The 143,774-nt window shown below is 43.7% G+C and overlaps 5 protein-coding genes, 1 long non-coding RNA gene and 2 pseudogenes across 12 annotated transcripts; 6 read left to right on the forward strand and 2 right to left on the reverse strand.

The window, feature by feature from the left end:
- The first annotated feature begins 481 nt into the window (after positions 1-481).
- On the forward strand, positions 482-7,974 carry LOC135550569 (RING finger protein 214-like). 3 transcript variants are annotated; one of them, XM_064981502.1, is made up of 15 exons: positions 482-735; positions 852-1,026; positions 1,121-1,180; positions 1,428-1,568; positions 3,192-3,325; positions 3,415-3,483; positions 3,600-3,696; positions 3,857-3,945; positions 4,049-4,139; positions 4,260-4,355; positions 4,455-4,726; positions 6,184-6,301; positions 6,633-6,782; positions 6,908-7,009; positions 7,231-7,974. In XM_064981502.1, exons 1-15 carry the CDS (start codon positions 689-691, stop codon positions 7,291-7,293), a joined length of 1,704 nt encoding a protein of 567 aa, XP_064837574.1. In that variant the 5' UTR covers positions 482-688; the 3' UTR covers positions 7,294-7,974. The 3 variants fall into 3 exon arrangements, with proteins under 3 accessions (XP_064837574.1, XP_064837575.1, XP_064837576.1); XM_064981503.1 differs by having other exon boundaries at positions 6,950-7,009; XM_064981504.1 differs by lacking the exon at positions 6,908-7,009.
- Positions 7,975-8,044: 70 nt separating this feature from the next.
- On the reverse strand, positions 8,045-9,533 carry LOC135549184 (apolipoprotein A-I-like; annotated as a pseudogene).
- Positions 9,534-12,451: 2,918 nt separating this feature from the next.
- LOC135550570 (platelet-activating factor acetylhydrolase IB subunit alpha2-like) lies at positions 12,452-24,318 on the reverse strand. 2 transcript variants are annotated; one of them, XM_064981505.1, is made up of 6 exons: positions 23,921-24,317; positions 23,296-23,377; positions 19,478-19,567; positions 16,863-16,979; positions 16,612-16,734; positions 12,452-14,268 (listed from the first exon to the last, which is right to left on the reverse strand). In XM_064981505.1, the coding sequence occupies exons 2-6, from the start codon at positions 23,374-23,376 to the stop codon at positions 13,990-13,992; spliced, it is 690 nt and encodes a 229-aa protein (XP_064837577.1). In that variant the 5' UTR covers position 23,377; positions 23,921-24,317; the 3' UTR covers positions 12,452-13,989. The 2 variants fall into 2 exon arrangements, with proteins under 2 accessions (XP_064837577.1, XP_064837578.1); XM_064981506.1 differs by lacking the exon at positions 19,478-19,567 and having other exon boundaries at positions 23,921-24,318.
- Positions 24,319-25,369: 1,051 nt separating this feature from the next.
- LOC135550572 (myelin protein zero-like protein 2) lies at positions 25,370-36,606 on the forward strand. The gene is made up of 4 exons (XM_064981507.1): positions 25,370-25,622; positions 30,786-30,955; positions 32,051-32,261; positions 34,011-36,606. The coding sequence occupies exons 1-4, from the start codon at positions 25,568-25,570 to the stop codon at positions 34,667-34,669; spliced, it is 1,095 nt and encodes a 364-aa protein (XP_064837579.1). The 5' UTR covers positions 25,370-25,567; the 3' UTR covers positions 34,670-36,606.
- Positions 36,607-41,449: 4,843 nt separating this feature from the next.
- Positions 41,450-71,785, forward strand: LOC135550574 (sodium channel subunit beta-4-like). 4 transcript variants are annotated; one of them, XR_010457122.1, is made up of 7 exons: positions 42,365-42,909; positions 49,313-49,476; positions 56,394-56,616; positions 56,824-56,953; positions 57,132-57,240; positions 62,748-62,861; positions 70,858-71,785. XR_010457122.1 is itself a non-coding variant. In XM_064981511.1 (6 exons), exons 2-6 carry the CDS (start codon positions 42,831-42,833, stop codon positions 57,226-57,228), a joined length of 693 nt encoding a protein of 230 aa, XP_064837583.1. In that variant the 5' UTR covers positions 41,450-41,935; positions 42,580-42,830; the 3' UTR covers positions 57,229-60,542. The 4 variants fall into 4 exon arrangements, 3 of the variants coding, with proteins under 3 accessions (XP_064837583.1, XP_064837584.1, XP_064837581.1); XM_064981511.1 differs by lacking the exons at positions 62,748-62,861; positions 70,858-71,785 and adding an exon at positions 41,450-41,935 and having other exon boundaries at positions 42,580-42,909; positions 57,132-60,542; XM_064981512.1 differs by lacking the exons at positions 62,748-62,861; positions 70,858-71,785 and adding an exon at positions 41,450-41,935 and having other exon boundaries at positions 42,592-42,909; positions 57,132-60,542.
- A 236-nt stretch (positions 71,786-72,021) lies between these two features.
- Positions 72,022-89,820, forward strand: tmprss13b (transmembrane serine protease 13b). Its single transcript, XM_064981508.1, has 13 exons — positions 72,022-72,218; positions 77,964-78,132; positions 78,351-78,461; positions 78,733-78,858; positions 83,134-83,260; positions 83,409-83,504; positions 87,232-87,275; positions 87,443-87,602; positions 87,872-88,050; positions 88,137-88,235; positions 88,931-89,073; positions 89,227-89,382; positions 89,605-89,820. Exons 1-13 carry the CDS (start codon positions 72,204-72,206, stop codon positions 89,617-89,619), a joined length of 1,440 nt encoding a protein of 479 aa, XP_064837580.1. The 5' UTR covers positions 72,022-72,203; the 3' UTR covers positions 89,620-89,820.
- Positions 89,821-111,515: 21,695 nt separating this feature from the next.
- LOC135549185 (uncharacterized) lies at positions 111,516-112,004 on the forward strand. Its single transcript, XR_010456954.1, has 3 exons — positions 111,516-111,634; positions 111,820-111,850; positions 111,990-112,004. It is a non-coding gene; the product is annotated as an uncharacterized LOC135549185 (long non-coding RNA).
- A 5,828-nt stretch (positions 112,005-117,832) lies between these two features.
- LOC135550575 (cell adhesion molecule DSCAML1-like) overlaps positions 117,833-143,774 on the forward strand; it is a 151,855-nt pseudogene continuing 125,913 nt past the window's right edge.

Raw genomic sequence — 143,774 nt, forward strand, 5'->3', positions numbered from 1 at the left:
TATCTCCTCATGCACATGCTTCACTCAGGATTAATTTAACAATTAGTTCAATCAACTCTTGAGTTATCACCTGTTCTGAAAATGAAAACTCTTGAGCTTAACAGCTCAGAGTTCGTCAACCCAAAGTTCAGGTTTAAAACTCAGTTTGTTAAACCTGCTTTCTGAAACAGGGCCCAGGATATGGATTCCATCAGTGGTCTACCAACAACAAATAAATACAGTAAATGCATCCCATGACATTTTCACATGTAGGCCTAACACTTTTTACTATGAAACTTCTGTAGTGGTCATGTAGGAATTACAATTTACATAATTTGAAGCTACATTATTTGTCTACCAATCATACCATGTTTGCATACCTTCACAACAAACTCACCTCTCTCTGGACAACATGAATCACAAGAATGTCAAAATTATGAATAAACTAATTTGGACGGCGCTTGCGCAAGCGTAGCAATGATCTGCGTGTGTTTACCCGGAAGTGCACGTCATCAAACGTGCAATGTTTATAATTTTCCAACGTGGGATGAGGAAACAGACAATTCAAAATATGCATTGGCCGTTTTTAATGACTACTAAGATGTACGTTGTCATTTAAGTTTCAGTTTCCTAACAAGCTTACCGCTGTTTCATTTTCATTTGTAGTCGAAGAAACTAACTAACTAACTAGCGAGCTAGCTAGCAAACGATGGACGACATCGACTGGGGATTGGCGCTGGAGGAGGACATGGCGCGGTAAGTGCGGTGACTGTTATCGTATGGGTAGTTGCTTATGAGGAGTGGGTGAAGACATGCTGGTATATCAAGAGCAGAGTACCTCACGAAATATTTACCCTAGCTCTGTCTCCCAGCGAAACCTCCGCCACGGGAAACCCTGAGCAGCAATACAACCCCATGTCCAACCAGTCCAACCCCTGGTCCGAGCCTGGCTACACCTCGGAATCTGTAGGGGAGCTGGACAAGCTGGCCTCGGGAGATGGACAGCATGTCACTCACAAGAAGAAGCAGGAGGGGCAAGGCGTTCAGGTAGTATACGTTGGTATAGGACAGCAGTAATTTATGAAAGTGAATCGTGAGCATATGTGACGGCAAGTAATCCTAAGTGTTTGGTATCTTGCAGACAGACGCCTGGACAGCAGACAAAGATGTTAACACCGATCTGGATTGGGAGTCACTGATGGTAATGTATTCACTCTGGGTGCATACCTGGGGCAATTATTATGGTAACACACACAACTTCTGTGTGTCACAGATGTTGACAACCTTTTTCATTTTTACTTTCTCTCCTTACATTTCTCCTCTCTCTTTCTCCTCTTTCCACCCTCCCTCACTCTCCTTTCCCTATCTTTCCTCCCTTCCTATTTTTCTCAACCCTCTCTCTCCCTCACGCTCTTTCTCCTTTCTTCCCTCTCTCTCTCTCTCTGCAGCGGTCAGTGGATGAGTACAGCACCCACCTGGCCATGCAGTATGAGGAGCTGATGAAGCACCAGGAGGAGGATGAGGCTGATCATGGCAGCCAAGTAGACAGTCTGGTGCAGAAGAAGGATGAGGGGGTCCACCAGCAGCAGGTCTGTTCACACGTCTCTGTACTGTAGGCTACATACGGTGCATTTGGAAAGTATTCCGACCCCTTGACTTTTTCCACATTTTGTGTTACAGCCTTCTTCTAAAATGTATTAAATAAATACAAACGATCGATTTACACACAGTACCCCATAATGACAAAGCGATAACAGGTTTTCAGAAATGTTTGCAAATGTATATATTTTTTTTTAAACAGATACCTTATTTACATAAATATTCAGACCATTTGCTATGACACTCAATTTAGCACAGGTGCATTCTGTTTCCATTGATCATCATTGAGATGTTTCTACAACTTGATTGGAGTCCACCAGTGGTAAATTAAATTGATTGGACATGATTTGGAAAGGCATACACTTGTCTATATAAAGTCCCACAGTTGACAGTGCATATCAGAGCAAAAATCAAGCCATGAGGTCGAAGGAATTATCTGTTGAGCTCCGAGACAGGATTGTGTCAAAGAACAGATCTGGGGAAAGGTACCAAAAAAGGTCTGCAGCATTGAAGGTCCCCAAGAACACAGTGGCCTCCATCATTCTTAAATGGAAGAAGTTTGGAACCACCAAGACTCTTCCTAGTGCCGGCCATCCAGCAAAAATGAGAAATCGTGACCCGATGGTCACTCTACAGAGCTTCAGAGTTTCTCTGTGGCGATGGGAGAACCTCCCAGAAGGGCAACATCTCTGCAGCTCTCCACCAATCGGGCTTTATGGTAGAGTGGCTTTACGAAAGCCACTCTTCAGTAAAAGGTACATGACAGCCCGCTTGGAGTTTGCCAAAAGGCACCTAAAGAATCTCAGATCATAAGATACAAGATGCTCTGGTCTGATGAAACAAAGATTGAACTTTTTGCCCTGAATGCCAAGTGTCACGTCTGGAGGAAACCTGGCACCATCCCTAAGGTGAAGCATGGTGGTGGCAGCGTCATGCTGTGGGGATGTTTTTCAGGGACTGGGAGGCTAGTTAGGATTGAGGAAAAGATGAACGGAGCAAAGTACATGGAGATCCTTGATGTAAAGTGCTCAGGACCTCAGACTGGGGTGAAGGTTCACCCTCCAACAAGACAACACAGGAGTGGCTTCGGGACAAGTCTCAATGTCCTTGAGTGTCCCAGCCAGAGCCCGGACATGAACCCGATTGAACAGCTCTGGAGAGACCTGAAAATAGCTGTGCAAAGATGCTCCCCATCCAACCTGACAGTGCTTGAGAGGATCTGCAGAGAAGAATGGGAGAAACTCCCTAAATACAGGTATGCCAAGCTTGTAGCGTCATACCCAAGAAGACTAGAGGCTGTAATCGCTGCCAATGGTTCTTCAACAAAGTACTGAGTAAAGGGTCTGAATACTTATGGAAATGTGATATTTCAGTTGTTTTTTCATATAAATGTACAAACATTTAAACTGTTTTTGCTTTGTCATTATGGGGTATTGTGTGTAGATTGATTAGGGGATAAAACAATTGAATCCATTTTAGAATAAGGCTGTAATGTAAGAAAATGTGGAAAAAGTAAAGCAGTCTGAACACTTTCCGAAAGCACTGTATAAGCCTAATTGTTTCATTACGTCTTTGGGCTTATAACCTGTGAGTGACAACATTAATATTTTTAGGCGCTGCTGGACAAAATTGAGTCCCTGCATGTGAAGCTTCAGCTGAACTGCCGCAAGACCACCCGCAAGAACTTTGCGGTCAAGAAGCAGGAGCTCAGCATGGAGAAAAGCAAAATGGAGGAGGAGAGGAACAGGTAAAGGAGAGAAAGTGAGAAGGTGGAAAAAGACAGAACTGTGACATTCTGTCCTGTCAGCCATGTTCCTCTGTTTGTCCCTTTACCAGACTGTCTCAGGAGCTGGAGGAGACCACCAGGAAGCTGGCTTTGCTGATAGAGGAGCAGAACCAGGAGAAGTAAGACACTAAGCCACAGCCCTACCCCTACACTTATAACATAACTATAGACACCACATACTAGTCCACATTATTTCGCTATACAATACACCTACACCTACTGTGATCATCTCCAGGCTGATGTGGGAGCGGGAGCTAGCAGACCTGAACACTGAGATGGAGCATCTACAGGAGGAGTCAGAGGAGACCACACAGAGAGCTCTACAGGAGGAGGTCAGCCTGTACATGTTTATTAACTCAATAAGTCAACCATCACAACCCTATGACCATGAACGTTCACTCTCATTCACCTATCCACACTTGTCTCCATGGAGTTGGATTTAAAGACAACCAGGGATTAACGCTGATTTGTATTCTGATTTATGTTCAACAGATTGCGGCTCTGGAAATGCAGAGAGATGTGACCATGTCTGAGGTGGACGACTGGCTGAAAGAGGCTGACCAATACATAAACACACTTGGGTACTGTACTGAGCATGACCTTATGACCAAAGCTGGATATCGTCTGTATATTGTAACTTCTCCCATAAAGGCTGTTGATTGGTTGTGTTCCCTCTGTCTGCAGGTTAGACTCCTCCCAACAGCAGCACATGCACCACAGGCTGGAGTGGGAGAATAATGTGGCTGTGGTTCACAGCAGTTTGGCGGGACTACAGGTGAGGGACAAGAGAGCGGCTAGACTGCGTTAAGAACTCCACTAGGGGGGTTGAACTGCCCCTAGACAACTAGGGGACTTTATTGACTGTCCCCTCTCATCCTTTCTTTCTCTCTCCCAGAATCAGTTCAAAGATTACTTTCACTTGCTGCAACAGGGCCAACCAATGGAAAGCCTCCCTGGAATCACATTACCACCCTTACCCCAGGTTCCCATGGTGTGTGTGCAATTGATTCTGACGAAGACAGTCAATGCCAGGTGGACTTGTTGGTGAGTCTGATGATATGCACCCCGCCCCCCTTTTCAACATTTCCAGATGGGCCCTCCTAAAGCCGTGGGGATGACCTTCACATCCCAGCAGCACCACCGTGCTGCTTTCACAGCCCCAGCCAGAGTAACCCCCCCACCTGCCCCCTCCTCCACTCCCCCTGCCTCTGCTCTAGCCCAACACCCAGCCGCCCCACCTGTCTCCCAGTCCACCACTACCATGGCCTCCGCCCAGTCCCTGCCCTCCAATAACCCCCCCGCTGCTGGCAAACTGGACAATCTGCTGAAGAGACTGGGAGACAGATTTCCACAGTGCAACAGGTGAGATCAAAGTCTGTCACTTACTCTGAATGTACTGCTCAGTAAAAGATCTTGCAGACTATAATCAATACGGAGTGGCTGCGGTTCTAGTTTTTCCGGAACCTGACTTGCCGCGGCTATAACCTGACTTGCCGCGGCTATAACCTGACTTGCCGCGGCTATAACCTGACTTGCCGCGGCTATAACCTGACTTGCCGCGGCTATAACCTGACTTGCCGCGGCTATAACCTGACTTGCCGTGGCTATTGATACAGAGATTACGTAGCTGCTTCTGCTCGATTTCCGGTTATTTTTTCAGGTGGTGTGTTAGGCTACATGCAGCTATCATGTTGTATGCAGAATACATGAGCGACATGTTCCTACAAACTTTTTTTGTCTGTTGTATATTTAGGCAAGCATATCAAACAAAAGCAAGACATACAGGCAGTAAAAAATAGTGATTATTTTCTCATTGTCATTGCAAACGTGGGCTAGTTCTTTTTTCAGCAACTCTCGCTACGATAAGGCTGCATAACTATGAAGATATTCATCAGAGATCGTAGGCAGTCTAAAGCGGTAGTTAAGAATAATAGTGTTTTGGGCGACGCTAAGCGAACCCATAGTCAGACTGGTTTCCGGTCCGGATACACATGTTCGGGTTGCCGGGAACATCTGGCGGCCCAGAGGTGGAACCGATGGGTACGTGCTTCTACACCTGCATTTCTTGCTGTTTGGGGTTTAAGGCTGGGTTTCTGTACAGCACTTTGAGATATCAGCTGATGTAAGAAGGGCTTTATAAATACATTTGATTTGATGCATGATCGTTGAGAAGCGAAGTAGCAGTTAGTAGGGACTGTGGTTAAAACGCAGATCATCAACTCAAATGGGGAGTTACATTGTTTTTTCATGAACTCTGGCTAGTGGCTACGAAATGGCAGCAACTATAAAAATGTTCCTACATTATCACACAACGCTGATTGTTTTTGCTCCATTGTAATGTGTAGGGACTAGGGCTGACCTCAACTATTTGACTGGTCGATTGTTTGATCGATAGGCTGTTTGTCGACCAAGATTTTTTATATATATATATAGCACACGAGACACCGGTCTTATTCGCGCCCATCTCTGTGAACTAATCCATTGCCGAGGCAGAGACCGCGGGGATGGCACAGTCAAAGAAGGGGAGTGTGGCTGCACAATGGACTTCTCTCTCCAGAATGCACTCTCTCTCACCAATTTGTGCACATTCATTGTTTCATAACTTTATTGTATAAATTGTTTGCATTTGATTGTTAGTGTATATCAATTCCCCATTACATATATCACCAGTAGGACATTCACCACTAATTCCTATAGCACGTGCACAGAACGTGATCCGGATCCTTACCTTTGACAACGTTTTCCGGGAGTAGGCGAAAACTCTGTATTGGCAGCCACGGTCTCATTCTTTCAGTTTACCTCCCTCTCTCTCCCTCCAGAACCCAGCTTATGTCAGTTCTGCAGCAGATTAAGAATTCTCGGGGCACCATGGCTGGCATGTCTATTGATGACGTCACAAAGCAGGTGGCACAGAGACTGGCACAAAATGAGAAACCGGTAGGACAGTCATTAACACTGAGACGCACACACGTTCGTGCACACACCAACACAGTCTAAACCAGGGTTCCCCAACAGGCCTCCACACAATACTGTTTTTTTTGGGGGGGTGCATTTTGCTTATGTGATCATATACAAATGTAAGCAAGGTTTGAAATTAATGTTTTAATTCAAATATAATATCTGTTTGGGCTTCTTGCAGTCAATCTGCAGTCACAAATGATTTACAATTATGGTCCGGCCCCCCTACCCACCCGCACAAGAAAAAATTGGCCCGTGGCTGAATCCAGTTGATGATCCCCGGTCTAAACCTAACCCTTATCCTCCAAAGGCACCAGGGCCTATCAGGCCTCCCTCTGCAGACAGGGGCGTTCCTGGCTACCCAGACCCAACCCAGCGCCCTCCAGGACCCATCCAGAGACCCACACATCCCCCTCAGAGACCTGTAGTGGCCCAGGTCTTCCAGACCAGGCCCCCACAGGTACAAACCACTACCAACCTGCAGAGGGCACTAACAATCATAGTTAGAGCATTTTAGACTTGGGTGACGAGATGTACATGACTCTTGTGTGTTTGCCTATTGATGTACTGCTTGTCTCTCGCCAGCCTGTGGCTGTCAGTAATCGTAAGCTGTGCTTGATGTGCCAGAAACACTTGGAAGCAGACAGCCAGCACCCCATGAGCTGTGCACACACTGTACATAAGGATGTAAGTCCTACACTAAAAAAAGCACTTATATTACTGCAAACTACAGTGTTGATGAGGAGGTGAGGCCTACCCTAAGACTTCCTCATATTGTACACAATACTAGGCGCAATAAGATGATGCTTCCTTTTTTACATTGCTATAACCCTGAATCTACATTCTTAAACTACTGAGGCACTTTTAGCTGATGGAAAGCTGATGATTTGCCTCTGTCTGTGTTTCAGTGCATCAGTGTATGGCTGCAGTCGAGCAAGTACAATGCCTGTCCCTTCTGTCCAGCAAAGTGAGAGGAGTAGCCGATAAGACCGAACGGAGAACACAAGACATGAAGGGCAAGAGGAACACTGATAACGTTCTGGTCAGCTTCACAGAACTGAAGTGGGAGATGGTGGAATATGATTTTCACCTACACAGAGCAGTCATGGTGACTTATTACTATTCACCTATGTGACACAATAAACACAAGTCATTCATATTATTCATCCCTATATCTAGACTTTATGTGAATCATTTAGTACATCTTGTTAAAGCAACTGCAGTGATAATCTGGCACCGACCAGAACTTTATTTTCTCTTTTTTTTAACATTCCTGATTTAACCCATAGGGATATCATGTTTGTTATGTATGCCCTTTTGAACAAGCAGTGTGTTTCTTGATACCCTCTGACATAATTATATCAACTGTTACATGCATGTCATTTCTAACTACCAAGCATTTTCTATGTTTATAATGTTTCTAACTTCCACGATTCTGTGTAAAATGTTTTTTTCTATGTCTAAAAATACACTAAAGTGTTATGTTAATAAGTGCCTTACTAAAAGTCACATATGAATTATGACTCATTGAACTTAACTTGTTTGAATGAGCAGGAAATACTTCAGTGGAAGGGAAATAGCAATAACTATTTGGACTTGTTTAATTAACACGTGATGTAAGAGAATGATAAAATAAAACCATTACACCAGTATTTTGGAGACCTTTTGTATTTCATTGACAAGATGTCTGGAGTAGAGATCCAAGGATCATATTTGATCAGGTACAACACGTTTCTTTCACCAAGCATGACACAGGCCATGTTCATGTGGATAGAATCCCACTGTGATTTATGCCTTCATGGCCGTGGAGACGGTATCATAGAAGGTCATGAACCTGCTCTTCAGGTCCTCGAAGTAGGGCTCCAGCTCGCTCTGAAGGTCAGCGGTGTCTGGGGACACCTCCCTCACCGACAGACTTCACAAGCTGATCCCTGTACTCCTCAGTGTAGGGGGTGGCCAGATTCCTCCAGACGATTGGTCAACTTGACGCGGACTATCTCAACCATGGGGAACAGCTTTGACTTGGTCACCTCAACGTTGACCTCAACCTTGGCGCGCATCTAATTGACCAGCTCCTCAGGGTTCTTGAAGACGTACTCCTGGAAGATGGGCTCTAGCTTCTCGCTGTACACCTCAACATACTTTTGGAGGACCTGCTGCAGCTCCTCACTCTTGGGCTTCAGCTTGGTGCAGAGATTCTCAACATCAGCCATCACCTTTTCACACACCTGATTGGAAGTGGAAGCGGTCTGGGTATACTCGTGCAGCTTGTCGAAGCTCTCGGCCAGCTTCATCCTGGGGGGAGAGGGGGTGGACAGAGGTGGAGGGTAAAATGAGGGAGAGACCAGTGCAATACATTGCTATGATGGAAAGAAGGATGAGGGGTTGTTGGAAAGGGAATATTAAGGCAGAATAATCTGGTGAAAGTTAACAAGTGGGAGCTATGTGTTTCTTTTACTTGTACTCAGTGTATTCAGTCCATCCAGGTGGTCCAGGGTCTTCCGGATGGTTTCCTTCACCTGAGTGAGGTACTCTGGTGGCTGCCTTGATGTGCTCCATCTGGGAGGGGGCATCATTCTGCAAGGCCTGGGAGTCTGGTGGGCGAACAACCACATGACAGACCCAGGCTTTAGCTATAGTGCTCAGGCCTCCACACAAGACTGTGTTATGATTTATAACATTAGAGCTCATATTGACCTACTGCCAACAAGAGCGACGAACTTCATGGTGACGGCCTGAGAATGAGATAGAGAAGGGGAGGGGCAGATAAAACATGTGAGAAGCAACAACTTAACATTCAATGTTTCACACAACCAAAAACAATTTAACTCTACCAAACATTCAAACTCAAACTTCAGAGTACAAAAAGCAAGTTGCTTTTTATGCATTTGATCCATATTTCAAATTCTAACACATTTCTTTCCAAGAACCGAAGTTCAAAAATAATATCTGATGTCTTTCAGCAACTTTCATCTGGTCCTTCAATTCCTCATATTGGTCCTTCAATTCCTCACATTTTATTCCTTTTCTCCTATGTTGTCTGTCTCCCATGCTTCCCATAAGTCCCATACCTCCCTATGAGTGTCCCAACGAGGCTCGTTTTCTCTTACCTGGGGGGTATGGTCCCTGATCAGATGTGTGTGTGCTGTCTTGGACATGGACCTCAGCCCCTCAGTCCAACTGTAGGAGCATGTCCAAGGGTCAGAAACTAAGAGGGAAGAGGAGGGGGAGATGTTTTTTTACAAAGTACACTTTTATGAGCAAACAGACAAACACCTACATGTACATGCGTGGGTTACTGGGTTGACCTAATGTTACCACCATACGGTGCAGGAACTGAGGTTACTATCAGTCATCTGAATGTCAAAGTCTTTTTCTGGAAAGACTTCGACAATGTGTTTCTGGCACATGCAATCTAAGTACATCAATTGTAAACATTAATAATGACATACTTTACATATATAGCTGGATATATTCAATATCCCTACATGCCCCAATGTTGAACATCACACCAGTCATCATAAAGAATTTTTGTTAGATCCATATACAATATGTTTAGTAAGTACATGTAAATGGTTATGTAATCTGACTGGATAGGAAACTTGTCATATCATTTGATATTTGCATCATCCTATTGACAATGAGACCAGAAGTAGCCACTTGTGGCTATCTGTCCACTGTGGCCTTTGAATCTTTCTGGCTACTATGTGTGACCCATAAAGCCATCATAGGGCCATTAGATCATTGCCTCTAAAACCCTAAGGAGTAAAATAAATGCCTGAGCTGCGTTTCTTCTTTCTGTTCCTGACGAGAGAAAACGTTTTGGGTGAGATTCTCTTCTGCACTTTTCAACCAATCCAGTAAATGTGGAGGAGGAGATGGACTGTCGCCTTGTTAACAGTGAGGGATACGTTAACGCCCAAAAGCAGAAGTCGTGTCACAAAAAAAACGAGAGCATCCGGATGTGTCCGGCCCTGCCGAGGGTAATCCAACCCTATTGATTGTATAAACCTATTGGCCACTACACCATGTGGACTGGCTCCACCCCCAGTTTGCTCTCAGTAAAGTGTGTGTGTGTGTGTGTGTCATCCTTGGTGAATGGATGCTTCCTCTGTCTTCTCATCTTGACCTTCTGCCTCTTGTTTCCCCTCACCACCTCTCAATACCCCCTGTACCCTCGGAGTTGTGTTGAGCTGTACATGGGTCTAAACCTGGTGATGAGGTGGCAACATGGATATGTTTTCGTGGTATCACTGCTGTGTCATAGGCCTTGAATAAGGTTCAACCAAGGCCTTATGCCTTTTAAAGGGTAAATACATCATGTAAGCTGTAAGGTCTCCCCTTTAGGAGACCTCTGTGTGTGTTTTAAAACCTGTTTTGAGTGTTGTGGCCTTCAGACACTATCAGAAGACGTCTAACATTCAGACTCCTCCTGTCTGGATCCCACCGTGGTTATCTGGTTTCCCGAGGACACAAAGCTGCCACAGACTTGATGAAACCAGCCCCGTCAGAAGATGCTTACACTCGTTCACATCGTTATGACTCTATACTTGTGATGAAAGGTCAAGTTTCGGTCAAACCCACTTGAGTTTTTACTTGCTGATAAGATGGTTCCTGCTCTCAGGGGGAGGTCAGATTTATTAAAATGTTGTTGCTAGGGAAGGTTACGTAAGGGGGATTGGGGAGGCTACGTAAGGGGGATTGGGGAGGCTACGTAAGGGGGAATTGGGGAGGCTACGTAAGGGGGAATTGGGGAGGCTACGTAAGGGGGATTGGGGAGGCTACGTAAGGGGGATTGGGGAGGCTACGTAAGGGGGATTGGGGAGGCTACGTAAGGGGGAATGGGGAGGCTACGTAAGGGGGATTGGGGAGGCTACGTAAGGGGAATTGGGGAGGCTACGCAAGGGGGATTGGGGAGGCTACGTAATGGGGAATTGGGGAGGCTACGTAATGGGGAATTGGGGAGGCTACGTAATGGGGATTGGGGAGGCTACGTAATGGGGGATTGGGGAGGCTACGTAAGGGGGATTGGGGAGGCTACGTAAGGGGGATTGGGGAGGCTACGTAAGGGGGATTGGGGAGGCTACGTAAGGGGGATTGGAGAGGCTGTGTGAGTTACAGGATGTCTTAAGACATTTTGCAGAACTATCATATACTGTTAAACTGTACTCTATAGCCTACAATTGTATTACTAAAAGGAGTATTTTAATACTTCAGAGTCTGTGTTTCCATTACTAATGTATGTTTGATAATATAGACCGGATCATGTTGAAGAAATGGACCAACAACCTATACGCCCTGTCTTACCTCAGACTACTGTATAATGCTCCATGAACCGCATCTCATGAACCTTCCCCCCTCTTCTTTCAGTGGTGAGGGGACAGAGGAGTGATAAGACTGACTTCCAAGTACCATGTTAGCCATAGCAATTTATCAGTTACAGTAAAACAGAAATGGTGTCTTCCTATTGGTGCAGTAATTTGAATGGTACTATTAACTTCTAGTCAAAGTGAATCCTCGTTCTATTGCTGATGTGCATTAATGGACACCAATATAATAGTTTTGGCAACAAGCTATTTCATTTATTTCTTCAATTTGACTACCTTTATCCTCTCATTTGTACCATTTCTGTTGTGAGCCTTAGTAAAGGTTCCATCATAAATTGTGCAAACCACCACCACACCATAGCAGCAGAGATATCCAACAGGTAACTCGTAATTGTCAGCCAGGGATAAGGGAGGGGGTTTATTCAAGAGTTCTTAAAACAGCAAGACAACCCTCTTCGCTCCCTCACAATATCACTGATAATTACCAGATTTATCTGCGTAACAGTTTTACCATAAACTGTGCAAGCGTTTGCTTGACGTTTCCTATCCAATAGCCTTGGAAAGGAAGTCATTTCTTGAGACAAGCCATCAGTGTCTGTCCCATTGACAGTAAGAGGTCTGTCCCACTTGGAGTGCACATAAAATGGCTCCTTCTAGAGGTTAAATGGGACTCCTGCAAGTTAATTATGCAGTGACAATCACAGATACTAATCTGTTAATCACAAACCTTGATGATACAATACCTTTCCCCCCACATTTACACCTTAAATACAACTGAAATGAAGCAACACCACAAATGATATACATCCATGGTCCTTTATTGGAATGCGCCATCTTCTCAGCATGTGACAATAAGCCAGATATAGTGCACAGTTTGCACCAAATACAGATGCTCACTAATGGTCATTCTCTTACAAACACTACCACATTCGCAACACAAGGCCATCTATCCAAGCTTCACACACACACACACATATATATATGTATTATATACAAATGGGCCATTTCTAAACAGTCATACAACCAATGCACAGACTCAAACGTAAGTGACAAACACACTTCTCACCTCCAGCTATGTTTAAGGTTTACTCACACGCGCGTATACAGAATGTAGATCAACATGGCGCAAGAATACGTGTAGACGGTTATAACATGAGAGCAGTCGATGCTCAGCAAGAGGACCTCGAACCACTTCAGTTCAACTGCACCAGGAAACAAAACAGGGTTGAAAGGTCAAACACATGACATTCTCTACGTGACCTGTGGTTGGTTTTTAGTGTAGTAGACTAGTAAATTCAATCAATGTTGTGTGTCAAGAGCTTTATCACGATGCTACTGTTTAAGTCGTCCTGCGACAATGTCATGTGTTAGGAGGCAGGTGGTAGTGTGGCCAGGGCTGGGTGGGGGATCTGTATACTACACAACAAGACAAAATAAGGACAAAAATGAAGAGCGGCGAGAGTGGGCAGGAGAGAGAAAGTGCAAGGATTTTAGTTACAGTTTTTTCTATGTGTAAGAGAGGCAGTGTCTGACAGTGTGTGTATGGCAGAAGGCCATTACGGGAAGATAGCTTTGACTTCACTGCTGTGTGTGTGTCAAAGCAGAGAGAGGGGGAGGAGAGAATATTTCGCAGTTGGTCCTCAGATGGTAATTTAGAGCTTTTAAAAAGTCCGTTGGGGCATATGGAGCCAACTCAAACTGATTTCTGAGAGAGAACGCATCAGAGTGCTTATTACTGTGCAGCTAAGCTGTGACCAAGTAGGAAGCTACTTTACATTTCATATGGCAAAACTCAACATTTTACAGTCTACTACAGTGTGTGTGTTTTTTTTTTTGGGGGGGGGGTCTATGCATGTGTGCCACTGGCCTCTCCATAATGCTTGTGCAGGTGTACTTCAGAAATGTCCCATCTCTCTCTCTATCAGATCTCTCTGACTGCAAGTGCTACTGTTGCTGCTACAGCATGTATGTATATCTCTCTGGAAATTGTTGACTCTCTCCACACAGTCACCCCGCACACATGCACATGATCCCATGCACTCTCCCTCCTGCAGTTTCAGTTCCACTCACATGAGAGTGCCCATTCTCTCTGCTTGGCCCAGCCCCCTCATGTGAGTGACATCTTGATCTGACCCCTTCCCCAGACAGGAGCATGCCTCACCCCTGACTATGCCCCCCTCCCCTGTTCCCAGTAGAGACTCCAGGTAGAAGTTGCCCCTAACCACAGATCTAGGACCAGACCCTGGAATAGTGGTTTGGGGAAACTTCCAGCTACTCCCCAACAGAAGGAGGGAGTCAGTGAAGCATGTCCCTGGCTGTGTGGCCCCTGGGGTGTGGCCCTCAGACCAGCGAGGCCCTCTTCTCCTCAGGCGTCTCATCCAGTATCTGCAGCAGTAGGTCACTGAGGGGCTTGGCGATGGCCCGGTAGCCCGCCGCCGTCAGGTGCAGGAAATCAAACATGTCCCGTGTGGAGATGGTCCCGTCAGAGTGCACAAAGCCCGCCCCCACGTCCAGGAACTGGGCCTGGCCCAGCCGCGGCAGCCAGGAGCGCAGGAAGCCATTCACCGCCGCGTTCTTCTCCCGCAGAGGGTTGGGCCCGTCACCCCGTGCCAACAGACCCTGAGATTTACAGACAGAAGAGGTTAGTTACTAAAAGGACAAACATCTGTAAATGCATCCTAAATCAGGGTTGGGCACAATTCAGAATCAGTTTGCACTGTTCTGTGAAGGGAATAGTACACAGCGTTGTACGGGATTCAGTTTCTTGGCAATTTCTCACATGGAATAGCCTTCATTTCTCAGAAGAATAATAGGCTGACGAGTAGCAGAAGAAAGTCCTTTGTTTTTGGCTATTTTGAGCCTGTAATCGAACCCACAAATGCTGATACCCCAGATACTCAACTAGTCTAAAGAAGGCCAATTTTATTGCTTCTTTAAAATCAGGACAACAGTTTTCAGCTGTGCTAACCAAATTGCAAAAGGGTTTTCTAATGATCAATTAGCCTTTTAAAATGATAAACTTGGATTAGCTAACACAACTTGACATTGGAACACAGGAGTGATGGTTGCTGATAATGGGCCTCTGTACATTATGTAGATATTCCATTAAAAATCTTTACAACATTAACAATGTCTACACTGTATTTCTGATCAATATATTTTAATGTCCAATTTTTGTGTGCTTTTCCTGCAAAAACAAGTGACACCAAACTTTTGAACGGTAGTGTATATATTTTGTTTTCCTTGATCATTATTTTAAGAGTTTGTCCTGAAATCTACTGTTTCAACAATATTTTATATGCATTTATATAACATGTTTGATGTTATTTCCTTAAATTCAAACTCAAATTGTATATCTGTATCCTGCTTCGATTCAACTCTAATAAACATTTAAAATATATGAAGCATCCTCAATTCAATTCTGAATTGAGCCCAAGCCTGATTCTAATATACAGTGGGGCGAACAAGTATTTGATAACCTGCAAAATCGGCAGTGTTTCCTACTTACAAAGCATGTAGAGGTCTGTAATTTTTATCATAGGTACACTTCAACTGTGAGAGACAGAATCTAAAACAAAAATCCAGAAAATCACATTGTATGATTTTTAAGTAATTCATTTGCATTTTATTGCATGACATAAGTATATGATCACCTACCAACCAGTAATAATTCCGTCTCTCACAGACCTGTTAATTTTTCTTTAAGAAGCCCTCCTGTTCTCCACTCATTACCTGTATTAACTGCAACTGTTTGAACTTGTTACCTGTGTAAAAGACACCTGTCCACACACTCAATCAAACAGACTCCAACCTCTCCACAATGGCCAAGACCAGAGCGCTGTGTAAGGACATCAGGGATACAATTGTAGACCTGCACAAGGCTGGGATGGGCTACAGGACAATAGGCAAGCAGCTTGGTGAGAAGGCAACAACTGTTGGCGCAATTATTAGAAAATGGAAGGAGTTCAAGATGGTTAATCACCGTTGGTCTGCTCCATTCAAGATCTCACCTCGTGGGGCATCAATGATCATGAGGAAGGTGAGGGATCAGCCCAGAACTACACGGCAGGACCTGGTCAATGACTTGATGAGAGCTGGGACCACAGTCTCAAAGAAAACCATTAGTAACACACTTCGCCGTCATGGATTAAAATCCTGCAGCGCACGCAAGGTCCCCCTGCTCAAGCCAGCGCATGTCCAGGCCCGTCTGAAGTTTGCCAATGACCATCTGGTTGATCCAGAGGAGGAATGGGAGAAGGTCATGTGGTCTGATGAGACAAAAATGTAGACCTTTTTGGTCTAAACTCCACTCGCTGTGTTTGGAGGAAGAAGAAGTTTAAGTACAACCCCAAGAACATCATCCCAACCGTGAAGCATGGAGGTGGAAACATCATTCTTTGTGGATGCTTTTCTGCAAAGGGGACAGGACGACAATAGAAAATCTTTGGAGGGAGCTGAAAGTCCGTATTGCCCAGCGACAACCCCGAAACCTGAAGGATCTGGAGAAGGTCTGTATGGAGGAGTGGGCCAAAATCCCTGCTGCAGTGTGTGCAAACCTGGTCAAGAACTACAGGAAATGTATGATCTCTGTAATTGAAACAAAGGTTTCTGTACCAAATATTAAGTTCTGCTTTTCTGATGTATCAAATACTTATGTCATGCAATAAAATGCAAATGAATTACTTAAATCATACAATGTGATTTTCTGGATTTTTGTTTTAGATTCCGTCTCATTTGAAGTGTACCTATGATAAAAATTACAGACCTCTACAGACCTCATTATAAGTATGAACACCTGCAAAATCAGCAGTGTATCAAATACTTGTTCTCCCCACTGCACATGCTCATAGTATTGACACTGAGGTGATAATGCAAACTTTCTGAATGCAAACACTGCATGAGATTGAAATGTTATACTCCAGATACACTGTAGACAAAAAAAAAATGAAAACCTTCACTTACCAGAACAACAACCTTAGTCTTTGGAAGACGGGAGGTGAGCAGCTGTGCAATTGCAAGGATTCCCCCTGCAACTTGCTCAGCTGAGTGCCTGTGATTGTTGGTTCCTACCCACACCACCGTCACCTGGAGGGGACCAATGAGGTATTGATTAGGTGTTCTAATCTGGATGAAATTCATTACAGGAACAAAACTGTCCCCCTGTGCTGTGCTCTTTCCCTCTCAGGGCCTGTGCTGGCCCAGTTGAATCTCACCTTGGGCCTGATGTTGTCCAGTTCTCCATTCTGCAGCCTCCACAGCACATTACAGGTGGTGTCTCCCCCGATTCCAAAGTTGAGCGCGTGCAGTGGAGAGAAAAGCTCCCGCCAGATCTGTGGACACACACAGGGTTTTTTTCTGGAACAAAAAGGGGCTTAGGTGATGGGTGTGGCTATAGGTTTGGTCAGCCAGTCTGAATTTTAGAAGCCCCCATCCTGGCAGTGTAGGAGAAATGTTTGCAGTTTTAAAAGTGAATTTCTCGCAATTCTACACATTTTGCCATAGAGCTCACATTTGACCTTATTCTTCCCAATTTTATGGCATCCAAATTGGTAGCTAGTCTTGTCTCATCGCAGCAACTCCTGAACGGACTCAGGAGAAGCGAAAGTCGAAAGCCGTGCGTCCTCTGAAACACGAAACCGCACTGCTTCTTGACACAATGCCCGCTTAACCCGGAAGCCAGTCACACCAATGTGTCAAGAGGAAACACTGTACACCTGGCAACCGTGTCAGCGTGCATGCGCCCAGCCCGCCACAGGAGTCACTAGAGCGCGATGGGACAAGGACATCCCTGCCGGCCAAACCCTCCCTTAACCCGGACGACTATGGGCCAATTTTGAGCCGCCCCATGGGTCTCCCGGTCGTGGCCGGCTGCGACAGAGCCTGGCCTTGAACCAGGAACTCTAGTGACACAACTTGCACTGCGATGCACGACTCGACCACTGCACCACTCTGGAGGCCCCAAAATGTTGCAGTTTTGCTATGTCTATGGTGTTCTTTTTGCTGAAACATAAAATCAATACTGCTAAATTCAATATTTTGGGAATGTTCAATTCTCCCCGTCTAGCTTTTATTATGGTGATTGTTAGTTCTCAAAAGACTTTAAAAAAATAGGTCCATTATTTCTACATGCCTGATCTGTTTTTAGTGATTTGAGATTCTAATTATATGAAATAGTAATGTACAATCTTAGTATGAATAGATTGTTTTCAGGAGGAGCATGGAGAACTCCTGGGTCATGGAAAAGTACATCTTTGTGGCGGGGGGGTTGACGCCTGATTCAAGGGTTTTTCTTTATTTTTACTATTTTCTACATTGTAGAATAATAGTAAAGACATCAAAACTATGAACTAACACATGTAATTATGTTGTAATAAAAAATAAAAAAAAGTTTAAGTGTTGAACAAATCCAAATATATTTTAGATTCTTCAAAGTAGCTACCCTTTGCCTTTATGACAGCTTTGCACACTCCTGGCATTCTCTCAACCAGCTTCACATGGAATGCTTTTCCAACAGTCGGAGTATACTCAGCACTTGTTGGCTGCTTTCCGTCACGCTGCGGTTCAACTTATTGGGTTATGGTCAGGTCATCCGATGCTGCCCTCCATTACTTTCCTTCTTGGTCAAATAGCCTGTACACAGCCTAGAGGTGTGTTGGGTCATTCTCCTGTGGGAAAACAAATTATAGTCCCAGTAAGTGAAAACCAGATGGGATGGCGTATCGCTGCAGAATGCTGTTGTAGCCATGCTGGTTAAGTGTGTCTTGAATTCTAAATAAATCACTAGTGTCACCAGATAGAGCACCATCACACATCCTCCTCCATACTTCACGATGGGAACCACAAGTGTGGAGATCATCCGTTCACCTACTCTGCATCTCACAGACACGGCAGTTGGAACTAAAAACCTCAAATTTGGACTCAACAGACCAAAGGACAGTTTCCCACCGGTCTAATGTCCATTGCTCGTGTTTCTTGACCTAAGCAAGTATCTTCTTATTGGTGTCCTTTAGTCGTGATTTATTTGCAGCAATTCGACCGTCAAGGCGTGATTCATGCAGTCTCCTTTGAATAGGTGCTGTTGAGATGTGTCGGTTACTTCAACTCTGAAGCATTTATTTGGGCTGCAATCCGAGGTGCAGTTAACTCTAATGAACTTATCCTCTGCAGCAGAGGTAACTTTGGGTGTTCCTTTCCTGTGGCGGTCCTCATGAGAGCCAGTTTCATTATATCGCTTGATGGCTTTTGTGACTGCACTTGAAGAATCTTGAAATTTTCCAGATTATCACCATAATATGGACTTGGTCTTTTACCAAATAGGGCTAACTTGTCACAACACAACTGATTGGATCAAATGCATTAAGGAAAGAAATTCCACAAATTAACTTTTAACAAGGCACACCAGTTAATTTAAATACATTCCAGGTGACTACCTAATGAAGCTGGTTAAGAGAATACCAAGTGTGTGCAAAGCTCTCAAGGCAAAGGGTGGCTACTTTGAAAAATCTAAAATATATTTTGATTTGTTTAACACTTTTGGTTACTACATGATTACATGTGTTTTTTCATAGATTTTGTGTCTTCACTATTATTCTACAATGTAGAAAATAGTAAAAAAATAAATAAAGGAAAACCCTTGAATGAGTGTCCAAACTTTGACTGGTACTGTTTTTGTTTATTTTATTTTAACAATGTTTGGACTTAGTTGTTGTTATGAAAAACACCAGGGTCATAGCACAAAGAAAAACTAACACGTGCACTGAGGTCAACACACACAGGATTCTAAGTGACATAACACAGTATGTATACACAGGCAGCTGTCCTCCCTCACCTCGTACTGCTGCATTAGCTGCACCATGGAGTCTCCTATAAACAGCACCTCCGGCTCCGCGTCCTTACACTCCTGAACAAACCGTGTGTGCTGCACAAACACATGTCATCATCACCAGGCAGACACTGCTACACAACAAGATAATGTTACACAATGGTGGACATAGAGATGAACATAGGAGGGTCATGACTCTTGTTTCAGCCATGTTAGGTATCCTCTATGCTAGGGATCATCAAGTAGATTCAGCCATGTTAGGTATCCTCTATGCTAGGGATCATCAAGTAGATTCAGCCATGTTAGGTATCCTCTATGCTAGGGATCATCAAGTAGATTCAGCCATGTTAGGTATCCTCTATGCTAGGGATCATCAAGTAGATTCAGCCATGTTAGGTATCCTCTATGCTAGGGATCATCAAGTAGATTCAGCCATGTTAGGTATCCTCTATGCTAGGGATCATCAAGTAGATTCAGCCATGTTAGGCATCCTCTATGCTAGGGATCATCAAGTAGATTCAGCTGTGGGGAAAAACATTATTTTGAGGGGATGGTCAGGGGGCCGGACCGACTGCAAGAAGCCCAAACACATATACTATCTGAATTAAAACATTCATTCCATTTTTTGTATATGATCACATACAGTATCTCTATTATGCGTGGGAATACTTTGGAACAGATTTACAAAATGTTTCTCTTGGAGTTGATTTGCTAGTATTTTTACAGTCTTATGCCCAACAATAATAATACAAATTAGAGAAGCACAATATAAATTGGTGAACATATCGGAATGGGCTGATATTAGCTAAAAATGCCAACATTGAGCAGTCATTTGAAAGAGTAAGACAATTTCAGCGAGGGAACTCAAAGGCGTAATCCATTAAAGCCAAGATAATGGAATTCATTCTCATTGACAATCAACCGTTCTCTGATAGCCAGAAACTCCATCTAAACGTGAAACAATTCTCAATTGCGGTAATTCTGGAAACACTCTCATATCAAAACAAAATAATTTCACAAATGCTAAATTCACACTTACTGTACACTGTTTTAACAGTTGCAGCCGACAGTATTTTTCAGTGACAACACGTTTGTGTAGGGCTGGGCGATATATCAAATGAATTTGTGTTTTAGCACAATGTTCCAAATGCCTGTATCGCAAGAATCAAGATACTTAAAAAAAGTATTTTTGGTCTCGCCTTCGCCCCTTCTGCACTGTGTACCTTCCATCTCACACAGACCCCAAGCCCCTTCCGCACTGTGTACCTTCCATCTCACACAGACCCCAAGCCCCTTCCGCACTGTGTACCTTCCATCTCACACAGACCCCAAGCCCCTCCCGCACTGTGTACCTTCCATCTCACACAGACCCCAAGCCCCTCCCGCACTGTGTACCTTCCATCTCACACAGACCCCAAGCCCCTCCCGCACTGTGTACCTTCCATCTCACACAGACCCCAAGCCCCTTCTGCACTGTGTACCTTCCATCTCACACAGACACCGAGGCCCTCCCACTCACAACAATGTAAGATTACTTCTTTCTGACAACAAGCAGTTAGTTTAAACTCAATATTTGCATTTGAGGATTGGTCCAACAGAATGGGTCATATGGACACCGAAACGCTTAGACATTATTTTACTGTAATAAAGGAGAACTAAACCGTTCTAACGATACCCAAACTACAGAACACAGCAGACCCTACCAAAATGAGTATCAATGTACATGATTGTGGAAAATGAATGCTCGGTTTCTGTTGCACGTGGCATTGCGGTACCACTAGCAGAATTTTAGACTTAAGTGCTAGCTGTCTAGTCTGTGATTTAGAACTGTGCAATGAGCATAAAGACTCATTTATAATCAGGAATTGGCAACTCGTTCTCATTCTGAGAACTGGGCATCTTCTTATCTGGGTAGGCCATTTGACTTCAACATCTGTGGACAGGCTAGCATGCTGTTCAGTTGGACTGACAGGAAGGTGTATACATAACAGTTCAAATCAAATAAAGTTCTATTTGTCACATACACATGGTTAGCAGATGTTAATGCGAGTGTAGCGAAATGCTTGTGCTTCTAGTTCCGACAATGCAGTAATAACCAACAAGTAATCTAACTAACAATTCCAAAACTACTGTCTTATACACAAGTGTAAGGGGATAAAGAATATGTACATAAAGATATATGAATGAGTGATGGTACAGAGCAGCATATGCAAGATACAGTAGATGGTATACTCCCCCCAGTTCAACTGTTTTGCCTCGTTAGCAAGCAAATAGATCCAAGTTGGCTAGACTAAACACACTGAACAAAAATTTAAAACAACATGTCGTGTTGGTCCCATGTTTCATGAGCTGAAATTAAAAAAAGAACCCAAAAATATGGCAGTACCTTCAACCAGCCTCACAACTGCAGACCACATGTATGGTGCCGTGTGGGTAAATGGTTTGCTGATGTCGACGTTGTGAACAGAGTGCCACATGGTGGCGGTGGGGTTATGGTATGGGCAGACATAAGCTATGAACAATGAACACAATAGCAGTTTATCAATGGCAATTTGAATGCACAGAGATACCGTGATGATATCCTGATGCACATTGTCATGCCATTCAATTCTGGAAGCTGAAAATGTAGCAATTCTTTAATGGCCTGCATACTCACCAGACATGCCACACATTGAACATGTTTGGGATTCTCGGGATGGACGTATACGACAGCGTGTCCCGCCAATATTCAGCAACTTCGCACAGCCATTAAAGAGGAGTGGGACAACATTCCACAGGCCACAATCAACAGCCTGATCAACTCTATGTGAGATGGGTCTCACGGCATGAGGCTAATGGTGGTCACACCAGATACTGACCGGTTCTGATCCACACCTCTTCCTTTGAAGGTATTCTGTGTCCAACAGATGCATATCTGTATTCCCAGTTATGTGAAATCTGTAGATTAGGGCCTAATGAATTTATTTCAATTGACTGATTTCCTTATATGAACTGTAACTCAGTAAAATCTTTGAAATTGTTGCATTTATATTTTTGTTAAGTATATAAGATTAGCTTGCTACTCACGTGGGCTTGTGCTAAGAGATTTATGAGACCTGTGTTAATGTTCTAGAATGCCTGCTACCAGAAGTTGGCCATTGTTAATGGATGTGCATAGCTCTGGTTAAATGTGTAAAAAAATTAAACACTTTTTTTATAGACTTGAAAGCCTGGTTAAACAAATTACATCATTAGCGAGTCTTATTGTTGTGGAAGGCTTATATTTTGGCCTATATATAATTTTACAAGCACAGAATTCATTAGATTATTCCTGACTGTTTGAAATGAACTGTGCAACAAAGCTTTTAGAAAAAAACGATACTGCATCTCATGAATTGGTCATATGTGTGTATATAAATATATTAAGTTTAAATATTCCCCAGCATTATGGCCATATTCCCCAGCATTATGTTTGAGGCGTCCGTCTTCTGGTTTACACACAGGTGTTCGAGACGCAGATAGAAAATTAGCACAATAGTCCACTCAGTCTTCCGTAATCTAGTAGCACAGCAACATGGAAATATGGCCATGTGGGAACAATAACCCTATAAAAAAAGGTGTGTATCAATTTAACCTTCTGTTTTTTGAAAATTATTTCTTGGGGATATGAAAGATAAGGTCCTTATTTTTCCAAAACCATACCGCCCGCAATGTGTTAATGTTCAGACCAAGCGTAGGGCTCTTTAAAAAACTCCCCCGTACAGAAGAGGCCTTCGTCCAATAACTCTTTTATGTGTAATAGAACTAAGAATCAAAATCCAAGGCTAGCAGTAAGGTAGACTAACCTGGGACATCCAGCGGTCGTCTCCCTGTACGTCCTCTACTGCCTGGGCCACTGCTGCGGGGTTAATCTCATCACCACTCATCCTATCAGAGACACAGAGGAGTTAAATCACACACACACAATTAAAATAATAGCCATGTCCTTTAATATGTCCTGAAGAATAATGTAATCTGGTAGGTTATTGTCAGACAGTTGATGAGGCTAGCGACTGGCTTTCAGTCCCCTGCTGTGCACAGAGCGAGTGCTGATGGAGGTGGAGATAACAACGCCTGCTCACTAGGGAGGCCCCACACAGACAGGCAGGCCAGGAAGCGAGTATCTAATGACAACAGCTTATATGAAGCCAACGGGCTGGAATTGAGCACAACAATATGAATCGACTACTGATAATAACTTTACAATCATGAGTTGTTGCTAAGTGCTAGCAATTCAGAAAGCTTAAATTGAGTTTGAATTATGAAATCGTGGCATATGCGCTTCATTTTCACGGCCCAAGCCAGACGACCAAGTAAGCACCAGTAATCACTGCGGACTGTCGCTGTTCTCTCTCCCGAGCAACACACAAGGCACGCCCATCGGACAAGGGTCAGTCAATCCGTGAAACCGCCAGTACCCTACCCACTTACCTGGAGGTCTCTGATGATGGTTAATTGTTGCCAATATAACCAGAATATTCCCTCGCGCACGGAGGCTGCACGGCTCCGATGTGCGTGTGCGACCAATGATGGCTTGCTAACGTAGTGCTTCGGTGCGGATGCTGCGGTCGGGGCGGGCGCTAGTTAGCTACTAGCTGGCTAGCAACTCACCCGGACACAATCAACTCCTTGTTTTCAGTCAATAAACTACGATATAGCTTATATGTTGTTCTAACTCTAACAACCATCTGCAAAATAAATGTATCATAAATTATTCTAAATGTGAAATGTATGGGTCGAGTCAACCCAACCTCCCGCTCTTCAGCATGCAACGTTTCCTCTCTCCCCTCCCTCCTTTTCTCTCCTCAGTCTCAATGGTCCACTTCCGCTTTGGAATTGCCCATCGACAGAAGTCTTCTTCTTTGGTATAATGGCGTTTGCAACAATTATATGTGCATTCCACCACCTGCTGTACAGGTGGATAATAAGGATACCGTTTAAAAAAAATATATAATAATAATAAATATATATATATATTTAAATTAAACAATCCATACTATCAGCAACGAAATGTTAATTATACTAAATCAGCCTGCTTTTCTGTTTTAAATCAGGTCCCTACAATGATCCTGTGATGGCGGGACATTTCCTGGCGACAATAGTCAGTGTTAAATGCTCTACAGCAAAGCTTTCTTAGTGTCCAACAAGCTTTCTCTACCCTTAACCTTGTTCTGAACACCTCCAAAACAACGGTCACGTGGTTTGGTAAGAAGAATGCCCCTCTCCCCACAAGTTTGATTACTACCTCTGAGGGTTTGAGATGAGTCGTGTATCTCCCATTGAAGCATGTTCCGCCTCTTGGCTTTCATTTAATACTAGGTAGGTATCACATTTAAAAGCATTATCCATTGACATGATTTCCGATCATTATTATATCAGTATCTTTATTTAGTGGGTTGGAATGTAAATTATAGCTTGAAGATGATTTTCAGGTTTTAGTGTTATACACATAAATGTCCACCGGGTGGCAGCAGTCGCTGGCTGCATAGTGCACCCAATAAAGTGACAAAATCTTTGCTTTAGTTGTTTTGAAAATAAACAATATGTTGTCCCAGAGACCTCATTAGGAACATTATACCTAAATGTTGTCCCAGCGTGGGAGATCGTACCTTAATATTGGTTCTGGCGCTTGGGACATAATACCTTTATATTCTCCCAGGGACATCAAATGCCTAACTAGTCTGTGCATTGCTACTGCCTGCACATGCATGCACAATTGGATGGAAATTACCGGGAGAAAAACAGATTTTTCCTGCGGGTAAAAGTAGGCCTGCAGCAGCAGTAGGAATACTTTACACAGAGTTTTGGTCAAACAGGTTTGACAAGACTGTACATCACCCGCCCTCCAGACTGGCAAAGGCAAAAAGTGTGTGATGCTGCCTATTTATGACGCTGCCTACAGTCCTAGTGCGCACATCGCCTGTGCTTTCAGACTCCCGAGTCCATAGCGCTAAATTACTTTATCAAAAATCTTTTGAGGTAATCCTTGCATGACCCTTAGAACTTTCAATTTTGGAGGTTTCTAGTAACTGTTTGACATTTTGTCAGTCTTTAAGGCCTGAGCAAACTGCCAATCCGATGTATCGGACATGGCTACAGTTCCTCGCGCTTCTGGGTGGATTTGCAGTGCCAGGTGAGTTCGAAGTTACTTCCTTAATTTCTGATTTCAGTCCAATTAGTCACCATTTGGAGTTATACTAGAACACTTGGGCCTAATATTATTCTGTGAAAACATTGATTCCAGTAACCGTAGGGCTCAAATGGCTACAGTTCAGGTGAACAGAGCCCCTATCTAATTTCCATCATAATGATAATGAGTAACCTACTCTTGATTCTGTATACTTTATCATTATAGAATAGCTTCGACATTGACATGTTTTTCAGGTAGACCAGGCCAAAAATCACGGATAATTATTAGAGTATTTTAAATAATCCCACAGCACCCCCTCTCGCACCCATCTACACTGAACAAACATATAAATGCAAAGTGAAACAATTTCAAAGATTTTCCTGAGTTACAGTTGATATAAGGAAATCAGTCAATTTAAATACATTCATTAGGCCCTAATTTATGGATTTCACATGACTGGTAATACAGATATCCATCTGTTGCTCACAGATACCATTAAAAAATGCATTATCATGCTGACCATGAGGTAATGGCGACGGATGGATAGCATGACAATGGGCCTTAGGATCTATCACGGTATCGCGGTGCGTTCAAATTGCCATTGATAAAATGCAATTGTGTTCATTGTCTGTAGCTTATGCCTGCCCATACCATAACCCACCGCCAACATGGGGTACTCTGTTGACAACGTTGACGTCAGCAAAACGCTCACCCACACAACGCCCGGTTACAGTTAAAACCGGGACTCATCCATGAAGAGTACACTCCTCCAGCGTGCCAGTGGCCATCGAAGGTGAGCATTTGCCCACTGAATTTGGTTACGACGCCGAACTGCAGTCAGGTCAAGATCCTGGTAAGGACGACGAGCATGCAGAGGAGCTTCCCTGAGACTGTTTCTGACAGTTTATGCAGAAATTCTTCGGCACTGCAAACCCAGTTTCATCAGCTGTGGTGGACATTCCTGCAGTCAGCAAGCCAACTGCACGCTCCCTCAACTTGAGACATCTGTTGCATTGTATTGCGTGACAAAACTGCACATTTTAGAGTGGCCTTTTGTTGTCCCCAGCACAAGGTGCACCTGTGTAATTATCATTCTGTTTAATCAGCTTCTTGATATGCCACACCTGTCAGGTGGATGGATTATCTTGGCAAAGGATAAATGCTCACTAACAGGGATGTAAACACATTTTTGCACAAAATTTTTATGAGAAACAAGCTTTTGTGCATAATATAAATATTATGGAAAACGTCTGGGATTTTGTATTTCAGCTCATGAAACATGGGACCAACACTTTACATATGGTGATTAGATTTTTGTTCAGTGTATAAGAACTAAGAATTCAGGTAGGTCCATCCCAGTTTCGTTCCTTGTAGCCCTTTTCTGCAGTCAAATTACCTAGTGGCCTCATGGGTGGAATGTTATTAATATTTTATTAATAACATATTTTTTTAAATAGCAGGAAATCGAGTGTTTCTATGTCAAACAGTTCTGTTAGTTTTCTGTGATGCATATAATTTGTAATATTGGGATGCAATGTGCACAACACAACAGCTGTCTGTGATCAGGCGAAAAAACCTCTCCAAGCCAAACCTTCATACCATAACTACAACACACAGCCTACATCGGTGTCGCCATATTAGCTAACATATACATTACCAAAAGTATTTGGACACCTGCTCATCGAATATCTCATTCCAAAATCATGGACATTAATATGGAGTTGGTCCCACCTTTGCATGTTATAACACTTTTCTGGGAAGGCTTTCCACTAGATGGAACATTGTTGCTGGGACTTCCATTCAGCCACAAGCGCATTAGTGAAGTCGGGCACTGATGTTGGGCGATTTAGGCCTGGCTCGCAGTCTGTGTTCCAATTCATCCCAAAGGTGTTCGATGAGGTTGAGGTCAGGGCTCTGTGCAGGCCAATCAAGTTCTTCCACACCGATCTTGACAAACCATTTCTATATGAACCTCGTTTTGTGCACGGGGGCATTGTCAAGCTGAAACAGGAAGGGCCTTCCCAAACTGTTGCCACAAAGTTGAAAGCACAGAATCGTCTAGAATGTCATTGTATGCTGTAGCGTTAAGATTCCCCTTCACTGGGACTAGGGACCCAGCCCGACGCATAAAAAAACAGCCCCAGACCATTATTCCTCCTCCACCAAACTTTACAGTTGGCACTATGCATTGGGGCAGGTAGCGTTTTCCTGGCATCTGCCAAACCCAGATTCATCCGTCCGCCTGCCAGATGGTGAAGCGTGATTCATCACTCCAGAGAACGAGTTTCAACGGCTCCAGAGTCCAATGGTGGCGAGCTTTACAGCACTCCAGCCAAACCTTGGCATTGCGCATGGTGACCTTAGGCTTTGGCACTTGGCGTTCCCATTCTTGTGTGGCCTACCACTTCGCAGCTGAGCCGTTGTTGCTCCTAGACTTTTCCACTTCACAATAACAGCACTTACAGTTGACCGGGCCAGCTCTAGCAGGGCAGAAATTTGACAAACTGACTTGTTGGAATGGTGCCATCCAATGAAGGTGCCAATTTCAAAAGTCACTGAAAGTCAGGAAGGCCATTCCACTTCCAATGTTTGTCTATGGGGATTGCATGGCTGTGTGCTCAATTTTATACACCTGTCAGCAGAGTGCAACTTTCCCATGCCCCCCCCCCCCCCACACACATTCTGAAATAGCTTTCTTGTCCCCCCCAGTTTTATAATTGGAATGTCATACAAAACGAGGCAACGGTGTGAACACCATGCGGACCATGCGGACACCTCCGAGCAGTCGGGTAGGAGTGTTTATCCGACAGTTTGGGGTGTTTATCCGACAGTATAAAAAAAAAATATATATATATATATATATATGCCCCCCCCCCCCTCCACTTCTAAAATAAAAGTTGCACCCCCTGCCTGTCAGTGTGGCTGAAATAGCCAAATCCACTAATTTGAAGGGGTGAACACATGCTTTTGTATACATAGTGTAGCCACTAGAACTAAAGCGTTAGTAAACCCACAATCCAATCGATGTGTAGAATCACGCAGTAGTGTACAGCTAGCAGTTACACCGCCTGGACCCGGTGACGATAAATTGTTAAAATCAAAAGCTTGCCTTGAATTGAAAGAGTTGGCGTATTGGATAGCCTTAGCCAGCTAGCTAACACATATCATTCCTGTCCGTTAGAGTCAGGTCCTTGGGTAGGCTGCATTAGCTAGTATAAGTCAAACTGAATCTGGAGGGGAAAAAAATACAATTTCTCTCTCTGCTGCTTCTCCTTAATTTTTGAAGAAATTAATTTGTGCAACACTGTTCAACTGTTGTCTTTTTCTCTCTTTATTAGTCCTGTATAAGTGGACAAAAATAGTCATCAGCATCACGGAGAAAAAAATACTGCTGTTGACACACTTGTTGAATTATGCAACAGAACGTAATAACAACAGTAATTTATGAGGCAGTCTAGACAGCGCAGGTGAGTACAGGTAGGCCTAGAGTGACAGAGCAAGGGTTTTGGTGGCTCAGTAGACAAGGGTTTTGGTGGCTCAGTAGACAATGGTTTTGGTGGCTCAGTAGACAATGGTTTTGGTGGCTCAGTAGACAATGGTTTTGGTGGCTCAGTAGACAATGGTTTTGGTGGCTCAGTAGACAATGGTTTTGGTGGCTCAGTAGACAATGGTTTTGGTGGCTCAGTAGACAAGGGTTTTGGTGGCTCAGTAGACAAGGGTTTTGGTGGCTCAGTAGACAATGGTTTTGGTGGCTCAGTAGACAAGGGTTTTGGTGGCTCAGTAGACAATGGTTTTGGTGGCTCAGTAGACAATGGTTTTGGTGGCTCAGTAGACAATGGTTTTGGTGGCTCAGTAGACAATGGTTTTGGTGGCTCAGTAGATAATGGTTTTGGTGGCTCAGTAGACAATGGTTTTGGTGGCTCAGTAGACAATGATTTTGGTGGTTGCAGCCCTCTTCCTGTTTATGTTAATGTTTTATGTATGCAAATACACCTGTTGTATTTATGCAAATGAGGCATATAATTGTCTTTATTTTAACACAAAATATATTTTTTAAATACTGTACCTGATACAATTAGAACATGCATAGGCTATAGCAGTGTATTCTAAGAAATAAATAGTTGAATTTGATAATAAATTGAATAGGCTCCCTGAATTCCCACCAAAATCCCTGAATAGCATTAATTATTTGTCCGTGCCAATGGATACAGATGTAAGATTGAATGTTTGCCAGAACAGCTTTATCAGAATCCGTTAATAGTCCCTGGCTGGTTCAGTCTCCCATAGGTGGACCTCTGGACTGAACACCTACAATCATTAACCACACACACACACACACACACACACACACACAATATAACACAGTGGGGGCCTGGCACAGCAGTGGAATGCTGAGTGAATCATTACAGGGCCATTCCACCTGCTTTCTAATTTTATTATTTTATTTATTTAACCTTTATTTAACTAAGCAAGTCATTTAAGAACATATTCTTATTTACAATGATGGCCTACCCCAGCCAAACTTGGACAACACTGGGCCAATTGTGTGCCGCCCTATGGGACTCCCAATCACAGCCGGATGTGATACATCCTGGATATATAGTTTATTTGCTCTTTCAGTTTTCTTTGTGTTTGACTTAAGTGTGAATTAGAACTCTAGCTCAGCTTATTGTCGTGATTAGTCCACACTGGCCTACATAAAGTACTGTAGGAGAGGAGACACGCTTGAAGAGTTTGACTGTGTACAAAATGCATCATTTAAGGGAGGGAGGGTACACTTTGTGAGCTACATTACAGCTCCAGTGATTTGAGGAGTGTAGTCAGTGTACCAATTTGGTTCTTGGAAGTCAAGGCCATGTTTACTGAAGATACACGGTATAGTACTGTGTATACTGAAGCAAGTGAGCTAAGTTTTAACTGAAGATACGTGAACAGACATGTTGTTTTAAAAACCACTATCAACCTTCTCATGGTCATAAGCATCCTCGAAGCTGTGAAATAAAGATTTCTGTGTTTAGTAGTGTACTCTGAACATTCTATGAGGACTTTGATAAGGTGCTTGCTAATGCTGTTCTCAGGGTTATTTAAATGCATTTATTCTATATAGTGTATACTGCACTGTATATCTGTGCCTGCGTGTCTCATTGGGTCCATTGTTTGTTTCAGGTGTGCTGCGAGTCGGTGGGATGGAGGTTTTTATGTCCAATGAGGTGGAGGCAGTGAACGGGACAGAAGTGAGACTGAAGTGCACCTTTAAGTCCAAACACCCCGTGTCCCTCTCCTCTGTGACTGTCTCCTGGAACTTCCGTCCCTTGGCCCCAGGAGACGAGGAGTCGGTGGGTGACCTTTCCACACTGGAAGCCGGACTAACAGTAGACATGCAGTGAATGTGTCTGAGTTAGGGGGAAGACTGGGTCAGACATGCAGTGAATGTGTCTGAGTTAGGGGGAGGACGGGGTCAGACATGCAGTGAATGTGTCTGAGTTAGGGGGAAGATGGGGTCAGACATGCAGTGAATGTGTCTGAGTTAGGGGGAAGATGGGGTCAGACATGAAGTGAATGTATCTGAGTTAGGGGGAAGATGGGGTCAGACATGCAGTGAATGTGTCTGAGTTAGGGGGAAGATGGGGTCAGACATGAAGTGAATGTATCTGAGTTAGGGGGAAGACGGGGTCAGACATGCAGTGAATGTGTCTGAGTTAGGGGGAAGACGGGGTCAGACATGCAGTGAATGTGTCTGAGTTAGGGGAAGACGGGGTCAGACATGCAGTGAATATGTCTGAGTTAGGGGGAAGATGGGGTCAGACATGCAGTGAATGTGTCTGAGTTAGGGGGAAGATGGGGTCAGACATGCAGTGAATGTGTCTGAGTTAGGGGGAAGACGGGGTCAGACATGCAGTGAATGTGTCTGAGTTAGGGGGAAGACGGGGTCAGACATGCAGTGAATGTGTCTGAGTTAGGGGGAAGACGGGGTCAGACATGCAGTGAATGTGTCTGAGTTAGGGGGAAAGACGGGGTCAGACATGCAGTGAATGTGTCTGAGTTAGGGGGAAGACGGGGTCAGACATGCAGTGAATGTGTCTGAGTTAGGGGAAAGACGGGGTCAGACATGCAGTGAATGTGTCTGAGTTAGGGGGAAGACGGGGTCAGACATGCAGTGAATGTGTCTGAATTAGGGGGAAGACGGGGTCAGACATGCAGTCAATGTGTCTGAGTTAGTGGGAAAACGGGGTTAGACATGCAGTGAATGTGTCTGAGTTAGGGGGAAGATGGGGTCAGACATGGGAACACACCTTTGTAGTACATGTTCTTAAATGAGTGAAATCAAAATCTAGTGAGTATTGAGTCATCACTTTATGTTTCTTGAACCACTGTGAATGTGTGTCATGTTTATTAATGTATGTATTCTTTGAAACGTGTGTGTGTGTCAGGTGTTTTACTACCAGGATACGGCATACCCCCCTACAGAGGGGCGGTTTAAGGGCCATGTGGTGTGGTCGGGGGACATCCTGAGACAGGACGCCTCCATCAGCCTCCAGGACGTTCCCTTCACCTTCAATGGTACCTACACCTGCCAGGTTCGCAACCTGCCTGACGTCCACGGCATCAACGGAGAGGTCACCCTCAGGGTCGTCCAAAAAGGTCAGTCAGCCAGTCAGTCAGCCTGACAATTAATGTAAGTTCACAAATAACTACTCTATGTTAAAATGTACTATATACAGTGGGGCAAAAAAGTATTTAGTCAGACACCAATTGTGCAAGTTCTCCCACTTAAAAAGATGAGAGGCCTGTAATTTTCATCATAGGTACACTTCAACTATGACAGACAAAATGAGAAAATAAATCCAGAAAATCACATTTAATGAATTTATTTGCAAATTATGGTGGAAAATAAGTATTTTCTGGCTCTCACAGACCTGTAACTTCTACTTTAAGAGGCTCCTCTGTCCTCCATTTGTTGCCTGTATTAATGACACCTGTTTGAACTTGTTATCAGTATAAAAGACACCTGTCCACAACCTCAAACAGTCACACTCCAAACTCCACTATGGCCAAGACCAAAGAGCTGTCAAAGGACACCAGAAACAAAATTGTAGACCTGCACCAGGCTGGGAAGACTGAATCTGCGATAGGTAAGCAGCTTGGTTTGAAGAAATCAACTGTGGGAGCAATTATTAGGAAATGGAAGACATACAAGGCCACTGATAATCTCCCTCGATCTGGGGCTCCACGCAAGATCTCACCCCGTGGGGTCAAAATGATCACACGAGAAGAACGGTGAGCAAAAATCCCAGAACCACACGGGGGGACCTAGTGAATGACCTGCAGAGAGCTGGGACCAAAGTAACAAAGCCTACCATCAGTAACACACTACGCCGCCAGGGACTCAAATCCTGCAGTGACAGACGTGTCCCCCTGCTTAAGCCAGTACATGTCCAGGCCCGTCTGAAGTTTGCTAGAGAGCATTTGGATGATCCAGAAGAAGAATGGGAGAATGTCATATGGTCAGATGAAACCAAAATATACATTTTTGGTAAAAACTCAACTCGTCGTGTTTGGAGGACAAAGAATGCTGAGTTGCATCCAAAGAACACCATACCTACTGTGAAGCATGGGGGTGGAAACATCATGCTTTGGGGCTGTTTTTCTGCAAAGGGACCAGGACGACTGATCCGTGTAAAGGAAAGAATGAATGGGGCCATGTATCGTGAGATTTTGAGTGAAAACCTCCTTCCATCTACAAGGGCATTGAAGATGAAACGTGGCTGGGTCTTTCAGCATCACAATGATCCCAAACACACCGCCCGGGCAACGAAGGAGTGGCTTCGTAAGAAGCATTTCAAGGTCCTGGAGTGGCCTAGCCAGTCTCCAGATCTCAACCCCATAGAAAGTCTTTGGAGGGAGTTGAAAGTCTGTGTTGCCCAGCAACAGCCCCAAAACATCACTGCTCTAGAGGAGATCTGCATGGAGGAATGGGCCAAAATACCAGCAACAGTGTGTGAAAACCTTGTGAAGACTTACAGAAAACTTTGACCTCTGTCATTGCCAACAAAGGGTATATAACAAAGTATTGAGATAAACTTTTGTTATTGACCAAATACTTATTTTCCACCATAATTTGCAAATAAATTCATTAAAAATCCTACAATGTGATTTTCTGGATTTCTTTTCTTCTCATTTTGTCTGTCATAGTTGAAGTGTACCTATGATGAAAATTACAGGCCTCTCATCTTTTTAAGTGGGAGAACTTGCACAATTGGTGGCTGACTAAATACTTTTTTGCCCCACTGTAAGTCTACCAGACACTTGTAAAGGGTTGTTGAGGAATGCCAGTCAGTGCTAATATATTGCTGTGTGTGTGTTTGTGTTGTGTTGTGCTGCTCCCTCCAGTCTCCGTCTCTGAGATAGGCATGCTGGCTGTAGCCATCGGGGCAGCCATCGCCATAGTCCTGGTGGTGCTGGGCATCTTTGTGGTGTTCAAGTACCGCAAACTCAACCGCCACGCCAACACAGACCTGGAGCAGCAGGGGAGAGAACCGAAGGAGAGAGAGTTAAATGCCAGGGTCCTAGAGGAGAGCGAGTTAAATGCCAGGGTCCTAGAGGAGAACGAGTTAAATGCCAGGGTCCTAGAGGAGAGAGAGTTAAATGCCAGGGTCCTAGAGGAGAGAGAGTTAAATGCCAGGGTCCTAGAGGAGAGAGAGTTAAATGGCAGGGTCCTAGAGGAGAGCGAGTTAAATGGCAGGGTCCTAGAGGAGAGCGAGTTAAATGCCAGGGTCCTAGAGGAGAGCGAGTTAAATGCCAGGGTCCTAGAGGAGAGTGAGTTAAATGCCAGGGTCCTAGAGGAGAGTGAGTTAAATGGCAGGGTCCTAGAGGAGAGAGAGTTAAATGGCAGGGTCCTAGAGGAGAGAGAGCTAAATGGCAGGGTCCTAGAGGAGAGCGAGTTAAATGCCAGGGTCCAAGAGGAGAGGGAGCTAAATGCCAGGGTCCTAGAGGAGAGAGCGCTAAATGCCAGGGAGAAGAAGGAGTGGAAGGACCCTACAGTGTGTTGAGGGGTCTAGGGGGGTCCAGGGGTCAGGGGCAAGTCCCCTCCCTACCTCTGCTGGTGTGGGTGAGGTGTCCTGTTTGGATGGACTGGTCTCTGACTAGAGGGGCTGGCCATTCCAGGTCCACTCTGTTTGGGAGGACTGATGAGGGGGGGGTCCTGCTTTCTTCTACCGTCTGCTCACATGAGTCGCCATTCAGACTCAACTTGCTACTGTAGTTGAACTTAACCCAGTATTAGTGATCCCTTTACATTCCACCACTTTTTCAGGCACCATTTCATGTTTTTTAACAAACAGCTATGTTATTTTATTTTAACTATGTAGTATTATGACTACTAGTTGTCTATTTGGGTCAATTATTTTACTGAGTAATAGTCCAAGAGATACCAGTATGTTGGAGGATTTTTTTTTTCACCAAAATTGCTGTTCTTTGGAACTTTTTCACGAACATCAATTCACACTGGGACTGCTGGCCCAGCTGCCTGGCCTGTTATGTCTGTCTGTCTGTGCGTCTCTACATTAACTCTTGTTAGATATGGCTGAATTGGCACCAGCTACAGTCTCTTGATGTGGTGGCATCCGACTCAACTAGCAGACTGGTTCAGCAACTCTTTGCTCCAGTATGCATCTTCTTCTTCATCACATTTGGGATGGTAGCCATTTGTTCCAAATTCGTTTACAGAATTATTTTACCACTTGAATAATCAACATTCTTCTACAGTTGAGCTAATGGCTCATATGGACATCATTCCAAAATGAATGTTTTTGACAGCAAATTTGTGAGTGTGTTTTGTGGTTATGGTCAAGGTCCCATGGTGAGTTAAGTCAGTGAAACACTTTTGTTAAACCTGTGGTATCTGGGGGTTGCTAAGGTAAGGACAAGGGCTGGTGGAAGCTCTGTATCGGTCAGTGGCTAATGCTAAGGCTAAGGGCATTGGGCAGTAAGGCTTTTGGAAGCTTTCCTGGGCCAGGAGTTTTCAGTGACTATCTGCCATTTAGTTTTTCTGGCCAACGCTCTCCTGCTTCCTGCAAAAATGACAACTTAAATAACTGCCTTTTACTTCTGGATATAAAAGGAACTGTGGTACATCTTTGAATGTAGATGAAGAACCCCACCATTCCACGAAGAACCTGTTTTCCATGAAGAAGCCTGTTTACCATGAAGAAGCCTGTTTACCATGAAGAAGCCTGTTTACCATGAAGAAGCCTGTTTACCATGAAGAAGCCTGTTTACCATGAAGAAGCCTGTTTACCATGAAGAAGCCTGTTTACCATGAAGAAGCCTGTTTTCCATGAAGAAGCCTGTTTTCCATGAAGAAGCCTGTTTTCCATGGGTTCTGTCATTTTTGTGAACTGATGTTGCCACCATGTGTCCATTATAGGAAGCAGCTCCATCTTTCTCCCTCTGTGTCCACACTGAGGATCATGGGTGTTGTGGTCTCAAAGGTTTCTCCCTCTCTCATATTCTTCCTCTCCTGTTGTATTACAAAGCTGCCCATGAGCCAAATGAACAGAGGAGTCTATCCAAGACACTGCCAACACCCCAGTCTGCCGCTCACTCCTACAGTGTACATGAGTATGACTTTCCGTTTAGGAGAAACATGAAGATGTCACTGACCCAATCATAAGGACATTGCCAGTCCATTCTAGCAGGAGACTCTACAAGGTGCTGGATCTGTTGACCTGCTTGTGCAGTTATCCAATCTGATGTGTTATGTCCCATCTGATCAATACCTGCCGCCAGCCAGCCCCATAACCCTCCCATGGGACTGGAAACAGTATTCTCCTGGTAAAGAATTCCATGAATGATTCTATTCTATTCGATTTATTTCATGTATGCGTTTGTAAAGATCAAAACTGTATATTTTATCACACGTTTTATAAGGTTGAGAGATTTATTTTATTGTGTATTTTTCAATAAAGGAATGCTTGTTTTGATGGTTTTAACTCGAAAGGTGGTTTTCATGACATAAGATATAGGTTGTAAATCTGCCTTACCTATAAGACTAGAATGGTTTTATAGCAAGATAGATACAGTACTGAAATGGAGGCATGAAAGAGAAAACAGAGAGGTGGCTGCCTGTCATTGGCTACCTATCACAGTGGCAGGGTCCTATCATTGGCTGCCTATCACAATGGCAGGGTCCTATCATTGGACCAGTTTTGTGAAAGAGGGTGCCACCTTGCTCCATGTTGCGTCCCATTTTAAAACACTTCACCAGAAGTATAATCTTTACTGTTTACTGTGCACATTAATATACGCTTTCAAGTGTGTAGCCTTCCTGCTGTAGAGACAGCCACACCAACACGGCCGGGGTCCGGCCAGGCTGGGTAGTGCCTGTGTGAGCAGGCAGGTGTTGTGTGGTTTAAAGCAGAGTTTCCCAAACTCGGTCCTTGAGCTCCTCCTGTGTGCACGTCTTGGTTTTTGCCCCAGCACAACACAGCTGATTGAAATAGTCAAAGCTTGATGATTAGTTGGTTATTTGAACCAGCTGTGTAATGCTGGGGCGAAAAGCAAAACGTACACCCTCTGAGGCGAGCCCAGGACTGAGTTTGGAAACCCCTGGTTTCGAGAGTCTTGGACCAGTCCAGGGACATGTGAGGACCTGCCACTGGAGGTGTATTTTGCAGGGCTTTTTGTTGGGCTGAAATAAAAGCTGCCTCCTTGATAATCTAACTAACTCTGACTAAGGATGATAGATTGTTCAGACAGATACGCTGGGGGTGGAACAGAAGACTATTTATTCACACAACTCAAAACCTTGATTCACCTTTACATACAGTACACACCCAGAAAGACTATACACATTAAACACGTATTACATCATTATACACATATTACATAAGTATACACAATTATATTCACATCATACAGAAAGACATGGAGATATTTCAATTAGTCTCGAAAGATACAGTATCATTTGTTGGATTTACTGTGAAATAGGTTTTCCCTGATATTGTGAGTTACAGTTTGTGGTTAGGTCATTGTGTTTGTGTTTGAGAACTAGATCATTTATAGAGTAAAAGTACGTGAGACAAAATTATTTGAATATTTATCTTAGTCAGTGACCTTGACCTTGAACAAAGGGAAAATAGAGGGAGAGAGAGCAGGAAAGGAGGGAATCAGCAATATGTTGCAACAATTTAAGTCATGCATTCACTTTGCGAGAGTTTTGTTTAGCCTTGTCCCAGTCTGTTAATGGTTGTTCCTTACTTTAATGTTAACGCTGCAGGTACTTTTAGTGGTACTTATGCTTGAGTCTGTGTGTTCACATGTGTGCAGCGGTGTACCTGTGTGTCCTCAAGATGGAATGCCTGGATTGCTGTCCTAAGCACAAAGTGATCAACTTAGTATGTGTAAGTAGGTATCTAGAATGTGCTTATAATAGTGTGTGTGATAGTGTGTTTGTATACATGAGGGTGTACGTGTGTGCGTGCGTGCTCATGTGCTGCAGTAAATCAGTTTGTGCCCATCTCCCCCTGGAGCAGACACTGTGATGCAGTGACTGCAGATGACACCTACTCATTCAAGGGTGTGTGTATGTTTTAGAATGAGGGTGTCTCTTGTGGATGTATGGTTGTGAATATTAGTGCGTTGAATGTATATTGTATGAGTGATGAAGGTGGTGCTTCTGAGTGTGTTTTTAAATATATTTTTTATATATACATCTGATGAGTGTAATTCTGGGACCACTGCACAGGTCTGCAGCACCCTTCTCTTTCTGCTTTTCTTCTCTCAGTTCTGGAAGCGTTCCCAACTCTGATGCAATTCTTCTCTGGTGGAAGAGCAGTGTACCTAGTCACAGCACCTCCCATATGGGCCTTCCCCACACACAGACAGACGGACAGACAGACGGACAGACAGACGGACAGACAGACAGACAGAGAGACAGAGAGACAGACACAGACAGACAGACAGACACACAGACAGACACACACACAGACAGACAGACACACACACACAAACTATTTTTTTCAGAATTCTAGATAATCTTGCACTTATTTTGTATTTCTATCCTATTCTATAATTTACCAGTCGTGTGTGTTTGCTGTCCTCTTGCCTAGTGCCAGCTCTGTTGCCTGGTGCCAGCTCTGTTGCCGTAATGTCCTGCAGCCATGTGCTGACTAGACACAATCTCATATACGGATGGACGCAGACTCTTTAATACACTCCACTTCCTATTGCATTGATTGATCATGATTTTAACTGGGGTGAAGTTAAAGTGTCTGGCACCATCTCTCAGTAGCCCTCTCTCGTCTCTGTCCACGTCACGTTAGCTTAGACCAGGGTTTCCCAAACTCGGTCCTTGGGTCCCCCCAGGGTGCACCTTTTGGTTTTTGCCCTAGCATTACACAGCTGATTCAAATAACCAACTCATCATCAAGCTTTGTTTATTTGACTTAGTTGTGTAATGCTAGGGTAAAAAAACGAAATCCCCAGGACCGAGTTAGAGAAACCCTGGCATAAACAACCTCTACCTGCCCTCCCTCCACCTGTCCGTGTCCCAACACACTGCATCTACACACCATTTACAGAAAAACTATACTTCTAGTACTTCTTAGAAACTTCCCTGTTTTAACAGATTTTCAGAAAGTACTTAACTGACAGATGAAAGGCAAAAAACATACTTCATGTATCTGATTTAAATCAGTTTGAAAGAGAAATGTGTAGACGGCTCGTGAAATGTTCTCCACGACCCCTTATAAAGACTAGAAATAAATAGTTCCAAACACAGGAAATAAACTTCCTTATGAATAACAGATCACAATGCAATTAACTTGTGACGGAAGAGGAACCATACTTTACTGGCAGTTACCTCCAGCTGGCCACTTTTGAAAGTCCAGTCACAGTTTTCAAAGTACAAGTCCTCTGCAGGTTAGTCAAATGCCCATCCGGTTAGTTAATGATGACACTGATGAAGGTCAAATTGTGCCGAGCCGCTGTAGTAGAATCCTGTAGGTCCACTCCTGACGGGAACTGGGAGGTCCAGACTTGTACTGATTCTCTCCACAATGCAATCCAAAAAGTATGGGAACATGAGAGGGGGAGAGGCAAAGGAGTGAGATAGAAAGAATGAGGAAGGGTGTGTAAAAGAGAGAGGGGTTGATATCCCCATCTCATGTCTTAATGCACTGCCAGCCACATTACCTTAGTGCCAGTGCAGAGTTATGAGAACGTTATGCTATGTTCGCAGGTTTGACCTTCTGAGTGTTTACAGGGACAGGGACTGTTACACAGGCATGCACTCTCTCACACACACACACACACATCCCGTCCCTCACACACATTCCCTGGCTCCTTGTTTACCAGAGGGTATACTGGTGGCTGTAGATGCTAATTATCCTGATGTAGGGGAATATAACACTGTCGTTAGATCTGGTCTGGCCGTGCAGGGCTGGGGACAGCAACTAATCCAGACCCCCACCTCCACCATATCAATATCATCATGTGAAAACCTGGGGAGGGGGCGAGGGGAAATGCAGAGCCACAGGAAACTAAACTCTGTCAATCTATCATAGGGGGAGGATGAGTACAGAGAGAGGGAGTGAGGAGCGCACAGGAGGTTGGTGGCACCTTATTTTGGGAGGATGGGCTCGTGGTAATGGCTGGAGCGGAGTCAGTGGAATGGGATCAGGGTTTCCTCATCCCTTTTGTTATGGCAAGTCTAAGTAAGTTCAGGAGTAGAAATATAACTACTCACGTAATAAGTTGCATTGACTCACTGGTTGAAATATTGTTTAAACACGATTTCTGAATGACTACATCATCTCTGAACCCCACACATACAATTATCTGTGTGGTTGATGCCATTCCATCTGCACCATTCCAGCCATTATTATGAGCCATCCTCCCCTCAGCAGCCTCCACTGGAGGAGAGAGGGAGAGCTCCCAAAGGGACATTCACATTAATGGTAAACACACCCTCATTCATTCAGGTACAGACCAGATATAACAGGAGTAAAATATGTTCACATGTTACAGTGTAACTCAAGGGAGTGATTGATGAATGAATAATTATTTGAATTTTTATAATTGGGACATTGTCACACAGGTAACTGCAAAATAAAGGAAACACCAGCATACACTGTAAAGTGTCTTAATAGGGCGTTGGGCCACCACGAGCCATGAGAACAGCTTCAATGTGCCTTGGCATAGATTCTACAAGTCTGGAACTATATTGGAGGAATGCGACACCATTCTTCCACGAGAAAGTCCATAATTTGGTGTTTTGTTAATGGTGGTGGAAAACAGCTCCAGACTCTCCCATAAGTGTTGAATTGGGTTGAGATCTGGTGACTGACACACACATCATGTAAACCCCCTATGCTCATTTGAGGACCCTCTTTCAAAGTCACTGAGATCTCTTCTAACCATGGTAGCCAAAATAATCACTGCTCACACTAAGCATGATGGGATGTTAATTGCTTCATGAACTCAGAAACCACACCTGTTTGGAAGCACCTGCTTTCAATATACTTTGTAGCCCTCATTTACACAAGTGTTTCCTTTATTTTGGCAGTTACCCATATATCAATGTTGGATCCTGTTATGTCTATTTCTACATCCAGGGTGTTTCTAAATACAGGGTAGTGCGTCCCTGGTCTGTATCACAGCACCCCCTCCAACCTGCAGAACTCTCTGATCTCCATAAGCACTCTGACAAAATTGCCTGCGTCTGCATTCACACCCTGAGTCAAGAGAGGGGAGGGGGAGACAGAGGGAGACATGGAGGGAGGGAGGGGGGTTAAGAGGAGGAGAAGGAAGGGGGGGGAGAAGGGCAGGAAGGCACTGAGCCAAGAGAGAGAGAGCAGGGAAAAGTTGAGAGAGAGCCAGAGGGGCCAGCTAGCAGGCAAACGGAAGAAGAAACTGGGGCTCTGCTATCCAGGAAGAAGAGACAGGACCGTCCGATCCAGCAGCCATAAGTCACCGGGGCTACTGCATCAGCACTCCTCCTGTCCATCCTCTCTCTCCCTCTCTCTCTCTCTCTCTCTCTCTCTCTCTCTCTCTCTCTCTCTCTCTCTCTCTCTCACACTCTCTCTCTCTCTCTCTCTCTCTCTCTCTAACTGGGGCTGCAGCCTGCCTTTCTCTGCAGAGGAAGCGCTGGCTGGTGGAATCTACTTGAATGCACCCTGAGAAAAGAGAGAGAGAGACTGACTGGCTGTGCGCAGTGATTCTCCCCTGCTCTGCCGTGCGTTTGTCCTCACTGACTCAGCTGGTCTCTGTAGTCAGCCTGCTGGTCCAGCCTCTCGGGAACACAGCCACAGGAAGAGGTATGGTGCAGTACTGTCTCACACTGCGCACACACTGTTTTACATCCACTTTACTCTCCCCCCTCTCTCTCTCTCTCCCCTCTCTCTCTCTCTCTCTCTCTCTCTCTTCCTTCTCTCTCTCTCTCTCCCCTCTCTCTATTCCTTCTCTCTCCTCTCTCTCTCTCTCTGTTCCTTGTCTCTCTCTCTCTCTCTCCCCTCTATCTCTCTCTCTCTTCCTTCTCTCTCTCTTTCACTCATCTCTCTCTTCCTTCTCTCTCCCTCTCTCTCTTTTCTCTCATCTCTCTTTTCTCTCGTCTCTCTCTCTCTTTTTTCTCTCGTCTCTCTCTTTTTTCTCTCGTCTCTCTCTCTCTCTTCCTTCTCTCTCTCTTTTTTCTCTCTCTCTCTCTTCCCTCTCTCTCTCTTTTCTCTCATCTCTCTCTCTCTCGTCTCTCTCTCTCTTTTAAATTCTCACTATTTCTGCTCCTCTCTCTCTCTCTGTATCTCTCTCAGTTTAGGAGTGCTCTCTGAAGGATCATAGCTGATTGACTTAGTTTGTCTTGAGTTTGTTTTTAAGTCTGCATCCCCTTCCCTGACACCCCACCCTCCCCCTCCCTCCCCATTCTCACTCTTCCTCTCTTTCTGCATGCCCTCTGTCTAACCGACAGTCCTTCTGACAGGAGTGTTGTGGGGCTGGCAGGCAGACGCACCACAACCAGGACTGGCTAACAACACAGTGGGACGTGGTACCTCGGTTGGGATCAGATCAGACACCCAGGCACAACACACAACCAGACCAGTGGGACTCTGGGTTACATCCACCTGACTACCAGAGGAGTTTTTGACGGGATAACTCCAGCCCAACGGACCCCGGGCTGGATCCCACAGCAGGGGGTGTTTTGGACGGGTTCAGACTGCCATGGAAGTCCAGGGGAGTGGGGCTGAGCAGCCCAGGTCCAGGTGTCTGTTCTCCAGCCTGATCATCACTCTGCTGCTCAGTAAGACCTCTCTGTCTCAGTCATATATCTTCCTAGTGCTTATTTTTCATCCATTCCCTCTCTCTCTCTCTTAAGTAAAGTATGGAGCAATTTTCCCAATTCTGCAAGCACAACTGCCCTATTGTGTACTATGAAAACATGTACTATATTTGCTGTGTGATGTCATTTTGTTGTTCCATAGAGTGAACTCAACACGGGTAAAACCTTGCTCTCAGTGCGGAGTGATTTGCGGTACTGGCAGCTGGCTTTTCACTGTGTGGATTGATTGGTGAAACTTGGTATCAGATTTGTATTTGTGTGGTGGTGTGAAAACGCTGTCAGTTTGCTTGCTGGAGGATGTTTGATGGATAACTGGGCATACGTAACCACAGATTAACATATTGAATAGTGATTTTATAATCTCATTGTACATAACACCATGAAAGCTGCAGCAGTGGCCTAGTGTCTCTTCAGGGGTGTGTCACTAGATATGTCATCCACAGTGTTATGATGCAGGGCCACAAGCAGTCTATCATAGCAGTGGTATTCATCCGAATTAAACGAGAGAGGGACACATCATTTTACTTTGCCTTTACTGTAAACACAACACTAAGAGCTTTGTACAACATGGAGTTACTGCATTGATTTTTCTTTAGCTTTTACCTTGGAGTCAAGTTGTTTCCAGGTAGCAATATCAGTGTGATGAAAGGAGTCAAGTCATTTTTAATAGTTTTTTATTTAACCTTTATTTAACTAGGCAAGTCAGTTGAGAACAAATTCTTATTTACAATGACGGCCTACCAAAAGGCAAAAGGCCTCCTGCAGGGACGGTGGATTAAAAATAAATGAGATAGAAAAAGAAAAACAACACTACATAAAGAGAAACCTAACAGCATGACAACACAACATGGTAGCAACACCACATGACAACAACACGGTAGTAACACAACATGGCAGCAGCACAACATGGTAGCAACACCACATGACAACTACATGGTAGTAACACAACATGGCAGCAGCACAACATGGCAGCAGCACAACATGGTAGTAACACAACATGGCAGCAGCACAACATGGTAGCAACACCACATGACAACAACATGGTAGTAACACAACATGGCAGCAGCACAACATGGTAGCAACACCACATGACAACAACATGGTAGTAACACAACATGGCAGCAGCACAACATGGTAGCAGCACAAAACATGGTACAAACATTATTGGGCACAGACAACAGCACAAAGGGCAAGAAGGTGTGATGAGAGGAGTCAGGTTGTTTCCGGGTAACAACGTCAGTGTGATGAGAGGAGTCAGGTTGTTTCTGGGTAACAACGTCAGTGTGATGAGAGGAGTCAGGTTGTTTCTGGGTAACAACGTCAGTGTGATGAGAGGAGTCAGGTTGTTTCTGGGTAACAACGTCAGTGTGATGAGGAGTCAGGTTGTTTCGGGTAACAACGTCAGTGTGATGAGAGGAGTCAGGTTGTTTCAGTGTGATGAGAGGAGTCAGGTTGTAACAACGTCAGTGTGATGAGAGGAGTCAGGTTGTTTCAGGTTGTTTCTGGGTAACAACGTCAGTGTGATGAGAGGAGTAACAACGTCAGTGTGATGAGAGTCAGGTTGGAGTCAGAGGGTTGTTTCTGGGTAACAACGTCAGTGTGATGAGAGGAGTCAGGTTGTTTCTGGGTAACAACGTCAGTGTGATGAGAGGAGTCAGGTTGTTTCTGGGTAACAACGTCAGTGTGATGAGAGGAGTCAGGTTGTTTCTGGGTAACAACGTCAGTGTGATGAGAGGAGTCAGGTTGTTTCTGGGTAACAACGTCAGTGTGATGAGAGGAGTCAACAACGTCAGTGTGATGAGAGGAGTCAGGTTGTTTCAGGGGTAACAACGTCAGTGTGATGAGAGGAGTCAGGTTGTTTCTGGGTAACAACGTCAGTGTGATGAGAGGAGTCAGGTTGTTTCTGGGTAACAACGTCAGTGTGATGAGAGGAGTCAGGTTGTTTCCGGGTAACAACGTCAGTGTGATGAGAGGAGTCAGGTTGTTTCTGGGTAACAACGTCAGTGTGATGAGAGGAGTCAGGTTGTTTCTGGGTAACAACGTCAGTGTGATGAGAGGAGTCAGGTTGTTTCCGGGTAACAACGTCAGTGTGATGAGAGGAGTCAGGTTGTTTAACAACGTCAGTGTGATGAGAGGAGTCAGGTTGTTTCTGGGTAACAACGTCAGTGTGATGAGAGGAGTCAGGTTGTTTCTGGGTAACAACGTCAGTGTGATGAGAGGAGTCAGGTTGTTTCTGGGTAACAACGTCAGTGTGATGAGAGGAGTCAGGTTGTTTCTGGGTAACAACGTCAGTGTGATGAGAGGAGTCAGGTTGTTTTAACAACGTCAGTGTGATGAGAGGAGTCAACAACGTCAGTGTGATGAGAGGAGTCAGGTTGTTTCCGGGTAACAACGTCAGTGTGATGATGAGAGTGTGGAGTCAGGTTGTTTCTGGGTAACAACGTCAGTGTGATGAGAGGAGTCAGGTTGTTTCTGGGTAACAACGTCAGTGTGAGAGGAGTCAGTTGTTTCTGGGTGACAACGTCAGTGTGATGAGAGGAGTCAGGTTGGGTAACAACGTCAGTGTGATGAGAGGAGTCAGGTTGTTTCTGGGTAACAACGTCAGTGTGATGAGAGGAGTCAGGTTGTTTCGTCAGTGTGATGGGTTTCCGGGTAACAACGTGGGTGAACAACGTCAGTGTGATGAGAGGAGTCAGGTTGTTTCTGGGTAACAACGTCAGTGTGATGAGAGGAGTCAGGTTGTTTCTGGGTAACAACGTCAGTGTGATGAGAGGAGTCAGGTTGTTTCCGGGTAACAACGTCAGTGTGATGAGAGGAGTCAGGTTGTTTCGGGTAACAACGTCAGTGTGATGAGAGGAGTCAGGTTGTTTCCGGGTAACAACGTCAGTGTGATGAGAGGAGTCAGGTTGTTTCCGGGTAACAACGTCAGTGTGATGAGAGGAGTCAGGTTGTTTCTGGGTAACAACGTCAGTGTGATGAGAGGAGTCAGGTTGTTTCTGGGTAACAACGTCAGTGTGATGAGAGGAGTCAGGTTGTTTCGGGTAACAACGTCAGTGTGATGAGAGGAGTCAGGTTGTTTCTGGGTAACAACGTCAGTGTGATGAGAGGAGTCAGGTTGTTTCTGGGTAACAACGTCAGTGTGATGAGAGGAGTCAGGTTGTTTCTGGGTAACAACGTCAGTGTGATGAGAGGAGTCAGGTTGTTTCTGGGTAACAACGTCAGTGTGATGAGAGGAGTCAGGTTGTTTTCGTCAGTGTGATAGAGGACAACGTAACAACGTGTGATGAGAGGAGTCAGGTTGTTTCAGGTTGTTTCTGGGTAACAACGTCAGTGTGTGAGGTTGTTTCTGGGAGAGGAGAGGAGTCAGGTTGTTTTTGACAACGTCAGTGTGATGAGAGGAGTCAGGTTGTTTCTGGGTAACAACGTCAGTGTGATGAGAGGAGTCAACGTCAGTGTGATGAGAGGAGTCAGGTTGTTTCTGGGTAACAACGTCAGTGTGATGAGAGGAGTCAGGTTGTTTCCGGGTAACAACAGTGTGATGAGAGGAGTCAGGTTGTGACGTCAGTGTGATGAGGTTGTTTCCGGGTAACAACGTCAGTGTGAGGAGTCAGGTTGTTTCTGGGTGACAACGTCAGTGTGATGAGAGGAGTCAGGTTGTTTCCAGGTAACAACGTCAGTGTGATGAGAGGAGTCAGGTTGTTTCCGGGTGACAACGTCAGTGTGACCCAGACCCTGGTGAATAGAGTAATATTGCAGTGGGGAAATGGGAACTGCTCTGAGATGAAGGGAGGGCGTCATGGTAGCAGCATCTGTTATGTGAATTATCAGGGTAATAATATCAGGGTGATATTACCCTGTTCCTAACAGACAGCTGAACAGATCAGGAGCTGTCTGCCAGGCTCAGTCAGGCTCTGATGTTCTCACGCTCTGAGCCAACAGGACCGCAGGATCAGTCCAGCATTACACCCCTCCCTCCGCCCCCCTGAAGCCCAATTCACCATCTTAGCCAAATGATGTGCCTCGTTGGCTGAAATTCAACTATTTCATATGCACACGATTGCTGGATCATGTAGGACATGGAGGCTGATAGTTTTGAGGATTTGCTGAATAAGTAAAAGGTTGGTCTAAAATGTTATGGTTCTAGGGATTGTATAGACCTGTACAGGTAGGTCTATGAAGTGTCATGCTTGATGTGTTCTTGAAAGAGACACATGTAGGTTAGGATGTAGAGGGTATGAGAGAACCTCACAAATGACTGTTTGGAAACAAAGCCATTAGATCAGAAACTCAATGGAGACTGCTGCTGACACAATCCATAGGGGAGTCTCAGAGGGTCGTTTTCTGGGACTCACCACATAAGATGTCCAGCTTTGAGTCCTCCTTCCTGCATCTGTGTCTTACTTTCTTTTTCCTCTCTCATTGTTAACTCGCCCCTTCTGAGCCTTATCCTGTGGGACTTCAGTTACCACTGTACAGTATGTTAATGGCCACCAAACAGCAGAGAAATATATACAGACAGAGAGATGCAAGGGGCAAGAGTAGAATCGCAATGCAGAGTATCAGGGAAAGAATATGAGCGAGAAAAAGGAGAGAGAACCAAATGACAGTGAAAGAAATGGAGAGTGAAGGACAAAAGAGAGAGTGAGAAAGAGAGGTGCATCTGCCCCGAGTGAGTTTCTGCAGAATCACTGTGCTGCATTGGGGCAGAGAGAGAGAGAGAGAGTATGTGTGAGTCATTTCGAAGGAATTATGCATTCATACACATGTTCTCCCTCACTGTGCAGCCCACACTACATCCTTATATTGTCCCAAACTGCAGGGGGAGGGGCTTGTCCTAACCTGACCTTGAGTCGGTTATTGATGATGTCACACAGCTGAGGGGTGATGTAAAAACAGAGGGGGGAGGAATTTTGAGGAATGGGGGCTGCAGAGGGACAAATAGAGCAAGAGAAAATGGGACAGAAGGGACAGGACAGGTGATACTATTGTTCAGGGAATTGGAGGAGAGGACAGACTGAGCAGAGGGAGAACGTGTGGGAGCAGCATTACTGTAGAGTCCCAGGGAGTGAATGTAACCAGACTAACCATCCATCATCTTTAGGTCCACTTGAGAAGTGTTGGTGTCGGCATTATCTGGATTGTGTTAAAGAGGTGGTGGGACCTGCGTTATTTTGATTCCTTTAAAGAGGGAGATGAGCCTGAACTCATTTGATAATTACTGAGTTTAATGAGCCTGCATTAAGTTAAATGGCCTCACAACATCCCACACACTGTAATAAAATACCACACACACACACACTTGTAACTGTACATAACATGCCTGATATAAATATAAACTCCTACATAATTGTACAATCAATCACAAACAGTGTGAGCATGAACATACACACAGTAATGGAAACTTTATTTAATACTTTTTACCAAGGAAGGAAGGAAGGAAGGAAGGAAGGCAGGCAGGCTGTCTCTGTCTGTCTGTCTGTCTGTCTGTCTGTCTGTCTGTCTGTCTGTCTGTCTGTCTCACTCTTCCTATTTTATTCCCCCTCTTTCCCTTGTTCTCCTTCACCCTATATCTCACTGTGTCAGGTTTGTGCCATAACATTACTGCAGACCTAAGTGTGTGTGAATTGGGAAGACAGTGTTGGTACGTGTGTGTTTGTGGTGGGGGTGTATGCAAATGCATGTATGGAAGTGTATATATTTGTCATATCTTACTGCAATATGCACTGTACAATAGTCCAACTTAAGTGTATGTTTCAGTGGTAAAATGGGTTTCGCTGTTCCTATCTTTCTGTCAGTAACAATCTGGGGTTTTGTCAAAGGGAAACGTCAGAAGCAGAAATGACATTGACCCTCTGTTGAGTTCAGACATGATCTTCCAGCGCCTGATAGTTTGCAGGGTCAGTTAAGGAGGGATAGGTTAGAGGGGTAGGGGATCATCACTCAGTTGTTTTTGACAAGCTCTATGTCAATGGATGAGCTATAGTAACCTGGGAATGGACCAGGGATACATCTCTCTCTCTCCTCCCTCCCCTCTTTCACAGAGTGCAGCAACATTTTACATGCTTGTTGTGCACTTGTTAAGTAAAAGGGACCATATTTTGGGAACAATTTAATTCATGAAACAGTATCTATTGAAATGTGGAAACCACATGAGTAGACAGTGTACTTTCCTTTCTAACTCAGGTGTGTGTTGTCTTTTCCCTCTGGATTTCTGAAGGAGTATTGTGTACTACCTTATAGATTCTCCCTCCCTCCCTCCCTCCCTCCCTCCCTCCCTCCCTCCCTCCCTCCCTCCCTCCCTCCCTCCCTCCCCCTCCCTCCCTCCCTCCCTCCCTCCCTCCCTCCCTCCCTCCCTCCCTCCCAGGTGTGTGGTCTGCTCAGGGCCTGGAGATGTCCACAGGGAAGGTCCCATTCATGGAGGCGCTGAACGGCAGTACTGTGCTGCTACCCTGCACCTACGCCAGCTGTATTGGCATCAAAAACCTTTACTTCAACTGGCAGTACAATGACAACGGCACGATGCAGAAGGTGGGTCAAAACTGGCCTGGCCCATTAAAACACAGCAGCCACACAATTGCAGTCATTCATGTCAGCTCAGATGTCACACAGATAGGGCCAGGGCTGTGGGGACGGTTAAATGTTCAACTGTGGGGGCGGGAGGAAGAGGAGAGGAGGAGTTATATGAGCACACCTATAAAACCAGAGATAGTCATCATCACCTTTCTCCCTGGTTTCATCCCTAAGGGGATGTTTTATTCCCCTCTCCCGTCTCTCTTTCACTGGCTCCCTCTTTCATTCATGATATCTTTGGCATCCCCTCTGTGTGTCTGGGAACATAAACATCACTGATAATCTGCATCTTGCTGGTATTGCTGGGGTGATTGACTCCATGCTGTCAGGCTAAACATATTGCTAAACAAAGCTGGTTTTGACTGTACCTTTGTCTGACAATTGTACAGGTGTTTTCAATCCCACATACTGTGGCAATTATACCTTTATCAACTCCGAAAGGCCTGGACAGAGAGACACACAGCAGGTCTACCATGAATCCACCCAGGACCGAGGCAGCATCCAGGCCTCTTGGCCTGTGGAATGGCCTCTTGATTGTGAGAATGTGTAAGGAACAAAGAGCATCCATTATACATCAGTGCTATCACTTATTCATCCTGCTCCCTGTCTGTCTGTAAACATACAGCCACTCTGTGTGTGTGTGTGTGTGTGTGTGTGTGTGAGTGTGTGTGTGTGTGTGTGTGTGTGTGTGTGTGTGTGTGTGTGTGTGTGTGTGTGTGTGTGTGCGCCTGTGCGTGCGTGCATGTGCGCCTGTGCGTGCGTGTCAGTGTGTGTGTGGGTGCGTGTGTGTGTGTGTGGGTGCGTGTCAGTGTGTGTGTGTGTGTGTGTGTGTGCGCCTGTGCGTGCGTGTCAGTGTGTGTGTGGGTGCGTGTCAGTGTGTGGTGCGTGTCAGTGTGTGTGTGTGTGCGTGTCAGTTTGTGTGTGTGCGTGCGTGTCAGCGTGTGTGCGTGTGTGCGTGCGTGTCAGTGTGTGTGTGGGTGCGTGTCAGTGTGTGCGTGTCAGTGTGTCAGTGTGTGTGTGTGTGTGTGTGTGTGTGTGTGTGTGTGTGTGCGTGTGCATGTGCGCCTGTGCGTGCGTGTCAGTGTGTGTGTGGGTGCGTGTCAGTGTGTGTGTGGGTGCGTGTCAGTGTGTGTGCGTGCGTGTCAGTGTGTGTGTGGGTGCGTGTCAGTGTGTGTCAGTGTGTCAGTGTGTGTGTGTGCGTGTGTGTGTGCGTGCGTGTCAGTGTGTGTGTGGGTGCGTGTCAGTGTGTGTGTGTGTGTGTGTGGGTGCGTGTGTCAGTTTAAAATATTTATCAAATAACATTGTTAACCTGCACAGTGAGTATAATAACACTTTCAACACTTTTTTTTGTTTCAAATGATTTGCTCTTGTGAAATCATATCACAATAATCTGAGATTTACCGCTATTCGAATAACTAATTTAATTGTTAGGATTTGTTGAATCAATAAATATGTATGATCTTAATTTGATTTGCCCCAACAAAGAGTGTATCAACCCACACACAAAATATACATGAATTATAATACACATGATAATTCACATTTCCAGTTGCTGCAGGATTATGTTCCTGCTGTAGCAAACTGGCTTAAATGACATCTGTACGTTATTGGATGTTTTGTAGTTCTGTAGAGACTTCTGCTATAGGAGCAGCTTGTCATCAGTTACTGTCTGATCCAACAGGCTTCACAGTTCTATCAATGCTCTTCTCTCTTCTTAATGGTCTCTGAACTGCTGATATGAACAAAAGGCATTAATGCACCTGGCTGTGAGATGGTCTGTTGATGTATGGATCATATAGAGTCTGCAAAAGGGATAGACACACTGGGTCATTTTCTACTGTTGTTGTTTTTCATTATTGAAGTACACAGGAGAATAGGGTAAAGGAGCGTTCTTAGAGAGCACTAGATTACTAACCCTGTGTTATGGATTCAAAGATGTTACAGACATCACACTTCCTACCTACCTCAGACAACACTGACCTCAAATACCAAATTCATCCAAGGTGCTACACTAAGGTCATTGCTTCTTGCTGCGTATGGACAACCAAGCATAACAACTGCCCCAAAACAATCTGCTACACAGTGACACTCATGAGTTAACCCCTGCAAAAGCCCTTCCCTGACTAGTCCAGACCAGCAGGAGACGATTATGGGCTGAACACTAAAGCTGTCAGACAGCCAATCAATATCCTCCTCCATAGTATGACTAACGCTCCCATTATTGCCATGACAACATATACAGTGCCTTGCGAAAGTATTCGGCCCCCTTGAACTTTGCGACCTTTTGCCACATTTCAGGCTTCAAACATAAAGATATAAAACTGTATTTTTTGTGAAGAATCAATAACAAGTGGGACACAATCATGAAGTGGAACGACATTTATTGGATATTTCAAACTTTTTTAACAAATCAAAAACTGAAAAATTGGGTGTGCAAAATTATTCAGCCCCTTTACTTTCAGTGCAGCAAACTCTCTCCAGAAGTTCAGTGAGGATCTCTGAATGATCCAATGTTGACCTAAATGACTAATGATGATAAATACAATCCACCTGTGTGTAATCAAGTCTCCGTATAAATGCACCTGCACTGTGATAGTCTCAGAGGTCCGTTAAAAGCGCAGAGAGCATCATGAAGAACAAGGAACACACCAGGCAGGTCCGAGATACTGTTGTGAAGAAGTTTAAAGCCGGATTTGGATACAAAAACATTTCCCAAGCTTTAAACATCCCAAGGAGCACTGTGCAAGCGATAATGTTGATATCGAAGGAGTATCAGACCACTGCAAATCTACCAAGACCTGGCCGTCCCTCTAAACTTTCAGCTCATACAAGGAGAAGACTGATCAGAGATGCAGCCAAGAGACCCATGATCACTCTGGATGAACTGCAGAGATCTACAGCTGAGGTGGGAGACTCTGTCCATAGGACAACAATCAGTCGTATATTGCACAAATCTGGCCTTTATGGAAGAGTGGCAAGAAGAAAGCCATTTCTTTAAGATATCCATAAAAAGTGTTGTTTAAAGTTTGCCACAAGCCACCTGGGAGACACACCAAACATGTGGAAGAAGGTGCTCTGGTCAGATAAAACCAAAAGTGAACTTTTTGGCAACAATGCAAAACGTTATGTTTGGCGTAAAAGCAACACAGCTCATCACCCAGAACACACCATACCCACTGTCAAACATGGTGGTGGCAGCATCATGGTTTGGGCCTGCTTTTCTTCAGCAGGGACAGGGAAGATGGTTAAAATTGATGGGAAGATGGATGGAGCCAAATACAGGACCATTCTGGAAGAAAACCTGATGGAGTCTGCAAAAGACCTGAGACTGGGACGGAGATTTGTCTTCCAACAAGACAATGATCCAAAACATAAAGCAAAGTCTACAATGGAATGGTTCAAAAATAAACATATCCAGGTGTTAGAATGGCCAAGTCAAAGTCCAGACCTGAATCCAATCGAGAATCTGTGGAAAGAACTGAAAACTGCTGTTCACAAATGCTCTCCATCCAACCTCACTGAGCTCGAGCTGTTTTGCAAGGAGGAATGGGAAAAAAATTCAGTCTCTCGATGTGCAAAACTGATAGACACCCCAAGCGACTTACAGCTGTAATCGCAGCAAAGGTGGCGCTACAAAGTATTAACTTAAGGGGGCTGAATAATTTTTCACGCCCAATTTTTCAGTTTTTGATTTGTTAAAAAAGTTTGAAATATCCAATAAATGTCGTTTCACTTCATGATTGTGTCCCACTTGTTGTTGATTCTTCACAAAAAAATACAGTTCTATATCTTTATGTTTGAAGCCTGAAATGTGGCAAAAGGTCGCAAAGTTCAAGAGGGCCGAATACTTTCGCAAGGCACTGTAAGTGTTGGGTGTCCCCAATCAATGCCATTACACTACATAACCTTTTTGGGTTATCTACATACAGTATACATAATTATTTGATTAATAATTCAACCATTTGATTGGCTGGTAACGATCAATAAATCAATTAACGAGTTGTGTTTGTTTTTCTCCTCTCTGGGGTCTGGGAGGACAGCTTGACTGACAGATAGAAGCTAGTAACTGTAGTGTATTGTATTATAGTCAGTCACCTCAGGCCACAGGCTATACTGAGCCTCTACTGACCAACAGCACCTGTCAATCAACAAGCACTGTATAATCTATCTATTATATAGTCTCTCTGTGTGAGCTCTGAGTGAGTCTCAGTGGGTGAGGGGTGTAAGGTTAACACACAACGTATGTGCATAGCACACACAAGTACGTAGACACCACAAAGGCACAAGCGTGTAGAGTACATACACACATGTGGCGGCATGTAGCCTAGCGGTTAGAGTGTTGGACTAGTAACCGAAAGGTTGCAAGATTGAATCCCTGAACTGACAATGTAAAAACCTGTCGTTCTGCCCCTGAACAAGGCAGTTAACCCACTGTTCCTGGGCCATTGCTGAAAATAAGAATTTGTTCTTAACTGACTTGCCTAGTTAAATAAAGGTAAAAGTAAATAAAAAATATGAAGTACATTGCTTGTTCTGAACGACAGTGGGATGGGGCAGGTTTGGTAAGGGACTATAGAAAGGCAGAGAGAGCTGTGGAGAGAGTGAGTGAGGCAGGGGAAGACAGCAGGGTGGGTGAGCTTGCTCCCTCATTGCGCTCTGCTAAGTGGAATAAGCTTTTTTTCTTTCATTCTCTGTTTTCTTTTTCTACCTTGCTCTTCATGAAATATTCACCACTCCATTCCCCGCTAATTGTTCCCAACAAGACGGAGTGCCCTGCCTGCTGGAATTAAATTAACCCATTAGCGGCTGTCTCCGTCAGAGCAGCCAACCCAGGAAGTGTTTGTGTGTGTGCGCGCGCGTGTGTGTGTGTGTGTGTGAGTAAGTAGCTTTCTTTCCCCTGAGTTACACACGCACACGCATGCACACGCAAACGCACACACTCTACCAACTGTCTCACATACCCAAGAGAGCCCAGGTACAGTCAATAAAAGTGAGTGCTGCCAGGTGCTATACTGTAAAAAAAAAAAAAAAACTATAAAGCACAAATACTGAACATTTACACAGGTACACACACACACAATCCTGACATACCCCAACCAAAAACCCTGGACGAACGGAGATATCCGTACCATGCTGAGAGCCTGTAATGCAGCATTCAATGTCAGCAGAATGAACCCCGATGACTCGGTGGCGGGTGACGCATACAAGGCAAGCAGGTACGAGCTCCGCAAATCTATTATGAAAGAAAAAAGACAATACAGGCTTCAACTTGAATTGATATTTCACAACTCAGACTCATTGACGCATGTGGCAAGGACAACAAACCATCAAGACTACAAAGGCAAATCCGTCTCTATGGTGACCACCAAAGCCTCCCTCCTAGCTGAACTTAACACATTCTATGTTCGCTTCGAGGCAGACAATACCGAGTCATCCAGGGAGACTCTGGACGACCAGGTGCTTTCACTCTCCCAGGCCATAGTCCCCACCTGCTTCAAGGAGACCACCATCGTCCCAGAGCCCAAGAAAAACAAGGTGACATGCCGCGTCGCACTCACCTCGGTCCTCGTGAAATGCTTCCAGAGGCAGGTCATGGCCCACATCAAGGCCAGCATACCAGGCACATTGGACCCACTCCAATTTCCTTACCGCTCCAGTAGATACACGGAAGATACCATTTCCATTGCTATTCACATGGCCGTAACACATCTGGAAAAGAGGAACACCTATGTGAGAATGCTGTTCATTGTCTAGAGTTTAGCATTCAACACTATTATTCCATCCAAGCTCGACACCAAGCTCAGAGCCCTGGGTCTGGACACCATCCTCTGCAACTGGGTCCTGGACTTCCTGATGGGCAGACCACAGGCTGTGAAGACTGGCAACCACACCTCCTCCACACTGACTCTTAACACAGGGGCTTCCCAGGGGGTGTGTCCTCAGCCCTCTGCTGTACTTCCTCTTCAGCCATGAACGTGTGGCTTTGCAACTCCATCATCAACTTTGCTAACGACACTACGATTGGAGGCCTGATAAACAACGAGGAGTCAGTCTATAGAGGGGAAGTAAGTGAACTGGCATTGTGCTGACAGGACAAAAACCTCTCACTCAACGTCAGCAAAACAAAGGAGTTGATTGCTGACTTCAGGAAGCAACCGCAAGGCCCTCCAGCGGGTGATGAAGACGGCCTGGAACTGTGCTCCCACCCATCCAGGACATCTACTTGAAACGGTGCCTGAGGAAGCCCTGCAGCATTAACAAGGACCCCACACACTCCAGCCATGAGCTGTTCACTCCCTTACTGTTGGGCCGCCGGTATCGGAGCATGAGGTCTGATACCAGCAGGCTCAGAGACAGTTTCTATCTACAAGAAAATCAGTCTGCTGAACACTTGAACTGGACTCGCCGCACCTTAGCACACATACCCTCACTCACTTTCACACACACACACACACACACACACACACACACACACACACACACACACACACACACACACACACACACACACACACACTCAATTTCTCACTCACTTTCACACACACACACACATACCCTCACTCAATTTCTCACTCACTTTCACACACACACACACACACACACACACACACACACACCCTCACTCAATTTCTCACTCACTTTCACACACACACACACACACACACACACACACACACACACACACACACACACACACACACACACACACACACACACACACACACACATACCCTCACTCAATTTCTCACTCACTCACTTTCACACACACACACACACATACACGAACACACACATACACACACACACACATACACGAACGCACGCACGCACACACACACACACACGTGTGATTGATGGCTGCCTGGTCCTCTCAGGTTTGTGAGTCAGTGATTCCGTCAGACGGGATGGATCCTCATCCAGTGAGTATCTACCGGGAGCGGGTGGAGTTTATCGGCACCAGTGATCACAACAACATCTCCATCCTGCTTTGGAACATCACCTTTGAGGACGAGGGCCAGTACACCTGCTTCGGACGCAACCCCAAAGAGAAGGGCAAGAACCACAGCGCTATCTTTACCCTTGTCGTGGTGGACGAGTGTGAGTATTAACTAGCGTTCTCTTTGCTTTACTCCAGGCAGGCAGTACAGGTGTTCTGGTGCCTAACGTGGAAATGCTGGGCGGGTAGTCGGGTACCATAAGCAACAACGTCTAGATGTGCTGTGCTGTGTAGACGATGCACTGTAGTTAGCTAATGTCTGTCTGATCAGCGTCTACCTTCTCCCCTCCCTGGTTCCTTCTCTGCAGTACGAGTGGTGGACAACACTCTCACCATCATAATTGCTTCTGCAGTGGGCGGAGCCATCGCCCTGCTGATGACTTTCATGCTGGTGAAGAACTTCATCCTTTTCGTTCTCTTCAAAATCGAGGAGAGGAAGTGAGTAAGACAGATAGGGCCATGGAGACCAACTGGCCATCCACACAGAGAAACACCTTTAGCTCATCTCAGTGCCCCCAAACTGTAGTAAAACAGGCGGGCTACAATGATACAATTACGTGGGAAAAACAGGTGTCTCTTCTAACCCTCCTCTTTCCTCTGCTCCTCCCGTCCACAGAAAGATCGAGTGCCTTGTACAATCTTCCTCAGCTGATGAAACAAACAATGTCTCAGGATCCAAAACTTCAAAACCACTGACACCAAAGAAGAAATGAGAGTACTTGCATGTATGTACATCCATATATAAATATACAGTTATATCTATGCATATACTGTATTTTTATGCATAAACATGTGTATTGACATGTGACTCCATGGGCAGGCTTCTTGGGCAGGTTTTTTGGACTGAGAAGCACGTCTGATGGAGAGACTTCATTGAAAGTGTTTGTTAGTCCAATAAGCTTAGGCTGTGTCCCGGAAACTGCTCCCATACGTTCTAGTTGATATATAATTTTTTTTTTAATTAAGACCTGAACCTAGGACTGTTTTTCATATTATATTAAAAAGAAAATATATGCTTAAGACGAGGAATAATGCTACGTAATAATGCTGTTTAAACTGTGCTGGATCCTACTCCTCTCTCCACCAACCAACCCCACTGCCCTGGGTTCAACTGAAACTGTCTACAAAATCAAACGGTGTGTTTGAAGAAAATGTATGTGATATTATTCACAGTTTAATTCAATCTCCACTGGCATTATGCCACTTCAGATCCAGCTTCAGTCCTATTGCACAATACCACTGATTCGCATCAAGTTTAGTTTAGTGCTGTTTAGAATACAATATTAACTCTGCGATTCCAAAAGTAATGAATTAACCCTGTTGTATCATATTTAGAAACCAGGGTCTCTAAAGGGTTTTGCTGCGGTGAGGAGTGAGAAAGGATCCAGTTCAGAACATTATACATTTTCTTTGCTTGATATAAAACACTGGTGCCTGTTAGTGCTTCTATCTTCCTCTGCTGGTAGGAAGACTAAATACTGCAAAACCATTTACCAAACGCAGCAAAACGCAAAGGAATAATACTACAAGCTGATGAATGAAATGATAGACAATCCCTTAACCGACCCCCTAGAAAAAGGAATAAACCTCTAATAATGCTGCTTTTAAGACAAATAACCTTAATGCGTTTATAAGCATGTGAAACCCTAAGGCAGATGTAGAGGCACAATGCCTGACAATAGAAATGTACCCTCTCGTGTTCTTTCCTGGAATCCCAGACTTAACCACGTGTGATGTGTTTAGTTCTGCTTTGAAGCTGGTTCCAAATCTGCTCATCATGCCGACCCTCACCACATCCAGTGGTTGGCATGGAAATGCACTGGAAACTATTAGGTAGTTGGTTCACTGGCTTGAACATGAACTTGTATCAGACAGAAACACACCCCACATATTCCTATTGTATGTCCACTTACAAATAGCTGTCTCTTTGTTGTTCTGAACACATTTACACAGACCGATGTGTCGACACACTGCAATAAGTACTGCCGTGCTGCAGCGCAGCGGAATTTATGATGGTTCATTCATGGCTCCTGATTCAACACAAATTCAGCATGTGCGGAAAACCAGATGTCCCTCATCTATAGTCATTACGGACACCTCCACTAACCACACCATAAAGAGATGCATGGAGCAGCAGTTCGGTTGCAGGTAGAGCGATAGACGGGGACAGATCTTTACTGGACAGAGTAGAATAGACACACAACTGATATCCCATATTCAGCCCATTTATTGTGCCAAACTGGGATAACCCTGAGAAACCCACACCTGATCAGGAATGGACTCCTTTCACGGGTTTCCTAAGTTACTATTGAAATCAAACGCTATTGAACTGCTATGGCATATATCCAATGGTGGCACGTTTAAGATGCTGAATGTCTTGTTTTCAAAATACCTCCAGTGTGTGTGAAAACATGCGTGTTCAGGGGAGAACTTCATGTCAATGTCCATTGTCTAGGACCTTGCTGCATCTGTCATTGTATAAACATAACAAATATACCTCCCTCAATCACTGAAGAAGTTTCTGAGATGGACAAGCCCCAGTATTGCTGTTCCCATAGCATAGCCCTTCAAATACATGCACTGGCCTGTTGCAATAGTAGGAGGGTCTTTTGGGAACTTTACCTTAAAGATGTGCTAGACATGTAAACCACAGAGATGTCTTGTACCAGTGGAGCAGTGAGTGAATGAACCTAAATAGCTGTATATTTAACATGAGGGTAAAGTTGAATGACCTCAGGTGTCTTAGATGAGAACAGATCGATGGCACGGTTAGATCATAGACAGTAGTAAATGTACTATCTCTGGTAGGACACGGATTTGAGCTTGTGGCACTGAATCCCTGACTGACTCACACTTCTAAGAGAACAGTGATACTATGCAAACACCACTACTGAGCGGAAGACATGCATGTACTGTAGGACAGACTGCTCCAGTTCTCCCAATGGGATCTGCTTTCACAACGCTGCCCAGGCATTACAGCAACATGACTATAGCTACTGCAGGATTCCAATACACCATTGAGTTGTGATAATGTCAGCAATAAAAATGACAGGAGCAACAATAATCAAAGTAGGTTATGGGAAATGGAGTTCTGATGAGCTGATCTATGGAAGATGAGGAACAGGTTTATAGTGCACAGATTTCCATGGCTCATCTTCTATTCAGCAGAAGGGTCTGTGGGATGGACGGCAGTGTGAGAAATCCTTGAAAAGAAGAACCTGTGGAGATATGCAATATAGAGTATGTAATTTAAAAGAGCAACATGAGATTTTAGCCATAAATTACATTTTGTTGTGGTTTTAAGGAGACTGCTTACAACCGCTTAAATGGCTTAGTACAGCTTATCACAATCCGAAAAAGATTGTTGCAAGGACGTGAATGCATTTTGTATTGCTAATGTTTTTGCTATTGTCAACCTCACAGACGAGAACCAATCGTGATACAGGAAGTTGTACAAAACTAATTTGCAGCTTCACGTAGAATTCTAAGTAGGTTTTATTGTGAATTTCTATTCCGTTGGTACTACTGGCATGTAATTCACATTGGGCACTAGTTGCAAGTGGAAATTTTTACATGTATAACCTCTAACGTACTTAAAGCATAACTGTGAGTGACTCACGTCCTTTTGAAATGCCCTTACACAGTACTGTAGCAGTACCAACCGTCTTCCCTGTACGCTTACAACTGTACTGAAAAGAACTGGATGGATCAAGCAATATGAATGTTCAATCTTTGTAGTTTGGAAATTGAGAACATTGTTGTACCACATTGTAGTAGCAGAGTTGCTGACAGTGACCTCTGTCATCCATTATTGCACTTTTGACAACAGAATGTTTGAATCTATAATGTCGCCAGACCGTACTGACACCTTGGTCCCACATTGCTATCCCAACTAACGCAAATGTACAGTCATTTCTCTTTACTCCCTCTCAAATGATGCCCCCTCCCATGTAATCTCTCCACCATGCAGATCAGCTGTATTCTTTATTATAAAAGCCACCAGAATCCAATAAACGTTTAAATAAAACCATGTTGTCATTTCTTGGCTGTCAAAAAATAAAAAAAACATTGGACAATAATCAAATCACAACCCTTTAAAAAAAGATCAAATTTATTAAAACATTAATACATACAAAAATCTCACAAAGGGAGTATAAAACAATAAAAACGTGAACAGTCACAGCTCAGTATTGAGTCACAGGTCAGTGGAATGTGTTTGTCCTTTGAGTGAATTTTTGCCAGACTCAGTCAGCGCTCATTGAGAGAGAGCCAGTCAGTTGAGTTCTCGGTGAGAAACTGGATTTTTAGGAGTACATCTGAAAAATAGGACAACCAAATCATATCAGGTAAGGAATTAAAGGCACCTATAACAAGTGGGAATGCATCAAAATGAGGTATTAGTTTTCCATCACATTATCTGGCCCTGCCCTCCCCCTTTTGAGTCCTAGAGAGGTCTGTGATAGTAGCCAGACTCCCACCTCCATGATGGAGTAGATCCAGTTGAGTTGCTGCTCTACGCTGCAGTAGACCCCAGGATTCCCCGGGCGGGCACAGCCCACCCCCCAGCTCACCACCCCCACCAGCTGCCAACACTTGGATAGGAACACCAGTGGACCCCCACTGTCACCCTGGGAGAGAGAGAGGGAGTGAGCAAAATAAATGACAATTGAAGACAAATGCAAAGTATGACTGCATTGGCAGTGTGATAGTCTAACAGACTAAAAGCAGCCATTTTGTAGGCGTGTGTTGGTGGAGGAGCTCTACCTGGCACGCGTCCACTTCGCCCTCCATGTTCCCTGCGCACAGCATTCTGGGAGTGAGGGAGGGGCCGTAGATGGAGGGGCGGGAGCACACCTTCCTGTCAATCAGAGACACAGTGCCACTCTGCAGAATTGAGGCGATTTTACCTGGGCAAGAGGAATTCCTAGTCAGTTTTACAACCAAAATGTCTCTTCCACATTTCACCCAACCCCTCTGAATCAGAGGTCCGGGGAGCAATTAACTGCCTTGCTCAAGGGCAAAATTGCTGTTTTTTTTCCACCTTGCCGGCTCAGGGATTCAAACAAGAAACCTTTCGGTCACTGTCCCAACCGCTAGGCTAACTGCCGCTCAGGACATACAGGTAGCCTCTTACACTAAGAACACAAGAAAGCTGAACAGAGATAGGTCGGACATGGAAGTGTGCACTTGTATATGCTCTGCCATTGTCGGGGCTTTGGTCTACAGTACGGTGGTAGGTAGCCTAGTGGTTAAGAGAGTTGGGCCAGTAACCGAAAGGTTGCTGGATAAAATCTCCAAGCTGTCGATGTGCCCTCGAGCAATACTAGTTCTTCCTGTAAGTCGCTCTGGATAAGAGTCTGTTAAATGACTAAAATGTAAAAATATATATTGGCTTTACATAGATTGGATTAAACTTAGTTATAGACCTGCCTTCTGCTCTGTACAGATAGCCCTGTCTCACCTTTCTCCTGCTGGAAGCCCCAGCCAGTCACCACCAAGGGGTCCCCTGCCTTCAGAAGCAGGCTGTGGGGAGGCAGGCACACTGGGCGGAGGGTGTCTGGAGAGTCAAGACACTTTTTAAATTATAAAACTAGGTGGTTTGAGCCCTGAATGCTGATTGTCTGAAAGCTGTGGTATATCACAGGTAGGACAAAACATTTGTCACTAATATATTCTATATTCTTCAATGACAGAAATACAGTCCTGGCAGTTCAACTTCATAACACTAGAGGACAGTATGGGAAGTTGACCCCCCGTGTGTGTACATGTTCCCATCCATCATGCTGAGCAATGAAGGTTATAGGCTACTGTAAAGGACTTTGGAACGGTTGAGTAACTGCTGGAGAGGTGTCCAGTACCTCCGGTAGTGACAGGCCTGGTGAGCTTCAGCATGGCGATGTCATAGTCGTGAGTGAAACCATTGTAATCTTTATTGATTATGATGGCTTCTACAGAAATCCCCCCAGTAGACATCAGGTGGGTGCTACCCAGCACCACTTGCCAGAGGTTCAGATCATTCCCATCACTGGGTGTGTGTGTGAAAGAAGACAAAAAAAGTCAGCATTTGTTTTGCATATGCAAAATTAAAACAAAATGTTATGACAGCAAGAGCGTAATAAAGCAAAACACAACTGAGTGTGTGTGCTGACCGGCTGAAGCAGTGTGCAGCGGTGATAAGCCAGGTGAGGGAGACCAGGGAGCCTCCACAGACGTGCTGCTTGTCTTTCTGCAGGCTGGCCTGCCACGGCCACTCCTCTATGGTGGTGTCAGAACCTCCCACCACCCGGTCTTGCCCCACCGCATCCCCACAGTCTGGAGGGACACGCATGGAATGACAAGCAATATGGTAAGCACTTCCAACTTAATACAAACGTCCAACCATTTCTTTCGGGGGGCACCATGAAGTATCTATAGGGTAGTGGCAAAAGTGTGTAGATGGATGGTGATCATTTTAAATATTTACCTGAGCAGGATAGAGCTATCACAGAGCCTGAAATGCAGGTTTGTCTGAGAAACAGAGAGGATTGTCACTTCCTCACACCTAAACAGTCAGATGGATGGACAGCATCCAGTAGAACATCTACCTGCTGATGAGTGCAGTGTGAAGGGGACCCTTAGTTCTTGCTCTTACTGCACTGAATGACTCTCCCAGTGAGTGGTGTAGGCTGGTGATATCCAGTCTCTCGCTTTTAGGGTTCCTGGTGTAGATGACAAACAGTAGCCAGCTATATACAGGAGATGCATCAGACTATGTGTCTAACTGAATAGAAGAGGAGCTGTCATCTTACAGTGTGTATCCCAGATGCTGACAGGCACTGCGGGTGTCGCTCAATCCCCAGTCGTCTGCGCACACAGTGCTCCACCCAGCCTCCACCCTGAACACCTGTAGCACCATGCTCTCACCCACCAACCGCACTACAGAGAGACAAGGATGGAGGAGTTAAATGGGCAATCGGCAGTAAAATAAAGTCTTTCACCCGCCCCTCTAGTGTTTTTGCAGACTTGTAGTATTTACAAGTTTACTGTTAAATTTGTTTTACCACCTTTGACATATAAGTGAAGGCTTTCTCAAAGAGGAAACCTATTGGAGAATACTATAAGAGCACATTTTCCATAACCTGTCGGTACTGTAGGTAGAACTGGGGACTGAATGGATAGTTCAGAGCTTCTTCCTGTAATCTGTATGGAACACAATATGGTCTGTACTTAACGTGCAGGGTTATCACTTGTGGCACAAACGGAGACATGGGAGAAGTATTTTTGCAGACATTACTTTAGTATTTACTACAGTGTTTGTGGATAATACTGTAGTATTTACTATAATATTCTACATAAAATGGCTCAACTTACCCCACAACAGTTAAACTAAGCATGAGGCATTGATCATTTATTTTCTTCAACAATCAATGGGTACAAATCATTAATTTTTACATCCCAAAAAAATGTATGTAGCAACTGCAGATTTCCCCTTTAAGAGAAAGAAGAATCAGAGAGTGGTATGGTAAGATGAGACGATGATGATGGAGGGAAGGGAAAACAGATGGAGGAGATGGAGGGTGGTGCTGTGGGTCTTGCCTGGGAAGGTGGTGTTGGCCGGCTTGCTGGACACACATGTGAGCTCATCCTTTCCATCAGCACAGTCTGCTTTCCCATCACACACCATCGCCACAGGGATGAACGTCAATGACTGGGAGCAGAAGAACTTGCTGTCGACAAGACACCAGACTGGGGAAGACGAGGGTGGAGGATATAGGATGGAGAGGGGTACAGAGGATGAAGGAGGAAAAGACAATCCGAAGGTTGACAGTGGTGCAACTCTACGATACAGGCTACATACATTACAACAGCAATATGATTTAGAGAAACTCCAGGCTTTAAATGGTAGTTGAAGTTGAGACATGAGATGGAGGGACATACTGAAGTAAGCACCCACTGCCAATATCCCAAGTGTGACCAGTACACAAGACACAGTGATCAGGGTCATCTTTTTCGTAGCCCCCTGGTCCCTCCGGGCCACCGTAACCTGCCTCTTCTGGCGTTGAGGCATGATCAGAGCTGTTGGTGTGAGAGGTGAGGACAGGTAAGGTAGTCAGATGTGAGTTGTGTTACAAAACATGTTCCTCTCCCATTTTGGCAGTAATAATAAAGGCTCCGTATGCTGTGGTTCTCCAGGTGATATACAGCACTCTGTTTTAACTCACCTTGAGACAGGTCTAGATGTGTGGGCTTGTGCTTGGTGCTCCAAACAGCAGTGTGTGTGAATCTAAAGGGAGGAGGGAATATATATCAACTAAAGGAACAGCATCTGAACCTCAAACATTTGTGCAAATCTAAATGTATCATAATATACACTTGTAGAGCAAAAGGTATACATTTACATTTAAGTCATTTGGCAGACGCTCTTATCCAGAGTGACTTACAAATTGGAAGTATGTCACGGTCTCATATCTTACCAGTGTGCCCACCAGGCTGTCCTGTCTATCAGCTGCTCTCCAGAAAAGTCAGGTAAGGCGTCTGCCAAGCTCTAGAAACAGCCATCAAACAGACAGATGCCACAATGCCAGAATTCTCACAAGCACTTCCTGTGCACTAATGACCAAACAGCAGGTGGGGGAGGATCTTTGCTAATTAAGCTAATTGGTTTGGTGTGAGTAGGTGATGTGATTAGTGGAATTAGGCAGTTTTTGGCCATGGCTGGGATAATACCAGAGACAGAAGAGGAAGCTAGAGACGTCTCACTCGAGCCTTTTTTCTGGTTCACATACAGCCAATGAACTACTAAGAAGACCAGACCCAGCTGCTAAATCATTGGTGCCTATGGGAGAGCCACCCCTTAATTAAGCAGACTGGAACTGTGACCGTTTTTGTCTACGGTCAACAGCCTTCATTTATGCTCAGTGCTTTCTGTGATCCTTGGGAAGTCCCGACTCTAAACTTAACCCCTGCTCTAACCTTAACCCTTACATGAACCATGTTCAATGTCAACTTTAATAGGGTGACATCAGAGGTGGGACATCCCAAGCATTAAACTGTTCCCTTGTCCACCATCTTTGATGATACTACAGGCAAAGCACTGTCTGTCTATCTACCACTTTGACATCAATGGTTGTCAAAACACATTATTGATCTTTACTGTCATGATTCTAGATTTCCCATATGAGTAAGCTACTGTACATTTTATTGACTGATCTATGTGAGTGCATCACCAGCTTGAAATTATCTGGATTCTGACAAACAGACAGTACAGTCGTGGCCAAAAGTTTTGAGAATGACACAAATATTAATTTCCACAAAGATGTCTGCTTCAGTGTCTTTAGGTCATTTTGTCAGATGTTACTATGGAATACTGAAGTATAATTACAAGCATTTCATAAGTGTAAAAGGCTTTTATTGACAATTACATGAAGTTGAAGTGAAGAGTCAATATTTGCAGTGTTGACCATTCTTTTTCAAGACCTCTACAATCCACCTTGGCATGCTGTCAACTAACTTCTGGGCCACATCCTGACTGATGGCAGCCCATTCTTGCATAATCAATACTTGGAGTTTGTCAGAATTTGTTGGTTTTTGTTTGTCCACCTGCCTCTTGAGGATTGACCACAAGTTCTTAATGGGATTAAGGTCTGGGGGGTTTCCTGGCCATGGACCCAAAATATCAATATTTTGTTCCCCAAGCCACTTAGTCATCACTTTTGCCTTATGGCAAGGTGCTCCATCATGCTGGAAAAGGCATTGTTCGTCACCAAACTGTTCCTGAATGTTTGGGAGATGTTCCTGGATGTGTTGGTACCATTCTTTATTCATAGCTGTGTTCTTAGGCAAAATTGTGAGTGAGCCCACTCCCTTAGCTGAGAAGCAAGACCACACATGAATGGCCTCAGGATGCTTTACTGTTGGCATGACACAGGACTGATGGTAGCGCTCACCTTGTCTTCTCCGGACAAGCTTTTTTCCGGATGCCCCAAACAATTAAAAAGGGGATTCATCAGAGAAAATGACTTTACCCCAGTCCTCAGCAGTCCAATCCCTTTTGCAAAATATCAGTCTGTCCCTGATGTTTTTCCTGGAGAGAAGTGGATTCTTTGCTGCCCTTTTTGACACCAGGCCATCCTCCAAAAGTCTTTGCCTCACTGTGCGTGCAGATGCACTCACACCTGCCTGCTGCCATTCCTGAGCAAGCTCTGTACTGGTGGTGCCCCGGTCCCGCAGCTGAATCAACTTTAGGAGACGGTCCTGGCGCTTGCTGGACTTTCTTGGGCGCCCTGAAGCCTTCTTCACAACAATTGAACCACTCTCCTTGAAGTTCTTGATGATCCGATAAACGGTTGATTTAGGTGCAATCTTACTGGCAGCAATATCCTTGCCTGTGAAGCCCTTTATGTGCAAAGCAATGATGACGGCATGTGTTTCCTTGCAGGTAACCATGGTTGACAGAGGAAGAACAATGATTCCAAGCACCACACTCCTTTTGTAGCTTCCAGACTGTTATTCGAACTCAATCAGCATGACAGAGTGATCTCCAGCCTTGTCCTCGTCAACCCTCACACCTGTGTTAACGAGAGAATCACTGACATGATGTCAACTGGTCCCTTTGTGGCAGGGCTGAAATGCAGTGGAAATGTTTTTTGGTGATTCAGTTCATTTGCATGGCAAAGAGGGACTTTGCAATTCATCTGATCACCATTCATAACATTTTGGAGTATATGCAAATTGCCATCATACAAACTAAGGCAGCAGACTTTGTGAAAATTAATATTTGTGTCATTCTCAAAACTTTTGGCTACCACTGTACATAATGAGGGGATGTGGTGGAACAGGGGTATGTCAGAGGAGGCTGGTGGGAGGAGCTATAGGAGGACGGGCTCATTGTAATGGCGGGAATAGAAGTAATGGAACGGAGTCGAACATGTGGTCTCTATAGGCAAAAGTCATTCCACTAACGGCTCAAATAGCCGACCAATCAGCCTGTGACCAACCCTTAGTAAACTTTTGGAAAAAATGGTGTTTGATACAATGCTATTTTACAGTAAACAAACTGACAACAAACTTTCAGCATGCTTATAGGGAATGACATTGAACAAACACAGCACTTACTGTACACATCAAAGAAATAGAAAACGTAGACTTTCCCACCCGAGTCACACCTCGACCAAACCCAACATAGAGAATGATGAGTGTCTCTAAGGTCAGGGTGTGACAAGTACATTGTTGAAGCACCTTTGGCAGTGATTACAGCCTTGAGTCTTCTTGGGTATGATCCTACAAGCGTGGCACACCTGTATTTGGGGAGTTTCTCCCATTCTTCTCTGCAGATTCTCTCAAGCTCTGTCAGGTTGGATGGGGAGCGTTGTTACACGGCTATTTTCAGGTCTCTCCAGAGATGTTCAATCAGGTTAAAGGACATTCAGAGACTTGTCCCGAAGCCACTCCTGCGTTGTCTTGGCTGTGTGCTTAGGGTCATTTTCCTGTTGGAAGGTGAACCTTCTGGAGCAGGTTTTCATCAAGTATCTCTCTGTACTTTGCTCCGTTCATCTTCGCCTCGATCCTGACTAGTCTCCCAGATCCTGCTGCTGAAAAACATCCCAATAGCATGATGCTGCCACCACCACGCTTCACCGTAGGGATGGTGCCAGGTTTCCTCCAAACGTGACGCTCAATCTTGGTTTCATCAGACCAAACTCCAAGCTGGCTGTCATGTGCCTTTTGCCTTTTGCTGAGGAGTGGCTTCCGTCTGGCCACTCTACCATAAAGGCCTGATTGGTGGAGTGCTGCAAAGATGGTTGTCCTTCTGGAAGGTTCTCCAATCTCCACAGAGGAACTCTGGAGCTCTGTCAGAGTGACCATCAGGTTCTTAGTCACCTCCCTGACCAAGGCCCTTCTCCCCCGGTTGCTCAGTTTGGCCGTGTGGTCAGCTCTAGGAAGTGTCTTGATGGTTCCAAACTTCTTCCATTTAAAAATGATGGAGGCCACTGTGTTCTTGGGGACCTTCAATGCTGCAGAAATGTTTTGGTACCCTTCCCCAGATCTGTGCCTCGAAACAATCCTGTCTCGGAGCTCTACGGACAATTCCTTCAACCTCATGGCTTGGTTTTTGCTCTGACATGCACTGACAACTGTGGGACCTTATATAGACAGGTGTGTGCCTTTTCAAAATCATGGCCAATCAGTCGAATTTACCACAGGTGGACTCCGATGAAGTTGTAGAAACAAATCAAGGATGATCAATGGAAACAGGATGCACCTGAGCTCAATTTCGAGTCTCATTGCGAAGGGTCTGAATACTTATGGAGCAGCAGTCTAAGGCACTGCATCTCAGTGCTTGAGGCATCCCTACAGACCCTGGTGAGTCTCATAGGGCGGCGCACAGTTGGCCCAGCGTCGTCTGGGTTTGGCCAGTGTAGGCCGTCATTGTAAATAAGAATTTGTTCTTAACGGACTTGCCTAGTTAAATAAAGGTTATAAAATATATATATGTAACCTGTTTTCTCTTTGTCATTATGGGGTATTGTGAGTAGATTGCTGAGGAAATGTTTTCATTTAATCTATTTTACAATAAGGCTGTAACGCAACAAAATGTGGAAAAAGTCAAGTGGTCTGAATACTTTCCCGAAGGCACTGTAACATTTTCCGCCCCCCTTTCCAATGGGCTGTTCTTTCTCTGAGAGAAATCAATCAATCATTCAAATTAATTTATAAAGCCCTTTTTACATCAGCAGATGTCACAAAGTGCTTATACAGAAGCCCAGTCTAAAACCCCAAAGAGCAAGCAATGCAGAAGCACAGTGGCTAGAAAAAACTCCCTGGAAAGGCATGAACCAAGGAAGAAACCTAGAGAGGAACCAGGCTATGAAGGGTGGCCAGTCCTCGTCTGGTTGTGCCGGGTGGAGATTATAAGAATAGATGGCCATTAACATGTTCAAACGTTCATAGCAGGGTCAAATAATAGTCACAGTGATTATAGAGGGTGCAACAGGTCAGCACCGGGAGAGAGAGAGAGCGAGAGAGAGCGAGAGAGAGAGATGATGTGTATCTAGTTGTTAGTCCAATGCATGCTTCCCTTCATTCCACTGGCCTGACAAAGATCTACGTTCTGGGTCGGTGATTGTGAAGACCAGGTCATCTGATGCAGCACTCCATCACTTGACTTGGTCAAATAGCCCTTACACAGCCTGGAGGTGTGTTTTGGGTCATTGTCTTGTTGAAAAACAAATGATAGTCCCACTAAGCGCAAACCAGTTGGGATGGCGTATCGCTGCAGAATTCTGTGGTAGCCATGCTGGTTAAGTGTGTCTGGAATTCTAAATAAATCACTAGCAAAGCACCATCACACATCCTCCTCCATGCTTCACGGTGGGAACCATACATGTAGAGATCATCCGTTCACCTACTCTGCATCTCAAAAAGACAAAGCGGTTAGAACCAAACACCCACAGCGGAACAGATTGGAACAGACAAGGACAGATTTCCACTGGTCTAATGTACATTGCTTGTGTTTCTTGGCCCAAGCAAGTCTTGTCTTCTTTCTGGTGTTCTTTAGTAGTTGTTTCTTTGCAGCAATTCAACCATGAAGGCCTGATTCACACAGTCTCTTCAACACTAACAGTTGATGTTGAGATGTGTCTGTTACTTGAAATCTGTGAAGCAACTCTGTGTAATTCTAATAATCTTATCCTCTGCACCAGAGGTAACTCTGGGTCTTCCTTTCCTGTGGCGGTCCTCATGAGAGTCAGTTTCATCATAGCGCTGGATGGTTTTTGCAGCTGCACTTTAAGAAACTTTCAAAGTTCTGACCTTCATGTCTTGGCTGACCTTCATGTCTTAATAAAGTAATGATGGACTGTCATTTCTCTTTGCTTCATTGAGCTGTTCTTGCCATAATATGGACTTGGCCTTTTTCCAAATAGGGCTGTCTTCTGTATACCACCCCTAACTCGTCACAACACAACTGATTGGCTCAAACTCATCAAAGAAATTCCACAAATGAACTTGTAACAAGGCACACCTCATGAAACTGGTTGAGAGAATGCCATGAGTGTGCGACGCTGTCATCAAGGCAAAGGGTGGCTATTTTGAAGAATGTAAAATATATTTTGATTTGTTTAACACTTTTTTAGTTACTGCATGATGTCTTCACTTATTTCTACAATGTAGAAAATAGTCAAAATAAAGAAAAATGCTTGAATGAGTAGGTGTGTACAAACTTTTGTCTGTACATACGTAAAAACAATATATTTGTCAGAGCTATCCAAACACAGTGGACAATCTGGTACACACACACGCACACACACACACCCCACTCATAGTCATACAGTCATACCCTCCTTCTTTCTTTCTGTCCACAGAAATAGTCTCTGGCAAGGCACCAGAAAAACCTGCTCCTGCCATGTAATTCCATTGAGCAAGAATGCCACTCCTTTGTTGTCATAAGGATAAGGAAAACAGCAGTGGAGTTATTTGTTTGATTAAAAATATATATATATCCACTGAAAGCAAAACATAGTTTGTTTGTTATTCTCACCAGGAGAGGTGTATTTGCATTCATGTTTTCAATTAAGAAGTGATAGTAAAGTAGTTAAGTGATAGTAATCGTTCTACTCTCAAAAACATCCACAGTTGGGACATTTCTGACTGTATTTATGTGACCAAAAGGAATGTAGTTCAGTCTTTGTGTGTACAAGTCACCCTCCTATAGCACCTTTCCCACCGGGCCTGTACTGGTTCAATCAATGTTGTTTCCACTTCATTTCAATGAAATTACATTGAACCAACGTGGAATGGACAGTGAATTGTCTGTGCTGGGGTATTGTTGACAGGTGCTGAAAAGGCACCCATTTTAGCTATTTCAGATTCATGATAGCGAACATTTCTTATTTCATTTGGGGAGGATACTCAAAACAGTTTTTTAGTTGTGGCGTCATTGGTAAAGGTAAAAATGGTTTGTGTGTCCTGTATGGAGGTTGGAACATTTCCAAACCTATACATATTGTTCTATTCAGTCAGCCTGATCTCTGTAGGGATAATGATGTAATTACAACCTTATACTCCAGTCTGAGAATCCCTTCAAGCTTTCTTCTGGTAGCAGTATTTCAGTTTTATGACTTTGTACTATTTAGTTTGGCTGACATTGTGTATTTCTGAACACATTAACATTATGTACCACAATAGATACTGTATGTCTATAGTAGCCTAGAAACACTATTGTGCTTAGGATGATTGTTTGTTCAATGTGTCAATTTATACTTGTTCTTACCCAAATAAACTTGAAATGAAACGGGTTTTTTTTATCTTACAGTGAATTTTGTTTAATCTTCATAGATAACCTAAGATATTGTAATTCTTTTTAGTCATTGAAATTATCTCTTTAGAAAACAACATAAAAAAAAGCTTAATTAGCTTGTTTCTGCTGGCTGTACATGTATTACAAATCATGTCACCTACTTTCCATGATGGAACCAGTTTGGCCAGCATTGAAGAGAAAAGGTGGAGGGAGGGACAGAGGATTGGATACCAGTGCCTGTAGTGTGAATGGAGTTCAGATTCAGGCGGAGACACTAAAGCACAGCGAACGGACAGAGACTGGAGAGAGACTTACCAAGCTATAGAATCTCTCCTGTAGAATTGACCCAGATCCCAGTGAGGCCACCTGTCCCCAGAGGGCCACAGTGACTGTAGGCTTCCAAACACACAGATGGAACATGACCAGGTAGGTGGATTTCCTCTATTTTATAACTCTTCAGACATGTCCAATTGGCAACAGTGACCTAACTTCGTAGGAAAAACTCTTAGGTTTGACACAAAACATTGTCCGCTTTAGTTTTTACCTGATGTCCCTGCATGTTTGAGATACTTTTGGCTATGTAGTGTATGTGGACACCCCTTCAAATTAGTGGATTCGGCTATTTCAACCACACCGTTGGTGACAGGTGTATAAAATCGAGTGCACAGCCATGCAATCTCCATAGACAAACATTGGCAGTAGAATGGCCCGTACTGAAGAGCTCAGTGACTTTCAACGCGGCACCGTCATAGGATGCCACCTTTCCAACAAGTCAGTTCATCAAATCCAGTCAACTGCAAGTGCTGTTACTGTAAAGTGGAAACATCTAGCAGCAACAACGGCTCAGCCGCGAAGTGGTAGGCTCACAGAACGCAAGTGCTGAAGCGTGTAGCGTGTAAAAATCATCTGTCCTCGGTTGCAACACTCACTACCGAGTTCCAAACTGCCTCTGGAAGCAACGTCAGCACAAGAGCTGTTCATCGGGAGCTTAAGTGTGTCTGCACCAGACAGAACTGTTTCGGTTTTTTCGTTCTCTTGTTGTTTTTTGTCATTAAGTGTTCCGTTCTATTAAATATCATGAACACTTACCACGTAAGGTCCGATCTATACCATCTACTGCATCCTGCCTATGCCTTTTGGCCGTCACTCATCCATATATTTACATGTACATATTCTTATTCATCCCTTTACACTTGTGTGTATAAGGTAGTTGTTGTGAAATGGTTAGATTACTTGTTAGATATTACTGCATGGTCGGAACTAGAAGCACAAGCATTTCGCTACACTCGCATTAACATCTCCTAACCATGTGTATGTGACCAATAAAATTTGATTTGCTCTGCGTAATGTGGGAAATGCTGAGAAGTGATTGCACCAATACATTGACCCTAGTGAGAGAAAATCTACTCAGTGGACACTAACCAGAACGGCAAATTACTGATCAATGAAACACAATTGAATTAACTAGCAACAATTGAAATACAGGATCCAATTCCATGAAATACAAATGCAAATGCCTCAATCTTCCGCTAACCTTAATTTAAATAATGTCCACTACATTACCAAAAGTATGTGGACACCTGCTCGTCGAACATCTTATTTGAAAATCATGGGCATTAATACGGTGTTGGTCCTCGCTTTGCTGCTTTAACAGCCTCCACTCACAGGCTTTCCACTAGATGTTGGAACATTGCTGCGTGGATTTGCTTCTATTCAGCCAGAAGAGCATTAGTGAGGTCAGGCACTGATCTCGGTCGATTAGACCTGACTCACAGTCGGCGTTCCATTTCGGGCCAAAGGTGTTCGATGGAGTTGAGGTCAGGGCTCTGTGCAGGCCAGTCAAGTTCTTCCACACCGATCTCAACAAACCATTTCTATATGGACCTCGCTTTAAGCACAGGGCATTGTCATGCTGAAATAGGAAAGGGGCTTCCCCAAACTGTTGCCACAGTGTTGGAAACACAGAATCTTCTAGAATGTCATTTTATGCTGTGTTAAGATTTTCCTTCACTGGAACTAAGGGCCTAGCCTGAACCATGAAAAAAAGCCCCAGATCATTATTCCTCCTCCACCAAACTTTACAGTTGGCACTATGCATTGGGGCAGGTGGCGTTCTCCTGGCATCCGACAAACCCAGATTCGTCCGACGGACTGCCAGATGTTGAAGCGTGATTCATCACTCCAGAGAACGCGTTTCCACTTCTCCAGATTCCATGGCGGTGAGCTTAACAACACACTAGCCGATGCTTGGCATTGAGCATGGAGATCTTAGGCTTGTGAGCGGCTGCTCAGCCATGGAAACCCATTTCATTAACAGAAAACAACTACCCACAAATCAAGTGGGAAAAACAGGCTACCTAAGTATGGTTCTCAATCAGAGACAACGATTGACAACTGCCTCTGATTGAGAAACATGCCAGGCCAAACACATAGAAAACCCAAACTAGAACAACACATAGAATGCTCACCCCAAGTCACGCCCTGACCAACCTAAACAAGAAACATAACAAAGGAACTAAGGTCAGGACGTGACAAGATGAGTAATGTAGGGTAAGTTAACATTATATAAAGTGGCATTGTTTAAAGTGACTATTGATAGATTTATTACATCCATTTTTTTATTATTAAAGTGGCTAGAGATTTGAGTCTGTATGTTCGCAGCAGCCACTCATTGTTAGTGATGGCTGTTTAACAGTCTGATGGCCTTGAGATAGAAGCTGTTTTTCAGTCTCTCGGTCCAAGCTTTGATGCACCTGTACTGAGCTCACCTTCTGGATGATAGTGGGGTGAACAGGCAGTGGCTCGGGTGGTTGTTGTCCTTGATGACCTTTTTGGCCTTCCTGTGACATCGGTTGGTGTATGTGTCTTGGAGGGCAGGTAGTTTGCCCCCAGTGATGCGTTGTGCAGACCAAACTACTCACTCTGGAGAGCCTTGCAGTTGTGGGTGGAGCAGTTGCCGTACCAGGCGGTGATAAAGACCGACAGGATGCTTTCGATTGTGCATCTGTAAAAGTTTGTGAGTGTTTTTGGTGACAAGCCAAATTTCTTCAGCCTCCTGAGGTTGAAGAGGCACTCCGAGGGCCCTCACCTCCTCCCTGTAGGCCGTCCCGTCGCTGTTGGTAATCAAGCCTACCAATGATTGAGTTGGAGGCGTGCAAGGCCACGCAGTCGTGGGTGAACAGGGATTACAGGAGAGGGCTGAGAATGCACCCTTGTGGGGACCCAGTGTTGAGGATCAGCGGGGTGGAGATGTTGTTACCTACCCTCACCACCTGGGGGTGGCCCGTCAAAGTCCAGGACCGAGTTGCACAGGGCGGGGTCGAGACCCAGAGTCTCGAGCTTGATGACGAGTTTGGAGGGTACTATGGTGTTAAATGCTGAGCTGTAGTCAATGAACAGCACTCTTACATGAACATCATTCTTACAAGAGGTATTCCTCTTGTCCAGATGGGTTAGGGCAGTGTACAGTGTGATTGCGATTGCGTCGTCTGTGGACTGGTTGGGGCGGTAAGCAAATTGGCATGAGTCTAGGGTGTCAGGTAGGGTGGAGGTGATATGATCCTAGACTCGTCTCTCAAAGCACGTCATGATGACGGAAGTGAGTGCTACGGGGCGATAGTCGTTTAGCTCAGTTACCTTAGCTTTCTTGGGAACAGGAACAATGGTGGCCCTCTTGAAGCATGTGTGAACAGCAGACTAGGATAGGGATTGATAGAATATGTCCATAAACACACCAGCCAGCTGGTCTGCGCAGGCTCTGAGGACGCGGCTGTGGATGCCGTCTGGGCCAGCAGCCTTGCGAGGGTTAACACGTTTAAATGTTTTACTCACGTTGGCTGCGGTGAAGGAGAGTCCGCAGGTTTTGGTAGCGGGCCGTGTCGGTGGCACTGTATTGTCCTCAAAGCGAGCTAAGAAGTTGTTTAGTTTGTCTGGGAGCAAGACATCAGGGTCCGCGATGGGGCTGGTTTTCTTTTTGTAGTCTGTGATTGACTGTAGACCATGCCACATTCCTCTTGTGTCTGAGCCATTGAATTGCGACTCTACTTTGTCTCTATACTGACGCTTAGCTTGTTTGATTGCCTTGCGGAGGGAATAGCTACACTATTTGTATTTGATGTTTCCGGTCACCTTGCCCTGATTAAAAGCAGTGGTTCGCGCTTTCAGCTTTGCGCGAATGCTGCCTTCAATCCACGGTTTCTGTTTGGGGAAGGTTTTAATAGTCGCTGTTGGTACATCATCACCGATGTACTTGCTAATAAGCTTGCTCACCGAATCAGCATATACATCAATGCTGTTGTTCTACGCTATCCGGAACATATCCCAGTCCACGTGATCGAAGCAATCTTGAAGCGTGGAATCAGAATGGTTGGACCAGCGTTGAACAGACCTGAGCACGGGCGTTTCCTGTTTAAGTTTCTGTCTATAGGCTGGGATAATCAAAATGGAGTCGTGGTCAAATTTGCCGAAAGGAGGGCGAGGGAGGGCTTTGTATGCATCGCAGAAGTATCAATGATCCAGAATTTTCCCAGCCCGGGTCGCGCATTCGATATGCTGATAAAATTTAGGGAGCCTTGTTTTCAGATTAGCCTTGATAAATCCCCAGCTACAATAAATGCAGCCTCAGGATATGTGGTTTCCAGTTTACATAGAGTCCAATGAAGTTCTTTCAGGGCCGTTGAGGTGTCTGCTTAGGTGGGGATGTACACGACTGTGATTATAATCGAAGAGAATTCTTTTGGTTGATAATGCGGTCGGCATTTGATTGTAAGGAATTCTAGGTCAGGTGAACAAAAGGACTTGAGTTCCTGTTTGTTGTTATGATCACACCACGTCTTGTTAATCATAAGGCATACACCCCCGCCCTTCTTCTTACCAGAGAGATGTTTGTTTCTGTCGGTGCGATGCGTGAAGAAACCAGGTGGCTGTACCGACTCTGATAACGTATCCCGAGTGAGCCATGTATCCGTGAACATTTCTCAAATTACTTGATGTCTTATAAATCAATCTGTTATTAATATGAAGTGTAATTTTATAGTTTCAGTTCTAATTAACCATTGTCTGAAGCTAGTAACCAGAAATGTTTACCTAAAATCATTCGCTCTTCTTGATCAGGAAGAAACCTACTATTTTGTTCTCCATCAGGAGACTTTGATAAAATGTTTATCTGATGTTGCTGATTAAGTTCTGCTTGTTCAAACAGCACAACTGATTAACAAAGACTGTAGGCTACAGGTGTGGTATATGACAAACATTGATATGGGAGGTGTGTTTTTAAGTGCATGAGATGATCTTAACAATATTCTAACACACACACCCATCAGTGTCACCATAAGACTCCTGGCCATTCTCTGACACGGCTTGGTATAGAGATCCTGGATGGCAGGAAGCTTGGCCCCAGTGATGTACTGGGCCATACGCACATCCTTCTGTCATGCCTTGAGGTATGAAGCCGAGCAGTTGCCATACCAGTAAGTGATGCAACCAGTCAGGATGCTCTCGATGGTGCAGCTGTTGAACCTTTTGAGGATCTGAGGGCCCATTCCAAATCTTTTCAGTCTCATGATGGGGAACAAAATAGTAGGTTTCTTCCTGATCAAGAAGAGCGAATGATTTTAGGTAAACATTTCTGGTTACTAGCTTCAGACAATGGTTAATTAGAACTGAAACTATAAAATGATACTTTCTAGTAATAACAGATTGATTTATAAGACATCAAGTAATTTGAGAAATTAGAACTATTAGTGATACAATGAAACCGGTGTCGTAGTAACAATTCTAAGAAACATTCAGCTATTTTTAGAGATAAGAACAAGTGCATCCTTGGGGAACCTGTTATCCTTCCTGGTGTTTAGCTGTTGATGTGTCCAGATCTATAATCTATAGATCTATAATCACATGTTGGGTCATGGTGCATAACTGTCTGTCCACAGGACCATCCAGTCTAGTATGGTTCTGTAATGGATGCTCTTTTTTTTGTCCACTGTACAATATGCCCTGTTTTTATAGGTTCGATCTGTTGTCGGTGTGTATTGGGGTGGTGTAGGATTCAGGCTAGAGCTAAGCTTCAGATATACATATTATATACCTGCCTGTCTTTAGAAGTTGATCAGGTACATAGCCTACTAATGCCAATGAGAACCCACCTGACTCTCATCTTCCTTCTCCCCTCAGAACAGTGACTGCCCACCCCCATACTACTCAGTAGCAGTGCCCACCCAGCCCCCTCCTGAGTATGAAGAGGTGGTGGGGGCCAGAGGGATGTCTGACCCCCTTTCTCAGCCTTACTACATTCCCCAGCCTATGGCACATGTAAATGTCGTCCACGTTTCCCAGGGCGCCCGTAAGTTCCTGATGTTCCCTTCTACTTCTCCAATCCTTGATATACAGTACATTCCTGCCCCTAACTATTTATATGAGAGGGTGCCATCACTCTATCTCTGTAATGCAAATCTCTCTTTCTATATCCGGAATGTTTCTCTCTTTCTTAATCCTAAGCTTTTTTGCCTCCCAACTTTATCAAACTGTAAACTGAAAAATGTCCCTGGTCTCCTCTTGCAGCCCAACGTCGTAAAAAGTGCTTATCATGTGGGAACAGTTCCTGCTGTTACGGAGGATCAGGAGGGACCACCCTACTGCTGGTTCTCCTCGCTATCGCTATCTGGCTGGGAGGTAACCCAGCCAGTAACTTACAGAGAACTCATACAGTACAACATTAAACTATATGGACATAATGTGATACAATACAACATAATCTAACATGGACATAATGCAACAATTAAATATGTGTAAATGTATGACAATCATAAATTCCATATTTAGGGTATCATATGAATGCAATATATATGATATTGTGTTGGTATGTATTAAGCATTAACATGGGGGCTTCCACAGCTCTGTATATCCTTTTACTTGTTCTCTTTGACTTATGACCTCTGTCCAGTGCGTTATGGCCCATCCCTGGTGTCTGGCTCCCTGAGCGAGATGGAGAAAGACAGTTGCCCCTCCAACACCGTGGAGTGTGACGGCCGACGGGACTGCAAACTGGGCAGTGATGAGACCAATTGTGGTCAGTACCCTTGTCGCCATACCTAGCTTTTGTTGTCAATAACAAAAATAGAAGCAAAACACTGGGCACACCACGTCATTTCTACGTGGATATGTGGGTCATCTTTGGTTGAGGCGTTGATCAATGAGATTTCAACCGTTATTCACCCACTCAAAAAGACCCGGCAGAAGTTTGTTGAATTCCCAATGTCATATGACTATGCTTTCAACCATCTAAAAGCATAACACAATTCCAATTGAAAAGTTTGGTTTAGTCAGATTTAGTTGTCAACTAAATGTTTTATCACTGCACTTTCAACAATTTAAAAGCACAACCAAGTTAAAATGGGAATGCATGTCAGATATGTTGTATTTATTACAACAAATGAACGTGTATCATTGTACTTCATCTAATAGCACAACCACATGACCTGGGTTGCAGTTGATCAATGCTGTTCAAGATTCTGCATAGATTGTTACAGCAATTGTGAAGATCTCCACAGAGCTGCAACCTTTGCATGTTAGTTTGAACATCCACACTTTCTATTATCACATAAAAATACATTTATAGTTACAGTAGGCTAACCTCATAATGTGGCCATAGATGTGTTGCTCATTTTAAGGCTGAATAAATGCTGTTACATTGATTTGTAAGATAGTCTTCACTTTAAACTTAACTTTATAGTCTTAACTTTATAGTGTTAAATTAAATTGTGTTTGGTTGACAACGCATCCAAATATCAACATTTAATGGATATCTAATGCTTGGACAGTTTCATCTGAACCACTGGCTTAATCCTATTCTTTACTTTAAAACAAATAATTTGTTCACAAGTTAATAGGCTATTTACTATATTGCAAAAGTGATATTGAATTGTGTTAAGTTGTCAACAAATTCCAGATGTCTAGAAATGAATAATTTATATGTTTTAATTATGTCTCCATCTCAACTAAGAACCAAAATCAAATCAAGCTTCCTTTAAAGTGCATTTAAAGTTTGATTTAGTACTATTCTTTAACTTAGATGTTTGTTTGAGATGGAGACTTGAATCCAACATATCAGTTATTAATCTGTAGACAAAGTGGAATTAAAGCCAGACTAAGTCAATGACACAGATGGAACTATCCAAGCAGAAGATACAGTACGTCTCCTTCAAATGTTGATATTTGGTTGCATTGACAACTAAATACAATTCAATATTCAGTCTGTCTACAAATTAATAATTGATATGTTGGATTCACGTTGCCATCTCAACCAAAAATCCAAGTTAAAGAATAGGACTAAATATCGTCTAACTAACTTTAAATGCACTTCGAAAAATGTTGATTTGATTTTTAACTATTCTTTAACTTGAATTTTGGTTGAGCTGGAGATGTGAATACAACATATTAATGATTAACTTGGAGATTAAAGTTGAAATCAACCAAAGCTTGTACGCCCTAGGCCTATACAGTATGTGTCTATTTATAGTTGAACCCTGGGTTGAATTTAAACAATAGCTGTTGATGACTTTGTAAATGCTATATCGGCCTAAATAGTATCATTGAGGATATTTGACTTATAAAGTATGGTTACATTTCATTTGTTCTGTTAAATCTACTCTTTGGAATGACTTTAATATATTTAGTTAGTAAGAGGTCTCTCAAAAACCCTTCTCATGATCACACATTGGTACATGTAGTAGTCAGTGCCAAATATCCAAGCGCATCAGGGCTTGGTTAAAACCCTGGAGGGGAGACCAACTGAATAGCTGTATGTGAACTTTCCAGGAGGTGCTGCCCAGCCTTCAGATAGTATTCCTATCCCTTGACTTATTCCACATTTTGTTGTTCTAATTTATTTTTACAAAAATTCACCTTTATTTAACCAGGTAGGCCAGTTGAGAACAAGTTCTTATTTACAATTGCGACCTGGCCAAGATAAAGCAAAGCAGTTCAACACATACAACAACACAGAGTTACACATGGAGTAAAACAAACATACAGTCAATAATACAGTAGAAAAATAAGTCTATATACGATGTGAGCAAATGAGGTGAGATAAGGGAGGTAAAGGCAAAAAAAGGACATGGTGGCAAAGTAAATAGAATATAGCAAGTAAAACACTGGAATGGTAGATTTGCAGTGGAAGAATGTGAAAAGTAGAAATAACAATAATGGGGTGCAAAGGAGCAAAATATAGATGGGCTATGTACAGGTGCAGTCATCTGTGAGCTGCTCTGACAGTTGGTGCTTAAAGCTAGTGAGGGAGATAAGTGTTTCCAGTTTCAGAGATTTTTGTAGTTCGTTCCAGTCATTTGGCAGCAGAGAACTGGAAGGAGAGGCGGCCAAAGGAAGAATTGGTTTTGGGGGTGACCAGAGAGATATACCTGCTGGAGCGCGTGCTACAGGTGGGTGCTGCTATGGTGACCAGCGAGCTGAGATAGGGGAGAATTTACCTAGCAGGGTCTTGTAGATGACCTGGAGCCAGTGGGTTTGGCGACGAGTATGAAGCGAGGGCCAGCCAACGAGAGCATACAGGTCACATCGCCGAAGTCGAGGATCGGTAGGATGGTCAGTTTTACGAGGGTATGTTTGGCAACATGAGTGAAGGATGCTTTGTTGCGAAATAGAAAGCCAATTCTAGATTTAACTTTGGATTGGAGATGTTTGATGTGAGTCTGGAAGGAGAGTTTACAGTCTAACCAGACAACTAGGTATTTGTAGTTGTCCACATATTCTAAGCCAGAACCGTCCAGAGTAGTGATGCTGGACGGGCGGGCAGGTGCAGGCAGCGATCGGTTGAAGAGCATGCATTTAGTTTTACTTGTATTTAAGAACAGTTGGAGGCCACGGAAGGAGAGTTGTATGGCATTGAAGCTCGTCTGGAGGGTTGTTAACACAGTGTCCAAAGAAGAGCCAGAGTATACAGAATGGTGTCGTCTGCGTAGAGGTGGATCAGAGACTCACCAGCAGCAAGAGCGACATCATTGATGTATACAGAGAAGGGAGACTGCCTCAGAATTGAACCCTGTGGCACCCCCATAGAGACTGCCAGAGGCCCAGACAACAGGCCCTCCGATTTGACACACTTGAACCAGGCGAGGCAGTTGGTGAACCAGGCGAGGCAGTCATTTGAGAAACCAAAGCTATCGAGTCTGCCGATGAGGATGTGGTGATTGACAGAGTCGAAAGCCTTGACCAGATCAATGAATACGGCTGCACAGTATTGTTTCTTATCGATGGCGATAAAAAATGGATTAAATAGATTTTTGTTCTCACCCATCGACTCACAATACCCCATATTGACAAAGTAAAAATATGTTTTTAATACGTTTTGGAAATGTATTTGTATGCTGAAATACAGAAATATCTAATATACATAAGTATTTTACACCCCCGCTTGATACGTTAGAATCACCTTTGGCAGCGTGAACAGCTTGCATATTATTCTTTGTAAAATTCTTCGAGCTTCTGTCAAGTTGGTTGTTGATTATTGCTAGACAGCCATTTTCAAGTCTTGCCATAGATTTTCAAGCCAATTTAAGTCAAATGTGTAACTAGGCACCTCAGGAACATTCAATGTCATCTTGGTAAGCAACTCCAGTGTATATTTGGCCTTAGGTTTTAGGTCATTGTCCTGCTGATAGGTGAATTTGTCTCCCAGTGTCTGTTGGAAAGCAGACTGAAACAGGTTTACTTCTAGGATTTTGCCTGTGCTTAGCTCCATTCCATTTATTTTTGGTCCTTGCCGATGACAAGCATACCCATAACATGATGCAGCCACCACATTGCTTGAAAATATGGAGAGCGGTACTCAGTGATGGGTTGTGTTGGATTTGCCCCAAACTATAATGTTGTTGATCCATCCTCAGTTATCTACTATCACAGCCATTAAGCACTGTAACTGTTTTAAAGTCACCATTGGCCTCGTGGTGAAATCCCTGAGTGGTTTCCTTCCCCTCTGGCAACTGAGTTAGGAAGGATGCCTGTATCTTTGTAGTGACTCTGTGTATTGATACCTTCACCATATTCAATATATTTTTGTTTTACACAAATACTAATAGGTGCCCTTCTTTGTGAGGTATTAGAAAACCTCCCTGGTCCTGTGTGATCCTGTGAGGTTCTAATTGAGTGATGTTCTAATTGAGTGATGTTCTAGTTGAGTGATGTTCTAATTGAGTGATGTTCTAATTGAGTGATGTTCTAATTGAGTGATGCTCTAATTGAGTGATGTTCTAGTTGAGTGATGTTCTAATTGAGTGATGTTCTAATTGAGTGATGTTCTAATTGAGTGATGTATCTGTGTATCATCCAGTAAGGTTCAGGTCGAATGGGGGTCTCCAGGTGAAGACAAGCAGCGCTGGTAATTTCCTCCCTGTGTGTTACAGTGGCTGGAACAAGGGCCTGGCTGACCAGACCTGTGCTCAACTAGGCTTCAGAGTGTAAGATCTTCCCCTCTTTTGCTGCCCTCTTGTGGTCGAAAGGCTGAACTGTGCAAACCTGTTCAACCATACCTATCAATGGATTTAGTGTGTTAGGTTGTGATGTCTGGACGTGTACATAAACTTCTCTCTACATCTATTTATTTAGGAGTCATAACACTAGCAGTGTGAAAGATGTGTCCACTACCACTCTCACTGTGACAGGGAAGACCTCCAACACCATCCAGGATAAAGTTTCAGTAAAGTAAGTACTTCTGCACAAACTCGTCAACAGCTCTTTGCATATTATGCAAAGTGCCGTATAAATTATTGCCCAAGAACAGGCTTAAACATTAAGAACACCTGCTCTTTCCATGACATAGACTTACCAGGTAAATCCAGGTGAAAGCTTATTGATGTCACCTTCTAAATCTACTTCAATCAGTGTAGATGAAAGAGAGGAGACAGGTAAAAGAAGGATTTTTATGCCATAAGTCAATTGAGACAGGATTGTGTGTGTGTACCATTTAGAGGGTGGATGGGCAAGGCAAAATATTGAAGTGCCATTGAACGGGATAGTAGGTGCCAGGCGCTCCGGTTTGTGTCAAGAACTGCAACTGTTTTTCACGCTCAACAGTTTCCTGTGTGTATCAACAATGGTCCACCACCCAAAGGACATCCAGCCAACTTGACACAACTGTGTGAAGCATTGGAGTCAACATGGGCCAGCATCCCTCTGGAACGCTTTCGACACCTTGTAGAGTCCATGCCCTGACGAATTGTAGCTGTTCTGAGAGCAAAAGGGGGTGCAACTCGATATTAGGAAGGTGTTCCTAATGTTTGGTAAACTCAGTGTATATTATATCACACACTAAGCCTCTTCTTGGGCCATCAAATCAATGTTTATTGGTCACGTCCTCAGGATACAGAGTGTAAAGGGTACAGTGAAGTATTTACTTGCCAGCTCTCCTCAACAGTGCAGCACACAAAACAATATTCACAAATAAGTCATAAAAAAGTAATACAAAAATGGAGATGTTGTAAATATATACAATATAAACTATGACATGCTAAAGTGAATTGTCACATGGTTGAGCATCTTAAAATGAATAGCATTAAATTGCAACAGCAATTATGATTGTACATGTGTGTGGGTGTGAGAGTGGGTGAGTGGAGACCCAGCTAGCACATAACATTCTGAGAACTATATGTTTCTTAGAGCTTGGTGAGAGTGTGGTTGTCCGATGCATACAACCTTCTGGGAATGGTGCAGGATACCTAGCTAGCACTGAAATTCCCACGTCTGAGAACCATACGAAATTTCAGAACTTCAGCATAATGTTTCCTACAGGTTTCCTCATGGTTCTATTTAAAGTAATGTTCTCAAATTGTTCCGGGAACATTAAGAAACAACGTTCTTCTGTGGGAGTTTCAGTACTTCAGCATAACATTTTCTGCTGGTTTCCTCATGGTTCTATTTGAAGTCATGTCTCAGAACATTAAGACAAATTTCCATAAATAACACAAGAAAACATTAGTATTGTTCAAAAAACATTCTAAGAATGTTATTAAAAAAATACATTCCTTTCTTAGCGTCAACAAGCTAATTTTATTCTCTATCTTATTAAGTGTGTTCAGGTGTGTTGGCCGTGCCCACTAACTGTCCACACCTAATCTTAATGAGCTAGTTTCCTTAAAAATTGGGTCTGTTTGAATAAACTAAAATTAACAGCAATGTATGTGTTAAAAAACATGGCATTTTAACACCATTCTATGTTGTAGAATAATAGTGACAACATCAAAACTACGACATATAACACATGGAATCATGTAGTAACCAAAAGTGTTAAACAAATCAAAATAGATTTTCGATTCTCCAAAGTAGCCACATTTTGCCTTGATGACAGCTTTGCACACTCTTGGCATTCTCTCAACCAGCTTCATCTGGAATGCTTTTCCAACAGTCTTGAGGGAGTTCCCACATATGCTGAGCACTTGTTGGTTGCTTTTCCTTCACTCTGTGGTCCAACTCATCCCAAACCATCTCATTTGGGTTGAGGTCAGGTGATTGTGGAGGTCAGGTCATTTGATGCAGCACTCCATCACTCTCCTTCTTGGTCAACACAGCCTTGAGATGTGTTGGATCATTGTCCTGTTGAAAAACAAATGATAGTCCCACTAAGCGCAAACCAGATGGGATGGCGTATCGCTGCAGAATGGTGTGGTAGCCATGCTTGTTAAGTGTACCTTGAATTCTAAATAAATCAATGACAGTGTCACCAGCAAAGCACCATCACACCTCCTCCTCCATGCTTCACAGTGGGAACCACACATGCAGAGATCATCTGTTAACCTACTCTGTGTCTCACAAAGACACAGATTTCCACCGGTCTAATGTCCATTGCTCGTGTTTCTTGGCCCAAGCAAGTCTCATCTTCTTCTTATTGGTGTCATTTAGTAGTGGATTCTTTGCAGCAATTCGACCATGAAGGCCTGATTCACACAGTCTCTTCTGAACAGTTGATGTTGAGATGTGTCTGTTACTTGAACTCTGTGAACCATTTATTTGGGGTGCAATTTCTAAGGCTGGTAACTCTAATGAACTTATCCTCTGCAGGATGATGGTTTTTGAGACTGCACTTGAAGAAACTTTCAAAGTTCTGACCTTCATGTCTTGGCTGACCTTCATGTCTTAAAGTAATGATGCACTGTCGTTTTTCATTGCTTACTTGAGCTGTTCTTGCATAATATGGACTTGGTCTTTTACCAAATAGAGCTATCTTCTGTATACCACCCCTACCTTGTCACAACACAACTGATTGGCTCAAACGCATTAGGGAGGAAATAAATTTCACAAATTAACTTTTAACAAGGCACACCTGTTAATTGAAATGCATTCCAGGTGACTACCTCATGAAGCTGGTTGAGAGAATGCCAAGAGTGCGCAAAGAAGTCATCAAGGCAAAGGGTGGCTAATTTGAAGTATCTCAAATATAAAACTTTTTTGGTTATACATGATTCCATATGTGTTATTTCATAGTTTTAATTATTCTTTTTTACTTTTACCCCCTTTTCATGGTATCCAATTGGTAGTTACAGTCTAGTCTAATCTACGGACTCAGGAAAGACGAGAACCACTGTGAGTGATTTATCCAAAACACAACCCAGCCAAGCCGCACTACTTCTTGACACAATGCCTGCTTAACCCAGAAGCCAGCTGGGAAACACCGTACACCTGGTGACCGTGTCAGCATGCATTGCACCTGGCCTGCTACAGGAGTCACTAGAGAGCAATGGGACGACTATGGGCCAATTGTGCGCCACCCCATGGGTCTCCCGGTCGTGGCCGGCTACGACAGAGCCTGGACTCGAACCAGGATCTCTAGTGGTACAGCTAGCACTGCAATGCAGTGCCTTAGACCACTGCACCACTCAGGAAGACCCACTATTTTTCTACAATGTAGAACATAGTAAAAATAAAGAAAAACCCTTGAATGAGTAGGTGAATCAAACTTTTGATTGGATTTGTATGTTCTCAGAACGTTATTTAATTACCTTCAAATAACCTATCATTTCGGTTAGGGAACCAATGGCATAATTCCCAGAATTAATGGGAAACCAAAAACGTACGTTCCCACAACTTCCAAGTAACTAAAATGTGCTAGCTGGGAGTCTATGTAAATAGTTTCTGAAGGTGCAGGTGTGAAGAGTCAGTGCAATAGCCTCTTAAGATGCAGGTGGTAACGTGGAGAGAGGAGTCCGTGGCTGGGGTCGCTGGAGTCCTTGGCATTCTTCCCCGGGACTTTCTCAGACACCATCTGGTCATCATTCACCATGTCACTTTTCATATACTGTATGTTATGATAAGATACCAAAAGTATCAAACAGAGCCAAGTATTTGACCATTAGATGGAGTAAGTGGGGAAGACAAAGATAACATGTGACCTCAATAGTGACCTGATTTACTGTGAATTTCTTTCTGTGTTCTGTAGCTCATCCTGCCCTAACAATGAAACTGTCTCCCTGCAGTGTATCAGTGAGTAACGATCTTTACATTCTCACAGTTAATGCACAAAGGCAACCATTGGTCTTTCAAGCTCGATAAAGATATTCATCTAGCTCTCCTAATGAACAGAGGACCAAATCCCCATACTGTATTAGCACTACGGACCGACTTACTCCATCTCTCTGTCCCCATGGTAGACTGTGGCAGGCAGAAGTTGTCCAGAATCATAGGGGGATCAGCAGCGAATCTGGGCGATTGGCCTTGGCAGGTCAGCCTCCACTTTCAGCGCTCTCACACCTGCGGGGGCACGCTGATCGCTCCTGACTTTGTGGTGACAGCAGCCCACTGCTTCCCCAGGTCAGTACAACAGACAACACCACAGACAATGGACAAGGAACTGTACTGAAACAATGTACACCCGAACAGTAATGACAATACGAAACAGAACATATAGAAAACCCTTGAAACCTAACAATGCTAAGACAAAAATGAACTGGGATATAACAAGGACTTTACAGAGCTGGAACTGAATACAGCTAACTGAAGGGAGCTAACTAAGACTGCACAGTGCTTAGGCTGAACAGTGATCAGTGAAGACAGTGACCTAACAACTCTACTCTCTCTAGGAAGGTCTCATCGTACCTGGTGCCCAATAACTGGCATGTGTATGTGGGCATGGTTTCTCAGATGGTGCTGCCTCGCCCTTATATGGTGGAGAAGATCATTGTCCATGAGAGCTATGACGACAAAACCAACAACTATGACATCACCCTTCTCAAACTCACACAGCGTGTAGACTACTCCAGTGAGTTCACCTTTAACCTAACAATATATTATATGATTGTTTATACCACTATTACCATCATAACATGTCTATGTTTGTTATTTCAGACAACATCCAGCCTGTGTGTCTGCCTGCCTATGACAAGATCTTCTCTCCTCGAACAATATGTTGGACCTCTGGATTTGGGACAACAGAAGCGGGGGCAGGTGAGTGACACATGGTATGACAGTTCGGGGACTGTTTGGCAGATGTGGGACCAAGTCATTGTTTTACAAGTCACAAGTAAGTCTCAAGTCTTAGCACTCAAGTCCCAAGTCAAGACCCAAGTCAAGACAGGAAAGTCTGAGTCAAGTCTCAAGTCAAGAAACAAGTCATGTCTCAAGTCCTAAACTTTGAGTTTCGAGTCCTAAACAAGTCATAATGTGCTCTTCACCAAATGTAATACCATTTCATATTTTTTAGAAGAGTAGTAGTTAGTATTTCACATTAACACAAATCATGAATGCTTTTAAAAATATCTATATATGCATTACTTTCCAAATAAACGTTATAATTTCCAAGGAAATACATGGGTAACCATGAGAAAGACCCCAAACTGTAATCCGTTAAATTAAGAGTTGATGCACTGCACACTTTTTTTAATAGCATCATTATTAATATTTGGGCTTGGGGAGGGTATCAAGTCAGGTTGAGTCATAAGGCTCCAGTCCAAGTCAAGTCACGAGTCATTGGTGTCAAAGTCAAAGTCGAGTTGCAAGTCATCATATTTGTGACTGGAGTCCACACCTCTGGTGATTGGTATTGGGATGAACAAGCAGGGGGAAAGAGACATATGATAGCATCATGTTTTCTATCTGCTGTGATATTCTAAATTGTTGCATGTCATTTGTTTGCTGTTCAGCTCGTGGCTCCACGAATCTTATGGCGGTGTCTGTAGACATCATTGACTCCAGCGTGTGTAACAGTAACACAGTGTACAATGGTAAGGTCTCTCAGAACATGTTCTGTGCTGGAGACATGGAAGGAGGCAAGGACTCCTGCCAGGTGAGTGGGACACTAAGACCAATCAGGCAGTAGCTACTTCCACATAGTTTCTTACATGAAGTCCACAAATCTTACCCTGTATCTCTCTCTTCCCTCCTTCCCTTCTCTGCTGTTTCTTCTCCCCCTCCCCCTACCACTCCCTCCCTCCACTAGGGGGACAGTGGTGGTCCCCTGGTGTGTAAAGACTCAGACCAGCTCTGGTACCTGGCGGGGGTGACCAGCTGGGGGGATAGCTGTGGCAAGAGAGACAGACCGGGGGTCTATAGTCGTGTCAGCCGCCTGCTGCCCTGGGTCTACAGTAAGATGCAGGTAAGGAAAGGAGCTCTCAGGACCACTGGGAGGAGAATGCTCAGGCAGAAAACCTCAGCACCGGGGTGGGATTCAATCAATAATTAAGTTAACTTTCACCTGTACTGCTTCAGAGGGCACTCATATCCATCTTCATCTTTAAATGTCAGAATCAAGGTTGAGATAGGATGGCGTTATTAGTATGACGATCCTGAACATGTTCATTCACTCTCCGCCTCCCAGCAAGCAAGACCGTGATGTGACCACAGCTGCTGTCTTCCAAGGACGCTCAGCATGTATTTTGGACCTGACAATGAGATTGATACTGGTGTGAAACTTACAACACTGGCAGGGAATGGAAGGCTCTTCATTTTACGTGCCTTTAACCTTATATATGTTTTGTGTCTTTGTATTCATTCATTGTCATCAGCAGCTTGCAATAAATCTTTTTCTATGTGATATCTGCTGTCTTATAATGTTGATCATGTAGACTAGGATGTGTTTGATCATTGTTTTTCTGAAACAGTGTTGAGATTATTTGTGTAATATTTTGAGGAATATATTTCACTCACACTGCAACCTTTTCTAAACCTAATAACCTGTCTCCGGTTATACCACACTGCAACCTCTTCTAAACCTAATAACCTGTCTCCGGTTATACCACACTGCAACCTCTTCTAAACCTAATAACCTGTCTCCGGTTATACCACACTGCAACCTCTTCTAAACCTAATAACCTGTCTCCTGTTATACCACACTGCAACCTCTTCTAAACCTAATAACCTGTCTCCGGTTATACCACACTGCAACCTCTTCTAAACCTAATAACCTGTCTCCGGTTATACCACACTGCAACCTCTTCTAAACCTAATAACCTGTCCTGTTATCTGCAACCTCTTCTAAACCTAATAACCTGGTTATACCACACTGCAACCTCTTCTAAACCTAATAACCTGTCTCCTGTTATACCACACTGCAACCTCTTCTAAACCTAATAACCTGTCTCCTGTTATACCACACTGCAACCTCTTCTAAACCTAATAACCTGTCTCCGGTTATACTCCTGTTATACCACACTGCAACCTCTTCTAAACCTAATAACCTGTCTCCGGTTATACCACACTGCAACCTCTTCTAAACCTAATAACCTGTCTCCTGTTATACCACACTGCAACCTCTTCTAAACCTAATAACCTGTCTCCGGTTATACCACACTGCAACCTCTTCTAAACCTAATAACCTGTCTGCTGTTATACCACACTGCAACCTCTTCTAAACCTAATAACCTGTCTGCTGTTATACCACACTGCAACCTCTTCTAAACCTAATAACCTGTCTCCGGTTATACCACACTGCAACCTCTTCTAAACCTAATAACCTGTCTCCTGTTATACCACACTGCAACCTCTTCTAAACCTAATAACCTGTCTCCTGTTATACCACACTGCAACCTCTTCTAAACCTAATAACCTGTCTCCTGTTATACCACACTGCAACCTCTTCTAAACCTAATAACCTGTCTCCTGTTATACCACACTGCAACCTCTTCTAAACCTAATAACCTGTCTCCGGTTATACCACACTGCAACCTCTTCTAAACCTAATAACCTGTCTCCGGTTATACCACACTGCAACCTCTTCTAAACCTAATAACCTGTCTCCGGTTATACCACACTGCAACCTCTTCTAAACCTAATAACCTGTCTCCGGTTATACCACACTGCAACCTCTTCTAAACCTAATAACCTGTCTCCGGTTATACCACACTGCAACCTCTTCTAAACCTAATAACCCGTCTCCGGTTATACCACACTGCAACCTCTTCTAAACCTAATAACCGCAACCTCTTCTAAACCTCCTGTTATACCACACTGCAACCTCTTCTAAACCTAATAACCTGTCTCCTGTTATACCACACTGCAACCTCTTCTAAACCTAATAACCTGTCTCCTGTTATACCACACTGCAACCTCTTCTAAACCTAATAACCTGTCTCCGGTTATACCACACTGCAACCTCTTCTAAACTTAATAACCTGTCTCCGGTTATACCACACTGCAACCACTTCTAAACCTAATAACCTGTCTCCTGTTACTCCAGCTTCACATAAACCTTACTGCTGTGCCTGTTTCTTATTGTTGGTTATACCACACTGCAACCTCTTCTAAACCTAATAACCTGGGGTTAAACCTAATAACCTGTCTCCGGTTACCTCTTCTAAACAGGTACATTATCCATTTTAAAACCTGTACCTGTAGACTGGCAGTTTTTTTTGGACTTGTAGTTTCTTCAAAAGAATTAAAACTGTAAGAAATACATACATATTTTATAATAAATTCAGCATAAACAGGAAAAGACAAAGACGTGGACCTCCACCCCCAACCTCCCATTGCATTCCCGCAACCCCACCAAGTCAACATGTCTCCATTCAAATCTCCCCCTTCTCACCCCCCCTAGCAACTAGGGTTGCTACTCAGTCACAAAGTGGTGCACCTGTTACCTACTACCATGCCCCATTCAAAGGCACTTAAATCTTTGGTCAGGCACACATACACAATCCATGTCTTAATTTCTCAAGGCTTAAAAATCCTTTAACCTGTCTCCTCCCCTTCATCTACATGGATTGAAGTGGATTTAGCAAGTGACATCAATAAGGGATCATAGCTTTCACCTGGTCAGTCTATGTCATGGAAAGAGCAGGTGATCATAATGTTTTGTACACTGTCTATATGCAGTCAGGTCCATAAGAATTTGAACAATGACACAATTTGCATAATTTTTGCTCTGTACGCCGCCACAATGGATTGGAAAGGATGCAATCAAGATGTGTAGACTTTCACCTTTAATTTAAGGGTTTTGTCAAAGTTATTGTATGAACCATGTAGGAATTACAAACATTTTTATACATAGCCCCTTCAATTTTAGGGGCTCAAAAGTAACATAATCATAAATTATTTTGTGAGTTTTAATACTTGGTTGCAAATCCTTTGCAGTCAATGACTGCCTGAAGTCTGGAACCCATAGACATCACCAGATGCTGGGTTTCTTCCCTGGTGATGCTCTGCCAGGCCTTTACAGCTGTCTTCAATTCCTGCTTGTTCTTGGGGCGTTTTGCTTTCAGTTTTGCCTTCAGCAAGTGAAATGCATGCTCAATTGGATTCAGGTCAGGTGATTGACTCGGCCATTGCAGAACATTCCACCTCTTTGTCTTAAAAAAAGTATTGGGTTGCTTTTGCAGTATGCTCCGGGTCATTGTCCATTTGCACTGTGAAGCGCAGTCCAATGCTCTTCACAATGTTTTGAAGCATTTGGCTGAATCTGAGACGACATTATAGCCCTAAACACTTCAGAATTCATCCTGCTGCTTTTGGCAGCAGTCACATCATCAATAAACACAAGGGAACCAGTTCCATCAGCAGCCATAACACTCAGTTTACCATGAGGCCTATGGGGACTTTAAAACAGTTAGAGTTTAATGGCTGTGATAGTACAACACTGAGGATGGATCAACAACATTGTAGTTACTCCACAATACTAACCTAATTGACAAACTGAAAAGAAGGAAGCCTGTAATGCAGGGTTCCCCAACTGGCGGCCTGCAGGTCGACTAACGTTCTGAGAACATACGGTTCCAGTCTACTCATTTCAGGGGTTTTCCTTTATTTTTACTATTTTCTACATTGTAGAATAATAGGGAAAACAACAACATAACACATATGGAATCATGGAGTAACCAAAAAAAGTGTTCAACAAATCAAAATATGTTTTATATTTGAGATTCCACCCTTTGCCTTGATGACAGCTTTGCACACTCTTGGCATTCTCTCAACCAGCTTCATAAGGTAGTCACCTGAATTGCATTTCAATTAACAGGTGTGACTTGTTAAAAGATCATTTGTGGAATTTCTTTCCTTCTTAATGAGTTTGAGCCAGTCAGTTAAGTTGTGACAAGGTAGGGGTGGTATACAGAAGACAGCTCTACTTGGTAATAGACCAAGTCCACATTGTGGCAAGAACAGCTCAAATAAGCAAAGAGAACGACAGTCAAAATATATTTTATATTTGTGATTCTTCAAAGTAGCCACCCTTTGCCTTGATGACTGCTTTGTACACTCTTGGCATTCTCTCAACCACCTTTATTAGTTGCAAATAGGACAATCAACAATTACAGAAATATTTTATTTTGCTTCACACATACCCTCTCCCCACCCACAGAGGCCAAACATTCACAAAAATACAATAATAAAGTTCTCACATTTCCAATAATAAAAATACATAAAAAGTATAAGAATGCAGATTACACTTTGACTATAGCCAATATTCACCTAAACAATAGAGAATATACAGATCTACAATTCCAATGCTTCTACAATATCACCAGTTTGCAAAAACTCACAAAACTGATCCCAAATATCATGAAACTCTGGGGCTTTCTTTTTCAAGAGCCAAGCTTGACATTAATTATTTTAACCAATAACCAAGTGAGGGGGAACTGACATACTTCCAGTGGAGAACAAATTAACATCTAGCTTGTAAAGAGATATTCTCTGGGTAAAGATTTATGAGGCATAGTTTAGGGATTGTTGTATTGGGGTAAAGGTAATCTCGGAAATATAGCGCAGTACTGAGCTCCAAAACGTTTGTATCTCAGCACATTCCCACAGGCAATGATAAAAGGTACCTAAATGTGTGTTACATTTAACACACAGGTCAGGGATATTAGGGTCAAATATGTGGAGTTTAACACGGGTGATATATGGTCTCATTCCCTGGTTGTTTTCTATTAAAATGTATGTTTTTTTTTTAATGGAACATAAAATACTGTAAAAACACCAGGAAAACAGCTTCAAGTTATTTTCATTTTAAAAAATCTGTTCCCAATTATTCTCACACGGGATTGTATAAAAGTGTAAGCAGGATTTTAAATCATTATCAATTATTCAAACAATTACATTTTCAGTCTAAAAATGATTTGTAATTATGTTCCGACCCCCGACCATCCACCCAATAAAAAAATCGTCCCGTGGCTGAACCTAGTTGATGATCCCTGCTGTACAGAATAAAAATATTACAAAACATTCATCATGTTTACAACAGGGCACTGTTGCAAACAGGATGCATTTTGATTAATACTGCAAAAATGTGGTAAAGCAATTGAGTTTTTGTCCTGAATACAAAGTTTTACATTTGGGGCAAGTCCAATACAACACATTACTGAAAACCACTCTCCATATTTTCAAGCATAGTGGTGGCTGCATCATGTTATGGGTATGCGTGTAATTGTTAAGGACTGGGAAGTTTTTCAGGTGTGAAAAAGAAATGGAATGGAGCTAAACACAGGAACAATCCTAGATGAAAACCTGGTTCAGTCTGCTTTCCACCAGACACTGGGAGATGAATTCACCTTTCAGAAGGACAATAACCTAAAACACAAGACCAAATTTACACTGGAGTTGCTTACAAAGACAGTGAATGTTCCTGAGTGGCCGAACTACAGCTTTGAATTAAATCTACTTAAATCTGTCAAGACCTGAAAATGGTTGTCTAGCAATGATCAACAACCAACTTGACAGAGCTTGAAGAATTTAGAAAACAGTAATGAGCAAACGTTGCACAATCCAGGTGTGGAAAGCTCTTAGAGACTTATACAGAAAGACTCACAGTGGCAATCGCTGCCAAAAGTGTTTCCGCAAAGTATTGACACAGGGGTGTGAGAACTTATGTAAATTAGATACAGTGCCTTGCGAAAGTATTCGGCCCCCTTGAACTTTGCGACCTTTTGCCACATTTCAGGCTTCAAACATAAAGATATAAAACTGTATTTTTTTGTGAAGAATCAACAACAAGTGGGACACAATCATGAAGTGGAACGATATTTATTGGATATTTCAAACTTTTTTAACAAATCAAAAACTGAAAAATTGGGCGTGCAAAATTATTCAGCCCCCTTCAGTTAATACTTTGTAGCGCCACCTTTTGCTGCGATGACAGCTGTAAGTCGCTTGGGGTATGTCTCTATCAGTTTTGCACATCGAGAGACTGGATTTTTTTCCCATTCCTCCTTGCATAACAGCTCGAGCTCAGTGAGGTTGGATGGAGAGCATTTGTGAACAGCAGTTTTCAGTTCTTTCCACAGATTCTCAATTGGATTCAGGTCTGGACTTTGACTTGGCCATTCTAACACCTGGATATGTTTATTTTTGAACCATTCCATTGTAGATTTTGCTTTATGTTTTGGATCATTGCCTTGTTGGAAGACAAATCTCCGTCCCAGCCTCAGGTCTTTTGCAGACTCCATCAGGTTTTCTTCCAGAATGGTCCTGTATTTGGCTCCATCCATCTTCCCATCAATTTTAACCATCTTCCCTGTCCCTGCTGAAGAAAAGCAGGCCCAAACTATGATGCTGCCACCACCATGTTTGACAGTGGGGATGGTGTGTTCAGGGTGATGAGCTGTGTTGCTTTTACGCCAAACATAACGTTTTGCATTGTTGCCAAAAAGTTCAATTTTGGTTTCATCTGACCAGAGCACCTTCTTCCACATGTTTGGTGTGTCTCCCAGGTGGCTTGTGGCAAACTTTAAACAACACTTTTTATGGATATCTTTAAGAAATTGCTTTCTTCTTTCCACTCTTCCATAAAGGCCAGATTTGTGCAATATACGACTGATTGTTGTCCTATGGACAGAGTCTCCCACCTCAGCTGTAGATCTCTGCAGTTCATCCAGAGTGATCATGGGCCTCTTGGCTGCATCTCTGATCAGTCTTCTCCTTGTATGAGCTGAACGTTTAGAGGGACGGCCAGGTCTTGGTAGATTTGCAGTGGTCTGATACTCCTTCCATTTCAATATTATCGCTTGCACAGTGCTTCTTGGGATGTTTAAAGCTTGGGAAATCTTTTTGTATCCAAATCCGGCTTTAAACTTCTTCACAACAGTATCTCGGACCTGCCTGGTGTGTTCCTTGTTCTTCATGATGCTCTCTGCGCTTTTAACGCATTATGGGTTATTGTGTTTAGATGGGTGAGAAAAACAAGTTCATCAATTATGAATTCAGGTTGTAACACAACAAAATGTTGAATAAATCAAGGGGTGTGAATACTTTCTGAAGGCACTGTATCATTGTTAAGTAACATAATAGATGCAAAACATTGAATATTTATATTCATGCACTTATAAATGAATTGTATAACTTTGTCCCAGAAGCATTTAACTGCAGGGCACTCTCGCTTCATGTGAGGGAATGTGCCTACCTGATTCAGGGGAGACAGCGAACAGTTGAGAGTTGTGGCCAATCTCATTGCAGAACGTTTCCTTGGTGTTAAATACAGTCAGTGAACAAACTTCAAATGTATAAGTTGATGGTTTGGATTACGGGATGCCAAGGTCATATTTGTCCATACTTAGATCTGTTGACCATACTTTTTTAATGGCTAACTCAGAATATGAGCTTTCGAAAAGTTTTTTATATACACTATACTCAAAAAAATAAAGGGAACACTAAAATAACACATCCTAGATCTGAATGAATGAAATATTCTTATTAAATACTTTTTTCTTTACATAGTTGAATGTGCTGACAACAAAATCACACAAAAATGATCAATGAAAATCAAATTTATCAACCCTTGGAGGTCTGGATTTGGAGTCACACTCAAAATTAAAGTGGAAAACCACACTACAGTCTGATCCAACTTTGATGTAATGTCCTTAAAACAAGTCAAAATGAGGCTCAGTAGTGTGTGTGTGGCCTCCACGTGCCTGTATGACCTCCCTACAACGCCTGGGCATGCTCCTGATGAGGTGGCGGATGGTCTCCTGAGGGATCTCCTCCCAGACCTGGACTAAAGCATCCGCCAACTCCTGGACAGTCTGTGGTGCAACGTGGCGTTGGTGGATGGAGCGAGACATGATGTCCCAGATGTGCTCAATTGGATTCAGGTCGGGGGAACGGGCGGGCCAGTCCATAGCATCAATGCCTTCCTCTTGCAGGAACTGCTGACACACTCCAGCCACATGAGGTCTAGCATTGTCTTGCATTAGGAGGAACCCAGGGCCAACCGCACCAGCATATGGTCTCACAAGGAGTCTGAGGATCTCATCTCGGTACCTAATGGCAGTCAGGCTACCTCTAGCGAGCACATGGAGGGCTGTGCGGCCCCCCAAAGAAATGCCACTCCACACACACCATGACTGACCCACCGCCAAACCGGTCATGCTGGAGGATGTTGCAGGCAGCAGAATGTTCTCCACGGCGTCTCCAGACTGTCACGTCTGTCACATGTGCTCAGTGTGAACCTGCTTTCATCTGTGAAGAGCACAGGGCGCTAGTGGCGAATTAGCCAATCTTGGTGTTCTTTGGCAAATGCCAAACGTCCTGCACGGTGTTGGGCTGTAAGCACAACCCCCACCTGTGGACATCAAGCCCTCATACCACCCTCATGGAGTCTGTTTCTGACCGTTTGAGCAGACACATGCACATTTGTGGCCTGCTGGAGGTCATTTTGCAGGGCTCTGGCAGTGCTCCTCCTGCTCCTCCTTGCACAAAGGCGGAGGTAGCGATCCTGCTGCTGGGTTGTTGCCCTCCTACGGCCTCCTCCACGTCTCCTGATGTACTGGCCTGTCTCCTGGTAGCGCCTCCATGCTCTGGACACTACGCTGACAGACACAGCAAACCTTCTTGCCACAGCTCACATTGATGTGCCATCCTGGATGAGCTGCACTACCTGGGCCACTTGTGTGGGTTGTAGACTCCGTCTCATGCTACCACTAGAGTGAAAGCACCGCCAGCATTCAAAAGTGACCAAAACATCAGCCAGGAAGCATAGGAACTGAGAAGTGGTCTGTGGTTATCACCTGCAGAACCACTCCTTTATTGGGGGTGTCTTGCTAATTGCCTATAATTTCCACCTGTTGTCTAATCCATTTGCACAACAGCATGTGGAATTTATTGTCAATCAGTGTTGCTTCCTAAGTGGACAGTTTGATTTCACAGAAAAGTGTGATTGACTTGGAGTTACATTGTGTTGTTTAAGTGTTCTCTTTATTTTTTGGAGCAGTGTATTAAAGAGATCAGTCCTTTCGGGAGCCAGATAATTGATTTATAAATCACATCATTGGATGGTTCAGTAGTTGGGTTTCCCAAGGGACTTAATAGGCCAGCATAGATTACCTAAATTGTATATATTGAAAAAAAGATGAACATGGTAATGTGTAGGTACCTGTTAAGTCTTGGAACCGTTACAGTCCATGACATTGGCAAGGGTACGGATTCCACATTCCACGGAAGGTAATTAAATTCATAAGGTTGGGCTGCAGCACACTCAGCACCCCTTCCTCCCGCAGCTATGTCCAGATTGCAAGGCGTTATTGTGAAATAGTGGAGTATGGGCAAGACATTTTGATTCCCAGTTACTTTGTTTTTCAATTCTGCACCAACTAGAAATTGTGCGTGTAATAATAGGACCAAAGCGAAGTACACAATTTTTATGGGATATATCAGTGAAGACCACGCCTTCCAGGACAATAGGAGACACCATAGTTTGTTCATTTTATCTAGGCTCACTTACCTTTGCATATAAATTTTATAACCGCACTACGGATTTGATCCCAATTTCCAGAAGGGGTAGACAAGAAATACTTGAGTAAATGTAAAGATACCTTTGTCACACCCTGATCTGTTTCACCTGTTTTTGTGCTTGTCTCACCCCCCCCCTCCAGGTGTCACCCATCTGCCCCGTTATTCCCTGTGTATTTTTACCTGTGTTCTCTGTTTGGCTGTTGCCAGTCAAGCCTACCAGCATTTTCCCATACTCCTGTTTTCTAGTTTTCCCAGTTTTGAACATTCTGCCTTCCCTGACCCTGAGCCTGCCTGCCATTCTGTACCTTGTGATAATACCCTGGATTACTGCCCTCAGCCTGCCCTGACCCTGATTCTGCTTGCCATTCTGTACCTTTTGGCTCTGTGGAGTGTACGGCTTAAAATGGTCCTATGGACAGATACTCCAATCTCTGCTGTGGAGCTTTGCAGCTCCTTCAGGGTTATCTTTGGTCTCTTTGTTGCCTCTCTGATTAATGCCCTCATTGCCTGGTCTGTGAGTTTCAGTGGGTGGCCCTCTCTTGGCAGGTTTAGGTTTTTAAATGTTTTAATAATGGATTTAATGGTGCTCTGTGGGATGTTCAAAGTTTCAGATATTTTTCTATAACCCAACCCTGATCTGTACTTCTCCACAACTTTGTCCCTGACCTGTTTGGAGAGCTCCATGGTCTTCATGGTGCCGCTTGCTTGGTGGTGCCGCTTGCTTGGTGGTGCCGCTTGCTTGCTTGGTGGTGCCGCTTGCTTGCTTGGTGGTGCCGCTTGCTTGGTGGTGTTGCAGACTCTGGGGCCTTTCAGAACAGGTGTATATATACTGAGATCATGTGACAGATCATGTGACACTTAGATTGCAGACAGGTGGACTTTATTCAAATAATTATGTCACTTCTGAAGGTAATTGGTTGCACCAAATCTTATTTAGGGACTTCATAGCAAAGGGGGTGAATACATACAGTATGCACGCACCACTTTTCAGGTTTTTATGTTTTAGATTTTTTTGAAACAAGTAATTTTTTTTTCATTTCACTTCACCAATTTGGGCTATTTTGTGTATTTCCATGACATAAAATCCAAATAAAAATTAATTCAAATCACAGGTTGTAATCCAACAAAATAGGAAAAACGCCAAGAAGGATGAATACTTTCACAAGGCACTGTATTGCCTGTTATTACTATGGCTGAGGGATTGACGTATAGTATTTTAATCATATTGATGAAATTGGCGCCAAGTCCCATATGTTCCAAAGCAATAACCATTCTAGGGTATCAAAAATCTTCTTCTTCGTGGAGAGATAGAACTGCCCAAGGAACTTTAGTTTTTGATGAAGAACATAAGATATGTAATAGACAGAGGTTATCTGAAGATAATAGTATTTTAATAAGCACGCTTTGATTCAGGTGTACAAATTTCGGTAAGTAGGTTTCGAGACATGTCACGACTTCCGCTGAAGTCGGCCCTTCTCCTTGTTCGTGTGGTGTTCGGCGGTAGACGTCACCCGCTTTCGAGTCACCATCGATCCATGTTTCAGTTTCGTTTTGTTTTGTCTGTATTACACACACACCTGGTTGCAATTCCATATCACGTTCCTTATTTAACCCTCTGGCATACATTCCTGTTCTGTCCGTGATTGTTTATGTCGTTAGTGGTTGTGTTATGTGCTAGTGTTTTTGTATGTTCTATTTTGGAATTTTCCTTGATATTTTGAGTAAACTCCGTTATGTTACTCAATACGTGTGTCCTGCGCCTGACTCCGCTATAATTCTGCACCCAATCGCTGACAAGACAGGATGACAGAATTTTAAAAAATAGTTTCATATCTACATTTCTCAATGACAAGAGGGTGTTAGTGAGAGCACTGGGTGGCGTCCTTGCCTTTTTTAAATCAAAACAAAATTAGTGCCGTTACATCCCTTCCAAATGAACCTTTGTGAACGGCTGTGTTAATCATTTAAAGTAACAGTGAACCTAATTTGTTCCAAAATCTTAAACAGACCTCAGGAGGAATACCGTCCCAACCAGGTGAAGGGCCTTTATTTATGTTATCCAATGCCCTTTTGAGTTCATGGAGAGTGATGTGGGCTTCCAGCAAGCCAGCTTCCTAAATTGAGTAAAGATGAGTTCTAACATTTAAAAAAATGACTCAATCTGTTTTGGTGTGAATTTACAATCAGAGGTGTACAATTCTTTATAGAAACAGGAGAATCTTTGGTTGATAGTTGCAATATCCACTAGTTGATCATTACCACAAAGACACTCCTGCTGATTCCACTTGTCATTGTCATTTCCCCAAATGTTGTTGTTTGGAATTGCTGAGAGTTGAAGGATGTGAAATATATATATATATATTTTTTTTAATAGGTTAACATGACACAATAAATGGCACAGATGATTCCTTGATGCTTTTCAACTCATGTACACTTTCTGGTGTAATACAACTGAATTATCAATTCTGCTTTTCCATCTCTATGACTGTGTCAATTGAAATTAAGATGTATTTTGTAATTATTTGAGTTTGAATGTATTACTTTATTAAATCATACTCTAAACGCATGATTCAACATCGTGAATGATTATGGGTAACATTCTTCTGTTCATAATCAATAGTTAATGAGAATGAGAGTGTAATTGTCTATTGACTATAGTGTAGTGTATGGATTTTCCAGTGACCTCAGTACATGAGTGCAGTTCAGATGTATGGAAGCTGATTGTTGATGTAGTCCTGTGAATAAGTCATCTGTTAACCCTCCAACAGGCCGCAATGACCAACTAAAAGAGGGAGGTTCCTGCTCTGACACATGGAACGTCTGTCAGCTGTTTCCTCAACATCAATTAGCACAGGAACTAACACAGCTTCAGTTGTAAGTGTGTGTGTGTGTGTGTGTGCGTGTGTGTGTGTGTGTGTGTGTGTGTGTGTGTGTGTGTGTGTGTGCGTGCGCGTGTATGAATATGTTTAGCTACAGTACCAGTCAAAAGTCTGGACAGGTCGACTAACGTTCTGAGAACATATGGTTCCAGTCTACTCATTTCAGGATTTTTCTTTATTTTTACTATTTTCTACATTTTAGAATAATAGTGAAGACATCAAAACTATGAAATAACACATATGGAATCATGTAGTAACCAAAAAAGTGTAAAACAAATCAAAATATATTTTATATTTAAGATTCTTCAAAGTAGCCACCCTTTGCCTTGATGACTGCTTTGCACACTCTTGGCATTCTCTCAACCAGTTTCATAAGGTAGTCACCTCGAATGCATTTCAATTAACAGGTGTGACTTGTTAAAAGTTCATTTGTGGAATTTCTTTTTTTTTGCAGTCGCAAAAACCATTAAGCGCTATGATGAAACTGTCTCTCACGAGGACCACAACTAAAAGGAAGACCCATTGTTACTAGAAAGGAAGACCCTGCTGCAGAGGATAAGTTCATTAGAGTTAACTGCACCTCAGAATGCACAAATAAATGCTTCAGAGTTCAAGTAACAGACACATCTCAACATCAACTGTTCAGAGGAAACTGTGTGAATCAGACCTACATGGTCAAATTACTACAAAAACCAATAAGAAGATTAGACTTGCTTGTGCCAAGAAACAAGAGCAATTGTCCTTAGACAGGTGGAAATCTATCCTTTGATCTGATGAATCCAAATTAGAAATATTTGGTTCCAACCGCTGTGTCTTTGTGAGACACCGAGTAGGTGAACAGATGATCTCCACATGTGTGGTTCCCACCATGAAGCATGGAGGAGGTGTGATGGTGTGGGGGTCCTTTGTTGGTGACACTGTCAGTGACTTATTTAGAATTCAAGGCACACTTAACCAGCATGCATACCACAGCATTCTGCAGCGATACACCATCCCATCTGGTTTGCGTTTAGTGGGACTATCATTTGTTTTTCAGGACAATGACTCAACACACCTCCAGGCTGTGTCAGGGCTATTTTACCAAGAAGGAGAGTGATGGAGTGCTGCATCAGATGACCTGGCTTCCACAATCACCAGACCTCAAACCAATTGAGATGCTTTTTTTCTAGGGAGTTTTTCCTAACCACCGTGCTTCTACACCTGCATTGCTTGCTGTTTGGGGTTTTAGGCTGGGTTTCTGTACAGCACTTTGAGATATCAGCTGATGTACGAAGGGCTATATAAATAAATTTGATTTGATTTGATTTGACTTTAGGATGAATTGGAGAGAAGGAAAAGCAGCCAACAATTGCTCAGCATAAGTGGGATTCCTGCAACACTGTTGGAAAAGCATTCCATGTGAAGATGGTTGAGAGAATGCCAAGAGTGGGCAAAGTTGTCATCGGGGCAAAAGGTGGCTACTTCGAAGAATCTCAAATATATTTTTATTTGTTTAACACTTTTTTGGTTGCTACTTGATTCCATATGTGTTATTTCATAGTGTTGATGTATTCACTATTGTTCTACAATGTAGAAAATTATAAAATAAAGAAAAACCCTTGAATGAGTTGGTGTGTCCAAACTTTTGACTGGTACTGAATTCTTGTGGGGACCAGAAGTAAACCAAAAAAATGTTGACCATCTGGGGACATATTTTTTGGACCCACAAGTGGTGTAAAGTACTGAAGTAAAAATACTTTAAAGTACTACTTAAGTTGTTTTTCGGGATATCTGTACTTTACTATTTATATTTTTGACAACTTTTACTTTACTAAAAAAAATCATGTACTTTTTACTCCATCCATTTTCAATGACATCCAAAAGTACATTATGAATGCTGAGCAGGACAGGAACAGGGTCCAATTTACACCCTTATCAAGAGAACACATGGTCACCCCTACGGGCTCTATCTGGCAGTCTCAAATTAAATTAATATATATAAGTCATTTGAAATGATTTATACTTTTACTTTTGATAGTTAACTATATTTTAGCAATTACATTTACTTTTGATACTTAAGTATATTTAGAACCAAATACATTTACATTTAAGTCATTACTTGTAGACTATTACTCAAGCAGTATTTTACTGGGTGACATTCACTTTTACTTGAGTAACTTCTTACTAATGTAGGTACCCTAGCAGCAGGTAGCCTAGTGACTGAAAGGTTTCTGGATGGAATCCCTGAGCTGACAAGGTAAACGTCTATCATTCTGCCCCTGAACAAGGCAGTTAACCCACTGTTCTTGTAAATAAGAATTTCTTCTTAACTGACTTTCCTAGTTAAATAAATAACAAAAGTTATCTATACTTTACTCAAGTATGATGGGAACTTTTTCCACTACTGGTCCCCACAAGGTCAAAGGATACTTACTTAGTGTTAAGGATATAATTAGGTTTAGGGTTAGAGTTAGGAGCTAGGGTTAGTTTTAGGGTTAGGAGCTAGGATTAGGATTAGGTTTAAGGTTTTCGGGGGAGGTTTAGGGTTAAGGTTAGGGTAATTGTTAAGGTTAGGTCTAGAGTTAGGGGCTAGGGAAAATAGGATTTTGGATGGGACTGAATTGTGTTCCCTCAAGGTTAGTTATACAACACTGTGCGTGCGTGCGTGTGTGTGTGTGTGTGTGTGTGTGTGTGTGTGTGTGTGTGTGTGTGTGTGTGTGTGTGTGTGTGTGTGTGTGTGTGTGTGTGTGTGTGTGTGTGTGTGTGTGTGTGTGTGTAAAATATCACATTATACAAAAGAAACACAGAAAATTAATTTTTATTTTCTAAATGACCAAACATCCAGATGGTTTTCTCATTCCTAGAGAGTTGTTTGTCAGCTCGGTGCCCTAGTCCTCTCTTATCTCAGAATGTATTGATGTGTTTTCATTGCTGTTACTGTGTCCTTCAAGGCTCAACCTCTGGTATCTGGCTCTATTGTCTGTACAACTGCATCATGCTTAACCAATCGAAGAGTACATTCCCATTGTATCTTATCCTCATTCTCCAACCTTTAACTTTCCATTGGTGGCAATTACTAAACTAGTTCAAGTCCATTGGCCCGGAGACATTAGACAGATAATGTGTGTCATCTTATCATTGATGACCCTAACACAGATTTCTTCATTGTAATCATTGTGGTCTTAAAAGTTTAACTGAGAGTTTGACTGTGTTTTATGCATTTTCAAAGTCAACTTTAACACTGGTGTTTGACCCAAGCTATTAAACCCGGTCTGTCTGAACATGTATTAGTGTTTAGTCTAGCCTGGATGTTTGCCATCGGGCTTCAGAGAGTACAGTCAGCCCCAGTAGACATGTATTTCCAGTCTGATCACATGACTATCTGGGACTGGAAGATATCAGTCAGCCCCAGTAGACATGTATTAATGTTTAGTCCTCTGGATGTCTCTGTCTGGCTTTCAGAGAGTACAGTCAGCCCCAGTAGACATCAGATTAAAGTAGACATGTAAGTGTTTAGTCTCTGGACTCACCCAGAGCTCACTAGACCCCTGGGCTGGCTTTCAGAGAGCTCAGTCCCAGGACATAATGGAGCAATACTGTACTTCACATGATCCACACCTGCATGCTTTCTGAGATACTGTTAGTAGAAATATGTTTAGTCTAGCCTGGATGTCTATCTGGGACTGGTACAGTCAGCCTCAGTAGAATGTATTAGTGTTTAAAGTGATGTCTCTGTCTATCTGGGACTGGTCAGAGAGTACAGTCAGCCCCAGTAGACATGCATTAGTGTTTAGTCTAGCCTGGATGTCTCTGTCTATCTGGGACTGGCTTTCAGAGAGTATCTGGGACTGTATTAGTGTTTTCTAGCCTGGATGTCTCTGTGGGACAGTACAGCCCCAGTAGACATGTATTAGTGTTTAGTCTAGCCTGGATGTCTCTGTCTATCTGGGACTGGCTTTCAGAGAGTACAGTCAGCCCCAGTAGACATGTATTAGTGTTTAGTCTGGAGTCTATCTGGGATGTACAGTCTGTAGACATGTATTAGTGTTTAGTCTGCCTGGACTGTCTATCTGGGACTGGCTTTCAGAGAGTACAGTCAGCCCCAGTAGACATGTATTAGTAGACATGTAGACATTAGTGTTTAGTCTAGCCTGGATGTCTCTGTCTATCTGGGACTGGCTTTCAGAGAGTACCGTCAGCCTCAGTAGACATGTATTAGTGTTTAGTCTAGCCTGGATGTCTCTGTCTATCTGGGACTGGCTTTCAGAGAGTACCGTCAGCCCCAGTAGACATGTATTAGTGTTTAGTCTGCCTGGATGTCTCTGTCTATCTGGGACCGGCTTTCAGAGAGTACCGTCAGCCCCAGTAGACATGTATTAGTGTTTAGTCTAGCCTGGATGTCTCTGTCTATCTGGGACTGGCTTTCAGAGAGTCAGCAGCCTCAGTAGACATGTATTAATGTTTAGTCTAGCCTGGATGTCTCTGTCTATCTGGGACCGGCTTTCAGAGAGTACAGTCAGCCCCAGTAGACATGTATTAGTGTTTAGTCTAGCCTGGATGTCTCTGTCTATCTGGGACTGGCTTTCAGAGAGTACAGTCAGCCCCAGTAGACATGTATTAGTGTTTAGTCTAGCCTGGATGTCTCTGTCTATCTGGGACTGGCTTTCCTCAGCCCCAGTAGACATGATTAGTGTTTAGTCTAGTGGATGTCTCTGTCTATCTGGGACCGGCTTTCAGAGAGTACAGTCAGCCCCAGTAGACTATTAGTGTTTAGTCTAGCCTGATGTCTCTGTCTATCTGGGACTGGCTTTCAGAGAGTACCGTCAGCCCCAGTAGACATGTATTAGTGTTTACTGGATGTCTCTGTCTATTAGTGTTTCAGCCCCAGTAGACATGTATTAGTGTTTAGTCTAGCCTGGATGTCTCTGTCTATCTGGGACTGGCTTTCAGAGAGTACAGTCAGCCCCAGTATCTGGGACAGTACAGTCAGCCTCAGTTTGTATTAGTGTTTAGTCTAGCCTGGATGTCTCTGTCTATCTGGGACTGGCTTTCAGAGAGTACAGTCAGCCCAGTAGACATGTATTAGTGTTTAGTCTAGCCTGGATGTCTCTGTCTATCTGGGACTGGCTTTCAGAGAGTACCGTCAGCCCCAGTAGACTAGTGTTTAGTCTAGCCTGGATGTCTCTGTCTATCTGGGACTGGCTTTCAGAGAGTACAGTCAGCCCCAGTAGACATGCATTAGTGTTTAGTCTAGAGTGGGACCGGCTTTCAGAGAGTACCGTCAGCCCCAGTAGACATTAGTGTTTAGTCTAGCCTGGATGTCTCTGTCTATCTGGGACTGGCTTTCAGAGAGTACAGTCAGCCTCAGTAGACATGTATTAGTGTTTAGTCTAGCCTGGATGTCTCTGTCTATCTGGGACTGGCTTTCAGAGAGTACAGTCAGCCTCAGTAGACATGTATTAATGTTTAGTCTAGCCTGGATGTCTCTGTCTATCTGGGACTGGCTTTGAGGTCACAGTAGACATGTATTAGTGTTTAGTCTAGCCTGGATGTCTCTGTCTATCTGGGACTGGCTTTCAGTACCTCAGCCCCAGTAGACATGTATTAGTGTTTAGTCTAGCCTGGATGTCTCTGTCTATCTGGGACTGGCTTTCAGAGAGTCAGCCCCAGTAGACATGATGTTTAGTCTTGGATGTCTCTGTCTGGGATGGCTTTCAGAGAGTACAGTCAGCCCCAGTAGACATGTATTAGTGTTTGTCAGATGTCTCTGTCTATCTGGGAAGACTTTCAGAGAAGATCAGCCCCAGTAGACATGCATTAGTGTTTAGTCTAGCCTGGATGTCTCTGTCTATCTGGGACACAGAGAGTGTCAGCCCCAGTGACATTAGTGTTTAGTTAGCCTGGATGTCTCTGTCTATCTGGGACTGGCTTTCAGAGAGTACCGTCAGCCCCAGTAGACATGCATTAGTGTTTAGTGTCTGGATGTCTCTGTCTATCTGGGACTGCTTTCAGAGAGTGATCTATAGACATGTATTTGTGTGTCAGATAACTGGGAAGACAGAAGATCATGCATGCACTGTTGACCTGTTAATGTGTCTGGTGTGTGTTTGTGTGTGCTCATGTTTGTTTGTGCATGTTTGTTTGTGCGGTTGTGTATCTGGGACTGTCGTCAGCCCCAGTAGACATGTATTAGTGTTTGTCTGCGTGTCCATGAATGCACGGGAGAGAACAGAGTCAATTCTACATTTTTTTGCTGCTGTTGTAATAGCTCTACTTCACACTGCCTATCTCAGTAGAGTCTCAACTCAGTCTGCTGCTGTTGTAATAGCTCTACTTCACACTGCCTATCTCAGTAGAGTCTCAACTCAGTCCAACTGAAGGTCCTGACACACAGACACTATGGGCGGAGGTGAGACTGAATCCATTGTCTTCCATTTCTATCATTACTTCTATTGATCCTGTTATACACTAAATGAACATCAAGGATATCTATTTTATTGTCTGATTTTTTATTCATTGTGATTTCCTTTTCATTATGATATTTTTGCATTTAGTTGCAGAATCTGTCATTCAACAATTGATACTCATTCTTCTTTTTAAATGTTTTTTTGAGTATTCATTTTAATGGATGGTCTTTCCTTCTGCCTTTCCCTCAGAAACATCACATGACATCTCAGACTACGACTTTAACTATGGTAAGTGAAGAGTGTTTGATGGAATATGTGTTTGGTTAGTAATGTGCATGTGGAAAATTAAGTTAGCTTGAATAATATCATGTGCTATGAACGAACAAATTAATAAAATAAATTGTATTTTCATGTCAAATCGCCAGTTGGCAACCCATCCCTTATGGGATTAATTGACACATGAACAAACATGACAATAATTCACTGTTTAATTAAATTATCTTTCTTCTTCTGGTGTTCTCTGCATTGCGCGTCGCATAGAGAGTGAAAAACGTTAAGGTAAAAATCTATACATAATAGTAAATAAGGTCATCCAAACAATAATTATATCCCTAGAGCAGTAAAAGAATATACCTATGCTACCGTTCAAAAGTTTGGGGTCACTTAGAAGTGTTCTTGTTTTTGAAAGAAAAGCAATTTTTTGGTCCATCAAAATAACATAACATTTATCAGAAATAGAGTGTAGACATTGTTAATGTTGTAAATGAATATTGTAGCTGTAAACGGCAGATTTTTTTATGGAATATATACAATACATAGGCGTACAGAGGCCCATTATCAGCAACAATCACTCCTGTGTTCCAATGGCACCTTATGTTATCTAATCCATGTTTATAATTTTAAAAGGCTAATTGATCATTAGAAAACCCTTTTGCAAAAATGTTAGCACAGCTGAAAACTGGTGTTCTGATTAAAGAAGCAATAAAACTGGCCTTTAGACTAGTTGAGTATCTGGAGCATCAGCATTTTTGAGTTCAATTACAGGCTCAAAATGGCCAGAAACAAAATCCTTTCTTCTGCTACTCGTCAGTCTATTCTTGTTCTGAGAAATGAAGGTTATTCCATGCGAGAAATTGCCAAGAAACTGAAGATCTCGTACAACGCTGTGTATTACTCCCTTCACAGAAAGGCGCAAACTGGCTCTAACCAGAATAGAACGAGGAGTGGGAGGCCTTGGTGCACAACTGAGCAAGAGTACATTAGAGTGTCTAGTTTGAGAAAGAGACACCTCACAAGTCCTCAACTGGCAGCTTCATTAAATAATTCCTGTAAAACACCAGTCTCAACGTCAACAGTGAAGAGGCGATTCCGGGATGCTGGCCTTCTAGAGAGAGTTGCAAAGAAAAAGCCATATCTCAGACACATCTCAGACCAATAAAAAAGAAAAGATTAAGATGGGCAAAAGAACACAGACAATGGACAGAGGAACTCTGCCTAGAAGGTCAGCATCCTGGAGTCGCCTCTTCATTGCTCCAAAACCGCCATAAAAAGACCGACTACGGTTTGCAACTGCACATGGGGACAAAGATCGTGCTTTTTGGAGAAATGTCCTCTGGTCTGATGAAACACCATCCCAACCGTGAAGCACTGGGGTGTCATGTTGTGGGGGTGCTTTGCTGCAAGAGGGACTGGTGCACTTCACAAAATAGATGGCATCATGAGGTAGGAAAATTGTGTGGATATATTGAAGCAACATCTCAAGACATCAGTCAGGAAGTTAAAGCTTGGTCGCAAATGGGTCTTCCAAATGGACAATGACCCCAAACACACTTCCAAACTTGTGGCAAAATGGCTTAAGGACAACAAAGTCAAGGTATTGGTGGAACAATGGTGGAACAAACTCCCTCACGACGCCAGGACAGCGGAGTCAATCACCACCTTCCGGAGACACCTGAAACCCCACCTCTTCAAGGAATACCTAGGATAGGATAAGTAATCCTTCTCACCCCCCCCCCTTAATGATTTAGATGCACTATTGTAAAGTGGCTGTTCCACTGGATGTCAGAAGGTGAATTCACCAATTTGTAAGTCGCTCTGGATAAGAGCGTCTGCTAAATGACTTAAATGTAAATGTATTGGAGTGGCCATCACAAAGCCATGACCTCAATCCTATAGAACATTTGTGGGCAGACCTGAAAAAGCGTGTGCGAGCAAGGAGGCCTACAAACCTGACTCAGTTACACCAGCTCTGTCAGGAGGAATGGGCTAAAATTCACTCAACTTATTGTGGAAGCTTGTGGAAGGCTACCTGAAACATTTGGCCCAAGTTAAACAATTTAAAGGCAATTCTACCAAATACTAATTGAGTGTATGTAAACTTCTGACCCACTGGGAATGTGATGAAAGAAATAAAAGCTGAAATATATAATTCCCTCTACTATTATTCTAACATTTCACATTCTTAAAATAAAGTGGTGATCCTAACTGACCTAAGACAGGAATTCTTTACTAGGATTAAAAGTCAGGAATTGTGAAAAGTTTACATTTATTTTGCTAAGGTGTATGTAAACTTCCGACTTCAACTGTACACACAAACCATTTACCACATAGAAGCTAAATATTTGTACAATGTAATTATATAGGTAGCCAATTTTTCTTTTATTCCAGGCTTTATCTAAATATTACACAAACAGAAATACACAATGGACAAAAAAAAAGTTAAGTTTCTCCTCATCACTCAGCCACATAATGCCATGGAATATCTGGTGTGCTTTCTGGAATCAGAGCAAGTGTAAATCGTGATAGAAAGGGCAATAGAGGGTAAAATGAGTTTCGTTCTCTATTTCTTCGAGGTCACAATAGTTACGTAGTCTTTCCTCTTCCATTTCACCACAGTGAGTTATTTGTGTCTGATTTCCTCTCAGACTATCCCTTACTTAGAAGAGGAGGGCTCATCTTTGCTGCTGTGTTCTTCTGCCTGGGCATTGCTATCATCTTCAGTGAGTAGTGTCCTCCAGGCCAAAGAAATGTCAGGAACAAGCCTAGAACATGCCTATACCCAATGGGTACCCATTCTGCCTCAGATACATGCCTAACATGAATTAGCTTGTAAGGAAAATGTTAAAATGTGTCATTTCCTAGGAATAAGGATACAATGGTACTGCAAAGAAGCCTTTGTGAAGTAGCTGTTGAATTATGTATTAAGGGACAAGCATTTGGGAGACTGTTGGTTTAGTGAACAATCTAAGTGAAAAGTGCTGTCGTTCTGCATTTAAAATGACATTTCTGAAGGGGAGATGGAGAAATACTAAAGCTGTTCAGTGGGCCGGTTATGATGTGTAAGCTTTGTCTGTTTTCACTGTGAGTGTCTGACTGTGTTCCTCTGTGTTGACACAGGTAAAAAGCTCAGCTGTTGGAAGGGTCATGCAAAGTAAGAAAATACACAATCGTTGAACTCATCAGTGCTAAAACAGGAAACATTCAATTAAACGTTGAACATGGGGAAAAAAAACACCTCCCGTACAAGTGTTTCACACATACAGTATAAACATACACACATTGTCTTACACTCGGTCCATGGTTCGATGGTTTGTCTTGTTTTTGTCTTGTCTACAGGCCTGTGAACACCGCTGAACCTTGAAACAAGGTAATGTAATGGTGTATTGACTGAAACAATCAGACCAACATAGCCTATATAATAGGCGTTAAAGCTTACACATTATACCCTGACTGGTCATGTGAGCTATTATCAATATCTAAATGTGTTCTTATATTTTTTGTTCCAGACATTGACCAGAGACAGCCATGATTGGACCCTGGGACATCCCTATGACATCAAAACCTTGGCAAGATGAGGGATCACTATATATTTGTATTTTACTAATGGAGGAACAATATGAAGAGTGATGGGTGGTGACTGTCACATTACAATAATATAAAATTAGCAATAATAAAACATTTTTTGCCATTGTTTGTTTCTTTGGTGACGCTGAGGATTGAGGCAAGGTCAATCCAAGTGATCTAGGCCTACTCCAGAATGGTATTTAGGCCTCTGGACACATAATACTGGTCCTCCATTCAGCATATGGTTTATTTATACATTTGAACCAGAGCAATGCCTATTGGTGGACAAACAACAATTATGGTCCAGGTGCAATAGAGATATCAAACACAGGGTGGCAGCAATAACGCATTAATTCAAACGGTCTCAAAGAGGCTCTCTCAGGTACCAAGGCTAGGCACTGACGCCAAATAGAAACTCCAAGCTGGTCGATGCCAGTCCCAAGAAGCAAGTTATGCATATTCCAAATTGTTATAAAACATTCTAAAGTTAAAGTAGTCACACGGATGGTCTGTGTCAGGATCTGTTGCAATGATTTGGTAAAATTGCAAATCACAACGAACAAACCTGAATTGAAAACATTCAAATAACTCTCCCCTCCCCCACTCCTTCACATTTTCTTTAAAAAGCAACCAATTTTGGCGACATCTCAACCACTGACTAGCCTAGGAGTATTGATATTGGCTATCCCACTTTAACCCCTAGAGGGGTTCCATTTGAATTGCTTTGGAAAGAAGACTATTCGCCTATTCTGTTAAGCAACATTTGGCCCAGTAACAGCTATACTGTTAAGCAACATTTGGCCTAGTAACAGCTATACTGTTAAGCAACATTTGGCCTAGTAACAGCTATACTGTTAAGCAACATTTGGCCAAGTAAAAGCTATACTGTGAAGCAACATTTGGCCTAGTAACAGCTATACTGTTGAGCAACATTTGGCCTAGTAACAGCTATACTGTAAAGCAACATTTGGCCCAGTAACAGCTATACCGTTAAGCAACATTTGGCCCAGTAACAGCTATACTGTTAAGCAACATTTGGCCTAGTAACTAACAGCTATTCTGTTAAGCAGGTAAACAGGTTAAGCAACATTTGGCCTAGTTACAGCTATACTGTTAAGCAACATTTGGCCTAGTTACAGCTATACTGTTAAGCAACATTTGGCCTAGTAACAGCTATACTGTTGAGCAACATTTGGCCTAGTAACAGCTATACTGTTAAGCAACATTTGGCCTAGTAACTAACAGCTATTATGTTAAGCAGGTAAACAGGTTAAGCAACATTTGGCCTAGTAACAGCTATACTGTTGAGCAACATTTGGACTAGTAACAGCTATACTGTTAAGCAACATTTGGCCTAGTAACTAACAGCTATTATGTTAAGCAAGTAAACAGGTTAAGCAACATTTGGCCTAGTAACAGCTATACTGTTGAGCAACATTTGGACTAGTAACAGCTATACTGTTGAGCAACATTTGGACTAGTAACAGCTATTCTGTTAAGCAACATTTGGCCGAGTAACTAACAGCTATTCTGTGAAGCAACATTTGGCCTAGTAACTAACAGCTATTCTGTTAAGCAACATTTGGCCTGGTAACAGCTTGTCTAATTTCAGGTTAAATCTACAGGGATTTATAAATAGGGTCACCATTTCATTCAAAGCAAATTTGCTAACCTTAACCATATAGCAGATTTTGTTTAGGAAAAAATGTAACTGACGTCTGGTTAAGTGAGTTATTGGGAAAAATAGCTTTTTTGTTTTAACTTTAGGCCTACAGAATATATTATATCCATACTAACCTGAAGTAGCAGACATAAAAGAAAAGCCTGAAATTAGATACCTTACATGCTGGTCATGAGGAGAACAGAAAAAAAACTATCGGGGAGATTCTCTTCTGCACTGTTCAACCAATCCAGTAAATGTGGAGGAGGAGTTAAGATGTCGCCTTGTTAACACTGAGGTATAACATCCAAAACCAGAAGACCTGTCACAGGCTCTCTTCCCATTTCACCTGAAAACCGGAATATCCTGTTGGGAACTCGGCAGAGGCTATGCCAATACTGATTCATTGATGATGTTGCTGTATAGTGTAGGCCTTGCTAAACCTTGTTGACCAGACACTTCCGCCCACACGAGACTAGGCCTACTGTATGTGAGGGTGTGGCAGTTTGCGGAGCAGAGGTAGAGGACACTAGACATAGATAGGAGAAGCTGGTTTGATGAGGTGGGATAAAGTTGAATGATTAATCTCCCCGCCAGATGTTAGTAGAGTGAAGCTTCGAGTCTGTTGTTATTGTCAGGTATAGGATGAGGTGAAGATCATATAGAGACAGATGTACAGTTGAAGTCGGAAGTTTACATGCGCCTTAGCGAAATATTTAAACTCAGTTTTTTACAATTCCTGACATTTAATCCCAGTAAGAATTCCATGTCTTAGGTCAGTTAGGATCACCACTTCATTTTAAGAATGTGAAATGACAGAATAATAGTAGAGAGAATGATTTATTTCAGCTTTTATTTCTTTCATCACATTCCCGGTGGGCCAGAAGTTTACATACACTCAATTAGTATTTGGTAGAATTGCCTTTAAATTGTTTAACTTGGGTCAAACGTTTCAGGTAGCCTTCCACAAGCTTCCCACAATAAATTGGGTGAATTTTGTCTCATTCCTCCTGACAAAGCTGGTGTAACTGAGTCAGGTTTGTAGGCCTCCTTGCTCACACACGCTTTTTCAGGTCTGCCCACAAATGTTCTATTGGATTGAGGTCAGGGCTTTGTGATGGCCACTCCAATATCTTGACTTTGTTGTCCTTAAACCATTTTGCCACAAATTTGGAAGTGTGCTTGGGGTCATTATCCATTTGGAAGACCCATTTGTGACCAAGCTTTAACTTCCTGACTGATGTCTTGAGATGTTGCTTCAATATATCCACATAATTTTCCTACCTCATGATGACATCTATTTTGTGAAGTGCAGCAGTCCCCCCTGCAGCAAAGCACTCCCACAACATGATGTTGCCACCCCATGTGCTTCCCGGTTGGGATGGTGTTCTTCGGCTTGCAAGCCTCCCCCGTTTTCCTCCAAACATAACGATGGTCATTATGGCCAAACAGTTCTATTTTTGTTTCATCAGACCAGAGGACATTTCTCCAAAAAGTACGATCTTTGTCCGCATGTGCATTTACAAACCATAGTAGGACGGTTTTGGAGCAGTGGCTTGTTCCTTGCTGAGCGGCCCTTCAGGTTATGTCGATATAGGACTCGTTTTACTGTGGATATAGATACCTTTGTACCTGTTTCCTCCCGCATCTTCACAAGGTCCTTTGCTGTTGTTCTGTGATTGATTTTCACTTTTCGCACCAAAGTATGTTAATCTCTAGGAGACAGAACACGTCTCCTTCCTGAGCGGTATGATGGCTGCGTGGTCCCATGGTGTTTATACTTGCGTAATATTGTTTGTACAGATGGACGTGATACCTTCAGGCGTTTGGAAATTGCTCCCAAGGATGAACCAGACTTGTGGAGGTCTACAATCTTTTTTTGGAGGTCTTGGCTGATTTTTTTTGATGTTCCCATGATGTCAAGCAAAGAGGCACTGAGCTTGAAGGTAGGCCTTGAAATACATCCACAGGTACACCTCCAATTGACTCAAATTATGTCAATTAGCCTATCAGAAGATTCTAAAGCTATTACATCATTTTCTGGAGTTTCCCAGGCTGTTTAAAGGCACAGTCAACTTCTGACCAACTGGAATTGTGATACAGTGAATTATAAGTGAAATAATCTGTCTGCAAACAATTGTTGGAAAAATGACTTGTGTCATGCACAAAGTAGATGTCCTAACTGACTTGCCAAAACTATAGTTTGTTAACAACAAATTTGTGGAGTGGTTGAAAAACAAGTTTAAATGACTCCAACCTAAGTGTATGTAAACTTCCGACTTCAACTGTCGGTGTGGAAAAAGCAGGCCACAGCAACGATGGCCACTCCCAGTGTAACGTTTTTTTTTTCCTGGGAAGGAGAGGAGGACCAAAATGCAGCGTGGTTAGTGTTCAACATCTTTAATAACGACGATAAATGAGAACACTACAAAATACAAAACAACAAAAGTGAAAACCGAAACAGTCCTATCTGGTGCAATGACACAAAGACAGAAGACAATCACCCACAAAATACCCAAAGAACATGGCTGCCTACATATGGTAGGACAGACAGCTACACAAGGACAGACAGCTGCCTCTAATTGAGAACCAATCTAGGCAACCATAGACATACAAAATAGACATACAAAACTACCTAGAAAGGAAACAGCACCATAAACATACAAAACCCCTAGACCAGACAAAACACTTAAATCCCCCATGTCACACCCTGACCTAATCAGTCACACACACACACACATTTTGTAACACTTTTATTACATGTCAGATCACACACACACACACTCTCATTTTCACACATGCGCACACACACACACAGACACAGCTCCAGTTGTAGGCATGCACCTTACTGAAAACTCTACTGCACCTCCTCTGCACCTGTATTCTTTTCAACAGAGAACATAACATGAGGTTTCCAGTCCAACCCTGAGTGGGGGTCATTGGCCACTGAGCCTACTTAGACTGGAGTGTCCTTCATTGGTCATCTGTCATTATGAGCATATTGGTCCTACAATGGCAAGAGATCAGTGTAATCAATCATTTGGATACATTTTTTTAACCTTTATTTAACTAGGCAAGTTAGTTAAGAACTGTCTAACACGGACGATGCTGGGCCAATTGTGTGCCACCCTATTGGGCTCCCAATCACAGCTGGTTGTGATACAGCCTGGAATCTAACCAGAGTGTCTGTAGTGACACCTCTAGCATTGAGATGCAGTGCCTTAGACTGGTGCCACTTGGGAGCCAGCAAGTCCATATATGGGGTTGGGGTGATATAGTAAAAAACAAAATAATAAAAAGTGTAGGCTATTGGTCTGTGTGTAATCGTTCCGTTGGCTCACCCAAACAGAGGACAGCAAATCCTGATCTCAAAAGGGATTGTTCAAGTCTCTCCATCTCTCTCACACACGCTCTCTCTCTCTCTGTTTATGTAGGTGTGTGTGTGTGTGTGTGTGTGTGTGTGTGTGTGTGTGTGTGTGTGTGTGTGTGTGTGTGTGTGTGTGTGTGTGTGTGTGTGTGTGTGTGTGTGTGTGTGTGTGTGTGTGTGTGTGAGCGTGTGTGAGCGTACTGGAGGAAGAGCCTTACACATGCATGCATTTGTGCGCGTACTCCGTTGTCGGGGAGAGGAAAGAGAAGATAGAAGTGCTTCCAATTTAAGTCACTAATGCGACTCATTAGTCATATATCCTGCAATATATCTAGCAATCCCTCAGCGACTGAGTGAATTCACAAATAAACACACAAGTAATATTGTTGATTATAGGGATTTAGTCTCCAATGGTATCTGGAGTAGATCCATCCATAGCCAGAGAAACAGGTAGTTTAGTCCGTGTGGCACACAGGTGGGCACGCTCACCTGCGTGTCAGAGTCTGACAGCAGACATCCACCTGTCGTCGTCAAACCGGTGCACCCTCCCTCCTTTCCAATGATAAATGACCGAATGTCCACTCCACTCCACTCCTCAACTCAACTCAACCCTCGGCCGGCTCAGTGGTTCAATTTGACGCGTAACCATCGTTCCGCGGTGTCTCATGAGAATACGGAGGGAGGCTTCGCGTGTATGATACTCACATCGAGGGGAGGGGACGTGGGCGGGTCTCACAGGCGCTTCTCATTTCCCCGCGATGGTTATCTGGGCAGCAGGGCTGGAGAGACCGCCGGGGAGCATAGTCGCCAGTCCAGCACGGAGACTCGCCTGGCCAAAGACTGCGCCGCACACTCGCCAGGATTGCCAAACATTCCTGAAAAATATACCTGCTATTTATGGCATGTGGCTTGTAACTTTACTCCTGCTGTACTCTCTCCAGGAAGGTAAGAAACACTGTTTTTATTTATTACCTATTTAAAAAACTAAATCCAGTGAGTGTCTTACTTATTCTATCCTGATTAAAATCCGTACTGCAATATGTACTAATAATTGTAAAGAAACAACAGATGTAGCAGGAACAAATAACTGAATTGATGTAGCCTATCAATGGAATCCATGAAATTAGGAGAGATCGGATTTGAAAAGGGTGTAAATGACTTTGTCTACAAAATCCATATTATTGTAACGGTGCAGGTAGAGGTGTTTTAGGTGTGAAGTAGCCTACATGTTTTGTTGATTGCTGTGTGGCGGTGTGCACGGGTCCATGATGCCGCAAACGGTGCTGATAGCACGGTTTGTTTTCGCATTATACCAGCGAGAGTTATGAATATGTAAAATGGCTGGATAGGAAGAACGAACGAGGTGGGAGAGAGAGAGAAATTAAGAAAGGGATTGAAATGCCTGATTTTGTCGACTTTTTGAGCGGTCAAAACTTGAATGGGCACTGGCACATGCAGTGCGAAGTATTTGTTAAATTCTATGCTTATCATTTATTTCATTGTTAATCTTTTTTTAAATATAATTTGCTGTGATTATTTGACTTATTGGTGTCGTTTTGTTGGTCTGTCTGTGAATGTGTTTTTAGCGCTTGGCTATGGACACAGCCGTAATGTTCTGGAGGGGTGCTGTGGGGATTTTTGGGAGGTGATTTTGATGAGATATTTGGCAAGAGTCCCTGTCTGGCGATGAGTAGGCTAGTTGCCATGTTGAAAAACGAAGTAACAAGTGAAGAGCTTCTTCCACATAAATGATGCACCCAAATTAATTACCACATAATGAAAATACAATTACCCTTTTCGAAATGTCCTCTTTTGTTTTGTGAACATTATGAGTAAAATGTTGGTTAGGCCTATATGATTTCTCTTATAACGTGCTTTCTGTTTTGAAGGGGAAAATCCTCGTTCAATATGGCTGAACATCCTCGACCCTATTACCTTGCTGATCTCCCTTGCTATTACAGTGTATTATAATAATTCTGAACAGCATCTAAACATCATCTCTGTCCTTTGTTTAGTCTGCCTGGTTTAAGTTATGTATGTATGTTTATGAGTTATGATTTCATAAATTAGCCTGGAGGATGATTCTCTTATGACGGCCATGTGTAGGCCTGACAGACATTTGTCAATACTGGAAGGACAAACTCATATAGCCTAGATACGTACTTACATTGGCGCTTACTTCTATTTAGGCTGTTTCGTGTTAATAATTTTTCACTGACATATAAGCCTATAATTTTGGAGAAATAAGTCCTGTGCACATGAACGTTGAAATTTCGTATTTTCACAAATTAGTCTGTTTACATTGAAGCATTTGGATGTCTCTCTGAATGCATAGCAATTAAAATGAAGAAAAAAAAGGTATAGGCACAAATGATCTCAGACCAGCATACAATAGTCTTTTAAAACTATTTAATTCGATCTAATTTATTAGACCAAAGAAGGCCCCAGATGCTTGGGTGGATGTAGACAAGCCCAGGCGTGTTTCCCTCTAATAGCCCACCTGAACCCTGGCTGCTGTGTGTGCGCGCGCGTGCGTGTGTATGTGTGTTTGTGAAAGGGGGGACACCCCTTCCTCTCTCCCTTGCGTTGGGCCTGTTTGCTGTGAAGTTGCGATTTCAATGTGGTTATAATTTCATTGTAACAATATATTGTGTGCATTTTTTGTTGTTAAATGGTTCACTTTAATATTTTGTAACATCACACTTTAATTGAATATTCTATTCCATACCTACTTCCATTTACAACGCAAATACACAAAATTCAACGAGCAAGCTAATTATTCACAGCGACAAATTGTTCAATTACGTAAATCAAAGAAAACAAATTAAAGAAGAGACACTCAAACCTATTTTAGTCAAAATGGCAGTAACAATCATTAGTATTAATTTGCTAGATCTTTAAGTGTTGCAAATCGCTCAATATTTTTTAGGCCTACAACCAATGTCGCTAAATGAAATAGCATATTTTTACGACCATTAGCGCTAAATTTCCTCACGGAAGATGGGCATTAGGCAATTTTGTCAATATGGAATTCATTTGAATGGATTTTTATAATCTGACTACATTATTTTTTAAATACAATTTTTCATAATCTAACACTGATACACAGATTTGTATTAATGATTACCTAGAATGATGATCAATTAATGATGTAGGCATTTCAGAAATGCTATATTTGATGTAGAACATTTTGTAATTTCAGTGTCATTTTTAGGATGTATAGGTCTATTGAAAAAATATTAATTATGAAATTAAAATGAAATGAATATAATCAAATTGTCCCCTCAATTGCATTTGGAAACTGAGTTGAATAAATCAAAATATATGTTGTCATAAGGCATTCCCCCATCGTCATAAGATCCAACTGTCACCATCTACCCCTCCCTCCCTCCCTCCCTCCCACTCCTGCCCCTCCCTCATATAAAATAGAAATATGCAAAATTGGTCTCTCTCTATTTTAGCCCAAATCCCCAGCTGCCTTCTCCCCACAGCTGCGCAATTAGCGCTGGGTTCTGCCGTATCACCCAATGACAGAGCAGCAAAGCAGGTCACAGGACAGAAGCGTGCCAAGATAATTGCCCATAGTCCCTGCTCTTATTTTTCGAATCGAATATGTTCATAAATCACGTTTTTTATGCAATAATACTGAAATAATAAAATACACAGCCCTTTTCGTAAACTTAGTATAGGCCTACTCCCACTTAATTGTAACGTGAAGGGTCGGATTGTATTCATAGAAACACAAACAAACATTGTCATATCTCGATTATTTGTTAGTGTAATTTAGATTAATTCTGACTCCTTGAGTCAGTGCTGGTTGCCCTGGGTTCAATAAGAAGTCAAATAGTCTTAACCTACTCGCAAAAAGGTAAAAAAGGCCTACTGTTAGATTTTTTTATTTATTATTGTTTTCGTTTTGAGCCCAAATAAACCTTCAAACCTCCCTCCCGTAAAACATCATCCCGCAAACTTTTTCAATGGACTTCATGTGGGGACAAAACTATTTCTATGTCCTTGGACGTAGTTGCCATTGCCTCTAGTGAGGAACTCGAAAGGTGCGTTTTACCTCGGTGTAGTGTTGATTAGGTCTACCTATTTAATAATGTTGTCAGATGTACAGTAGGCTGAACGTTACTGCTGCTGGTGTAAAAGTGGTGCGTTGCAGTGGTGAGGCTGGCAGGGGAGCGCAGGGGAGTTCAGAGCGCGTGGAGAGGAGCAATGGAACTTTCAGCGATAGGATCATGTCATATCGTCATGTCACATCGTACCGAACCCTTACATTAACCGTCTTAAATTTCAGCTTCAATGGGGTGACGTCAAAGTTGGACGTCCCAAGTACCCCCTTTGCGTTTCCCATTTGCTTTTCCAGTCTCTCCACATCCTCTCGCTCTTCTCTCAACCCATCCTTACAACGTATCGTACCCGAATGGGATAAAGTATCTCGGCAAAAATGCATTAGATTAAAAAAATGGATAACGAATATGTTGGAAAAACAGGGATATGAAACATGCGTTATGAACAACAGGTGAGGTGTCTAAGTTGATCATTTATCACCTCTGTTCTTCATGTATTTGAGGGAATTTTAATGGTAGAACTCGGCTAGCAGGTGGTTGTTTTTGTCTAAGGTATGTTGTCTCTCTCGCTCTTTCACTCACTCTCCATTAGTCGCTCACTCACTCACTCACTCACACACACTCCCCCTCCCGCTCTCTCCCTCATCACTAGGCAGAATTAAAGGATGGGGGAGGGGCGGTTTTATGCAGACTGTGCTGGGACTTGTGATCCACAAATTTGATATTCACATTATGAGAGAAACTGGCTGCTTTGATGTGAGGGGGAACGGGTCCATGGGGACTGCTGAAGAAGCACACTTTTCACTGACGCAGCATGGGCCTGGGGGGCGTATTGGGTGTACAGAAAGCAGGGGGGGGGGGGCAAAACCCATGCCTTGATGAGATGTAACCCCCAACAACCCCCCAGCCCAGCACTCACTCACTCCTCCCCACCCCACACCAACCACCTTATCCCAGACCCCTAAGGATTGTTCATAAGCTTACACCCAGGGCTGACTCTAGCCTTTTGGAGGCCCTAAGCGAGATTTGGTTGGGGGGCCCACCACCTCACTGCAAAACATTTTAGTGGCCCCTCTCTTGATGGCGGAGAGAAACATTTATGTTTTTAAAGTACATTTCCTGAAAATCTACACATTTTGCCATGAGTTGGAGATCATTTAAAAAATATATATATAACAAATTTAAGGCCAGGCACCACAGACTGAAATTACATTTTTGCATCTACCTATCCATTTAGAGATTTGTTGGTATTTTGGTCCATTAATATTAGTTCTTTCAAAAAGTAAGCATAAACATTTAAAAAACTTGGTTTAAATGAATACTTTCTTTAGTTTATCACACTACGTCATCAACATTTTTATGAATTTTAAGCACTTTAAAATGTATGTATTTATAAAGTGTATATGTATATACCAAAAGTGTTTTATTTAAGTCTACATTCAACACGTAAAAGTTGATTGTGATAGGATTAAGAGAAACACAAAGCCATATTAAGGTGTGGTGCCTGGCCTTTTTTTGCCATGGGGCAGAGAGAACATTTTGCCATGGGGCAGAGAGAACATTTTGCCGTGGGGCAGAGAGAGCATTTTGCCATGGGGCAGAGAGAACATTTTGCCATGGGGCAGAGAGAACATTTTGCCATGGGGCAGAGAGAACATTTTGCCATGGGGCAGAGAGAACACTTTGCCATGGGGCAGAGAGAACATTTTGCCATGGGGCAGAGAGAACATTTTGCAGTTTTACACCTTATTTCTTGCAATTCTACCCATTTTGCCATGGGGTGGAGAGAACATTTTGCCATGGGGTGGAGAGAACATTTTGCCATGGGGTGGAGAGAACATTTTGCCATGGGGTGGAGAGAACATTTTGCCATGGGTGGAGAGAACATTTTGCCATGGGGCAGAGAGAACATTTTGCCATGGGGCAGAGAGAACATTTTGCCGTGGGGCAGAGAGAACATTTTGCCGTGGGGCAGAGAGAACATTTTGCCATGGGGCAGAGAGAACATTTTGCCATGGGGCAGAGAGAACATTTTGCCATGGGGCAGAGAGAACATTTTTGGGGCAGAGAGAACATGGGGCAGAGAGAACATTTTTGCAGTTTTACACCTTATTTCTTGCAATTCTACCCATTTTGCCATGGGGTGGAGAGAACATTTTGCCATGGGGTGGAGAGAACATTTTGCCATGGGGTGGAGAGAACATTTTGCCATGGGGTGGAGAGAACATTTTGCCATGGGGTGGAGAGAACATTTTGCCATGGGGCAGAGAGAACATTTTGTCGTGGGGCAGAGAGAACATTTTGCCGTGGGGCAGAGAGAACATTTTGCCGTGGGGCAGAGAGAACATTTTGCCATGGGGCAGAGAGAACATTTTGCCATGGGGCAGAGAGAACATTTTGCCATGGGGCAGAGAGAACATTTTGCCATGGGGCAGAGAGAACATTTTGCCATGGGGCAGAGAGAACATTTTTGCAGTTTTACACCTTATTTCTTGCAATTCTACCCATTTTGCCATGGGGTGGAGAGAACATTTTGCCATGGGGTGGAGAGAACATTTTGCCATGGGGTGGAGAGAACATTTTACCATGGGGTGGAGAGAACATTTTGCCATGGGGTGGAGAGAATTTTTTTGCCGTTTTAAACGCCCATAAGAGTGGAAATGCACTTTTTTTCAGCTGATAGACGATGCCCATATAGCTTACCCATAATGTTGCACAACGATTTAAGTCAATAAGTCATAGTTTTTCATCATGAAAATGTCATAGTTTTTCATCATGAGCAAAGTCATTGTAGCCTATCATTTCACCTCACCGAGCTGTCAGAACCATGGCATGAGCACGGGCAGACTTGGCATTGCTGTTGCACAGCCTACCATGTAGAAAAAACACCTTCTGTAGTCCAAACCGTTCAATAGTTAGGCTATCAATATTACCAGAGCTTAATCTCCTTTGTATGTCTATGGCAGATTCACGACCGCAATTTATGGAAGATGCCAACACTTTGGAGATAACAATAATTGGCAAAGTCAAAGATACTGATTTCCCCAATCCATCTGTGGCGAAGTTGTCCCTAAATGCTTATGACAAATCCAGCTCCAGAACCAGCCATAGCCTAGCCAGCTGGCTAATCTTCTGAGTACTATGTAGCAACAACATTCAACATTAGCTAGCTATATAATGTTAGCATAATAGCTAGCTACACTGACAGCTGTCAGTGCCCTACTTGTTGTTATTTCTCCACTCCACGTGGAAATCACCACAATGTTCTCACCTCCAATTCGTGAATGTGTATTTGCAGCAGGGGTTGGAATCAAAAATATTTTCCAATGGTTTCATTCTGAACAGAACCACATTTTTTTTTTCGTTACACTGTTCTGACCAGTAAAATAAAGTTCTGAACCGGTTCGAAAAAAAAAAAAAAAGTTTATATCGTTCCTTTCTGTTCCTTTTTTCACCTTTGAAATCAACAGGTTTTTTTTAACATTAAGCTCATAAAATGATTTCACCAATTGGATAGACCTGGCAAGCTAGTTGTTTATGCACATGATGAACAGACACGTGTAGCCTATGGCGCAAGATGTAGGTGTGGAGAAAGCGAGAGAGGGGTGAGGAGGAGGATGGAAGTACTGGGCATGTTGTTATGACATGCATTATCTGAATCAGGTATACAGAACTATACCTAGGAGGAGCGGCTTCTTTGAAGTAACTTTTAAGGTTCTTTGAGCTAGCTAGCTAGCAAGCTTGTGCTAACTAGCTAACACACTTTAGCTAGAAAGCTAACAAGCGTGTGTGTGCAGAGTGGCACCAGAATCAAAAACACGTCTTATCTTTTTGAAGTTAATAAATCCAGTGTGAAATGTGATAACTAGGCCTATAGTATCCTTAATGTACCATCTACTGCATCTTGCCTATGCCGTTCTGTACCATCACTCATTCATATATTTTCATGTACATATTCTTCATCCCTTTACATTTGTGTGTATAAGGTAGTTGTTGTGGAATTGGTAGGTTAGATTACTCGTTGGTTATTACTGCATTGTCAGAACTAGAAGCACAAGCATTTCGCTACACTCGCATTAACATCTGCTAACCATGTGTATGTGACAAATAAGATTTGATTTGATTTGAACTAGCATTGAAAAAGGGAATCCATTCTTCTCTGGCTAATAAAAAAGATGAATCATCCCTGTAAAGGCCTGGTGTGTAATGTCAGTACAGTAGCCTATCGTAGCATTCGGAGGTGGAGGGGAAGGTAGCTGAAACACACACAAACACTGTCAAAGATTTTAATCTTGCAGGCAGACACTGGAATACGTTTCTAAGTGACAGAATGAGGGTTTGCATAGGCGCTTTGTTGCGGTTCTTTTTTGTGGGGCAAAGAAAAATGTCTAGAAAGTAAAATAACAATATTAACCGGTTCTCGTGCTTTTATAATGACGCTTCTGTTCTGGAACAGTATAGATCAGTTTAGTTTCCGGTTCCGTTTATTTTCTAGTTTTCGGTTCTGTTCCCTGAACTAGTTCCAACCTCTGATTAGCAGCCTGCTTCATACTTCGGATGTGAAACCTAAACGAGAATTTTCACTATAGGAATTACCCCTAGCGGCCGCTTATGCCTGGAACCGGCCCTGCTTACACCTACCTCCATCTCCCTGTCTCTCCTTTTCATTTTTATGTACTTACCCTCCCCCTGCTCCTCACACACACACACGCACGCACGCAAACACACACGCACGCACGCAAACACAGACACGCACAAACACTTACACACACACACACACGCACGCACGCACGCACGCACGCACACACAGACGCACAGACGCAAGCAGACACACACACACAAACACACGCAAGCAGACACACACAAGCAAGCAAGCAGACACACACACACACACACACACACACACACACACACACACACACACACACACACACACACACACACACACACACACACACACACACACACACACACACACACACACACACACACACAGAGGAAAATATTTGATTCACTCAGTTCTAAATGCAAACACGTTGGCACACAACTTCAAAAGTCTCTGTGAGACTCACCAAGATCTGAGATAGCTAGCATTCGGAAGGTTAGAGATGGAGGGAACGGAGGGGAATGAAGAGCACAGGGAGCTGGAGGGAAGGAAAGGAGGAAGTGGAGTTTCAGTTTGGCTGAAAATGATCCTACGTCTGTCTCCATGGGAAGAGGTGCTCCATGATGTGTGACAGAGAGAAAGAGAGGAGGATGGGGGTTGCAAGGGAGCATTGATGTGTATGCACATGAGCAGAGGGTAAAAGAGAGAATGAGGGAGAGATGAAGAAAAGGGGGGACGATGTAGAAGAGAAGAAGGCGTTATGCATTTGGTTGGGTTCAGGGAGTGAGGGTGTGAGAGTTTGTGTATTAAGGGGGTGAGGGTGGTGGGAATGTTGGCATTTGTTTGCCAGCTCATCAGTGTGTGTATCGTGTTTAACGCGCAATACGATTGTGTGTGTGTGTGATTTGTGTGTGTGGAGTGCATTTGTCTGTGTGTGTGTGTGGAGTGAGTGGCGTAGGCCAGCTGCATTATGCATAATGAAGTATTGCATAGGCAATGGCTTCTGCATCTCGACATACATATTCATGTCTCGTTCTCTAGCAGGCTGCATAAAATAGTGTCTCAGTGTGTTCTGCGCACACTCACTCCTGCAGCCAGCTAACCAGCCAACCAGGGCTCAGCTCTACCAGCACTATTAGCAGGCTCCAATGCACTGCAACGAAAACACCCCACAATAAATAAGGGGAGGTGGATGTTTCGCTCTCTATCTTTTCGATTGTTTTTCCTCGTCGTGTTTTCTTAGCGGTTTTGGACTGAACTTCCAGCTCAACAGGTCAACGATTATGCTTTGGACTGAATTTGACTGAAAAGGCATTGGTTGATGTGTTAGCATGACATAGTACAGTAATAAGCTGGCTGACCGTCAATGCACATTCAAATGGGATACTAGAATGTTTTGGCTGCATGATTGGTTCCATCCAGGCTAGTTTGTCTTAAAAGCAGTCACTGATTCCACAAAATGGAGTTGGCCATTTTAGCCACTCGTTGCCTCTTTGGCTTCTCCTCCCATTGACTTGGATGGAACATGGAAGTCACCCGCACCAAGTTCACCCATTCCAAATACACAGAAAATGTATTCACACTACATCCACATGTAGTATGTTGTATGTCTTTTTTTAGTCACATGTCAGTGCCACCATGGCAACCCCTCTTTTACCTCCCAGTTTGAATGTATCCTAAGTGCTGCTGAGAGCATGTGTGTTTGTCATTTGTGTGTCTGTTTCTGACAGCCTTTGAGTGTGTGTTTGTTGTGTGTGTGGTGTGTGTGTCTGTTTCTGACAGCCTTTGAGTGTGTGTTTGTTGTGTGTGTGGTGTGTGTGTCTGTTTCTGACAGCTTTTGAGTGCCACTCCACCCTGCCCAGTACAGTACCCTCTGCCCCCCCAAGCCTCCTCACCCCCCAGGCCCCTAATCTAAAGAGATGTGGTCCTGCTTCCCAGCCCCCCCAGCTCCCCTAAGCTCTCAGGGTGACCCCCAGCCTTTAGCCCCCTTCCACCCCTCCACTTTAGTCCTGTCCCCACATTGGGAGATTATAGATATTGCAATCTTTAATATGGGCTTTATGCTCGAGGGCCATTATCAGTAATCTGCAAGGGGTGGGGGAGAATGTCTGACCTGGATTCAGTAGCCCACCATCGGATGGACGGCTAGAGTTCATTTTTACCATCTCTAGCATACTGCCCTCAGTTGACGTGACATCATTATCCAGAGGAGCTGAACTTACTCTAGGTTTAATGTATAGACTGTCTATGGTGTTGATCTTACTGTAGGGTTAATGTATAGCCTCTGTTCATGGTGCTGATCTTACTGTAGGGTTAATGTATAGCCTCTGTCATGGTGCTGATCTTACTGTAGGGTTAATGTATAGCCTCTGTCATGGTGCTGATCTTACTATAGGGTTAATGTATAGCCTCTTTCATGGTGCTGATCTTACTGTACGGTTAATGTATAGCCTCTGTCACGGTGCTGATCTTACTATAGGGTTAATGTATAGCCTCTGTCATGGTGCTGATCTTACTGTACGGTTAATGTATAGCCTCTGTCACGGTGCTGATCTTACTATAGGGTTAATGTATAGCCTCTTTCATGGTGCTGATCTTACTGTAGGGTTAATATATAGCCTCTGTCCATGGTGCTGATCTTACTGTAGGGTTAATGTATAGCCTCTGTCATGGTGCTGATCTTACTGTACGGTTAATGTATAGCCTCTGTCACGGTGCTGATCTTACTGTAGGGTTAATATATAGCCTCTGTCCATGGTGCTGATCTTACTGTAGGGTTAATGTATAGCCTCTGTCATGGTGCTGATCTTACTGTAGGGTTAATGTATAGCCTTTGTCACGGTGCTGATCTTACTATAGGGTTAATGTATAGCCTCTTTCATGGTGCTGATCTTACTGTAGGGTTAATGTATAGCCTCTGTCATGGTGCTGATCTTACTGTAGGGTTAATGGATACCCTCTGTCATGGTGCTGATCTTACTGTAGGGTTAATATATAGCCTCTGTCCATGGTGCTGATCTTACTGTAGGGTCAATGGATACCCTCTGTCTATGGTGTTGATCTTACTGTAGGGTTAATGTATAGCCTCTGTCCATGGTGCTGATCTTACTGTAGGGTTAACGTATAGCCTCTGTCACAGTGCTGATCTTACTGTAGGGTTAATGTATAGCCTCTGTCACGGTGCTGATCTTACTGTAGGGTTAATGTATAGCCTCTGTCATGGTGCTGATCTTACTGTAGGATTAACGTATAGCCTCTGTCCATGGTGCTGATCTTTCTGTAGGGTTAATGGATACGCTCTGTCCATGGTGCTGATCTTACTGTAGGGTTAATGGATACCCTCTGTCCATGGTGCTGATCTTACTGTAGGGTTAATGGATACCCTCTGTCATGGTGCTGATCTGTAGGGTTAATAGCCTCTATCATGGTGGATTAATGTATAGCCTCTGTCCTCTAGCCTCTGTCATGGTGCTGATTTACTGTAGGGTTAATGTATAGCCTCTGTCATGGTGCTGATCTTACTGTAGGGTTAATGTATAGCCTCTGTCATGGTGCTGATCTTACTGTAGGATTGACGTATAGCCTCTGTCATGGTGCTGATCTTACTGTAGGGTTAATGTATAGCCTCTCTCATGGTGCTGATCTTACTGTAGGGTTAATGTATAGCCTCTGTCATGGTGCTGATCTTACTGTAGGGTTAGTGTATAGCCTCTGTCATGGTGCTGATCTTACTGTAGGGTTAATGTATAGCCTCTGTCCATGGTGCTGATCTTACTGTAGGGTTAATGTGTAGTCTCTGTCATGGTGCTGATCTTACTGTAGGATGACGTATAGCCTCTGTCATGGTGCTGATCTTACTGTAGGGTTAATGTATAGCCTCTGTCATGGTGCTGATCTTACTGTAGGGTTAATGGATACCCTCTGTCCATGGTGCTGATCTTACTGTAGGGTTAATGTATAGCCTCTGTCCATGGTGCTGATCTTACTGTAGGGTTAATGTATAGCCTCTGTCATGGTGCTGATCTTACTGTAGGGTTAATGTATAGCCTCTGTCATGGTGCTGATCTTACTATAGGGTTAATGTATAGCCTCTGTCATGGTGCTGATCTTACTGTAGGGTTAATGTATAGCCTCTGTCATGGTGCTGATCTTACTGTAGGGTTAATATATAGCCTCTGTCCATGGTGCTGATCTTACTGTAGGGTTAATATATAGCCTCTGTCCATGGTGCTGATCTTACTGTAGGGTTAATGTATAGCCTCTGTCATGGTGCTGATCTTACTGTACGGTTAATGTATAGCCTCTGTCATGGTGCTGATCTTACTGTAGGGTTAATGTATAGCCTCTGTCCATGGTGCTGATCTTACTGTAGGGTTAATGTATAGCCTCTGTCATGGTGCTGATCTTACTGTAGGGTTAATGTATAGCCTTTGTCACGGTGCTGATCTTACTATAGGGTTAATGTATAGCCTCTTTCATGGTGCTGATCTTACTGTAGGGTTAATGTATAGCCTCTGTCATGGTGCTGATCTTACTGTAGGGTTAATGGATAGCCTCTGTCATGGTGCTGATCTTACTGTAGGGTTAATGTATAGCCTCTGTCCATGGTGCTGATCTTACTGTAGGGTCAATGGATACCCTCTGTCTATGGTGTTGATCTTACTGTAGGGTTGTTAGCCTCTGTCCATGGTGCTGATCTTATAGGGTTGAAGCCTCTGTCACAGTGCTGATCTTACTGTAGGGTTAATGTATAGCCTCTGTCACGGTGCTGATCTTACTGTAGGGTTAATGTATAGTTACCTCTGTCATGGCCCATCTGAGGGCTTACTGTAGGATTAAGGATAGCCTCTGTCCATGGTGCTGATCTTTCTGTAGGGTTAATGGATACGCTCTGTCCATGGTGCTGATCTTACTGTAGGGTTAATGGATACCCTCTGTCCATGGTGCTGATCTTACTGTAGGGTTAATGGATACCCTCTGTCATGGTGCTGATCTTACTGTAGGGTTAATGTATAGCCTCTATCATGGTGCTGATCTTACTGTAGGGTTAATGTATAGCCTCTGTCATGGTGCTGATCTTACTGTAGGACTGACAGTATAGCCTCTGTCATGGTGCTGATTTTACTGTAGGGTTAATGTATAGCCTGGTCATGGTGCTGATCTTACTGTAGGGTTAATGTATAGCCTCTGTCATGGTGCTGATCTTACTGTAGGATTGATTTCAGCCTCTGTCATGGTGCTGATCTTACTGTAGGGTTAATGTATAGCCTCTATCATGGTGCTGATCTTACTGTAGGGTTAATGTATAGCCTCTGTCATGGTGCTGATCTTACTGTAGGGTTAATGTATAGCCTCTGTCCATGGTGCTGATCTTACTGTAGGGTTAATGTATAGCCTCTGTCCATGGTGCTGTTACTGTAGGGTTAATGTATAGCCTCTGTCATGGTGCTGATCTTACTGTAGGGTTAATGTATAGCCTCTGTCATGGTGCTGATCTTACAGGATTGGTATAGCCTCTGTCATGGTGCTGATCTTACTGTGGTTAATGTATAGCCTCTGTCATGGTGCTGATCTTACTGTAGGGTTAATGTATAGCCTCTCATGGTGCTGATCTTACTGTAGGGTTAATTTATAGCCTCTGTCCATGGTGCTGATCTTACTGTAGGGTTAATGTATAGCCTCTGTCCATGGTGCTGATTCCGTGAGAAAACGCTTCATGGTTTGATGTGTTGTTATCACCACCATCTGAATCTACACATGTAAATAATCTGTCTTGTCAACAACACAAGGTACACAAATGGACATTTAATGAGCCCATGAACTAATATCGATTTCAGGCAGAAGATGTGGCATATTACCTGTAAAAAATGAAAGGCAATGAGCCCCTTTCAAACAGCCAGTCATTTACCACTTTCTTTCAGGTATACCCTTTCGTACATATCAGTTGTTAACTGGCACATTGGGAGGGGTGGGGGTGTTGTTAACCCATGGGGGGATGTTTGAATTTCAAATTAGGGAGGTGTTAAACAATGGAAGTGTTGATGAATTTACCTGCAGAAAAAGCAGAGAACCATTCACACAGTACCGATGGCGGTATTTTGGTTACAGGTTCTGTGAAAATGCAGTGGTGTAGGAGAGGCTGGACAGTGGTGTCGGAGGGGCTGGACAGTGGTGTAGGAGAGGCTGGACAGTGGTGTGGAGGGGCTGGACAGTGGTGTAGGAGAGGCTGGACAGTGGTGTTGGAGGGGCTGGACAGTGGTGTTGGAGGGGCTGGACAGTGGTGTAGGTGAGGCTGGACAGTGGTGTGGGAGGTGCTGGACAGTGGTGTTGGAGGGGCTGGACAGTGGTGTTGGAGGGGCTGGACTGTGGTGTTGGAGGGGCTGGACAGTGGTGTTGGAGGGGCTGGACTGTGGTGTTGGAGGGGCTGGACAGTGGTGTCGGAGGGGCTGGACTGTGGTGTCGGAGGGGCTGGACAGTGGTGTCGGAGGGGCTGGACAGTGGTGTCGGAGGGGCTGGACAGTGGTGTTGGAGGGGCTGGACTGTGGTGTCGGAGGGGCTGGACAGTGGTGTCGGAGGGGCTGGACAGTGGTGTCGGAGGGGCTGGACAGTGGTGTCGGAGGGGCTGGACAGTGGTGTCGGAGAGGCTGGACAGTGGTGTCGGAGGGGCTGGACAGTGGTGTCGGAGAGGCTGGACAGTGGTGTTGGAGGGGTTGGACAGTGGTGTTGGAGAGGCTGGACAGTGGTGTTGGAGGGGTTGGACAGTGGTGTTGGAGAGGCTGGACAATAGAGAGTCTACAGCTAGATGTGAATTTCTGGGGTGGGGTGATTTCTCAGATCTCTGAAGCTCCAATGATCTGGCTACAGATCATTTTGCTTCATTCATGTGTATGCTAGATGGTTAGATGAATGAGTTGAACTCTGTGTGCTGAGCTGGACCTGAAAGCTGATACAGAATGGGAGTTAGAAAAAATGTGTGTGTTACATATTGGGGGCGGGGGGAGATTTGGACACATCTGTCCATCTATGACAGGGTCATTTCTCTCTTCTAGTCTTCCCCTCCTTGACCCTAAATGTGGGGACCTCCCCTTTCTCTCTGCTGGGGTTGTGTGTCCCTAATCTGAGTACCCAGGAGGAACACTCCTGGTGTGTTAAATATGAAAGGAGATTAAACCGATTTAACTCTGCGTCTGGCATACACATTCCAATCACATAACTTAACTGTGTGTTTCCTCTGTGAGTGTGTGTGTGTGTCTGTGTGTAGGTAGAGGCCTCCTCCCACATCCACCTAACCCACCAGAGGCTTTAGCCCAAATCCCTGGCTTTCTGCATCACATGACTGATGTTTGCAGTTGGACATTTGACATACATTTGTTCTGATTATTTTGCTCCACATTTGAAGGGCATTCTTATTCTTCCTGTCTTCTGGTCTGTTACATCTGTTTATTACTATTCAGTTTAATTTATTATGACTTTAATTGAACTATTTCTTTATTTTTTTAACTAGGCAAGTCAGTTAAGAATAAATTCTTATTTTCAATGACAGCCTAGGAACAGTGAGTTAACTGCCCGTTCAGGGGCAGAAAGACAGATTTGTACCTTGTCAGCTCGGGGGTTCGAACTTGCAACCTTTCGGTTACTAGTCCAACACTGGCCCACTAGGCTACCCTGCCGCCCATTGAATAATGCTTGGGCAGATTTCCAGATGTGTGTTTTGAATATGGTGCTCAACAGTGTGTTTTTCAAGCAGTTCCTCACCTGTTATTTTACAACAGTGACACTTTGCTTATACAGTTCTACTATTCTACAGTTCTATTCGTTCTACTACTGTTCTACTGTTCTACAGTTCTACAGTTCTACTGTGCTACTATTCTACAGTTCTACACTTCTACAGTTCTACTATTCTACTGTTCTACTGTTCTACTGTTCTACTATTCTACTGTTCTACAGTTCTACAGTTCTACGGTTGTACTGTTCTACTGTTCTACTATTCTACTGTTCTACTATTCTACTGTTCTACTATTCTACTGTTCTACAGTTCTACTATTCTACTGTTATACAGTTCTACTATTCTACTGTTCTACAGTTCTACTGTTCTACTGTTCTACAGTTCTACTGTTCTACAGTTCTACTGTTCTACTACTGTTCTACTGTTCTACTATTCTACTGTTCTACTGTTCTACTATTCTACTGTTATACAGTTCTACTGTTATACAGTTCTACTGTTCTACTATTCTACTGTTCTATGATTCTACTGTTCTACAGTTCTACTGTTCTACACTTCTACAGTTCTACTATTCTACTGTTCTACAGTTCTACTGCTCTACAGTTCTACTATTCTACTACTGTTCTGTTCTACTGTTCTACTATTCTACAGTTCTACTATTCTACTGTTCTACAGTTCTACTATTCTACTGTTCTACAGTTCTATTACAATTCTACTGTTCTCTACAGTTCTACAGTTCTAGTTCTACAGTTCTACTGTTCTGTTCTACTAATTCTACAGTTCTACAATTCTACTGTTCTACAGTTCTACTGTTCTACTGTTCTACAGTTCTACTGTTCTACTACAGTTCTACAGTTCTACAGTTTTACTGTTCTACTGTTCTACAGTTCTACTGTTCTACAGTTCTACAGTTCTACTATTCTACTGTTCTACTGCTCTACAGTTTTACTGTTCTACTGTTCTACTACAGTTCTACAGTTCTACTATTCTACAGTTCTACTGTTCTACAGTTCTACTATTCTACAGTTCTACTATTCTACAGTTCTACTGTTTTACACTTCTACAGTTCTACTACAGTTCGACAGTTCTACAGTTCTACTATTGTACTGTCCTACAGTTTTACTGTTCTACAGTTCTACTCTTCTACAGTTCTACTCTTCTACAGTTTTACTCTTCTACAGTTTTACTCTTCTACAGTTTTACTCTTCTACAGTTCTACTGTTCTACAGTTCTACTGTTCTACTGTTCTACAGTTTTAATGTTCTACTCTTCTACAGTTTTACTCTTCTACTGTTCTACAGTTCTACTGTTCTTCTCTCTACACTACTTATTACTGACTGCGATGTCTCTCTCCCCATGCAGTACACAGCGAGGATGTGGGCTCTACCAGGCTGTACTTTGTGAACGCGTCCCTCCAGAGGCTGACCTACTCCAGCTCGGTGGGGGTGTCTCTGCCCTGTCCGGCGGGCGGCACCCCCACCGCCATCCTGCGCTGGTACCTGGCCACCGGCGATGACATCTATGACGTGCCCCACATCCGTCATGTCCATGCCAATGGTACCCTCCAACTCTACCCCTTCTCTCCCTCCGCCTTCAACTCCTACATCCACGACAACGACTACTTCTGCACCGCAGAGAACCAGGCTGGCAAGATCCGCAGCCCCAACATCAGAGTCAAAGCTGGTGAGGAGGAGGGGGGGGGGTATAGGAGAAGAGATGGCAGAGGGAAGGGACAGGTGAAGAGGGGGAGGGGAGAGGAGGTAGAGAGATTGGTTGTTAGAAGGACAGAGGGACAGAAGGAACTGATACTAAGCGGGTATAGAGGTTAGAGGGACAGAAGGAACTGATACTAAGCGGGTATAGAGGTTAGAGGGACAGAAGGAACTGATACTAAGCGGGTATAGAGGTTAGAGGGACAGAAGGAACTGATACTAAGAGGGTATAGAGGTTAGAGGGACAGAAGGAACTGATACTAAGAGGGTATAGAGGTTAGAGGGACAGAAGGAACTGATACTAAGAGGGTATAGAGGTTAGAGGGACAGAAGGAACTGATACTAAGCGGGTATAGAGGTTAGAGGGACAGAAGGAACTGATACTAAGTGGGTATAGAGGTTAGAGGGACAGAAGGAACTGATACTAAGAGGGTATAGAGGTTAGAGGGACAGAAGGAACTGATACTAAGAGGGTATAGAGGTTAGAGGGACAGAAGGAACTGATACTAAGAGATATAGAGGTTAGAGGGACAGAAGGAACTGATACTAAGAGGGTATAGAGGTTAGAGGGACAGAAGAACTGATACTAAGCGGGTATAGAGGTTAGAGGGACAGAAGGAACTGATACTAAGGGTATAGAGGTTAGAGGGACAGAAGGAAATGATACTAAGTGGGTATAGAGGTTAGAGGGACAGAAGGGTATAGAGGTTAGAGGGACAGAAGGAACTGATACTAAGAGGGTATAGAGGTTAGAGGGACAGAAGGAACTGATACTAAGCGGGTATAGAGGTTAGAGGGACAGAAGGAACTGATACTAAGCGGGTATAGAGGTTAGAGGGACAGAAGGAACTGATACTAAGCGGGTATAGAGGTTAGAGGGACAGAAGGGTATAGAGGTTAGAAGGGACAGAAGGAACTGATACTAAGAGGGTATAGAGGTTAGAGGGACAGAAGGAACTGATACTAAGCGGGTATAGAGGTTAGAGGGACAGAAGTGTCAGGAAGGAACCTGGGTCTCCGGAGTGAGAAACAGTCACTTAACCAACTGAGCCACGAATAGTCAGCAGAACCCAGAAGATGAGGCAGACACAGCAGTACTTAAGACGGTGTATTTAATAAAGTAAAAAGGAGAAGTCCTTAAATACAAAAATGGCAAATCCAAAAGGTGGTAGGAATAGCACAAAAAAGCCTCAAGAGACACTCAAAAACAAAAACAGAATTCCACAAGAGCATCCACCGGAATCGACAAGAAAACACAGAACACTAGGGCTGGGTGCTAACATACAAACACAGAGCACAGAACTGAGGGAAACTAAGGGTTTAAATACAATCAGGGGAAAGAGGTTACAGGTGCAAAGAATAATGGGGAACAAGGGAAAAAACATAAGGTCAAAAAGCACAATGGGGGCATCTAGTGACCAAAACCCGGAACAACCCTGGCCAAATCCTGACAGAATCCCCTAGGAACGGCTCCTGACGTTCCTTCCAGCTCTCTCAGGGTGGAGGGCCCTGAACTGACGAATGAGGTCAGGATCCAGGATGTCTTTGGCAGGAACCTAGAGCGCTCCTCGGGACTGAAGCCTTCCCAGTCCACCAGATACTGCCAGGACCGCTGCAGGGCAGAAGGAATCCAGTATCCGATGGACGGTATAAGCCGGCTGGCCTCCAATGACACGAGGCGGAGGGGAGGTCTGTCTGCCGGGACAAGGGGAGAAAAACAACAGGTTTTAACAATGAAATGTGAAATGTGGGATTAATCTTAAGGGATCTGGGTAAGGAACTGATAAGAAACTGGGTTAACTCTCCTGGCAACCTTGAAGGGACCGATGTATTTTTGGGACAGCTTGCGAGACTCCACCCGTAGAGGTAAGTTTCTTGTGGAGAGCCAGACTCTCTGGAGGGGCGCAGGGTTAGGCCCGGGACAGAAGGAACTGATCTGTTGGCTTGTTGTTGGTACCTCTGTGAGGAACGCATAAGATTAAGACGGGTCTTCCTCCACAGAAGCCGACAGTGGGTCTGACGAACTTCAAGGCTGAAGGCAACTGACTTCTGCCTCCTGGTCCGGGAACAATGGAGGAGCATAGCCAAACTGACACTGCAAGGGACATACCAGTGGAGGAGGAGCAGCAAGGTGTTGTGCGCGTATTCGGCCCAAACAATAAAGGATGACCATGTGGACGGGTTGTCACGAGTCATACATCGGAGGGTGGTTTCCAGCTCTTGATTCATCCTCTCTGTTTGGCCGTTGATTCCGGATGGTACCCTGAAGATAGACTGGCAGAAGCCCCCATGAGTTGGCAGAAGGCCTTCCAAAACCTTGAGGCGAACTGGGGACCTCTGTCAGAAACCATATCTTGAGGAATGCCGAAGACTCGGAACACATGATTAATTACCAACTCAGCCGTTTCCTTGGCAGAAGGTAACTTAGTCAGAGGGACGAACCTGGCCGACTTTGAAAACCTGTCGATTATGACTAGGATAGTAGTATTGCCATGGGATGGAGGAAGTCCAGTAATAAAGTCCAATGAGATATGGGACCAGGGTCTGTGGGGAACAGGTAAAGGGTGAAGGAGTCCTTGAGGGCGGAGGTGAGAAGATTTGCCCTGGCAGCACACGGGACAGGCATTGACGAGTGGCAACGAACTTCTCTTATGGTAGGCCACCAGAACTTACGCTGGATGAACTCCAAGGTGCGACCTACGCCCGGATGACAGGTGAGGCGAGAGGAGTGCCCCCACAGAAGGACCTGAGTCCTCACTGCCTTGGGGACAAACAACCGATTGGCAGGACCTCCTTCGGGTCCGGTTAGAGCTTGAGCACGTCTCACGGTATCCTCAACTTGCCACAAGATCGGAGCCACAATCTTAGCAGCAGGAAGGACAGGCATGTCCGTGTCATCTCGAATGGCAGGAGCGTAGACTCGGGACAGGGCATCCGGTTTGAGATTCTTAGACCCGGGCCGATAGGTGAGGATAAACTGGAATCGATTGAAGAAAAGAGACCATCTAGCTTGTCTAGAGTTCAACCGCTTCGCCTGCTGGATATACTCCAGATTTTTGTGGTCCGACAGAAGCACTTGAAACGGGTGAGAAGCCCCTCGAGCCAGTGTCTCCATTCCTTCAATGCCATCTTAACCGCTAGGAGTTCACGATCCCCCACATCGTAGTTCCTGATCAGTCGGGGTAGAGGTTGAGAAGAAAGCGCACGGATGAAGCTTCTTGTCTTCACCCCTCTGAGACAGGACAGCTCCAACACCAACTGATCCACCACAAATGGTTCATCCGTAGGGTATAGTATCAGGATGGGAGCAGAAGAGAACGCGCTGCTTGAGTCCTTGGAAGGCCGTCTCAGCTTCTCTTCCCCACAAAAACCTTGCATTGCCACCCTTGGTTAAAGCTGAGAGAGGGCTGCCACCAAGCTGAAGTTCTTGATGAACTTGTGGTAAAGTTTGTGAAGCCCAGGAAACGCTGAACTTCCTTAACGGATTTGGGGGTAGGCCAATCCGCTACCTCCCCTACCTTCCTGGGGTCCATTTGGACTCGACCGGGTTCCACTACAAATCCCAGGAATTGTACTCGGGATGAATGGAATTCACATTTTTCCGGCTTAACGGACAGATGGCTGTCCAGGAGGCGTTTGAGTACTTGTCTGACATGCTTAGTGTGTTCTCGAAGGAGCTCGAAAAGATGAGGATGTCATCCAAGTTAAACGAACACAAATATGTTAACATGATCCCTAAGCACATCGTTTATGAGCGCTTGGAACACCGCTAGAAGGGCGTTGGTCAGGCCGAAGGCATCACCAAGTATTCATAGTGACCAGTAGGCGTGTTGAAAGCGGTCTTCCACTCGTCACCAGGTCTGATCCGCACAAGATGGTATGCGTTCCGCAGGTCAAGCTTAGTGAAAACAACTGCTTCCTGGAGCAGAAGGCTGTGGCCATAAGGGGTAGCGGGTAACGGTTACGGACGGTTATGGCATTGAGTCCCCGGTAGTCGATGCAAGGACGTAATCCACCGTCTTTCTTGGCCACAAATAGAGGTTAGAGGGAAAAACCTGATACCCGCCGGGGAGGTGGATGGACAGATGAGGCCTGCTTCCAGAGCGTCCTTGATGTAGGTATCCATAGCAGCTCGTTCGGGTGGAGATAGGGAAAAGATCCGACCCCTGGGGGGCAAGTGCCCGGAAACAGGTCGATGGGGCAATAGTAAGGTCTATGGGGTGGTAGCATGGTGGCCCTCTGTTTGCTAAACACCAGTTTGAGGTCATGGTAACACTCGGGAACTCGGGTCAGGTCGATGGATTCTAAAGACTCGGGAGTAGAACAGGGAATTCTGGAAAATACAAGTAGCTTACATAAGGACTATACTGCTTGATAGTGCCCACAGACCAGTCGATGTGAGGGTTATGGCTGTGAAGCCAGGGGTGATCCAAGGACGAGAGGGAACTCGGAACAGGAGATCAAATGAAAGTTCATCAATTCCTGGTGTTGTGAAACTGAAAGTCGCAAGGAGGTAGTGACATGAGTGACAAGTCCAGATCCCAAAGGGCTTCCATCCAATGTAGTGACCCTCATGGGTTCACTTAGAGGTTCAGAGGGAACGACATTTCCTTCGCCCAGACACCATCCATGAAGTTACCTGCGGCTCCAGAGTCTACCAAGGCTTGAAGATGAAGCTTGTGGTTGTCCCAGGAGAGGGTGACTGGAATGAGCAGACGGGAGTTGGACGGATGGGAGGAGGTTATGTTTCCCGTTACAGTTCCCCCCGGTCTGTACGGGACAGAGCGTTTCCCTGGAGCCCGGGACACGTGGAACGGAAATGGCCCGGTTTGCCGCAATGATAGACAGCTTCCGTCCCTCATCCGGCGGTCTCTCTCAGCCTGGGAGATGCGTCCCGATGGAGCCAGCGAGGATAAAGGTGGGGGATAAAGGTGGGGGATAAAGGTGGGGACTCGGAGCTGGGACTGATAGGGGCTAGAGGTCTACGGTTGAGTTTCTCTCTCTCTCTCTCAGACGCTGGTCAATGCGTGAGGCCAACTTGATCAGGGACTCGAGATTGTCCGGTGGTTCCCGAGTGGCCAGTTCATCTTGGATAGTGTCGGAAAGGCCTTTCAGAAAGCACACCGTGAGCCCTCGTTGTTCCAGCCACTTGCTGCTGCCACGGGTGCGGAACTGGATTGCATAGTCTGTCACGCTGCGCCAACCTTGGTGGAGAGTCTGGAGCTGTTTGGCTGAGTCAGAACCACTGCTTGGGCCTTGAAACAGGGACGTTTGAATTCCTCAGCAAAGGCAGAGTAGCTGGCACAGCAGGAACTATGGGCATCCCACACAGCAGTAGCCCAGGCCAGGGCTGATTTTCCGACAGCAGGGTGATGATATAAGCGATCTTAGACCGGTCGGTTGGGAAACGAAGAGGGTTGTAGCTCAAAGGAGAGAGAACATTGGGTGAGAAACTGATACAAGCACTTGGATCACCTGAGAACCGTTGGGGAGGTGGAAGACGAGGTTCAGCCAGGGGGTTAACTGCCATGGGTACGTGAATCTGAGGTACTGGGACGGGAACTGTTGCCGGGGTAAGACGATCAGATATTTGCTTAATGGAAGTCAGCATCTCCGACAGAAGATGAGAATGTCTAGCCATTAAGGCCTCTTGCTGAACCAGGGCGGCTTCGTGGCGTTGGACAGTCTCCTGGTGGTGGGACAGATGGCAAAAAGGTCCTGGGAACTGGCTGCCTCTGGGTTCATTTTTGGCTCTGTGTTTCTGTCAGGACCCGGTTACGAACCTGGGTCTCCGGAGTGAGAAACAGTCACTTAACCAACTGAGCCACGAATAGTCAGCAGAACCCAGAAGATGAGGCAGACACAGCAGTACTTAAGACGGTGTATTTAATAAAGTAAAAAGGAGAAGTCCTTAAATACAAAAATGGCAAATCCAAAAGGTGGTAGGAAAAGCACAAAAAAGCCTCAAGAGACACTCAAAAACAAAAAAAGAATCCACAAGAGCATCCACCGGAATGGACAAGAAAACACAGAACACTAGGGCTGGGTGCTAACATACAAACACAGAGCACAGAACTGTATAGAGGTTAGAGGTTAGAACTGGGTATAAGGGTTTAAATACTAAGTGGGTTAGAGGTTAGAGGGACAGAAGGAACTGATACTAAGCGGGTATAGAGGTTAAGGGGACAGGGAAAAACATACTAAGAGGGTATAGAGGTTAGAGGGACAGAAGGAACTGATACTAACCCTGGTATAGAGGACAGAACAGAAGGAACTGATACTAAGCGGGTTTAGAGGTTAGAGGGACAGAAGGAACTGATACTAAGTCGGGTATAGAGGTTAGAGGTTAGAGGGACAGAAGGAACTGATACTAAGTGGGTATAGAGGTTAGAGGGACAGAAGGAACTGATACTAAGACGGGTATAGAGGTTAGAGGGACAGAAGGAACTGATACTAAGATGTGGGGTATAGAGGTTAGAGGGACAGAAGGAACTGATACTAAGAAGGGACCGATAGAGGTTAGAGGGACAGAGGAAGGAACTGATACTAAGCGGGTATAGAGGTTAGAGGGAAAGGGACAGAAGGAACTGATACTAAGTGAGGGGGTATAGAGGTTAGAGGGTTAAAGGGACAGAAGGAACTGATACTAAGAGGGTATTGAGGTTAGGGAGGGACAGAAGGAACTGATACTAAGAGGGACAGGGGTATAGAGGTTAGAGGTTAAAGGGACAGAAGGAACTGATACTAAGAGGGTATAGAGGTTAGAGGGACAGAAGGAACTGATACTAGAGGGGGTATAGAGGTTAGAGGGACAGAAGGAACTGATACTAAGAGGGTATAGAGGTTAGAGGGACAGAAGGAACTGATACTAAAGGGTATAGAGGGGAGGGGACAGAAGGAACTGATACTAAAGAGGGTATAGAGGTTAGAGGGACAGAAGGAACTGATACTATAGAGGTTAGAGGGACAGAAGGAACTGATACTAAGAGGGTATAGAGGTTAGAGGGGTTGAAGGAACTGAGTTTTCTGAGCAAAACATATGTATATTATTTTTGGGGGAGGGTTAAAACACCTGGAAATCTGCTCCAAGATTTTAAAATAAAAAATATGTTCCCCAAAGAAACATGAGGTTGGGACAAATGTAGGGTTTGAAATTATTATGTTTTAGTCAAATTTTATATTTGTTTGGGGATTCAGCATTCTACAGGTAAATGTTCCGGCCCCTGATCACTAAGCAGGATGATCCCTGGGTTAGAGGTTAGAGGTTAGAGGTTGGAGGACAGAGGGACAGAGGGAACTGATACTAAGAGGGGAGCGGATAGAGGTTAGAGGGACAGAGGGACAGAAGGAACTGATACTAAGAGGGGAGCGATAGAGGTTAGAGGGACAGAAGGAACATATACTAAGAGGGGAGGAGGGACAGAAGGAACATATACTAAGAGGGGAGCGATAGAGGTTAGAGGGACAAGGAACATATAGAACTGATACTAAGAGGGGAGCGATAGAGGTTAGAGGGACAGAAGGAACATATACTAAGAGAGGTTAGAGGTTAGAGGGACAGAAGGAACTGATACTAAGGGGGGTATAGAGGTTAGAGGGACAGAAGGAACTGATACTAAGAGGGGGTATAGAGGTTAGAGGGACAACAGAGGGACAGAAGGAACTGATACTAAGAGTGGGAGCATAGAGGTTAGAGGAACAGAGGGACAGAAGGAACTGATACTAAGAGGGTATAGAGGTTAGAGGGACAGAAGGAACTGATACTAAGCGGGTTTAGAGGTTAGAGGACAGAAGGAACTGATACGGGTATAGAGGTTAAGATACAAATGGGTATAGAGGTTAGAGAGGGACAGAAGGAACTGATACTAAGCAGGTATAGAGGTTAGAGGGACAGAAGGAACTGATACTAAGTTCTTGGGTATAGAGGTTAGAGGGACAGAAGGAACTGATACTAACGGGTATAGAGGTAAAGGGACAGAAGGAACCGCCCCTAAGCAGGTTAGAGGGTCCAGAAGGACAGAAGGAACTGATACTAAGCAGGTATAGAGGTTAGAGGAACAGAAGGAACTGATACTAAGAGGGTATAGAGGTTAGGAGGGACAGAAGGAACTGATACTAAGAGGGTATAGAGGTTAGAGGGACAGAAGGAACTGATATAACTAGAGACAGAAGGGTATAGAGGTTAGAGGTTAGGACAGAAGGAACTGATACTAAGAGGGTATAGAGGTTAGAGGGACAGAAGGAACTGATACTAAGAGGGTATAGAGGTTAGAGGGACAGAAGGAACTGATACTAAGAGGGTATAGAGGTTAGAGGGACAGAAGGAACTGATACTAAGAGGGTATAGAGGTTAGAGGGACAGAAGGAACTGATACTAATGGTATAGAGGTTAGAGGTTAAAGGGACAGAAGGAACTGATACTAAGAGGGTATAGAGGTTAGGGACAGAAGGAACTGATACTAAGAGGGTATAGAGGTTAGAGGGACAGAAGGAACTGATACTAAGTGGGTATAGAGGTTAGAGGGACAGAAGGAACTGATACTAAGAGGGTATATAGAGGTTAGAGGGACAGAAGGGACAGGGAAG

The sequence above is a fragment of the Oncorhynchus masou genome, chromosome 12 (assembly GCF_036934945.1).
Source record: "Oncorhynchus masou masou isolate Uvic2021 chromosome 12, UVic_Omas_1.1, whole genome shotgun sequence".
Classification (NCBI taxonomy): domain Eukaryota; kingdom Metazoa; phylum Chordata; class Actinopteri; order Salmoniformes; family Salmonidae; genus Oncorhynchus; species Oncorhynchus masou.

Excerpts from the sequence above, each read along its gene's own strand:
- LOC135550570 (XM_064981505.1), bottom strand. The coding sequence starts at position 23,376 with ATGAGTGGTGATGAGATTAACCCCGCAGCAGTGGCCCAGGCAGTAGAG. Across the intron at positions 19,568-23,295 it reads ACGACCGCTGGATGTCCCAG|CACACACGGTTTGTTCAGGA; the intron begins GTTAGTCTACCT and ends GTGTTTGTGCAG. Across the intron at positions 14,269-16,611 it reads AGACTAAGGTTGTTGTTCTG|GGTCTGTTGGCACGGGGTGA; the intron begins GTAAGTGAAGGT and ends TGTAAATCTCAG.
- LOC135550574 (XM_064981511.1), top strand. The coding sequence starts at position 42,831 with ATGGAAGTCCAGGGGAGTGGGGCTGAGCAGCCCAGGTCCAGGTGTCTG. Across the intron at positions 42,910-49,312 it reads GATCATCACTCTGCTGCTCA|GTGTGTGGTCTGCTCAGGGC; the intron begins GTAAGACCTCTC and ends CCTCCCTCCCAG. Across the intron at positions 56,954-57,131 it reads TTCAAAATCGAGGAGAGGAA|AAAGATCGAGTGCCTTGTAC; the intron begins GTGAGTAAGACA and ends TCCCGTCCACAG.
- LOC135550572 (XM_064981507.1), top strand. The coding sequence starts at position 25,568 with ATGTATCGGACATGGCTACAGTTCCTCGCGCTTCTGGGTGGATTTGCA. Across the intron at positions 25,623-30,785 it reads GGGTGGATTTGCAGTGCCAG|GTGTGCTGCGAGTCGGTGGG; the intron begins GTGAGTTCGAAG and ends TGTTTGTTTCAG. Across the intron at positions 30,956-32,050 it reads CCCCAGGAGACGAGGAGTCG|GTGTTTTACTACCAGGATAC; the intron begins GTGGGTGACCTT and ends TGTGTGTGTCAG.
- tmprss13b (XM_064981508.1), top strand. Across the intron at positions 83,261-83,408 it reads GCTCAACTAGGCTTCAGAGT|GAGTCATAACACTAGCAGTG; the intron begins GTAAGATCTTCC and ends CTATTTATTTAG. Across the intron at positions 89,074-89,226 it reads GAGGCAAGGACTCCTGCCAG|GGGGACAGTGGTGGTCCCCT; the intron begins GTGAGTGGGACA and ends TCCCTCCACTAG.
- LOC135550569 (XM_064981502.1), top strand. The coding sequence starts at position 689 with ATGGACGACATCGACTGGGGATTGGCGCTGGAGGAGGACATGGCGCG. Across the intron at positions 6,783-6,907 it reads TCCAGACCAGGCCCCCACAG|CCTGTGGCTGTCAGTAATCG; the intron begins GTACAAACCACT and ends GTCTCTCGCCAG. Across the intron at positions 7,010-7,230 it reads CACACACTGTACATAAGGAT|TGCATCAGTGTATGGCTGCA; the intron begins GTAAGTCCTACA and ends TCTGTGTTTCAG.